Source organism: Esox lucius, chromosome 12 (genome assembly GCF_011004845.1).
Source record: "Esox lucius isolate fEsoLuc1 chromosome 12, fEsoLuc1.pri, whole genome shotgun sequence".
NCBI lineage: Eukaryota > Metazoa > Chordata > Actinopteri > Esociformes > Esocidae > Esox > Esox lucius.
Genome location: NC_047580.1, coordinates 25,911,024 through 26,055,202, shown reverse-complemented (window position 1 = coordinate 26,055,202; position 144,179 = coordinate 25,911,024). Strand labels below are relative to the sequence as shown.

The 144,179-nt window shown below is 42.9% G+C and overlaps 5 protein-coding genes and 2 long non-coding RNA genes across 15 annotated transcripts; 3 read left to right on the top strand and 4 right to left on the bottom strand.

The window, feature by feature from the left end:
* Window positions 1-28,904: 28,904 nt before the first annotated feature.
* LOC105022282 lies at window positions 28,905-30,587 on the top strand. The gene is made up of 2 exons (XR_828889.3): window positions 28,905-29,078; window positions 30,122-30,587. It is a non-coding gene; the product is annotated as an uncharacterized LOC105022282 (long non-coding RNA).
* A 1,035-nt stretch (window positions 30,588-31,622) lies between these two features.
* Window positions 31,623-35,282, top strand: LOC109616401 (transmembrane and death domain protein 1-like). The gene is made up of 5 exons (XM_020051527.2): window positions 31,623-31,715; window positions 32,043-32,222; window positions 32,532-32,657; window positions 33,696-33,845; window positions 34,888-35,282. The coding sequence occupies exons 1-5, from the start codon at window positions 31,640-31,642 to the stop codon at window positions 35,280-35,282; spliced, it is 927 nt and encodes a 308-aa protein (XP_019907086.2). The 5' UTR covers window positions 31,623-31,639.
* Window positions 35,283-49,575: 14,293 nt separating this feature from the next.
* LOC105022285 (solute carrier family 26 member 9) lies at window positions 49,576-60,062 on the bottom strand. Of its 3 annotated transcripts, none has more exons than XM_010890537.5 (21): window positions 59,724-60,062; window positions 57,588-57,725; window positions 57,330-57,469; window positions 57,020-57,130; window positions 56,655-56,830; window positions 56,305-56,469; window positions 56,038-56,190; window positions 55,695-55,777; window positions 55,304-55,451; window positions 55,005-55,118; window positions 54,538-54,615; window positions 54,220-54,315; window positions 53,990-54,096; window positions 53,831-53,900; window positions 53,642-53,734; window positions 53,441-53,554; window positions 53,005-53,244; window positions 52,670-52,724; window positions 51,550-51,686; window positions 51,093-51,158; window positions 49,576-50,901 (listed from the first exon to the last, which is right to left on the bottom strand). In XM_010890537.5, exons 2-21 carry the CDS (start codon window positions 57,710-57,712, stop codon window positions 50,890-50,892), a joined length of 2,283 nt encoding a protein of 760 aa, XP_010888839.1. In that variant the 5' UTR covers window positions 57,713-57,725; window positions 59,724-60,062; the 3' UTR covers window positions 49,576-50,889. The 3 variants fall into 3 exon arrangements, with proteins under 3 accessions (XP_010888839.1, XP_019907234.1, XP_010888840.1); XM_020051675.3 differs by lacking the exon at window positions 59,724-60,062 and adding an exon at window positions 58,372-59,710; XM_010890538.3 differs by lacking the exons at window positions 49,576-50,901; window positions 51,093-51,158; window positions 59,724-60,062 and having other exon boundaries at window positions 51,589-51,681; window positions 57,588-57,900.
* Window positions 60,063-60,173: 111 nt separating this feature from the next.
* On the bottom strand, window positions 60,174-63,507 carry slc48a1a (solute carrier family 48 member 1a). 2 transcript variants are annotated; one of them, XM_010890535.4, is made up of 3 exons: window positions 63,100-63,507; window positions 62,311-62,478; window positions 60,174-61,707 (listed from the first exon to the last, which is right to left on the bottom strand). In XM_010890535.4, the coding sequence occupies exons 1-3, from the start codon at window positions 63,224-63,226 to the stop codon at window positions 61,571-61,573; spliced, it is 432 nt and encodes a 143-aa protein (XP_010888837.1). In that variant the 5' UTR covers window positions 63,227-63,507; the 3' UTR covers window positions 60,174-61,570. The 2 variants fall into 2 exon arrangements, with proteins under 2 accessions (XP_010888837.1, XP_010888838.1); XM_010890536.4 differs by lacking the exon at window positions 63,100-63,507 and adding an exon at window positions 62,844-62,944.
* A 2,090-nt stretch (window positions 63,508-65,597) lies between these two features.
* Window positions 65,598-98,378, top strand: rapgef3 (Rap guanine nucleotide exchange factor (GEF) 3). Of its 6 annotated transcripts, none has more exons than XM_010890540.4 (29): window positions 65,598-65,691; window positions 67,614-67,666; window positions 68,878-68,960; window positions 75,387-75,431; window positions 80,958-81,064; window positions 81,230-81,351; window positions 85,409-85,649; window positions 85,965-86,049; window positions 86,549-86,609; window positions 87,627-87,703; window positions 87,845-87,991; window positions 89,060-89,163; window positions 89,674-89,762; window positions 90,025-90,103; window positions 91,811-91,961; window positions 92,369-92,451; window positions 93,025-93,055; window positions 93,274-93,352; window positions 93,559-93,696; window positions 93,998-94,095; window positions 94,708-94,833; window positions 95,450-95,631; window positions 95,815-95,905; window positions 96,011-96,061; window positions 96,903-96,990; window positions 97,087-97,151; window positions 97,249-97,303; window positions 97,395-97,466; window positions 97,722-98,378. In XM_010890540.4, exons 3-29 carry the CDS (start codon window positions 68,901-68,903, stop codon window positions 97,838-97,840), a joined length of 2,646 nt encoding a protein of 881 aa, XP_010888842.2. In that variant the 5' UTR covers window positions 65,598-65,691; window positions 67,614-67,666; window positions 68,878-68,900; the 3' UTR covers window positions 97,841-98,378. The 6 variants fall into 6 exon arrangements, with proteins under 6 accessions (XP_010888842.2, XP_019907233.2, XP_034151903.1 ...); XM_020051674.2 differs by having other exon boundaries at window positions 65,675-65,691; window positions 67,617-67,666; XM_034296012.1 differs by lacking the exon at window positions 65,598-65,691 and having other exon boundaries at window positions 67,449-67,666.
* LOC105022288 lies at window positions 67,677-70,029 on the bottom strand. The gene is made up of 3 exons (XR_002197559.2): window positions 69,826-70,029; window positions 68,295-68,468; window positions 67,677-68,170 (listed from the first exon to the last, which is right to left on the bottom strand). It is a non-coding gene; the product is annotated as an uncharacterized LOC105022288 (long non-coding RNA).
* A 20-nt stretch (window positions 98,379-98,398) lies between the features above and the next one.
* itga5 (integrin, alpha 5 (fibronectin receptor, alpha polypeptide)) lies at window positions 98,399-136,696 on the bottom strand. The gene is made up of 30 exons (XM_010890544.3): window positions 136,273-136,696; window positions 125,218-125,348; window positions 121,369-121,469; window positions 120,978-121,101; window positions 120,405-120,466; window positions 119,938-119,983; window positions 119,701-119,826; window positions 119,395-119,439; window positions 119,091-119,134; window positions 118,841-118,897; window positions 118,236-118,288; window positions 117,677-117,882; window positions 116,848-117,039; window positions 116,692-116,737; window positions 116,451-116,564; window positions 115,200-115,255; window positions 114,617-114,774; window positions 113,911-114,048; window positions 111,058-111,125; window positions 109,401-109,551; window positions 109,050-109,142; window positions 107,958-108,037; window positions 107,752-107,832; window positions 107,497-107,602; window positions 106,839-106,997; window positions 106,014-106,121; window positions 103,675-103,788; window positions 102,046-102,147; window positions 101,775-101,897; window positions 98,399-101,606 (listed from the first exon to the last, which is right to left on the bottom strand). The coding sequence occupies exons 1-30, from the start codon at window positions 136,578-136,580 to the stop codon at window positions 101,523-101,525; spliced, it is 3,276 nt and encodes a 1,091-aa protein (XP_010888846.2). The 5' UTR covers window positions 136,581-136,696; the 3' UTR covers window positions 98,399-101,522.
* Between the last annotated feature and the right edge of the window lie 7,483 nt (window positions 136,697-144,179).

The window sequence follows — 144,179 nt, the reverse complement described above, 5'->3', positions numbered from 1 at the left end:
ATCACAATAAAGCTCAAACAATATACAGTAGGGTGTAATAAAAATTATAATTACAAAGGCATGGCAGGGTGATGTCCCCATTACTACACAAGGTAATTGGATTAGAGCTTAAGACCAGAGGAAAGAGTTCCCCCTACTGGCCCTCCAAAACCACTTCCATCTAGGTTCGCGTCCGGGGGCTACTCTAGGCCTGGTTGTGGTACCAAAGCCACCCGTTGTTAGTATTATGTCCAGTTCTAACGTTTCTGTCAGTCCTATTTGCATCGACACATGGATTTACGAGAACGTAGTGACGTTATACTAATTAGCTGACATAGCAACCCAGCCGTTTCACTGGGTTTTGGAAAACAATACAAACAGTAAGCCTAAGTTAAATCGGGAGAATGGCCCCAGAACCAACCCTTCCCTCGAGGCAAGCCAGCAGTGGGATGTAGGGTGTTATGCTGCTGGGTAGATGGTTTAACGTAGAACTGTAATCACAAGACTAGCAGAAATCGATTAACAAGGACAACCCAAAAAGTTTATTGGAACAAATATCTGTGAAACCATGAATATGCTAACGAACCACTGGAGGATGTTGCCATTGCTATTATTACACACCCCAGCGGTGTTAACCAAAAAAGAGGGGGATAAAAACTCCAGTCGCACCCCCTAATTTAATACCAGGCCAATCTGTTCACCCTTCTTAGCAAGCTTCAGTAGCAACAGACTTGCCACCACTTTGTGTGCAGAAACATCTGAGAAATTGGGATTTTTACACACCGATATGGACGTGGGTATGATGGAAATTGCCTCCTCACAGACCCCTGTGAAGAGAATTTTCATATTTTCATGCCTTTATCATTTCCTTTGAAACCCCGGAGGGGAGGGGGTCCGAATCCGGCAGGACACGTGACGTTTGAAGCCTCCACTGCCAGCCGAGTTGTTCAAATGGACCTGGAACAAGACAAGGAGGATGCCATTGGCAGACTGCTCTTGGTCCTGAAGCCACAAGGCAGTTGGGGCAGGGTGGGGTTCGGCGTGGGCAACAGGAGGGGGTTCCCGGGGAGACAGTTGACTGTGGTTGCTAGGGCACATTAATCTCATTCCTCTCTTCTTTCCTGGTTCTTTGATTTCAACTGACCAAAAATCGACTGGGGAACATTTCTCATCTAAGGATCTTTTCTTCTACCTCACTTTACTCCGTAGTGAGATATGAGAAGTGTAGCCTCCGGGCCATGGATTTGCTTTGATTATGTGACAGCAGTTACCATTGCACACAGTTGTCTGGAGGCCAACCTATACGGTACAAGCTATGAACGGATAGATGGACCAGGACAGAAAGCAACAGCCTCTGTGTGAAAACTCCCTGAAATGTAGCACAATAATTTGTCTAATAATATACAGTATTTATAAATCCTGAATGTAATGCTACCGTAATCTAAATAACATACAATTATTGTGATATTTACATTTCCTCAGAATTTCTTCTGTTTTTTGCCTCCTCCGTTTTTATTATGATAAAGTCCAACTCGAGCATACAAAGGAGAGTGAAAGACTGAAGTACATCTGAACAAGCCATGCTACATCTTATCACACTACTAGCTCAACCAGGAATTACTCACCAGAACATACAGAGAACAAGTATTTGATACACTTCTGATTTTGCAGGTTTTCCCACTTACAAAGCATGTAGAAGTCTGTAATTTTTATCATAGGTACTCTTCAACTGTGAATTACGGAATCTAAAACAAAAAATAAATTAATTTGCATTTTATTGCATGACATAAGTATTTGATCACCTACCAACCAGTATGAATTCCGGCTCTCACAGACCTGTTAGTTTTTATTTAAGAAGTCCTCCTGTTCTCCACTCATTACCTGTATTAACTGCACCTGTTTGAACTTGTTACCTGTATAAAAGACACCTGTCCGCATGTATCAAATACTTGTTCTCCCCACTGTACGTACATTGGAGGAGGAGACATTAATTAGACAACAACAATTTAGCTTGCAGGCAGCTAATTTTCGTGGGCACTGTTGGTGCGTCACGACCAGGATTCAAACCTCTGGCCATAATGACGCAGCCGTACTGAGAGCCAGTGATTTTACCACTGTGCCATTCAGGAGCCCCTCAACACATCGCTTCAGGTTAAACGTTCGATCAAGTTCTGGCTATAACGAAATCTAGGTTCTATGGTACCATAGTTCTTATACAAACTACGAGACCCACAACAGTCAACTTCAAATAAAGAAAAACATTGACAACAGCAGAATCAAATTGACCCTCTCTCATCGCTTTCATTGCTGGAGTGCAGCAGAAGGGCCAGAGAGGCGGGGGTGGGGTGGGGGGGGTGGGCGGTTACATACAGAAAAATAAATAGAATGACGGAGAGACAGAAAGAGACATGGTAGAGAAAGAAAACATAACGAGAAAGACAGAAAGAAAGAATCAGAGAGAGAAGAGGGGGAAGAGTCTCTGAGGGGTGCGAATGTGATTTAGAGATGGTGTGCACTGTTTGCCCTGCCTGCCTGAAGGGATGCCTAGCTCAGCTCTGCTCCTCTGTTGGCAGGAGAACACTGTTAGCATGGGAGGCACGTAGCTCCCTCACACCGACCCCACTTCCCTCTCCCTTCGTCTCACTCTCTCTGTTTCTCCAGCTGCTCAGGGCGTGCGATGGTCTGGGAAAGATTAATGCATCTTCAACGGCATGCCGTGAAATCAAATTAGTGTACCCTCATCCACTCACATGGAAGGCCAGCTCAGGACTGCTACGCTTTGCCAGTAACCTACAGCCTTTCTCCTCCATAAGGTGATACTGAGTTATAATGATTCATAACATCATTCGTAATGTTTAATAAAGGTACTTATAAACCCTTTACTAATCGCTATTTAACTATTTTGGCATGTCTTCATCTAACGCGAGTGTTGAATACTAGAATATTAATGTCTTTACAAATGTTTTGAGGGAGCCTTGCATTTTCTTACAAGAAGATGGACACGCAATGCATTGACATTTCATAAGTCCTTGATACTCTGAATGTCTCAAAATGGCCCCTAGAACATATCAATGGTTAAACACCACAGTGGATGGTTAAGAAAATATTAAATAATTTACTTATACCTTATAAATTCTTTACTTTAAGGTACTATTATAAAGCACAACTTTGTGTGCAGCTCTATATTTTTGATAGAAGCCAAAATTGCCCTCTTCATGTCACTTTTCAAATGACAATCCATTTCACACAGAGATTTTAAATACATAAATAAGGCAAACAGGGTCGTATTACATTAGGAAACAGGTGTGAACGATCACTCACGACAACGTCATATTGTATTAGCGTAGCCATGCAGCTAGGTTGTGGACCTACACCCCATTCAACCAAGCACGGGTGACAATCTACAATCCATCACTACAATATACACAGCTAGAATTGGATTTGAATAAGGTGATCCAACAGGATTACTGCTACTCGTACATCGAGCATGTATATAGTGGGGTTAGTCAATCTAGCATTTGATCATGTAATCAGACTCCAAGGGATAGAGTTGCTCCCAGAGCTTACAGGCTAATTACCTGGAGGGTTTCCAGTGGGGCTAGTTGAGCCCTGAACCACTGGCTGCCCTGGGAGAAGTTGGATCACTGGAACAGAATAGACAGTGTGTGGTGATTTGGGATGGATCTATGGAGAGCCACGGTAATCCATGTGATCCCAGTAAAGGATTAAAGCTAAAAAGGTCATATTTGTTGCTCTGGGGATACGTATAGAATGCGAGTTGTATTTGGAAACAAAAACACCTTTGTAATAAAGCGTAGCTATGAGTTCTAACTATTTTATATAAATGTAGGAATGTATTAACTATTAATTAATTGATTAATATCTACACATGTCACAGTGCCTTGCTGAGATTTCGCCTTATAATGTTTAGTTTATTTACTAATTATTGAACCTCTGTTGCTGTATTTAGCAGGCTGGTATGGGTTTAAAACTTTTAGACAGAAATTAAAAGGTGCTGGTTCAAATCCCTAGCTAACAATGCTAGGGAAATTTCGAAATTCAGGAACAAAAGCTTTAAAACTGCAAATTTTGCAGAGGTATGGAACAGTTGGTTGTCCGATAGTGCAAAGCTACTTTAGCTAGCTTAGCTGTGGATGTTGGCCAAATCATGCGGCGGTCAATGCACTGTTTGTTCATTTGTCAAGCCTATTGCAAAGCTACATTCTATTCTATTCTCTACGTGAATAGAATAGTATATCTACATATTGCTTAAATGTGTTGTCCCAATACCTCTTACAATTGTGAATAGGCTCCAGGGTAGTCCCTGACTTCTTGGGTGATAGCCCATTTTAATATATAGATCAGTATATACATATATGAGTGGGTTAGTACTTGATAACTTTCATAGAACTGTACGCATTTTCACTCGCAGCATTTCTCCATCCATTCATGCAAGAGGACAAACATCAGATCGTTACATAAACCCAATGTAGGAGCCCCTAACAACAAATAGATTAATTGTTTTGCATAATTGCAATTAGCCTATTCAAATATATTTTTTTAATGTAATTTCTTTAAGAAATGTAAAGTCTAGAGACAGCCACGATTCAGACAGTCATCTGTTGCCCCATGTAAAGCAACCAAGCAACTTAACAGTCAACCAAGTAGGTTCAGCCCTGATCTACACATTTCCTAAATTTGCTAGATATACACCACTGGTGTAGGAACTATATACTGTGACAATTTTAAAGAGCTTGTTTACAAGCCTGAATGTACTGTGAAGATCTCCAGCTAAACAGAACTGTTCAGCCTGATAAGACAAAGTGGGTGTGTCCAGTTTACACCAGTGAAAATCTGTCCAGCAATGGAATGAAACATCCAACCAATGCCTCAAGTGTCACACTAAAGGTCCAGCAGAAGCCCAAGTAGTAGCAGCGGTAGTATAGTAGTAGTAGTAGTAGTAGTAGGTGTAGTGGTATTACAGTAATAGTAGTAATAGTTGTAGTAGTAGCAGTAGTATAGTAATAATAGGTGTAGTAGTAGTAGTAGTATAGTAATAATAAATGTAGTAGTAGCAACAGTATAGTAATAATAGGTGTTGTAGTAGTAGTATAGTAATAATAAATGTAGTAGTAGTAGTAGTAACAGTATGAGTAGCAGTAGTCACACTAGTAGAAGGAAATGCCCTTTATCTCCAGGTGGCTCTATGGGGCAAGACACAAACTCGGCTTGGGCTTCAATTCATCTTTACTAGTCATTGACATCTCGATTACATCTGTATGAAGCCGTTCTCACCATATTGGCTTAATGATTAGCCTACAGCCTCCCTTTGGGAGATAATGGAAGGGGAGCCTCTGGCAAGAGATTGATCAATCACTTTAATCGTTTCAATGACTTGAAAAGAAAAGAAAGTTGATGGAAAACTGGACTAAACTGGTTGAACCGAGTTACAACGGCATCCTTTTGAACCGCCCGTGGCTGTATTTCTCATTTGATGCGGTTTTGTACATTGGGTAGTAATTCACTTTGATGTTTAGATCTATTTGACCTATGAGATGTTATCTGCATGACTGATTTGAGTGCACGTGGACTCATCAAGATAAGATAAATGATTATGATGATTATTGGCATCCTGGGCAGGTTAACAACTACAGTTGTGTAGAGCATGTGTAGGCAACCCTGGTCCAGAAAACTGAGTGCCTCAAGCCCTTAATGTTTTTGATATAGATGACTAGGTGAGTTGATTTCAGGTAATCACTGAACTGATCCATGTCGTTGCATTTGAGATTCACCCTCTACAGAGTGATCACACAACTTACACTCCAAATGTAACATTACTGCTTCCCCTTTCAAATAATAACTACTGCAAAAAAGAAAAGAACTGTAGGAAATATATATACATTCTGTCACCTACTACATTGTTCTAAAAAAACCTTTCAGTCCAGTTAGAACCCTTTTTGGTTCCATATACTGTAGAAACCTTTCCACTGAAGATACTACATGGAACCCAAAAGGGTTCTACGGAAGCAAAAACGGCTGTCCTGGAAACCTTAAAGAGTTCTCCTACGGGCAGCCAAATAACCATTTTTGGCACCCTTTTGTGTAAGAATTGAAAGTATCCCTGTCTTCCCACTCTTGCCAATTCTGCCAGGGACATTCTGAGAACTCTATGCAGGTTGAGAGACTGGCTGAAGGGCTGAATAAAAGTGCCACCTGTGACAATAACAAAGTGCATGTGAGCGGTAATATTAGCAGCTAGGCTGGATGGTAGAGACGGGGGTGATCAGTCTTCTGCAAGCCAGGAGCGAGAGCAGGCGTAGCAGGCCTAACAAAGACAGATTAGGAGCCATAGGGCACTCTGATAACCAGGACATCCACAGAGAGGAGAGACGCTACGCAGCCCAGGCATGCTACTGCACAGGGACGGATCACTGCGGACGGAAAGTAGAGATTCAGAGGACAGATATCTGTGGGCTACCGACTGAAACGATGGAAGGTCGTGAACATTGATGACCATAACATGCCAAAAAAGAGAAAATAGCCACATGCAACGTATTAGGTGTAAGACAGGAACATTCATCAAGCGACAACATCCGCAACTCGGCTAAGCTCCCGTGGAGATTTATTTAGACGTACAAAACAGACAAGGTTTCAATCGATCAAAACATTTTCTGTTGTTGCGCGTGTGAATGAATCAACTTGGAAGCGCACAAGAGTTGCCGCCATTAATCTTTAATTACATTTTAATATGCAGTCGGATTTTGATGGTGATGACGGCATGTTTCAAAGAGACTCCAGGTCAATGTTCATCTCCAGTTGTGAGTGATACCAAGCATCTCTCCACAGGTTGAATAAATCACATGACTAGTGATATTCTAAAATAACATTAGCCCTCCAAAAACTAGAGGTTATTCCTTAATCACTTGCTTCATACTTCCTTCTGTACCCTTCCTGTAAGGTGAACAGTGTGTTGAGATGCAGGGCATGCTGGTCAAAAGCAGCCTTTGGACAAGACATGACATCCCTGTATGAGCTCCTCTTTACCCTATTGACTGGGGATGAGCATGTCACCAGATCCGGATTAAAGTCTTAAGAATATCTATAAAGGGGGAGGGTGTGGGGGGGTGGGGGGGGGGGTTGTGGAGCTTGACTGTCCGACGGAGGCTTGTTAGCACTATAGAAAAGGGGGAGGGGGTATGGCTCAGGGTGCCTCCCAATTGTCGCCATATCCCTTACAGTCAGCTACTCTTGACCACTGTCCAGGTCAAGCATAGTACACTACAAAGGCAATAGGGTGCAGTTTAGAACACACACCCGGACTCCTGCAGAATAACAACGATAGGATTCCTTCCTAACACCAAAGTCACCTCCAAATCTCCCATCTCTCCAGCGGTCCAGCCAGAGCGATAACACACCATGTTGTTAATTAATCATCAGCGGCCTATCCATGTGTCAATAAGTCAGGTACCCAGGGGCACGAGAGGCCCTGCGTCAGATGTGGAAACCCCTGAGCTCTCATTTATCCCGTCCCTTGACGCCCAGTAGTTTCCTGGACGTGCCAGGGCGGATTAGACGTTTTACATCCTCTGAGACGAGAGCACACGGCTCAGGCATCTTCAAAATAGCTCTTTTGTTGTGTGCGTACTGTACGGTAGTGTGCTGAAAAGCCCCAAACACACTGAACTGCAAGTCGGTATTATAAGGAGGAAATTGTTCTTGTTTATGCCCTTTTCCACAGACGCAAAGTGACTGTGGTGGCAGACGGCATGCTGGTGTGTCTCTACAAACAGACTGTATTAAAGGGTCAATGTGCAGTTTAGTCAATAACAAAGACAACCCTCCAGCAGAAGGATGGGACAGGAGAAACGTTAGTTAATCAGATCGGTGCAGGACAGACTATTATATGAAAATTACAGTTTTAAACAAGTTTTCCATACCCTGTTTGTTTACATCTAATTCTTTCTTCAGACAATATGTGCGGAATATATTTGCGGTTCTGATGGGGTTACAAAGTTGAATCGAGCTTGAGACATTTCGGAGTTATAAATGTCAGTGGAGGTAGCAATCACAGATTGCCCCGTTAAATAAGTCCAGTCAATAGCAGGGCTGGCCTCGGTAGAGATGAGATCTATTTGTCTTTGCTTTGCTCTGTACCTCGCCTTACATTGAACGTAATCTCCTATAAAGCCAATTAGAAATTAAATCCATTCTGTTTGCCCTGATAGGAAATCAAACCTTACCTGTGCGCCGTATGTGTGTGTTTGTGTGTGTACAAAATGCTAATGCAATGCCCCCCTGTTAAATGGCTGCATATTGAGTGGGGTATGGCAAGCATGCCTGCAGAACTCACATGCAGATTACCTGCCCAAAGACCTGTCCCTAATTATTATTCATGTTTACAAACTTTCATCTCCCGGGATGGGCCGAAGAGCCAGCCGCATATATAATGAGCAAACAGACCCCGCACTGAGAACACATGCATTTATTCATGTGGACCACACAGAGAAAGAGGCCCATCTTCGGCGTGGAACACACACGGTTCCCCTCCCTCCCCCGAGACCAGGCATTTATGAAGACATTCCCCCAACAACATTACAATGACATTACCATTCGGAGCAGCCTCTACCTGCGTCATGATTGCATCCTTTTTGTTTTCTCCCCCATCCCTCCTCACGACTCGCATCCCAGACATATTGGTGCAAGGTGAGAGAGTGCCGGCTCCGCTTCTCCCCGGGGACACGGAGGGAGAGAGACGGGAGAGATGGGGAGGGAGAAAGAGACGGGGGGGGGGGGGGGGGGGCAGCAGTGCGTTTTACACCCCCCCCCCCATCGCCCTCCGAGAAGCTTTCCACCCTCCGGAAGGAAGACAACAGCCAGATGACTTCCAGCTAATGTGACGCAATCTGTTGAAGATGTATAATAACGTCCCGATAGGATGACACACACGCAGTATGGAAGCCATGCTCTTCCAGCCTCTTATATGGTCATCGATTGAAAGCTGCTAAGGCCCTGGGACAGAGGTTGGCAACAGACAGCCCTCCCGTCATGGGGGGTGATTCATAAAAATATATCTTACCCACGTTTCACACATAACAAATAACTTTCAGATTTTCTTTCCTTTTTACACTTTTTTTTCAGGGCAAGATAATATTTTGCTAGCAAGCTAACGGTTTTGAGCTCCTTGGGACATTAGCAACGTGTGTTACGTAGAGCTACTTTCCCAACCAATGAACTCTCAGACAAATGGGCCTACGTCACGGGAAAATGGATAATGAAATAATGTATTACACGCCCTACATTGGTGATTTATAAGTCTAATCACATTGAAATGATGTTAACTCACCATCATTGAAGCTGTTACTGTATGTTCTATGTACAGTATGTAATATATATATATAATGTGTCACATCAAATTGTAATGTGTCCAAATACCCATTAACCATTTTGATGCAGACTAGCTGGGGATCTGGCTGCCAGCCTCAGTGGAGTGAGTCATACTGTGGTGAAATGACCTTTCTGTTCATACTTGCGGTATTTACCTAACAGAAGGAACTATGCAGGGATAACAACAATGTAGTACTGTATAATGTAGAGTTACAGGTACCATTCCAATCAACTTCCAATCAAATCAACTGAAGGCCCAATTACGTGCACAAAGGAAAGCGAAAACTCTCTTCAGCAAACGGTTCCTTCACGCTCGTTGGGAATTCATTTGTTATCGTCTTCATGTTGCCATGTCGATCGTCTCCATCAGAAGAAAGGAGCTTGTTGTTTTAATTGTCACCAGCTGTCAAGTCTTGAGGAAGCGTTGAGACATCAGAGGGTGTTGAAATAGTGGTTGTCAGTCGGAGACAGGCTCACACAGCTATGGCGTACTGGACGGCATGTCGCTGGACATGACATGAAGGACGCCTCGGAGTCTCGACCGCGAAACAACAACGTGCTCTTAGCGTAATGGTAATCAGGCATTTGGTGAATGCTAAAGAAACTGTCACTGTAATTATGGGATCCAATGTCTTGCATGAAACGTTTACATGGTAAGCCTATTGCCAAGGTGCACATATCTTGTCCGGTGTAGGGCAGCCAGAGAAGGTACCCTGATGAGCTAAACGGTAGATTGAATGCAGTAATGAGTCATTAGCAGAGCTCATTCTTCAGGAGGATGCTGGCTCATCAGGGCAATTGAGTTCAATGAGGGCGATCTTTGAAAGGGCTATAGCCTCATCCTCTTCCTCGCAGTGTTTGACCACAGTCTTACTGCTCCATTGCCGACTCCAGCTGGGAGGGACGAGGGGGTGATGGAGAGAAGGGGAGACAAGCACGCACACCTCCACTGAGGAGAGTAGTGGCCAGCCGGCGCTTGAGCCTGTCGTGGTATGGGAGTTTCCCCTGGAGACAGGGCCAAACCTCACCTAAATAAGGATACTGCCCCAAAACAAATCTGCCTGCCTCTTACTACTGTGTATGAGAGGACAGGATGGGAGCATCAGCCGCGGGCAGGAAAGGGAATCAATTCCGCCTGACCTTCCAACTTAATCACCACTCGCTCTACTGGCACTTTGCCGCTGAGAGAGACAGAGACCTCCAGCGAGTCGGAGTGGAGGATTGGTCCGACTGGAGGGCTGAGGAATGTGGGGCAGTCTGGGTGGGTGAGGGTGGAGGCGGGGACAGAGCCAGAGACAGGAATAGCTGGTGTTGGTCGGGTAAGAAGGGTGAAAGGGTGAAGACAGAACCAGGAGACAGGACCTGGACTCGGGAACAAGAGACAGGAAGAAATATCCAGTGTTGGATAATGAAAGAGAGCTGGACTCCGGGAACAATACGAGCAGTGCTGGACGGGTAAACAGACAGGTGACAGGTAGACAGACAGGTGACAGGTAGACAGACACACAGATATATAGCACCTTCAATGCCGGGTATAAACTTCAGCCTGGGTATAAGGTCAAGCCTCCTGACAATACTCCTCCCAACAACACAGGGAGAAAAAGTGTACCCCAGCAGAAGTTCAATGAGGGGAAGATCAGTGACTGATGCCTAGAGACTCCAGAGGAGACCACCAGTTAGAGAATGCCACTGTTATTTTTTTCACCTTTACTTAACCAGGCAAGTGAATTAAGAACAAACTGTTATTAAACTGAACACCTGGCCGAAGGTATACATATTTATATACAACCCTCAGTGACACATACTAGCAAATACAATCAAAACAGTATGCAAGGATATAGGAAAAAGACCATACAACACCACATGAAGTGATACAAAATACTGATGGAAAAGGTGCTCGCACATTCTAAAACTCTCACAGTCCCTCAAACAGCATTCACTTCAAAAACATCAATATTACAAGAGTCAGTGTTACTCTGGAACAGTAGAGGGCGATAAGCTGGTAGTAGCCATACATGACTTCACCAAGAGGAAGAAACTCACGTTGATTCCGTCACTGCCAAGTTGACCAATCAGGATAAAAGGGCTTCAGCTACGACACAACAAATTGCCTCAAGGAGCATTTTGAGCATGCAAACACCTGAAAAGAAGACCAAGGTGAACCACTTCACCACAAAGGGTTGTCCTAATTCATACCATAGTCAATTGCAATTTGAAAGCATGTTTTCAGAACAACAAAGCAAACTGAAACCTAAAGGACTGATGAAAGTGTCCAGTTGCGTTTTGCAGGACACTCTAATCATTGGTGGTGGAGAAATCAAAAAGAAAGTGTTGACTTTAGGGATGAAGTGTGAGGTATCTACCAGAGTGTGGATTTATTTATGGTTGATGTTGTAGAGCAAACTGAGGAAGATGAGGGATTTCCCTAAGTTAGCTGGTACCAGTGTGTCTGGCAACATGTGCTGCACCTGTGAAGCAACAAGGGTATGCCTTGCAGTGTGGGTGAAGGATGCTTCATTTTGAAACTAGATACCAATTATGGATTTGATTTTAGACTCATTGGTTGATTAACTACTAATTCTAAGAATGACATGATCAAGTATCCAATAAATTAGACATGATTGTCCGTAAGACTACAGACGGGTGTATTGGATAAACAAAACACACTACAGGAAGGAGAATAAACAGGCAAATAACATGAGAAGGGCAGCAATGCCATCAGTGGCCTCAAGAGGTTGCAATCACCACACATTCCTCTTCTCAGGGGTCAAAACAGCACTTGTTCTTAAAAACAAGAGAGAAACAACAGTAAATCTTTACTGACAGTGAAGTGTTTTACCAACAGATATGAGAGAGAGATAGAAGGCAACTAGCTGTACACAGAGAGTGAGAGAAATGTGTTCTGGGTTTCTGTAATGATGCAACCCAAAGCCAGCCAGGTGGTAATAAAGAGAATCTATCTACAGCAATGCCTCCCACCTTCCACTTGTCCTCCCATAATATATCCCCACAGGAGCTATGAGTGATCTGGTCTGTTCTTTCTTTTATATTAAACATTGCACCCTATTAGCTCTCAATAATCATTTGCTGCAGCCCAGGACACAATGATTTCCCTTGACGCATAAAACCACAATAACGTCAACTCAGTTTCAGAAGTAATATTGCGATCATTAGTTTTTATGTGTCTCCCTGCCCCCCACCCTGGCCAGGGGAAGAAAGCTCCACAGGACTCGGTTCACTCTCATAAGGGGGAAGGAGGGAGCACAAAGCATTTGTAACATTCAAAAGTTGCGCAAGCAAAAAGAGGAAATCCAATTTCTGCAAAGCTCAGTAGAAATCCACATCTAAGTAAAAAGTTGAGAAAAGCAGAGGTGAAAGCAGTCTATCATGACTCTCCTTCCGATTGAGACTTCACTGCACAGTAGTTAGCAGCAATATCTGGGGTCGTCGGAGGACCCGAGTGCACAAGGTCTCTGTGGGATTATATTTCACATCCACTCCTGTACCACTTGGACCCAAGACACAGGAGGGACAGAGCAAGGCTTTGACTGGGCTAAGGGGGAGGCGAGCCCCTGGCCTGGAAGGCAGAACGGAGGGCTCAGGACTGGGTGAAGGGTGAGCATCGCCTGAAGGGAGACAAACACCAAGGTCTTGAAGTGGATTTGGTTTTCAATACGGTTACACCTTCCTCTACAGTGTCATATAACGGCTTGCTTCGTGTTTTCATTCAGAGTAGGCAGCACCTTCCATTTATCCTCATGATCTGGGCCAAAGATTACTATGAACTAAATATTACCCCTGGAAACAGAAACAAGACAGTGAAGAGATTGAGGTGTTTTATGGCTGCTGTTAGATGGCCCTGGACATGGTGTGATATCACAGTGGCGTTCCAAATTGAGTTCACACACCACGTCCCACGCTCACCCTGGGTAATTACCAAAGCAAACTTTGCAGGGGGTGAACCAGCATGAAGCAAGAGGAACAAAATGAAATTACATGTCACAGAGGCAAAGTGGAGCTTATTAAAGAGGGGGAGCTAGTTAGTTATTTTTTCAGGCGCATTTAGGGGTCCGTTAACTGTGTCTCCACTGGCAATCAGATGACAGACCCAACAGACTGTTTGGAGTGGAGAACGTTGAAGAACCATCACTTCAGAATTTAATTCTCGGAAAGAAAATAACAACCAATTATACAGTTGTCAGCATTCAGAAGTTATTATCTGTTGATAACTGGGTGCATTTTATTCAGTGGGCACAGAGAGAAATGCTATGTAAAAGCCACAACACTACACTTTCCTGTCCTCAATTAGTCACACTTTACGGTTTAATTAATTGGAGCACTGTGCCATGCTGATTTTTTGACACTCCACACTCAAAATGAGAAAATGTCTAACGCATTTCTCCAACATCCTTCCTCAAAGTGGTAATTGTGAACTTGCGAATTCGATACCCTGGTTTGGTACCCTGGTTTGAACAGGCCCCTGGTGGTTTACAAAGTAGAACATGACAACAGTTAGCCGTGCCGATATTGGGCACACCCCAATTACACAATCTCCTTGATGAAGTTTTGCCAATGTTTTATCAATAAATTGTTCCTAATCATCCATTTCAATTGAGGCTGAGCTATGCAAAATGTATTTTTTTCTTCTTTTTGAGACTCAAAAGTATTCCTTTTGTTGGTAAAGCTACTGACTGTCAAGACCATGAAGTTCATACAGGGAAAGGCCTCTCCCTGGGTCAATTGTCTGATGACACAGTGTCCTCTTGTGGTCTCTCTCTAGCACCAAGAGAAAAGGTTGAGAAGGCATTACCACAGAGCTTCTCAACCTTATCAATAGATGGCGCTAAAGCGACTGACTCTATTCCTGAAAGTAACGTCTTATCGTCCGTGAGGTTATCTACTCAGTATCGGTAAAACCGTTTATACAGTGTGCCTCACTTTAATTTCCTTAAAGAAGGAAAGGTCCAAGTTCAATACGACCTCTTCGCCGAGCTCTCTTTTTTTTTGGTATTAAAGGACAGTAAGGTTACGTTTAGCTCTTTCAGCGAATCCTTGCTAATCTTAAGCCACCCGCAGATAACAGCCAAACCATGTGAATGAACCGACCTGAGAAAAAAAAAAAGATTCCAGATTGTATCACATTAAAATGTTGTCCTGTTTGCCCCACTGAGAAGTGTTCACTCTGAAGCCATCTGCTAATGCTCCCAAATGAGAGGTAGGGGCTAAGGAGTGAAAGATTTAAAGCCGTCCTTAATGCTTGGGGCTCCTAAGCTGTATCCCCTTCCTGGATCAAACAAAACTGTATTGGGGTGTCAGGTGTCAGAGGCGGGTGTGGCCAGTGATCAGCCTAACCAGGGCTGATGAGAGGCTCAAGACAAAGTATAACCAAGACACGGCATCCCATAACATCCAGCATTACTTAATCAGGAGAAGAAAAAACAAGAGGCCATTTTAGTGTATAACACTACAGTAGGAGTTTAGTGGACGTGTGCTAACAACACCCATAGCACCTTAATACAGTCTACTTCTTTGTGTCAGTCAGTCCAAGTCACATCTCGGAGAGTGCTTCAGCAACACCACAGAGTCATGGCTGAATTAAGTGGCTGTCTTTCTCCCCACTCTCTGTCTCACCCTCTCTATCTCTCACAACTATGTGTGTACGTGTGAACACACACACACACACACACAGCAACAACAAAAAAATCACAGGAAGAATGTGACAAACCCCCAGTACGCTATAAAAGAGACAGACCGGGGAACAGGGATGTAAAGCGGAATGAGAGTTCTGTTGTCAATGCAAAAACCAATTATCCTGCTATTGTTGTATATATACAAATAGTGGTTCAGCATGATGTGAGTTAGTTATCCAGAATTCATCAAGTCTAATGATTGACTCAGCTATTGTGTTTTGCCCTGATTATTTAAACATTATAGGTAACAAACCCTCCTAATCACAATTTCAATCAGATGAATAATGAGAATCCAAAAAAAGTGGACCCACCAAGACATATACTGTTTTTCAATATTTTCTATGTGTAGAAGTTGCAGGCTCTACAGCTTTTGCACGCAATGGAATAAGGAAGATAATATCTGTGAATTGTATGGCTTTTGGAAATATGGTCCTAGAGATCATTTTCTTTCAACTTTTCAGCTAAGCTCACACGTAACCTGTCGTTCTGACTTATTGTTCAGAAACACTGATTAAAACGAATATCCTATGTCATTTAAACTGTCCCATAACCCTCGTGCTCCCATGCTGGGATGGGAACGCCTTGTGAGATTCACTGCAGCAAGAGAGAGAAGGTTGTCTGGGCTGCACCTTTCCGGTAATGTCTTGTGAATGGGGGGGAGCTGGTTTCCACAGGCGGGGCAACATGCCCCGTCCTGCCTGCATTCCTGCTCTCGACCCTGCAGCACGGGCGGTGGAAAATTCCAGTGTGAGTCAAGACGGCAAGATCAGGGAAGGTCTAGAAAAGAGCAACCTGACTGGAGGTGATCCTTCATGTCTGTGGTACTGCATGGGTAGTATGTACTGCGGCAGAATACAGTATACGTTGTTTCACATTAACACAAGACCACTCAAATAACCACCAAGTGAAGAAATGATGTAGAATACTACTACAGTTCACGATATACTGTACTATGCAATATAACATAGAACATAGAACAATAGAACATGCATTTCTGAGGTACTTTTCGTAGTTTATTTATATGTATTTACTGTATATATAATGCATGAAAGAAAGCCATTAAGTCCTTAATATATCACTACAGCTTTGCTCCCGGAAAATAGGACTATAATACCAACAATACAAAGACTGCTGAATAGGCCACTTTATATTGTTCCAGAATATAAATCCTGCATAAAATAATGCAGTTTCTATGGGCTACAGGCCAAATCTACACTGAAAATGTCCAATGTCATAAATCTGTATATCTCTGGCGTGACCCTGAAATAGTCATTTATTCCCCATCACCACACCTACAGAAAAGGGAAAGAGAATGAAAAGATATTGGAGATTAGACAGGAGTGCATTTAATCAAACTCAGGAAGAGTCTCAGTACTATTCTTATCCGCATGTAAAATTGGAAGGAGTCTCTGGTCTGCGCTCAGTATTTCACCATGATAAATAAGCTGTGGTGAGGTTATACCTCTGCCTCTTTTGTTAGCCTCTTGGTAGATAGAGCTTGGCCTATAAAAAGGAATCAACATCTGGGCTGGATACATAATTTAGTTTTCCCAGCCTGTGTTATCCAACCTTTGCCTCCAAATAAATATGTACCATACAGCCCAGGAGCTCCTCTGCCTCTTTTTCCTCAAGACAGTAGACAACTGATTCTTCTCCTCATGTTTCATTCAGATACGCTGAAGCCAGAAACTAGTCAATACCAGATCATGTACACGAGAAGTCAATCTTTAATGAAAAACAAAGTTCTGACTAAAGGGGGATTCATAAAAACAGCCATGACCAATTTGGATTCAGACTTTGTCGAGACGAAAAAGACCTGCGAGTAGAAACATTTGAACCTCTTCTACTGCAGGCTTTACAGGAGCATATTATCACGTGTATTATGTCAGCCACACCATAACAGTCCACAAAGTTACAGTGCCTATGTTGGTTGATCTGGGATCATCTCCTCTTAGACACAGTCCTGCCACTGAAAACACGGTCCTAACACGGACGTGCGTGTGATGGATAATCCCAGATAATCCCATGAGTGTCCGTAGCTGAAGTGAATCTTTCCTCTAAGGGGACGCGCCGCTGCCCTCAACGTCACAGTATTCTCCTCACCAAGGTGCCAACGGATTCCATCCACATCTCTCTCTGTCAACAATGTGTGGAGTGGTAAACCTACAGCATGTTTTCAGTACCATGTTACTCCCATGGTAAAGTCTATGGGTGAGTTATTGCACGTCTTGTGAGATTCACTGCAGCAAGAGAAAGACGGTTGTCTGGGCTGCACCGTTCCGGTAACGTCTTGTGAATGAGGGGGAGCTGGTTTCCATGTGTGAAAGAACTCTCTGCCAACTTGGGGAGGTAATACAGGCCCTAAACAGACGTTCAGATCTATTTGAGCCTCCATGTAACCAGGACTGCTCCTGTGAGAGGAGAGGAGAGGAGAGGAGAGAAGGCGAAAGCAGGTTGAAGAAAAAGGCAGCAGTGCTATCACTTTCGCTGTCTCTCTCTCTCTGTCCTACAGCAATTCAATCTGTTATTAATCAATGCATAGAAAAAGAAATGATAGCTGTCTCATATTGCCAGCGGCCCTCAAACGCGCATTATCAAAAGTGTTTTTTTTCCTCATGAGCTCTTTTAATATCGAGGCCAATTTCATTTTCAGTTGACGTTGCCACCCATCTATGCAACATTCACACCACCAAAAGAGGCAATTGAGTTCTATGTTTACTGATGTAGCCATTGATGTTCCAGCCGATGGGGTGTGCGTTTCATTTATTCTTTCATGACAGATTCTGTGAACCATGAATAAATACAGCCTATGTGCCATGATCCATGTTCCATTTGGAACTAAATGAACAGTAACAGAGTGACTTGTCTTATCATGCACGTGTCCAAAAAAAGCAATTAGAGGGTTTGAGTTTCACGACAAAAATGCATTAACACTTATTTTCTCGCACTGAGTGCAGAATTGAAAGTTACAAGTAAAGAAATGTTAGAAACCAAAACGAAACCCTAATTCAACAACAGACAATAAATGTGCTATACGCAAATTTTATAAACATTAGGATATAAATGTGTTTGCAAAAAAACTGGTTGGTGTATGGAAAAAAAGGTGTTGAAGTACCACCTGGAACAAGCACCTATCTTCCAAGCAGACACACGTTTTCCTACCAAACACGGTCAAATGCCCAGGCAGCCTTTTAATTACGGCAATGACACAGACATTGGCAGCTTCTGTAAGGTTACATCACTCCTCATGTTTAGGGCATTCATCCTGCCAAACTGGTGAGACTTCTCTCTTCAGAGTCAAATGTGACCACTCCAACTGTGAACTCTCCATTGTTGAACTAACATACTAAAGTAGTCTGCCATAATCACAGGTAAAAAAAAAAATGTACATACATTACCTGGCACTTCTCTGGCACAGAATGACCGTCTTTAACCAAAATTCATACGTGACATCGATGGATAAAGATGTTTTTAATGAATGTTCATGGTTACCGGTCTATTCTGAAGCACTTTGAACGAGGAGCCATTTGTGAGCTTAATGAGCCGTCTCTTTTAGGTGAATGGAATGAAATGAGCCCCTGAAAACCTGGCCATCACTAAGGAAGGAGTCCACATTGGCACCGGAAGAAGGAGGTATTTTATGGACCAAAAACAGTTGTTTATTATAATAATTCATATACACTGGGTATATTACATATATTTACCTAAGGATATAAGGTATGTTTTAGAATGGTTATTAGATTTTTCCCTTTAAACAGTAAAACAGTTGTAAAATGATGGTCCAGGCACTAGCCTCAAATCAATATTAACCAGACTGGTTACCTAAAACGACATATTGACCGTTAAACATTCATTTGGGCGTGGACTCAAAACTAACCCAGGCGATATCTCTCTCCGAAATCACTCCGATTTGACAGAACCCCCGGGTGAGCGGGTTATCTTGCGACAGAGATCCGGCAGAGATCACACGGACCGGCACCACGGGGTACCCTGCTCACACACTCACGGCGCGGTGTGTTTACTGCCTTGTTTATGTTCATGAGAATGAGCAGGGTCCTCCTCTGTCCGACACAGTGCATGCCTTGCAATGACAGCCTGGGTGGCGGAGCTCATTCAGCCCGTTTCACCACCAGAGTTCATTCGCCCACACAGCTGTGATAAGGAGTGAAAAGCGAGAGGCGGCGCTCACCGACACCCCCTTCTCACCTTTCTGACGCTTGTTTTGTCTCTGGATTACCGAATGACTGCAGACACAGAAATCCAAATTGGTTCTCAGTTAACCTTTCAGTCGAGGCACAGTGTTTTCCTTTTAATCTAGACAGGCTTTGTGCTGCTAGGGCCAGGAGCCCAATCCCCTGCTCTATCCACTTGTCTCCGGGAATACATTCGACAACAACTAACAACAGAAAGGCTTATTAGAATGTGCGAAGCATTGAGTTTTGACTCGCTGTAAATAGTTCATTAAAAGCCCATCAACATGTACTAGTAAAACATAAATAAGTAGCGGGACATTCCATCACAGCTGCTCTGTGCTTTCTCATTGTTCTGGATCCCAATTTAAACACGTGGGGCTAATTGGTTCAGAATATGATGTTTCGTGGACATTATTCAGGAGTTCTGTCGGGGCCTATGGCACAGGTGGAGAAACAAACACATGTTGGGATGGATAGGCTTTATTTGACCTGCGTAAATAGCGGAATGAGGTTTTGACCAGTGTCGTGTTCACAGTCTGGGCCATCCTTTTTGAAAGAAACACAAAGGACATGCCTCAAAGAGAGCACACTGGAACTAATCAACACCTCACAGCCAATCGGAATGTTCTCTCCTGTCAGTCTCTATAGAAACAGAACAGTATTGATGGATGAGCGAAACAGAAGATATTCCAAACACAGTGCAAGTCCATACTCATCCACCCACAGGCCATGGCTCTCAGAGTGGAGAGGAGGGAAGAGGAGTGCAATAGACCAGAACCAGTGGCAAAAGAGCTGCCGCAAATTTAAAGGAGTTGAAACCTCAACCGCTGGTGTATTGAAACACATCACTTCGTGATTATATAAAACATGAAACTGTGTGTTTTAACAACAGATCAAGTGCTTTGCAACACTAGGCCAGTTTCACACTCAACCTTTGCAGTTGAGATGACGGGTCTTTGCCACAAAATATGGCTAGAAAAAAATAAAATAACAAATATAAAAAAATATACTTAACACTGTTTATTAGCACCAGCTATAAAAAATTTTAAAAAAGATTACTGTCAACTAGCAGCAATCTGGGTAGCATTATTGATATAGCAGCAATCTGGGTAGCATTATTGATATATTAGCAATCTGAGTAGTATTTGAACATTTAGATATGGCAAATATGTCAGTAAAATACATAAGTGTAAACTAGCAGCAACTGGTAGAGTTATTGAATATTATAAATACATATGAGTGCAATAAGCTTATGAATGGTGTCATAGCACACTACAACTACGTAGTGAGAATTTAAGAAGAAAGATTTACACATAGCAAAAATATAGCAAGAGGATAAAGCAATAATATACATAACACTGTACATACGTAGGCCAGTTTCACACTTAACCTTTGTAGTTGAGATGACCGGTCAACATTTGGCCAGGGACAGGGAAAAGGTTGAAAAAACTGTTTTGGTGTTTTAGGCTTTGTTTAGTGCATTATATACCTTAATTTTAAAGTTGTTTTAACAATTTAAAACAGTTTCAGATCCTGTCTAGATGAGATTTAGATTTAGCAATATAGATATTGATCCATGTATTTGCATGTTGGTAACCATTTTTTAGCACAGTGCCCAATCCACTAGAAGCACCTAGAAGTTTTCTATGCTTTATTTAAATGTCTAAATAATGCTTGGAAATAAACCTTATCATCAAACAATACCAATTATTAGTATTCATTTAATTTTTTTAAATATATTTTTTAGGCTTTTCTTTCTTTATTTGACAGGAAAATGGGGCAAGATAAAGGAGAGGGTTTTTTAGGCTCTTTCTTTATGAAAGACCAGTGGCCCAAAATCAAGCTATGCTGTTGAACAACATTTGCATTTTTAAACATTCGTATAAAATATTTTTCAGACATAAAACACTGCTACAGTTTCGTGTCGATAGAAGCAACTGATAACCTTTCAGGCAATTTCAAAAAGTGGCGAATGAGAAGCGTCTGGATCCTTTTAGACAATAGATTTATAAAATGTGTCCTGTGGTTTGCCTGACAACTGTAAACATTCCAGATTCATGTGCTCCGTATGGTTTCCATTCTGCTTTGTTATAGTATGGTAGAAAGATGCATTTTATTTCTACTAAATATCTTGTTTAGTCATGGCATTAATAAACTCTAATGCAATTTTGGAAGATAGAATGGCCTACACCCACAGAGCAAACAGGTTGACTGTGCCAATGTAGTTTGAGATTATTTGATTGACATTTCTGGTTGCCTAGCAATGTACATTAGTCCCGCTTCGGGGCAAAGCATTTCTTTACAGACTATGGAAATGCCAGTAGAGTGTCAGTTCAAAACCATCTCCAGAAAACGTTTTGTTCAGGCATTTGAAAAGCTGTAGTTTGCCCTTACAGCTAAACTACAATGCAGTAACCAAAGCGCTTCCAAGACGCCACAGTCCATATGTCTGAAAAAGGTATAAAATAATCCTTATACCTTTTCTGTGTTTTGACGTTGCCTTTTATGTGCCATAACATTGGGAGTAATTGAAATCAGTTTTAAAACACTTGTGTGTAGTCTATACACAGGCCCGCTAAGTGTGTACACAATAAATTACAGCAAACTAGCAGCTGATGAGAAGAATAAGTTCACATCTTGTGTGTCTCCTCTTCAATTGCATACTGCATATTCATATAGCAAAAGTGTGGAGAAGAAACAGTCTTGAACTGAGCTTAAAAAAGGAAGTGTTCCTGGAGGATCTTTTAGGGGTTCTTCAAATTGAAACGGTGAGGGACTCCCTAAAAAAAGGCTAGTTCTCCTCTGTTATCACCCAACATTCGTTTAGATCACACCAAGAAGTGTTTATTATTGCATGAATCAGATCTATCGCTGCAGTAGAAAAAGCCTTGTGATGTCTAACAATTGCCATACATTCACTGTACCTTTGCCCTTGTATGCACAAATTTGCAAACTACCAGACAGACACTACTGAGAATCACATTGAAAATAAAGTTTTGAAATGTTTAAAAATGATATTCCAGTGCTATTTGGAAAGTTCCTGAAAAGAATCAACCTTTTGTCATTTCTGAACCCTGAAAAATACAATTTGAAAAAAGAAAGTGAAAAGCAAGCCAAGCCCAACATTTAAGGCCAGATAGACAACAATGTATTTTCTTTCCATTAATTTCAATTACAAGGGGTTCATATAATATTTGTATGATAACAAAATGTTTTTACCCCCAGAACTTTAAAGTGAATATACAATTTGGGCATACCATTTGCAGAGGCCACCAAAGGACATTTCCCAAATGTTCTGTGGTAATACAACATTAACGCAGTGTACCAGAAATCTTTGCCCCCTATTGACGGAACAACGGAAGATTATGGTTCTGGGAACAACCTTGCAGCATCAGGCAAATGTATTACACAATCATCAGCATGACTGGACAGTCATTTTGTCATGAAAACATCTTCAGCAACCTAACGATTGTTCTCAGAACTTTTACTGAATCAATATTGGTTTGCAAAGTCTGTAAAGTCTCAAATGGACTTTTATGCATTAATTCCCAACTTGTCAACAGCATCCAAAATGGACTGATAATCAAAATATCACACTTTCATGCACACACACACATACACACACACACACGTTCAAGAGCCCCTGATGTTCCGGGTTAGAGCCTATTTGTATTCAAGTCGCCACATCTTAAAATCTGCATCGAAATGGAGAGTGAAATATTTATGCTTTAAAACGATGGCACTATTCATTGTCAATGCACTTGGACATAAAAGTCATTAGAAAGCTGTTGCATTCCTGGCTGGGCGAGTCAGAACAGACTCAGTCAATAAGGCATCAGATTCCCATGAATAACTGGTAGAGAGAGGGAGAGGAGGGAAAGAGAGGGGAGCAAGGCAATAATTAGGGGAGAAAAGAGGAGAGAGAAAGGGGGGAGATGAGGAGAGGGGGGAGATTAAAGAAAGACGACCTGGCTGAAGACAACCTACTGATAGCCTTTGGACAGGGCGGAATCCTACTCACCCAGTAGTCTGACACCCATGGCCAGCTCAGACCAGTAAAAGGTGTTTTCTGTCTTGGTACTCTGATCGTGGAAACAGCCTCCACTTCAGGCTGGGACCACAGATTCCCTGACTAATTATTCCTTGTCTAATGATGCAGACGGTGAGGTATTGACTTGGGTCTCCTGTAACTCACTATTCAAGCCTGCCATGAAGACAAACACATCATATTCGGATATACCGTTTCATTACAAACATTGACAGGAGTTAGTCGTCAAATAAACATGTGCTTCCCAGGGGCAGAGGGGGCACAACACACACCGGTCCCCCCCTCCTGTAACCCAGTTGCTTGGGTCTGAACACCATCGGTTATGAGTTATTTGATGCTGTCAGATCAGGTCACGTATTGTTTTCGGGCTACACTGCTCAGGGGCCATTAACACAAGTCCCTTACTCTCTAAAAGGAACAAAGCCCATCCTCAAAATCACCACGGAGGTCAACATTCATGGGCTAACACCACGGCCCCGACGAGAGCGCAGCCACATCAGTGTGGTTTTTGGTTTGCTTGCACTGGGAGCGTAACCTGATATTGAGTAGCTACAAACATCAATGAAGCATTGGCAGAGAATTTCTCCAGTTTTGCTATCGCTCAACTAACGTCTCTCTACACCACAGCAATTAATTGGCTCTCTGTATACATTGAAGTTCAGGTGGTCTGCTAACTGATATCTGGACACTGACTAAGCCTATATACTCTCACATTAAGCACTGCATGGAGTACAATTATATCAGGGCTCTACATCAGGGCTCTACATCAGGGCTCTACATCAGGGCTCTACATCAGGGCTGTCTGCTGGCCCAGGTCTGGGTCAGTCGATAATTCCTGTCGGTAGCCCATTTGGGCCACTGAAAAATATAGCAGCAACACTGTTTATAAGGCTATATAACATTAAAAACAGATTAAATCCCAAAGTAGTTTGTTGGCGTTGTTGATTACATATCACAGACGAGCTGTGCACATAGCCTATAACTTAGAACTAAACTGTCAGAGGGAGAGAGCACACAGCTTTCAAAGAGGAGAAATAGAAATTAGTTTGTTCAAACCAGGTATCTGATTGTTTAAGTCGCGATTAAGTATTTGCAACTCAATTCAATCATCAGGCAATGGAATAGCCTACCTTGATAATCCAAAATGTCCTTCTGACTACTTGGCCCTTGAAGTGTTCTATTAAGTTGTGGGAGCCAGTTTAATAGTTGTACTTCTCTAATGTGATTGTTCAGTGATTCCTAAACAGTTTGTATTAGAGACGGTCATTTGTGTCCCACCAATTCCATTGACGTTGTTTGAGCATCCATAAAAAGCCTTCCATTAAAGAGAGAATCAATCAAATAATTTATTTCTCAATGTCCAAATGATTAAGCGTCCTTTTAAAATGTAGAAATAATATGAATGTCAATCCTATTTTAGATTTTTGTTTTTGTTTTAACTATATAGCTTAAAGGGAAAATCCACCCTAAAACACAATTTGAGATGTCTTTTCAGTCTAGTTATGAGTTGGCAGACATAATTACGCAGCATGGCAGTATTTTGGAGTTTTGTGAAGGGAAAGTTCCGTCAGTGATGTCATTGGCTGATTGGAGTGAAATTGAGAAACACTTGTATTTATGTCACATAAGGAAATTCACAATTTTAATGGAACATATGATATGTTAATTCCATGTTAAATACAGGTCCGGAAAAAATTAAGAGACCACTGCACCTTTTTCTTTCCAAAAAAGTTGAAAAGGATAGTTTTGTGTGAGGAACAGAAGCGTTCAATTTGCAGTGGTCTCTTAATTTTACCCGTTCTGTTCCCAAAATATTTCCGGAGCTGTATATAGTTAAATAGAGAGGTGGTGAAATGTCCCTTTAAAATGTGAAAACAAACCCCTTTAAATAGTGCAGGGTACATATTTTAAAACACTGTTTCATGACTATTCATGCTCAGCAAATAAAATACATATTCAAATAGGCTTTACTCTCTCCACATTTAGACTTAAAAACATCCTAGTTGCTATGGAAACATGTTTGGGGTCATTTCCCTGTTGTATGACGCCCAGTGAGTTTGGATGCATTCGCATGCACTTTAGATGACAAGATGTTTCTGTACACACAGAATTCACTCAGTTACATCATCAATAAATGCAAGAAAGCCATTTCCAGTGGCAATCATATACAGTACATCCATACTCAAAACCCACACCGTATTTCACAGATGAGCTGGTATGCTGTGACAGTTTGTAGCAGTTATTTTTATTCCCCACACTTTCCTTGCCATCCCTCTGGTACACATAATCATTCTCTCATCTCTCCACAAAAGCTTTTTCCAGAACTCACCAGGTATCCTTTAGGTGTACCCTGGTCATACTGTTTTTGAGGATAACTAATGGTTTTCTCCTTGCTGTATGGCCTATGTGGATCTGCTGGTGAGGTATTCTGTGTGCTGACAAATCTACTTCCTGTATGATATTCCTGATGTGTCTGTTGTTTTCCACTATGGTAAGCCTTGTTCCCATCCACGGACCTCTTGCTTGGCATTCCAGGCCATTTGCACGCTGTCCGTCTTTTTAACAATGATCCTTTCTGTTGTTTGTGCTAAACGTAAGGTTTTGGCTATGTTTCAGATGTTTGATTGACACCTCATTGGTCCTCATTAAATTCACCTTTAGGTCATTTAGAAGGCGCTGTCCATTCCAGTAGTATATCATTTTATAATCCCCCAGTATCAATACCAGACTCCAAAAGGCAAAGGCAAAGACCAGAATCAAGCTAGACATTGACAGCTATGTTATATCTACAAATGTTGTGAAGGTACAAACCTGACGAATCAGGAACACCTGTCAAGCCAGTTGCACCTATACTTTCAGTACATGTGGATAGAGGGACTAAGCAAGCGTGGTCAAACAGAATCCAAATAGTGAAACCAATATGTACACAAATACCTTCAAAATAAAAGCTGAGAACCTATACTTAATTACTCATTGCATAAGTGTTCAAATGGTATACTTTCTTAATACATTTACAAAAGACCTTGACACACTGCTTTTCCCAAAGTGCACTTTTACATACTGTTTTGGCTACAACTTGATAGGGAGGTTGCTACCTGCCTTAAGGGTTCCGCTCACATTCCTTCCTGACCATGACATGTTCTAACAAAGCCTTTCCCTTTGAGGGGGCTGCTCTCCTCAGTCCTCACATCTCCCTCTGTTTCTCTGTCTCTCACACACACAGACACACATACCTGAATGACAATCACCTTTGTTTCCCATTAAGGCCTTTTAGAAAATCCTGGTTGTTATTTAAAAAGAAATAAGCCACCTTAAATACTGAGCTCACCGTTGCTGAAACATCGCGACACGGTTACACAACAGCGCACTGTTACACTATTACAACACTTGGGCGTACTGACACACACTGTGTTCCCCACCCCTCTCAAGGTGCAGTGCTACAACACACACACACACACACCACTGACCTTGCCTTTCCGTGAAGGTTTATCTTCATCTCTTAACTCTGTCAATCTTCCTCCGGACAGGCTTGAAAAAAAGCAAACAACTACCCATATAAAACACATTTTCTCTAGAAACATCAATGCTTGTAGTGGTTTATAGGCGGGGGGGGGGGGGGGCGGGGGTTCTGTCTTTTCTGTGGTGGATGAAAAAAAGTTGATGAACCTTGAGTTTAACCTTTGACCTGTGCAGGGACGTGGAAGTGGACGGTGGCGTGTTGACATAAACCTGGAGTGAGATCCATCTCTACCCGCTGCTCAAACGCGGGAGTGTGTCCCACCCGACCGGACTGTTCAAACAGCGGTAAAAGGACTGTGAAATAGCCAGGCTGTCTCATTCCAAACACTGAAACCGCCTCTGTGATGTTGCGACCTGCCGGATGCCCCACATGGTTGAGTTGAAAGCAGAATTTTCACTTCACATCATATTTTTCAAGCTTATCCGTGATATCCAGATGGTGAAAAGGTCAAGTCCTTTTGGCACACATGGCACTCTTCACCCATGTGTTACTCTCTCCCCCCCCCCCCCCCACCCCCCACCCCCCACCTCAAACTGCTCTACAAAGCTGGACCTGCTACAGGCAACGAAGTTGACATTTGTAAATTCCTCCACTGCTCAATTCTCTTAGCCTTCCTCCCACACCTCGCACGTACTGATGCTAACACCGCAGCCGTTCACTTTGTTGATCTGGACATCTCGCCAAAGTTCTAGACACCCTGGGGCATCTAAAGAAGCGGACAGCAAATCACCAAACTCAATGTCTGCTTCTCTGCAGCATGTCGTTATGTAGCGTTTGGCTGTAAACTCTTTCTAACTGGCGTAAAATAAACCGACAGAATGACATGCTTTTAGGTCACTTCCTCCTCACTCCTCACTGAAGAAGCCTAAGCGAGCATCTATAATGGTGCCCTATTTTCTAAATAGCCGACTACTTCGGGCTCTGGTCAAGAGTAGTGCATTTACAGAGACTAGGGTGTGATTTGGGAGGGTCAGAGACTGCTCCGTCTCTGTCCAGGTCAATCAGGCCCAAACACAACCCAGAGTTAAACTCAGTATCTGTCTGTGGGCACAAGAACAGCCCATAACTCAAAGATATTGTTCGTCCTTGACACAAAACCCCCCACATAAAAACAAAGATTGTCAGGGAATTGTCAGGTGAGGCTCACTGCAAATATATCTGAAGAATGTCTAAGAGCTGTCCTCCTCTTCTCCCCCTTTCCTAACCTCCCCCGGTTCTGCAACACCTTCTCCCCCATTGTCATTGTCTAGGGGAGGAATTCCTTTCAGGGAGTCACAACCTTTTAAGAGCAAGGGATGTGTTTAGGTGTCGGCCCTTTTCGCTAGCGGTGAACGGAGGAGTTAGTTACGACCGCAGCTACAGCGATGTAGACATTTGCCGTCAATGTTCCCAGGAAGTCGCCAGAATATTCCATATATGTATGAAGGTGGTTACGGCTGTAATTGAAAAGTTATTTTGGAACTGATAAACCAAAGGCTGCAGAAAAAAGAACTCTATTGTTGAATTACTATGTTAATATCCTATTTCCATGTGGATTATAGTAATTCTAAAGTGCTTGAACATTTATAACTGCCGCTAATTACACAGACACAAATTACACTATTCCTTTTCACAAAACCTGCGCAATTATTTCTCCAATATTGCTATGAGAATTGATATGGATATGGAGAAGCTCTGGATTACAACACAAATGAACCAGTTTAATGAGAAGTGATACCCTCTGAAGAGATGGAGCAAAATGAGTAGAGTTTCAGAAGCACACTACTAAAAGGAACACATTTGCACAACGAACAAAGCTCTACATTCCTACAATTCAGAAACCGAAATGACCAAATAAATGACCACAAGCCCCAGGTACAACACATTCAATGTTCAATGTAATGGCTCCCTGCTTCCTATTTATAATTCAAGACTCCAGCAATCGAGAGGTGTAGCATACTGCAGAAAAGGCTGTAAAACAGTGCCACATAAAAGGGTGTGGCTGCGCTATAATGTGGATCAGGGGGTAAAGACAGGGGTATGCCTTATTTGGGAGGGCTGATATCCCATTGGTCCACGCTGGGCCTCTAAAACAGCGTTACCTGAGCCAGGTAGAGAAGTACGGTTGCCTGAAGAAAGTAACATCACTCTGCAACCGCAAGTCTTTTTATCCACAAAGGAACACAGGTTTATGTGACAGTTGGCGATTCTCAGACTGATTTCATCATTAGAAGTTTTGCTTCTGCTTCCCTCTACAGAAGGTGTGGAATTAAAACACCAGCCAGGTGAGTGTGGTCGGTGAAATATCTGTATTATTAGCCATGCTGAACGTGTGAACAGTCTTCAAAGATCCAACATACTATTTGAATTGGGTTTATTTATCTGGAAGTTAGTCGAGTGGAGTTAGAAAGTAATTAGTTTGCGAAATCATTGCAGGATCGTGGACTTCATGCAATTAAACTCTGCGGAGAAATAACACATTTTAATGGAATAACAGCTAATTACAAATCAGAAAGGAAGCGACTGAAAACATAGCAAACAAGAAACTGATAAGAAATGAGATGGTAATGAGAAAATATGCATGTAACCAACAACAATCAGGTAGTAGAACCTGGGGAGAAGTTGTTAGTCAGGTAAATGCATGTGTGCGTGTGTGTGCGTGTGTGTGCGTGTGTGGACATGTCAGGGTGTGGGCCTGAGCGTGTTTGCATGCACACGTCAGATCAATATTAAAGAACTACGCAGGTGCACTCTGCAGCAGAACGATGGTGTCGAGCGGTGTTGGGGGGTGTTGAGGGGCGTCGCCGGGTGTTGAGCGGTGTTGGGGAAGCCGTGGAGCGGTGGGTGGGATATGACGCGGAGCCGTGAAGCCAGCGCTCAGGCAGGCATGTGATCGAGTGCCAGAAAGAGGCTTCTCCCTCCTGCCTGCCTGGAGCCCTGTCACCACTGAGCAGGTAGAGGGCAGGTCTGGTCTGGCACAGGCCGTGGATCAGGCTGAGCTGACAGGGAGAGGCTTCTGCTCCACACCCTGCCCCCCCCCCCACCCTCCCTCACCCAAACTCCCCTACAGCTACTGTCCGGAATCATGAATCACACAGGGCCCTGCAGCAGCTCCCAGGGGCCCGGCCAAGCTCTCAAAACCTCTATTTCAAGTGGTTCCAGATAATCCAGAAGCAGTACAAAGAGAAGGGTGTTGCTTTCTTAAACCAAAAGCAAAATCAGCGATTTTCTTCTCCACAATAGAGAAAAGGGGAGGGATAATCAAATGTGTTCACTGGCTGAAACAAAGGTTCCTTCCATTAATTAACTTTAGTTTCTTTTGTTTCAGACCAATGACGGTATGCTGCAGCCTGACTGGAGGGACCGCAGGGACTTTCCATGCATTCTATCCTTCATTCCACCGGAGTCTGTGCCTTTATCTAACCAGATTTCAGTGAAGTGAAGAGTAAGAGGCATGGAGCTTGAGCCTTGCAACTGAGTCCATTTCCAGATTGCAAGGAACACTTGGTGACACATCCAATCATTTACACTAAACAATATCTATAAAATTGTCATATTTATTGCTGATATGATCCTACAGTAAATGGCACTGCACGTAACCATCACTAGTCCCGATTCTTTCTTTTTTTTGGAAACGCGGTACTGATTCTTGCCTTTGTCTTCTTGATTCTTTTTCTTCATAACATCCATTGTAAAAATTTTGTATATGTTGAATTATTTTATTAAACTGTGTATCCCATCTCTGTGTTTGTTTGCAATTATACACCAATTAAACTGTATGTTGAAAGACCCAATGCGTCCTGTCTCTGGCTCTGTCCTTGGTCCAGGAGCTATTCTAATTCTATAATTCGCGCAAGAGCTACTTTAACCCCAACAAACATTCCACAAATGAACATTCCACATCCTGTAATACAGCAGAACCCAATGACACAACCTGTATTTTCAGCAGCTCACACGTACCAACCAAGATCATTGCAATGGAGTAGCATGGATCAATAAGCCACAAGATCAATAAGCCCTTGATTATTTTATTTTCAAAATGTGTCCTCATACTGTACAGGATACTAAACTGGAGTGCAAAGGGTTTTATATAAACCTTTGATCTTTCAAAGAGTAAAGTGTTCTCTAATATTGAATCCTAGTCACAAGCATCATGTTTTTCCCCAGGCCTGGTCTGGCTAAAAATGTTAGATTTAATAATATTTGTGATAAAACACAGCAGCATTTCATCTGGGGTGTTTAAACCAGTGCTCATTGCTGGTGCCATTTGTTTGTTTTGGATGCCTTTTATTCAATTCCCCTTTGGAGAGCTTTTAATGTAAAAACAAAACCATGAATACAAAAGGCAAAACAAAGTTTTAACCCCAGGTTATCCCTGAGGCTCCTCTCACATAAATGCACCCTATAGCTCTCATTAGCATGGCAACATTTTCTGCAGGCCTCAAACAGTGTTCAAGCAACAAAGCAATGACAGGTGCTAGCCTGTCAAACACACAAAACCTCACAAAGGATGAGTTCTGGCTAGCTTAGCTGAAGCAGATAGTTGTGTTGTAAAGTAGTCCACTGCCTGCTTTTCTGTCTAACGAGGAGGCAGACACTGAACCAAAAAAGACTAATAGCTTAATTATCTGCGGTGAAAAACAAAAACAACGCCAATCCCCATCCATGTGATTTTCAAAAGTGTTTTCTTCTAAACACTGAATAGTTCCATCATAGAACAGAGAATGTGCTCCATTCTTTTATGACTGTGAATTCCGGTCTCAACTGCCGTTTAGAAAACAGCTTCTACTGCAGCCAGGGAGTACCTGTAAAGTTGGTACAGACGAAACCGCTGCTAGTAGCACTCATGACGGTGCAGGCAGTTCTCTTACGTCTCCTCCTACTCCTCCTGAGCCCAAGCCGGAGGCTCGGCGACGACACAGGTGAGAACCGAAAATGTTCCACACAGCTGCTATCATGCTAAGAGTGAATCATCGTCAGTTATAATTAATCAGGGATTTGCAGGGTGCTCCAACTGTTGTGTGAAATTAGCTCTTTAATTGTCATTGTGAAAGAGAATGAAATTACTTTTCTCTTCACACTTACACTACTTGCTAATTGAGAGCCTGTGATACTCCTACCTGGGATGCTGGTCATTAGCACTACCCATGTTATTCAGAACTGTTCCTGTAATGAGTCAGCTATAGACTGTCACAGTGATTACCATCATGGCACAGCCCCATTGACGCTCCTCTTGTGAACCTCCTCAGTGGCTGAGGACATTAGTGCACACCAGCTGGGTCGTCTGGTGGAGCTGCTGACCTCCAGCGAGTGTGAGGACCTCCTGTCTGCCCTCTCCCACCCAGAGGAGAACATCTTTCAGCGGCTCAACCGTCTCTCCCTGGAGAACAACCAACTGGACCTCCAGAAGAGAATCAAGAGGGACACTGGTACAGCAGCGTCGACAATACACCACAACTAACAGCTCAGATGATACACTCTGCAAGACTAGCTACTATGTCTGCACAATATATAATGACTGCACTTTTACACATTTTGTTATGTATTGAGAACGAGCAAGAAACGGACGGGCATGTGGATCTGTAACACAATGCTAATTCTAACGTCAGACTGCTGAGGATTCAGAGGAGAATGAGCTGTCTGTCCGCCCATGTCCTGCTCTGTTTTCCTGTCCCTTGTAATCGGCAGCGGCATGACTGGGCCCGCTGTCTGACAGCCATATGCTTTGTGTCTGTCAGGCAGGGACAGCGAGGCTCAGTGCAGGACAGCTCTGACAAACTGGCTGCTGAAGCACGGAGAACAGACATACTACGACAGGCTGTCTCGCGCCCTGCAGCAAGTCGGGCGGACAGACATCGCCATAGGTCAGTCAGAAAGACAGATAAACAGAAGGACCAAAGTACTGACCAAGGGACTGACGTAAATTGAAAGAACTTCTTTTTTTCAGTCCACAAGTCTTCCATAGGTTAAAAAAAACAAACAAACAATGTCTACAGAAATATATAATTATAACAAGATCCATTTTAATTGGAATTGTAGAAATGGCATAGCTTGGGAAAAGACTGTCTCTGGCATGAGGCTGAGTGTGGAAGGGACTCCACAGTGGAGTGGAGACAGATCTGAGGAGGTGTAAATGATCTGACAGATGACTCAGCGGAGCTGACACCAAACTCACAAGAAACCATCTGGTCCTTTCATCGTTAGAAATAAAGATAGAGGACGAGAAAGAGAGAAAGCTCGGGAGAGACCGACCTAGGGGAAGGTAGGCAGGGAGAGAGAGCTGAAGAGAGAGACCGAGGGAGAGAGAGACGGGGCAAGGGAGAAAGCGAGGGGGATAGAGGCAAGGAGAGACTGAAAAATTACAAAAGCATGACAGCCCAAGAACATTGCTTGAGTCAATACGGTCTATGAAAGCAATATTTTTTTTGCAAACAATGTGGGGAATCTGGGAATACACATAAAACCAATGACCCAGGACATTGTTTACATTGCTTGGCTACTCAAACTCCTTACCCTTACCAAATGACACCACGGCTAAAAAAGTTTTTGTTTAGTTTCCCGAACAGATTCAAGTAGCTCAGAAACAGTTCAAACTTTCTAATTTGTCCCACAAAACAGTGTTTTATCTGATGGTCAACAGCCAAAACACACGAGGGTAAAGCATAATGTAGAAACTATTTTAATGGCTTTGATCAGTTAGAGGTAATGCAACCCTTTTGATTCTCAGAACCCTCCTCAGGTTGAACCACTCGTATTGACCCAGTCTGATATTCAATTCAATGATTTAATAAAGGGAATCCAACACATGCTGTAACAACAGTTGTAATGTATCTTGGTCACGCCAATGCATGAATCACCATAAATAAGACAGTCACTGCAGCAACGTACTTTCACTCTTCCAGAGATGGGGAAGAATATCAACCAGGACAAAACATTGAGTTTGATGAAGTATGTGGAGGAGTATCATCAGACAGTCAACGCCATAGAATCTCCTCTGGTCCAGTCTGAGAAGGAAAAACCCCACAAAGACGCGCAACCTCAAGCAAGGCATGGTGAGGTCAAGAGCAATGGGCACATGGGTAGATGTGTGGATCGTGTAGTGTATCGATCGTGTGATCGGCGTGTATGAGCTTCGGCATCAGCGCTATACTACACTGGGAAGGAGAGTCACTTCCTTAAAATAAAAAGGAACATATGTAACGGGTAGAAACAGGGAACAGACACAGAGGGAGTGTTCAGCCCCTCGGAGGCCATTTTATTACCAAAACCAGGCGGGTGAGGGGGTAATCATAGTCTACAGGTCCACCGTTGTGACATGAAGGCAACGACACCTCCAGGGAGGCCTCCCGGCAGTTGTTTTGGAAGAATGGGCCCCAGCGGTGGCCTCTCCACCCTGCTTTACCAGGCCTGGTGGATTTCTCCATGCGGGGCCCAACGACGGTGAGGGCAGCATGGCTGGTGTGGTCCCTGTCTCAACTGTCTGGAGCCTCCTTCTCAACTCCTTTGCTTTTTCCTAGTGCAGGCATGCGCGCATTCCACTCCAACACACATCGAGCGAAACGTTGTCTTTAGACTTCAGTTTCCACGGAGAGTATTGGTCGGGGAAAAGAGTCCCATGATACCTCAGAAGGTGCTGTGACAGTTGACCTTTTCAGCCGTTTAAACTAATTATAAAATTATCTCAGACGCACACCTGGCATCATGTCTTGTTCATCGAAACAACATTATTGTCATCTAAAAAAAAAAACACTTACTTGCATTAGCTGGTCAGTGGGCAGCAATCCAATTCATTAACAATCATTAGCATCAACTCTTCACTTTGACGATATGGCTTCCCATGACAACTCACTTTGAGGAACTGCTTGTCCCAAGGCATTGGCAAATTCAAAAATGCAATTATAACCTGTCAACAACAAAAAAATATTCTAGAGATTCTTTCGGGGATGAATGCCACATTTCTTCATGCCCAAGGGGCCCACGATAAAACAAGGCTCTGATTCTCTTACAGTTTGTAATGACTCCACCTTCTGTGCTGCAATTGATTGGTTGTCAGTAAAGGGATCTGTTGTTCTGCTGTTCTTGATTGGCATACAGTAAGAAATATTCCAGTTAGGGATCTGAAGTGGAGTGACCTTGAACTGGTGGTGGAGAGAGCTCCTGTCCAACCGTACCAGCGGCGCCTACTGAATGGCGCGTGGCCCCTGGTTTACGGAGTCCTGCTAGGCTTCACCGGGGCCTTTGTCATCGTCATCCCCATCCTCCTCTTCCTGCTGCATATCTCCCACGGCGACCACGGGAAGCTAATCCACCACGCTGGCGAGACCACGGGTCCATCATCATTGTTGCCACACGAACGCTATCATCATTCAAGCCAGGATCACAAAACGTTGGCTGAGGCTGGAGAATGTGGTAGCTGCGGAAATGGCCCCTACAAGCCGAAAAAAGTCATTCGGAGTCTAGAAATTCCAGGCAGGGCCTTGGTCATCTAGACAGGCCAATGATTTACAAGGGGTTCACATAAATAACGGGAAAGAATATGAAAGACAATGCTCCGTAGAATCATAAAGCTAGTCTCCAGAATGATGTCCCCGTCTGTGCGGTGTCCGGATGCCATCATTTATATACACCAGGCTGCATATTCAATTAAGAGTCACTGTTCAGGTTAATGCTGCAGGGCCGACATATTTATTACAGTAACTCTGACACAACAGAAGTGGTGCTGCCGTTGTTTATTATTATGCCATTAGTAGTAGCCAGTCATTATCCCTGCAAACTTTCCAGTGTGGCTAGACAATGTCTTTTGTGCGGCACCAATCAACGCTAAACAAACATAACTAGCCACAACATCTGTCACAATCAGCTTTGGGCCATCGGTCTTAAATGGGACTGTGCCATGCATATAACCCATAGATATTAAATGGCAGCAATAGAGATATTAGGCAACATCATATCAACAAGCTTTTTTACTATGTGAGGCTTTGTAGTGCTTAGATTGTTATGAGGGTACTGATAGAAGTGTAAGTAGGAAAAGTATATCAGAACTGTCCCTGTCGAAATTTGAGACACTGTATGAATATTCACAAGGATAACAAAGCATTCTCCGTTGAGTACAGGCAATTGCCAACAACCCCCTTCATCAAATATTCAAAGAGAGAATTAAAAGAAAGAAATAATATACCAATTAAATATGGGTAATAGACCCTACAGGGGGCCATTATGAAAATGTATGCTCTCACTATAAGTCACACTGGATAAGTCTGCTAAATGACTAAAATGTAGATGTAAATAGGCATTGCTTCACAGGTCAGCATTCCACGATTAAAGAAAACAATCCCCACTGTTAGGCAAAGATCTAACCATGTTAAGATTATATACTAAAGGAAATTGTGTCAATACGTAAAACAATTCATTTTAATCCAACCCCGACGTCCCGCCTACGCACCCCCCCCCCCCCAAATTGTACCTACAACCTTGTCTCATTGCATCCACTCCCAAAAGGCCCAGGAGAGTTGAAGATTGTGGCATGCCTTCCTCTTAGCCATTTTCAACACTGCATGTCCAACCAGGGGTCAGTGAAATCAGTGCTTGTGAGGTTACACTCACTTAGAGTATCTGCCACTTTATAATCTTGCATTTGCTAGCCAGCTGCAAACATAGATATATTTTGGGGGTGGTGGGGGGGGTGGGGCTACACCAGCATTCATGACTTAACTCGTTTGAAAATACAGTAGGTATTTAATAACATCTGACGGAAAAAGTAGAAGGGAAATGCATCAAGCTGTGTTCTGTGTAATCTAAGCTTACTAACCAGACAATTAATTTGTGCGTTCTTATATGATCCACCATGTGCTCTGAAATAGAATGTTTTACATCATCCTGGGAAAAAGAAATAAGAGGGAACTTGTATGTAATGGAGGGGACCGTAATGGGCTGCACTAAAGGCCACCAGGGGCCTGTGGCCCTCGCAATGAAGAACACCATCATAGGATATATATGGTGATCTGTCAAATATCTTTGTCTATGGTAGAAAACAAACAAACAAGCAAACTACTAGTATCAGTTACTAGAGGTAACTTTTGACACTGACTAAAAAAATCTCATTGCAGTCCAGCCCAAACAAAGGGGAGACATATACACTAGTTGAAGGCTACAACATTAAGATGAATAGCCAGCTGAATGGATCACTGTAATGTAAATTGCCAATTGTGACTAATTAAAAGATTTCAGATAATTGTGTTTGAATCCACACATTTCATTCAGCCAGCAACAATAACTAAGCACTGTGCCAGATTACAACAAAATAAACACAATTAGGGGTCGCAGATTTCAAGGCACAAGTTGTAAAATGGATGTTGGCTAATGTGATGGGCTGGCCCTGTGGGACCAGTCTTGTATGACACATGACGATGATTCTAATAAGCTTTCTGGAACTAATAATAATTTATTTTGTGCTTGTTGAGGAAAAACGCATTACCATGTCAGCGAGTGGCTAGAAAAGTTGGGTGGTGTGACAGGTGCATTGGAACCTTCGGGAACTGTCCCTCACCAAAGGTTGTTCCCCGGTTCCCATGACATGTCCCATCCTGATGAAGGCCCCGTGCCCATCTCTACCTCCCGGTGGCGGTGGTGTGCCCGTCTGGCACTGAGGAGCAACTAATTACCCAGCCTGCCGACTGCTCTCTGGAGCCTGGAGCCTGTCTGCACATCCATACCTCCACAGGCAGTCCCAAACACTAATAACAATGACAGGGCCAGCAGACAATAAGACAGGCTTGGCAGTGACAACAGCACGGTAGAGAGACAGAGAGACAAAACGGCAAACAGAAACAACTATTATTTGTAGCTGAGACCTAGAGGCTGCAAAGGGGAACGTTACACGGATGTCTTGTGTAGTAGTGATGCTGTACACTCAACCTGGTGCTGGAACATTATCTAGACTGATTAAACACACCCAATGTAACATTTCACTTGAACACTGCTGAGACAAACAGTCAGAATAGCCCAGTAGTGCTCACCATATTCTCAACCTCCTTTACCCCTCATCCCCACTTTTTACTTCTTATATAATTGAACTAATGACTTCATTATACAAATGTGTCCTAATGTGCTTCAGGAAGCAGGCAGCTCAGATTAATTGTGCTACTAAGCAGCAATTAGAGGCAATTAGTTCATAAATCAACATCTAAACAAATGATTGTGCGGCACTGCATGGGAGGTGTGTGTCATGCAGAACACAAGAAGGCCAAGAGGACATGGACTGGAACATACTGGAGAAGCCAACGGTAGAATGTTCAAGTCTGAAAACTGCTGATTTGAACAGCGGCTTCTACGTGAGGGGACTCCAAACTATAGTGCACAGAAACAGAATAATAATCAAGTTGATTTCATTAAGAGAAAGTGTGGCATTATTCAACATATTTCCAAATGTTCACACACACAATACACACAATTTCCTCTCAAACTCCCAGAAGGCAATTTCCCTGAGAAAATATTCCTTTTTCCTCCGTTGTTTTACTGTGAGAAATGGTACGATCCAGGTAGCACTGACTACGACAGGGCCCAGGACCAGCTGTGGTCTCACCTGGGTTACAGTAACCATGGATGAGGGAGCTGGTGTTCTCTATGCCTGAGAGAACCTCACAGACAGACAAGACAACATCCCACCTGGGGCCTGTCTCTCACAGTAGACACACACACACACACACACATCAGGCTCCAATCCCTCTCAGGTGGTGGGGAGCTCTGTGTTTTCAACACCATGACTGGGCTCATTGATACATGTTAAATGGACTGAGGTGGAGATCTGAAGATTGTTCAGTACATTTCACCCATTTCAGCGTATTTTTTGCAAGCCCAAATGTGTAATTTTGAAATCGGTCAATTGTGTGATTGCTTTTTGGATATTATGGCTGAGTTCCCCTTTCTACAGGTTCAGGCCCTGATCCAAGATGAAGTAGGCCTCACCTTATTGTCTAAGTTCTCTCATTCAAAGAAGCAGTAGCCCAAGTCACGGTTGGATAGAGAGAGGAAAAGCTGACATCAAATTGACATTTACTGCTGAAGCACAAGAAAATGAGCAAGATGACGCTTTTCAGGCACATCCATCCATTCTTATGTAGATACTTTCATTCACAACGGTTCCTTTTGGTCCTTTAAGTGTGTGCAGGGCAAGGGGGTGCTTATCAAACAGGATTCTCGATTCTCTGAAGACAGCACATCTGTCTCATGTCATTGGTTCTGCTCAGCGAGAAAGAGAGTCAGAAGTGCTCGTCTGGAACAAAAGTAAAGATCAACGGTGTACAAGGCGCGCCGAGGGGACGCTCCGTCTGAGTGGTGCTGTCCTTGATGTGCTGAGGGTGGAATGCCGTGGCGTAGTCAGGCCTCTGGGGTCTGCTTAGTGTCATTAAAAGCTTTAACTTCCCCTCCCTCCATTTGAATCTGCAGTCATCCGCAGGCCAATGAGTCGCTGGGCCAATTCCCCTGCTCAGCCATCGGCCACCTCGCGGCAAGTCCCAACTCCCCGAACTGAACTCCTCCCACCGGCTCAATATATGGATCACAGGGAAGGGGAAAAAAGATCACATCTACGAGCAGCTGTTTTAATCGCCTTATTCTTAACATTTGATTCTTTACTTTCTAAGTTTCCTTTAGGGGAATGAGAGACTTCAACAAAGTTTGTTTCACGGATCAGGCCAGCAGGTTAAGATTACAGGTAAAGCCACAGTGCCCTCTGGTGGTGATGTTAAGGTAGCGCAGCGGAGTAAGGTGAAAATAACTAGCTGCCAGCAAGTTAGCATTTGATGGTAAACAACTGTGACAGGCTGATGTTATCAAACTTGCAGTGTAAGGGGTCAAGATGCCTGTCTTCAATGTCTGACTATGTAAAGCTACAATTAAACAAATTTAGAGATAAAGTAAGATTTCTATTGAAATCTTTTAAGTAAATAAAAAACAACCATCTGACTGCCAATATCTCAAATTAGTTCAGAAGCAGACGCACCCTCATTATACATTTTTTTTGGGATGTTATTTTTCACCGGCCTTTACTGAAAAGCATCTTTTTCATTTATCTCTTGACAAAACATTTTTCACAATGCTTAAAAGCATTTAATTTCAGGGTTCATTTCAATGTTTAATTCATGCCAGCTTGTGCCCTTTGATCACATGAATCAATGCAAAAATCTCTCAAGACAAACACTGAAAGTTAATCGTAAAAGAGAAAAACATTACAAAAGACTGTCGACTTGGGGTGTATCGATGAGCAAGTCAAATATAATCTTTCATCAGAACCCACTTCCTGTCCTTTTCTGTCGCCTCTCTGGACACCCCTGACAGAATATTTTTTCTATTACAAATTACGTTGTATTATATACAATAAGGGAGATGAGTATGGTATGACTTTTAACCATACAAATGTGCCTGGAAGTGCACGTATACGTAATGAATGTCCAAATGCAGTGAACACAAAGGTATATTGATATTTCACACTTATTGCACACTTTTTATCTATAATCCCGTTTGCTCAAACTCCCACACTATCTAACATCTTAACATACACACATACACTGTAAAAGTAAGTAATTGTCTGTTCCCTGGCAATTTCGGCAATTTCTCTCTCCATCACCTCAAATTGTGTCTTTCTCACTCCATCACCTCACCTTGTGTCTTTCTCCTCCATCACCTCAACTTGTGTCTTTCTCCTCCATCACCTCAACTTGTGTCTTTCTCCTCCATCACCTCACCTTGTGTCTTTCCTTTCCATCACCTCACCTTCTCTTTTTCTGTCTGTGTCGCCACCTTTGTCTCTTGCCTTCCAAAAATGTAGCTTTCCTCTGTGTCAGTGAAGAAACAAAACTCAGTGTTAGTCGATGTTAGGTGATGTAAAGAAAAGTATTTCATAAAATATAATTCTACCTTTGTAATTCTCTATATAGTCTACAGTAAATAATTAATGGTTTGAGGCTCAATGTAAATGTAGCTACAGTACAACCACTGTCAACTGCTTGGATATTTGCTAGGGTCCTAATCACTTAGATATTTAGACATTAAAGTACTTTTTTTCAATTAAGCCAATTGGATCCAATGTGCTACCCAACGTTAACAAGCAGGTAAACCAGCCAGCTAGCTTAGACGCCACACAAAGATATCACCAGACTTTACATATCTAGAGATGAATGACTTGCGCTGGTTACACAAAAGCCTATATTGTCAAATAACAAAATGTGTGCGATTTCCATAGCTACCTATCATGTCTGTCTTTTTTATCAACAGTATTTGAGAGACTTCACCTGAACAACATTGTTCCCACCTGTGCATGAATGAAAGTCGTTGCTAAATGATAGTTTTAATGAAACCAAGATCACTGCCTGGCTTCACTTCACAACGCACGTCACACAAGTGGCGTCGCGTCAGCAGGCGGTGATTATGAATTCTACAAAATCTTTGCTTTCGATGTTTTTTTTTATCAGTTCAACACTTTTATTACGTTTGTAAAAAGTCGAAAGAAATACCTCTTCAGTGGTAGATACGGCCAGATGATGAGCAGTTAAAATGAAAATTGATTTGTCTGCCGCCTGCTTTACCAAAGGTTTGCAGTTAAAACTACCACTAACTTGACATGAGTGCCCTGACTTCGACAGTGGGTGAGATTATGTGGCGTTTCGCGATCTTCTAAGATGGCAGCCAATGTGCAATGTGAAAGAGTCAATTTAGACTGCATGTCTCTAATACGTGTTTGATATGTTGCAGAAATAACGTGCACAGTTTATGTTTGCAGTAGGAGACTGTTACAAGTTACAATACAGAACTCTGTTGTCCAACGTCGATGTGGGTATAGAATCCTAGACTGCACCAGAAAATGACACCTGAACACTGCCACTGGATCCAACGAACAGGTTCAGCCGACCGCACAAATGCCACTGAAATGCAATATATCATGCACATGTTTATATTAAAATAATTTAGCGTTCATCCAGAACAAAGTACTGCAGTGAGTTCGTAAATTTTGACTAGCACCTAGCAATAGGACATGTACAAGAAACACAAGCACAGAAAAATATCTGCTCATGATACACTTGCAGTTCGAGACTTTCAGACAGCGCCAGGGGTACTAAAGTTCAAAGGGAAGCATGATCAGCAAACACTATCATTTTATTCACATCCCAATTTTCTAATTAATTCTCAACACCATAACTCCCCAGACGAGTGGCCGGTCGGCAGAGTGTGAACAGCGACCTGTATAATAGGATCCTGTAGAAATGGTCCACTCCACATTGCCGACAGCTGTGTCTCAGACGCCAACACTGCCTGTATGATGCTAACTATGGGAATTCAAAGACCGTAACCAATACCTCCCAACATACTGGCTGAAACCTGTAGCATAGCCCTTAGGCATTATCACGAGAAGTTCAGTGTTCTGCCAAAGAGAGATTGGTTACAGTATAAAAACGGTCTCTCAGGATTTCCCCGAAAGAGGAGGAACAATGCTAGATTGTGAATCTGCTATACGCTATGGTTGACCAAAACCTGAATTATGTTCAATGAAGGCCAAAGTATAATATCTTCATGAAGCAGTCAAATGGGATGGTTTCCTGTTGAACTACTGCTCTGTATGGCCGTTATGTTGAACCTCTTCTTTTCCTATTACTGTTCACCAAAGCCTTACAGAAATAATTATCATGCATGACTTACAACATCAATTGAGTAATTGTGCACAAGTTATTGGATTTGGGCTCTGTAATAAACACACATTGCCAATGTTGACAGGCTGTTGCAACACATTGTGCTGTTTCCATTTTTCCTGTAGGTACTAATGAGAACCCTTGACGTTCCAGCAAACAGTACTGCCTTACATTGTCAACTCTATGCTGTTCAGTACAGACCCACACAATATGGAGCCACTCTCTGTATCTGCTTTAATGGGCAGACTGTATATGAGTACAGTATATCAATCACTAACACAACTCACTTACCAGCATTTAACTTTTAAGTGTTAATGTTCCCTTAGGGATAGGGTGAGAAGCTCAGCCATCCGTGAGGAACTCGGAGTAGAGCCGCTGCTCCTTTGCGTCGAAAGGACCCAGTTGAGGTGGTTCGTGCATCTGGTAAGGATGCCCCCAGGACGTCTCCCTAGGGAGGTGTTCCAGCCACGTCCAGCTGGGAGGAGACCTCGGGTAGGCCCAGGACTAGGTGGAGAGATTATATTTCGACACTGGCCTGGGAACGCCTCGGTATCCCCCAGTCAGAGCTGGCAAATGTGGCTCGGGAAAGGGAAGTTTGGGGTCCCCTGCTGGAGCTGCTGCCCCCGCGACCCGATACCGGATAAGCGGATGAAGATAAGATGAGAGTGTTAATGTTTCATTATGTCATCATAGATCTAGCATACAGAACATCTTAAAGGGCACCCAAAATTCTGCGTATGCCAACCCCTTTCATATATGTGAACATTATACATTTACACAAAAATGGTATAGTCTAAACAAAAGTATATCTTGGATAGTTTGTACTTGCATAAATAGTTTGGAATTCCTGGCCCATCTATGAGCTTTTTAGCCAAACAGAATAATTTGTTGTTGCTTTAACTGTGGATTGACCCTTTAAAGCAATATAAAATGTGTTCAGAAAAAACCCCATGTTTTTAGACTCAGCCTAATAGCATTTTATATAACAATAAAAAAAATCATTAATGACAGGTTTCTCTCTTAGCCTCACTTTCAAACGGTCTACTACAGAACTTAAAAATGATTTGTTATCAAATTCTGTTTCAGAAAGGTCAATATGGTGTGGAAAAATACCCTTCTACTCAATGGAGAAATTATCGCAAGGCACTTATGATTATGTAAGGGCACTATGTACGTTTATGGCATATTGATATTTAATATTTATTTATAACATGATAAATAGCTATTAAAGGATGAGCTACAATTTATATTAAAGTATCGTGGAAGGATATAATTATTATTCAGAGTCCAAAAATGTATGCACTCATCAACTTAAGTTGCTTTCTATAATAGTGTCTGTTACATTACCTAAATGTGAATGTATTCTTTATCTACAATCTCATTCTCTTTTGTTCTTTGTTTTTCTATTGGGATTTGACACACTATTTCATATCCCAAGATTATCAGCTAGTGGCCATAGTTACAATCTCTTTGCTGGGAGTCCAGAAAGTAAAACAAACCAATGTTCCAGTCAAAAATTGAGAATTTATTTGGAAACGTTCTACCTTCTCTGCCCCAAATTAATTCAACCAAATACTTGAAACAAAAGACAAAAAGCTGACCATACATTACATTCAAACAACCTAATGAGTCAGCATCAAAATTAGTTGCAAATCAAACAGTAAGCAACTTTTAATTAATTGCCTGTAATATTGAAATACTCCCAGAGAACAACAGACTAGGTCCAACGCCTTTTCTAGACTTTTTGAGGCCAAATGGAAAACAGATTGAACAGTATTTTACATCAAGCCGTGGGCCAGTGGTGTGATCGTATAATTGGACTTTAAATAATTAACAATCCTCTTACCAAAAGCAGCCTCTGTAATTTTATACGTTAATTAATCACCCAGGACATGCACCATTCTTGGAACTGTTTAATTGCCAGCACACGAGCAGAGGGAGACAACAGACAACATTAATTAATATTAGATATCAGTGGTCAAACGTGCCCCCAGCCAAGACTGTAAACACACTCTGTCCAAAACCCGATGCCTGCCACAGCGATTTGCTGAAATGGCATGATGAAGATTTACGAATCCCTTGGTTGTGAACTCACTTGTTAACTAAGTCCCATAGATCTCCCTCTAACACACAAGTCTACTGTCTCCGATCCAGACCGATGCATATGAATAAGATTTATCATAGTCTGGTGATCGATGTCAAACAGGTCCTCTAAGATGCTCCTTCAAACGAGTAGTAGTGAAATTGAGATGACTTCTATTTAAAGGGAGGTGGAAACTCAGATTGTCTGTGTCCCATTTAGGCAACAATCTCTAATGGGATTTCTTGTCCCTCCAGGCTTCTTATTTAAATGCAGTACATTTCAATTGAAATGGAAAGGTCAAACCAACGTTATATTGGGGACCGCAGCTACAAGTTACTGTGTACCAGATTAGTCTACTCTCCACTACTAACAGTATTGTCAGCATTAGTCATCCATTACAGAGCCATAAAATATATTGCAGATATAATACAGTTAATGTATATGATCTTTCAAAAAGTCCCTAAAGCATGTTGAGAAGTTTTTCTTAACATCATTCATTGTTCTCTCTGTCTCTTCCAAATGTTTCCTTCCTGTCCCTGGTGGAGGGATGTGAAGGCACTCTTTATCACACTAATCCAGTGGGGGATCTAATTCAGTGGCCCGGTCATACACGCATACAGGATACCACAGTCGTACACGCGTACAGGATACCACAGTCGTACACGCGTACAGGATACCACAGTCGTACACGCGTACAGGATACCACAGTCGTACACGCGTACAGGATACCACAGTCGTACACGCGTACAGGATACCACAGTCGTACACGCGTACAGGATACCGCAGTCGTACACGCGTACAGGATACCGCAGTCGTACACGCGTACAGGATACCGCAGTCGTACCTGCGTGCAGGATACCGCAGTCGTACACGCGTGCAGGATACCACTGTCGTTACCTTCATACCCTGGCAGAGGAGCTATGTAATTATGTATGGTACTCCGGACGAGAGAAAGGCAGGCTACAGGACCTGGTTTGAGCTTGCATGATGGATCTTAGATGGATTTCTAAACTATTGCTGGATCTTAAGCATTCCATTGCTGACTGCCATCCACTGACTGTGACAGGGATAGGCGTGTCAGATGTAGCAGCTAGCGGTGTGATGCAGGGATTCCGTTGGCCCTCACCCTGTTGTATCTCACTATAGACTATTAATGGATTGCCCTTCTGTCACTTGGTTGCGTTGTTGCCATGGTAATAAATATTCTGCAGATGCTGCAGTCATGTTGATGACCACAAGTTGAAAGCGGGCTAATTAAATTAAACAGGGGCTAATAGCCATTTTGTCTAAATTACTGTATACTTCAGAGGCTTGGAAATACAACAATATTGTAGTAGGCTAATTTTTAGAAGAAAACCACTTTGCTGTCATTATCATATGATCAAATTTATTTTGACAAGTGGCGATGTTGTCATTGACTAGAAAAGTCAGTCAAAAATATGTAGTTTCAATGCATTTCTGTGCAACACATTTCAGTGCATATGACTATTATTTAACATCATTAGTCTCACAGGGTATATCTTGGCTTTGTCAGGCCTATCACAGCCACTCATCTTAATCGGTCAAAACTTAAGTTGAAACCTAAAAACATTTCAAAGGTGTATGCCATGTTAAGAATAAGCCAAATGTAATTTAATTAGTTTTAAATATGTAACAGATTGTGACAGCTACTGGGATATATATTGTGACAAGGAATCAGAGGGAGGTCAAAGTAGAGTTTTTAGACTAGCTGGGGTAGTGTGACTGTGTATATCACACGCACGCACCTGCATGCATGCTTGCATCCACAAACACTTCCACACACACACACACAATGACCTCATCCGTCGATCTCAACATAGGCCACTAATGGGTCTGGTTGGAGGCACGGTTCTCTCCTTGGACATCAGCCACCTCCCATTTGATTTCCAATTATCTTTGACCAGCAGTTTCCTTATCCCACAACTTGGCACTGTGAATAGGCATGTTCATGGCCATGTCCGTACATCTACAAACATTCTCAAGTGTTCTCGTATTTAGCTTTCATAATGTTCATATTTATAAATGTCCCACTTGGCATGGAAATTAATTTATGCTTTGCGCTTACACAGAAGTTTGACGAATGAACTGCCTGCTGCGCCAGGTCCACATCCGTCTCTCATTAGATGGGAGGAATGACAAAAGCAGTGGAACCGTCCTCAAGGTCCAGAGTTGAGCAGGGGAGCAGTAGGTGTTAATGGTGTGCTTTTAATTAAACAGAGCGTTGAGGAAAACAAAGTCATACGGAAGTGCTGACGCCAAGTTCTCTCCCAGACTCTCCAGCCTGACCTTGCTCGTACAGAATACACCCGTTAAGGCCAGCCGGACCTCTGCGGTGGCGACCGTAGATGCACATGCCTCTAGCTAATTACAGGAAGACCACCATCTCACCATGCAGCAGATGGGCTTCGCAAGCAGAACTCTCTGAATTGTGTTTGGCTTAGACTGTACCATACTGCACCCTGTCTTCAAAGAACAGTACTGCTACTACAAATATACAAGGCAGCTACACTGCCTGACAAAAATACAAAATGATATCTAAACTTGGCAAAATGAGAAAAAATATGGTTTCAAATGCATTGTCCCTGTGAAATGAAGTGACAATGTAATATCTTAAAATCTGCTTTGCAGCGTGGATGCAGATGGCATCTGGTCTGTTAGGATAAGTGTATATTGTAAGTTCATCCAGAGATCGTAATCATAGGCTTGGATCAGGTTCTCTAATCAAACAAAACCCCTTTTCAGGAAATGACATACCTGCGAAGGGGAGCACAGACAGAGAAAATATGTCAGCAAAGTTAAGACTGACCACACACTGTGGTTGAACCAAAACGTCATCTAGAACATTCCTTTAGTAGTAGATCTAATTTCCCATTATCCAGGATAGAGGTGATTTGGCAGGGAATCCTAGAGTCAGTTTACAGGAATCCACCCTCTGCACTAGGTGTTTCGGGGGGGTGTAGAAAAGATTAGTTGTAAAAAAATAAAAAAGTTGGTCACAACTTTATGACCTTGAAGGTCATATGTCACCACAGAAATGAATTTAGCATACCATTAGGATCAAGGACAAAACATTATGATTTCAACATGACTGTTTAATGGGAGATCCCTGTAAAAAGAATCCAATCTAATAATCCCATGTGGCCAGCCTATGCTTGTCAACTATATTCCATGCCTAACCAATAATTGTGACATTTTTATGAAAAATATATTTTTTCGTTTAACGATTTTATCTTGATTGCAGATTATATTTCTTTCATTTGGAGTTCTGATATACCTGCAAAGAGAGACTGGACAAAAGACAAAAAGCGGGTGGCTATCATTTTGATTCATAATTTGAGAAACTTTAAAACGTCATTGATTCTATATTGCAACATATATTTCACATGTTGCATTATAGCCAATTACCTCGGATGTATATTTAAAACTCAGCTTTGCTCAGCGTTATTAAGGGTGCCTATCATATGGGAGGTGACCTATCCTGGAGATAACTGAGGAAGTTGCAAACCGTCCTGTCCTCTTGTGTGAACCGCGTGAAGGTCCATGTAGGCCATTAAAATGTGGGTACAGTGGAACAGGTTCGCCACATCCAGGTGGTGCTGGGTCCAGACTACTTTTCTTGACTACAAATGGCTTTTGTGACCACCGGGCTGAACCAAACAATGACTTAAAGGAGGACAGCAATACTGTATTTCAGTAATGTGTACAGACAACGTTACCTTATGCCAAATAAGTTACATTTGAATAGTAGGCCTGAGGTGTTCCTTACCAGTTGCCACATTCATGTTAAGAAAAGAAATGCCTGACAAGAGTACGAAAGGTAGCTTCGAGGAAGATGATCACTCAGAGAATGTCCACTTCCTCATTTGTAACACTGATATACACTCACCTAAAGGATTATCAGGAACACCATACTAATACTGTGTTTGACCCCCTTTCGCCTTCAGAACTGCCTTAATTCTACGTGGCATTTATTCAACAAGGTGCTGAAAGCATTCTTTAGAAATATTGATAGGATAGCATCTTGCAGTTGATGGAGATTTGTAGGATGCACATCCAGGGCACGAAGCTCCCGTTCCACCACATCCCAAGATGCTCTATTGGGTTGAGATCTGGTGACTTTTGGGGTCATTTCAGTACAGTGAACTCATTGTCATGTTCAAGAAACCAATTTTAAATGATTCAAGCTTTGTGACATGGTGCATTATCCTGCTGGAAGTAGCCATCAGAGGATAGGTACATGGTGGTCATAAAGGTATGGACATGGTCAGAAACAATGCTCAGGTAGGCCGTGGCATTTAAACGATGCCCAATTTGCACTAAGGGGCCTAAAGTGTGCCAAGAAAACATCCCCCACACCATTACACCACCACCACCAGCCTGCACAGTGGTAACAAGGCATGATGGATCCATGTTCTCATTCTGTTTACGCCAAATTCTGACTCTACCATCTGAATGTCTCAACAGAAATCAGACCAGGCAACATTCTTCCAGTCTTCAACTGTCCAATTTTGGTGAGCTTGTGCAAATTGTAGCCTTTTTTTCCTATTTGTAGTGGAAATGAGTGGTACCCGGTGGGGTCTTCTGCTGTTGTAGCCCATCCGCCTCAAGGTTGTGCGTGTTGTGGCTTCACAAATGCTTTGCTGCATACCTCGGTTGTAACGAGTGGTTATTTCAGTCAAAGTTGCTTTTCCCTTTTCACAGCATTCTTTGTAAACCCTAGAAATGGTTGTGCGTGAAAATCCCAGTAACTGAGCAGATTGTGAAATACTCAGACCGGCCAGTCTGGCCGTTGAAGCAACTGCCATGTGATTGGCTGATTAGATAATTGCATTATTGAGAAATTGAACAGGTGTTCCTAATAATCCTTTAGGTGAGTGTATACAGTGCCCTCCGGAATGATTAGGACACTGGGTAAAGAGGAGAAACAAAGACTACAAAACATTTGTTGTTTATGAGCTTCATGATACACTCAAAGTATGAAAGAAATCACATTTTCAATTCAGGTCAAAAAATGTAAGGAACAAGAAAATAAATTATTATATTCTCAAAGAACTGTTTCACAATTATTGGCATTTCTGCATTTAACAGTTTGTGCACCATCCCCTTCCCCAGATTACAGCACTTCAGAAGAACGTATAGCAAAGGCTCTGATACCATTCATCCAGAATTCCTCAAGATCCTTCCATTTTTGGGCCATTCCTGTGTACTTTCATCTTCTAACTCTAAAAAGGTCAACATCCATTTGTCCCATTTCATTTGTGTGTTCTCTCACCTTTCCCATGTTGATGGATGAATAATAGCTTATACCCTGTTAAATAGGAAGTTACTGATGACCACAAAGATTCCACAATAATTCAGAGTAAGTTTGACAAAGATCTGTGGTGAGATTATTTGATGTGGTTCATTTGAATTTCTACATGTGCCAATTATTTAGATTTTAATAATATTTAGTGATTAAGAATAAACCTCAACTAAAAAACACCTCGTTTTTTTTTTTCAACTAAATGATGGTAGATCAGAATGGTGTGGTGTATCCCTATCCCATTCCACTAGAGGGACACAGTCAGTGTTGTTTAACCAACCGTTATCGGTGGGGAGAAAGGGTTTGTGAACCCTGTTGGATTACCTGCACCAATGGCTTCCAAAATAATCTGATCTTCATTAATAAAAACAATATATAAACAGTGTGATTGAACAAAAATGCGTACTTTAACAAACATCCCTGGCGGCGAAATGTATGTGAAAACCTGGGATAAAGACCACTCCCAAAGTGGGTAATTGAAGTCCAAGTGTCAACTTTCATAAAAAAACATCAAGTTTGGTTACCAGCAAAGTCTTACACCCAAAACAGATCTATTCAAGTGGAATATTGGACTCACAAGACTTGTGAAGGCTCATAAGGTTAGAAAAGGCTACAAAAGCATTTCCAAAGACAGGTGCCTCCATCTGTCAACAGTCAGATTGTGTACAAATGGAGAAGAGTCAGTGCCAATGATGCTGTCCCAAGGAATGGGCCCCTCCAGCCGAGATCACACAGTTAGGGGTGTAATGGTCAGGGACATGATGAAGAATCCAGAAGTATATATATATATATCACACTTTCCTAACATCTGTGTCAGCAAGTCTACATTAAGAAAGACAAATATGATAGATGTTTATTGTCATGATTTGGATATCAAAGTAATATTTACATTTGATCAATGATTTTGTTGTATTTTAACTAAACAATAAAGCATATAATGATACAAAAGGTATTATTCCATTTATTTTCATTTCTCATTTTCTTAATCTTCAGAAGTGCAAACGCCATGTTCAGAACAGTTCCTGTTGAAAGAAAACATGATTATTCAGAGTAAAATGGGGTTCCCTGGTAACTAATAGCAGATGTGATCCATCTATTTCACAAGAATGTTGACATCTTAGACCCCAGGAAGAGAAGCCAGCCTCCAATGCAGCTGATGAGAATGAGTAATAAAATACTGCACTCATACACATTGAAAATGTGTTCAGTTTACCTGCTCCAGATCCTTCTTCTCTTCCTCCTGAATATTGTGAAATGTTGCCTTTCTTCCAGGCTCTGACTGCAACCCCACAAACAGACACTTCAGATCTTCATGAATGTACACGTACGCACGTAGTCAATGGCACATTTATTTCCCTTCAGTTAAATACCGACTTGCAACATCATCTGAACCACTGACAAAGGCATTCTGGGAGTGTAATGAGAGTAGAAAGGGGGCAGACTTCCATGGAGATACTGGTGTTACCTAAGACTTTCAGTACCTTGTTTCAGAAGCACATTTTACAACAGTAGTGACACATTTCCTAGAATGTTGCTGTGTGTTCATGTTTCCTCTGAGCACTGCAGATAAGGTGAAGGATAACCTTCTCCCCGGCTTCTCACAGCTGCTTAGCGGGGATCTAAGAAGTGATTTGTAGTCCTACTGATGAAGTGTTGTAGGTGGGACTTGCCTTTTCAGAGCCTCCTGTGTTCCTCGACCTCTGTTGGGCACAGAGGATGGCGTCATGGACGGAGAGGAAGAGATGACCTTGAGCGATACTGCCCTCTTCAAACACCCCTCCTCCCTCCAGTTCCTCATACACCTGTGCTGCAAACAAACACCAGAAACCAACAAAGTCATAAAGAGCAAAACTAGGCAACTCTGGGACCTTGCATGACCTCTACGAAATTGACCTTTGTGTTCACACTACAGGGGATTCACTGGACACCTCTTTCTGCCCATTAAGAGTCATTGTTTGTTCAAATGGTCCATTGTAGAAACTTATTTGGTTGTGTCTGTTTAGATCCTGGGTATCATTAAAATATTAAGGCAAAATTCAAAGAACATTTTCCAGAGTTTGTTACTGTAGGCTGTGGACGTGTGCTTATGAAAGAGGTTATTACTGGAAGAAATTATATATTTAAATTTGTGGGTGTTAAGTGATTTGGAAACCTGAGGATCAGCTCTTTCTAGGATTACACAGTATTTCAAAAATGTTACTTGCTGGTGACCTTAGAAGGATTTTCAAGTCACTTTTTGTCAAAGATCAGGGAAAAGATTGACATGTCATCTTAAAACTGCTTACGAATGTATTTTGTGAACTCAACATTCTAAATTACACAAGTGTGTTAAATAAACATATTTAGTAAAAGTAAATGATGGGGGGGGACTGATCTAATGAATAGCCAATACCTTTAAATCAACATGACTCACACGGACATCCTATTTTAATAGAATGAATCAGTGGGATTAAACTCCAATGACAAACACTTCAGCCTTGTGAAATCCAAGGCATTCCATAATGTGATTCAACAGGACAAAGAAGCTTTGGTAAATGAATAGTCAATGTAATGTCAACCTGCCTTCTTCACCTTTTGATGGATCACCTCTTTATCTCAAACAGGAAAAAAAGAAGAAGGAAATAGAAGAATCTAGACCTTATTACAGTCACGCTGCAATGGTATTTTTGCCATTAACCATTACAGACAGTGACTAAACCTTTGTCAGAAATAAGATCCTCTTCCTATGACCACTATTGAAAGTCCCCTGGCCATTGAACAAGTAACTTAGTTATGAAAACTAGATCTTACCTTGAACATTGGCCAAGTATAGTTTAATGCCCAGCATCTCGTAGCTCGTGTTCATCTGTATGACAAGCACAGAAGAGCAAACGTCAAGCCGCAACATGAGCTGCTGTGCATGTCACGGTGAAAGTTGAAAGGTATCCTGCAGTTTCAGTGTTGATAAACACTAATTTAATTAGCATACTGCGCTTTTTGGCTACACATTTACTCAGTCATAGTACAACCCTCCATTTCACTATTCATATTCCATAGCGCATAACAACCGGCCAATGTGTCAGCCGATGAAGAGGAAATGGAGGGAAAAATAAACAAAAAACAAAATGGCTGGCTGGCTGTCGGACCTTGGTGAGGACTTTGATTCCCATGAGGTCTATGAAGCAGACCCCAGCCAGATCCAGGATGAGGGTGTGGAAGGGCATGGGCTGACAGTCAAGGGTGACCGGTGAGGAACTGGGCTGGTCCGGGTCAGGAGGCTGCTCACCCAGTTCGATATCACTACAGCGGAAGTTGACATAGCTTTGGGGTGATGGTGGCGGGTAAGGATTGCCTTCGTCTATGTAGAAGTCGTTCTCAAGACCTTGCTGTGACCAGACATGGGAAGCCAAAAGGCCGTGAACTTTTATGACCATCTAAAAGGCAAAATTACACTGAGACAAGTCTTTCAGAATTCAACAATTTATCCCCATGTTTTGCACACATACACACAGACACACACACACGGTCTATCTGTGGTCTGCCTCTTTTGCATGACCTACCCTGACCTGTACCCTGATTTACCAGAGAGCTTGACATCCTCTTCTTGGTCTCCTTCATCTGCCCTTCTAACTCCTTTTGCTGTTTCTTTAGAAACTTCTTCCTGGCTAGGAGAAGTTTACCTGGGTCCAATCCAGTCTAACACAAACAAATAAAAACAAATTGGATTTATGTTGGATGGCAAAGATATGGAGAGATATGGTCATTCCATAGTAAATCAATTACCTTGTTAATGACTTTTCGACGGAATATCTCTGCATTAGCAAAATAGAGAGGGGCGCAGTAGTTCACAATTTTCACCCCTTCTACAGATTTCACCTAAAAAAATCATTCATTAATTCCTTGAAATATATTTACATACAACCTTGGTAATAAAACACCAATCCAAAGTTAATAGTGAAAATGTTTCCCTACCTTACTGAAGACCTTGGGATTTTTGTAGATATCTGTGTCCATTATCTGAGCCAACTCTGAACCATTTTTACTGTGATGAACAAAATTTTATTATATATATATTTTTTTTTATTACTAACATCAACATGACTGTAGCAAGTATGCTTGTTCGTGACTTACAACTGGGTCTGGAAAATAACCATGAGGATTGAGAAGCTGACGCCAGTGGCCACTCCAAAAGGTAAACTCAGGAAAAAGGTAGCTAAGAATGACACAACCCACACACACTGGAGAAGAAACAGGGACTTAGAGCAGAATACTTCAGCGCTTCGGTATTGTCAGAGCCAACACGTTTTCTGAGGGTTGTATACATGTTCGTGGTTATATAAGGAGGAAGTGGTTTGACTCACACAGTCCAGTTTGCTCTTCTTCCAGAGGTAATATGGGTCAGAGAGCTGCAGCAACGTGTTCTTCAGGTTTACGGCTATCAGGGCTCCCAGCACAGACTACAGAAATGCATGTTAATTAACACTCAGTACCGTAACATTTTTACAGATTATGAACATGGATGATGTAAAGTTAACCTGCAGTTTTTTTCTGTGATTCTCCAGCAGTTCCATTCAATCCAGCAACCTCTCAGTTTCCGGCCAAAGGGTGTAAACACTAGGCTACCCTTGAACCCCGAAAAATGGTTGTCTCCGTTTCTATCAGTTTTAGATGGTCCTTACCTTTGGTAGTGGTTTCAGGAAAACCCCAAGGGCCAGCATGGTAACCATGACAACCAGCATTACACACAGACTGGCAAACTGATGAAGAAAGGAACGTATTCATTGAGGTGTTGTCAATGTCACATACTAACTGTCATGTACTAAACCTTACACAGATTAAACTTAAGATGCTATTGATCGTCAATCGACCGCTAAGGCAGGGTTATACAATCGTTTCGAGCATGACAGACACTTTCTTTACAAAAAAAAAAAGAATTTATTTCACTGAACCTTCTTTGGTCCTTAAAACTGTGTGGGAAAGGAAAGAAAACTGAAGATATGTACAAATATCTTTATCAGCTCTGAAAATGTATACATATTTTCTTTGGCACTGGACCTTTAAAAATAAAAGTATTTTCAATAGATTCTGCATCCATCTGTACTGTGCACGCTGTTCACATCCTCCTGTATTGCAGCCTCTGTCTTACCTGTGATGTTCCCCCAGCACTGTCTACAGCCAGGGTAACTGAGAGAGCGCAGCAGATCACATGGATCTTAAAGAAAGACCCCAAGAAGTTACTGAACCCCAGAGCCAGCATCTCCTGCACAGAAACACACACTCCCATCACAGTCTATTCATCACACTGTGCTGAGTAACAGAGAGTATGGTCACAGAGCCCTAGACAGAGGGATTGGATGGCATCACAATACGATGGAACCCCTCTCGTGCTTCCCGTGTCACATGATAGAAGAAGCCAGATTGGACACGCCTCTCCCGTGTTCCCACCTGATTGGGGTCCACGTCGTAGCCGTGCTTGGCGGCCAGTGTCCGGCCCATAGCCAGGTTGATCACATAGCCGACGATAGCCAGGGAGAATGCCGTGCCCAGCATCTCGCTCCATTGACTCACAGTGGGGAGGACAGGAACAGGAAATCTAGGGAGAGAGATTAAACCAGGGATGTGTGATGCAATTGGGTAATGGAAAAAGGAACAGGTGGTGCAATTAGGAGGGGTGTCTACTGATTGGTCCACCTCAGCAGTCAGGCGGTGCACCCATGACTGCCAGGTGGGAAACACCTACCAGCACAATCAGGAACATAAAGGACACCTGGGCAAACGGCAGGAGGGGAAAAACACAAAGACACATACAGGGTACCTGCATGCATAACACCCTCACCCTAATGGAATCTTCCCCACTACATTCATGTGATACTTTTCTGGCAGGTCCAGGGGACCAGATAAGGCCGTGGCTACCACCACCTGTGTAGGATAAAGGGAGGTTTGGTTTAACCATTTACAATATACTGGTCTTCCAGCTACATGGTACAGGACAGCATAACATGGTATAGCATAATATATCAGAATAAAGCATCATAGCATAAAATTGTGTATTACCACACAGGCATGGCATAGCATAGCATATAATGGCATAAAATAGCATAGCATATAATGGCATAGCAATAGTATAACAAAACAACAGATACAAGCAGAGGAAGAGGCCAGCCTTCTCCATTACTTACAACAATGATCTCCACCGGGATGGGGAAAGGCAGCTTGTGGCGGTAGCGGGCACCCAGCTCCTTCACTGTTATGAGAACCACAATGCTGACCAGAGCAAAGATCAGCGAGGCTACATTAGTGCCAGGAAGACCGTATACTATATCTTTAAGAGTCTGCGGGGGAAAGGGGGACATGATTTGGCCATCTTTTAGACACAATAAGAGAATGGGTCACGGTTGTTATATAGCTCCGGAGGCAGATGTTTTGCTTTTGCAAATGAGGCTTACATAGACAGTGGCCAGGGGTCCACTGTAGGGAGGCACTTTGATTCCAAAGATGTACTTAAGTACAGAGATGAGGATCTGCAGTCCAGCTGCAGTCATGAATCCTCTGACGAAGGACTCTGACAGGTAGATGGCCACGAATCCAAACTGCATCAAACCGAGCCCCATCTGCTCAGACAGGGGATTTTATGCAACAGGTCGCTCACATTCACAGTAGCGTATATAAGAGACCTGAAAACATGCGTTACCTCCCAAGAAGAGGCTTTACTTTAGTATGTTAACACAGAACCAGTAGGTGGTCTCTCACATGCATTATACAGTGGTTAACTAGGCCTCTGTTTGGCCTCCAGTACCTGTATGATGGCAGTGAGGCAGGCCAGAGTCCCAGAGATAACCAGCCGAGCCTCATTCATCATGTTCTCATCCACCACTGAGGCATTAAGGGTGGCATTGAAGTGGGTGAAGTCAGACTCGGGGGCCAACCTCAGGCATTCAATACCCACCATGATGCTGAGGACAGCAAAGGTACCTGAACGGTGGACACCATCACTCTTAGACCAGAGAAATCTTACGTAATATGCAGAAAAAAAAGCACTAACCAAGAATGTTTAAAATGGTTACAATAACATTTTCAGCACATCTGAGCATTATTAGATCCTATGACCAAGTGTTTGGGAATGTCTGGTACAGCCTGTGCATTTGATTCGCATGAACTTGCCTGGGACCATTTGGTGAACTGTGCCCATAAAGAAGTAAGGGATGAGTGGGAAGAAAGATGAGTAGAGACCATTGACAGGAGGTAGGTCTGCCAGCAGGGCAAAAGCCATGCCTGTAATGAAGGCAAGGGACAAATCAACAACGGTTTCAAGAATAAAATACAAATCCTGATTATGTACTGTAATATAAATGCTGGAACCTTATTAAGATAGCAAAGTGTATGGGAATACATTTGTTCTCCACACTCATGTGATTTAGCCTAACACACCAGATACAGAACCTGAACGGTTGAACAGAGGAGAATGACTGACCTTGGGGAACCTGAATGGTGCCTGCGCTGACCCCGCTGATGACGTCATAAAGTAGGCTCTCCTTCACCTTGTACTTGGGCAGCCAGCTGAGGATAGGCAGGTGTCTGAACAGCAGGGACTTGAGTCGAGGCCCAGAGCACCTAATGACACATAATGGATGCATGTCTAGTTAGAGCAGCCCAAGTACAAGGCAAAGTGCCTCACTGTCATTCGCAGTTTTGTTAGCTGAGGTTTGTTTGAAATATGCGGATCAAAAACCTGAAGCATTTCTTCACTTTCTCTCCGATGGGGAAAGTCCGTTTCTTCTTGTCAAACTCCCCATCAAAGTCTGGGAGGGAGTAGGCAGGCCGGTTGATGACATAGCGTGGGCGGTCTTGTTGCATGGCTTCAGGCAATCTTGGGAAAGTCAGACAGGTCAAGAATGAATGAAGTGTCCGTGAAGCTGCACTGAGTTGTGAATGAGAGAACACATTACATATAGATAAGATAACATCATAATATTAAATAACATCATTGCTCAAAGGCCTATCTCCTTCCAGATCTGTAAATGCTCTGTTGTTATTGTGAAGAAAAACACTTTATGACATGTTTTATTTACTGCCTGGTTGGCCCTGTCCAGGGTTGTCTTTCGGATGGGGTGAAGTATGTCCCCTTGTTTCAATCCCTAGATTCACTGGGTTTTAGTATTGCGTCTGGAGATTAGGATCAATCTGTCCTGTCTGAAGTCCCAATTGTCTAAGTTGATCATTTGGATCCAAGGAACGCTCTCTCTAATTCTTTTGGGGTCCTGTGAACCCTAGGAGGACACGCCTCAAGACTACACGGTATGACCCTTCCCTGCTGTCCCTGCCCAATGGTTTTCTGGTTGTGTTGCAGATGTAGTTTCCGCCTGATGATTCCTGCAGTCCACCTGGTTGTGCAGCTGATCAGGATTCTGCCTAAAGACTCTGGACACAGCCCACCTACATTAAACCAACTTGTCATCTGAACATGCAAAAACATTAATGTGGCCCAAAAGGTCATGAACTCTTATAATCTTCACCTGGCACAGCCAAAAGAAGACTGGTCACCCCTTATGCAAATGGCTCCTCTCCAGGTTTCTTCCCAAGTTCCGACCTACCAAGGATTTTTTCCCAGTCACTGGGCATCAATACTTGTTGATTCTTGATCTTTGGGCTTTCTGGCTGGGTTTCTGCAAAAGCACTTTGTGACAACTGCTAATGTAAAAAGGGCTTTATAAAATACATTGATTGATGACCGGTAGCAACAGGTAGCCTAGCAATTAGATAACCTAGGCAGAAGCCCTATACTCATTCTAGACCAAGGCAGTTAACCCTAACTGCTTTAAGGTCATTGCAATAATTTAGAATGTATTCTCAGTCAACTTAAAAAAATATATCTGCATATACAATCAAAAAAACAAGCTCAGTGTGGATGGCTTAGTTGTTGGCATCCATGAAGTAGAGAAGTCTAAGCATACTTCAATACGACATTGACGTTTTAGGGTTACTCTTCCTTTACCGGGGAAGCTGAAACTGAAAACACATTCTTCATTACAGGAATAATCTGGAAGCAGTGAGTTTTCCCTACCTTGCTCAGGTACAGCATTGGCAGATTAAAAAAATAAAACAATGAACATTATTTCTTGTCAACTTGGGATTCGATCTAGCAACCTTTTTCTTTCTGGTCGGTTCCATGCTCTAACCATAAGCCTACCTGCTGTCCCACGTTTCTTGGGGTAGGAAAGTGTAACCTGAACATGTAACAAATCCCTGAAAGCATTTTCACATCTGGTTGAAATAAAATAAAAATTTAATACAATTTTGTCTTCAGCTACTTCTTTGTGTAGAATGTACTTACTATTGCTGATTTTTCTGGTGGTTCAACCTAGCTATCGTAAAATATATGCAACAACTTTAAGTTGCTTTGGGTAAGAGTATCTGATAAATTATGGAAAGGTAAAAATGTGTGTAAATCTATCCTTTATAACGAAGTTCATAATCTAATCTTGGTTGCCAGGTCTGGTGCCACTGTGTCTGAACAAAAGCCAGATAACCAATCACACACACTACAGGCACGTGGCCAGTCAGAAATCAGCCCCACTCAACTTCCAATTGCTATGGTAATTCTGCAATAATACCTACTATCCTGAAATCATTTTCAGTAACGTGGGCAAAAGAGATAGAGAACATGGCTATTCTGAGATCACATTGCTCACATTTCATGCATGGAGACCATATAAAGAAACAATCATGTGTAACAGAATAAAAATGCTATTTCATAGTTTATGAGACAAAGGACCAAAAACAACCAAGATGAGATGTTTGACATGACGCTGAAATAACCATCAATCATGTAAAGTGACAATTAAAAAACAAAGCAAATGCACTTTACCTTACAGCTGGAATTAACTTTGATGTGATGGTTATCCTGTTTCCCAGTAGAGTTAATTATTTTATACTGGAACTGTTGACACCTCCAAGGGAGGAGCCAGTCATGGCAAACCATGGCATGTGCTGCGTTCACATGGTATCAGACATAACAGAAGCTCCTAGTTCCCAGTTGTACATTCATATTTATCTGAGTTTTGGCATTTAACTGCTGATCTTTTTTACAGTCTCAAACAAAAGATGCCAACAAATCTGTTTTTGACAAATTCAACATCAACAATCTGACCATATTATCCTGCTAAGCAAACATTAGTATTAACAATGATTACAAGTTATCAAGGCAGCTACAATTGTATTGGTTGAAGAATTTTCCCTCATTTTTAAAAGCATGTCTGACTTTCCATTTCCCATTACCAAGATTCCTTTTCCCACAAGAAAGTGAATCCATCCTTAGTTATTGACATCACGTTTAATTAGGAATATGTCATTTGTGGAAGTATGATTTGAATAGAGAAAATATATCTGAATAACAGGAAACTGCATATAATCACATTTAAAAATGTACAAACAGAAAATTGATATAATCAGGAAAAGAAAATGCATACCAAGCAAAACAAATGTTTGCCTCCCTCACTAGTTTTCACAGTTTACACAATAGAAGACATTTCTATATGAATAGAGACATGGTTTAAAACAAAGAACCACTTGTAAAAAGTGAAAATTCAGTTTTTACAAGTGTTTTACTAAGCATAAATATACACAGTGCTGATCCAAATTAATATAAGGAAGTAAACATATGGAGTTAGAAACATAGCGAGACAGTAGCCTTATCTGAATGAGTTCAATGGAATCGTTTACATCATATCCATCTTCATTTTTCTTTAAAAACAGATGACATCACTGAGAGTGCAATTCCAATTGAGTCAATAACATAATTTAAAGTGCATTATTATGTAGTATAGTGTCTTGTATCCTCAAGGACAGTAAAACATCCATTAGGATGAGTCTAAACTGATCCGCGGATGACAGACACCGGTTAAAGTGGACTCATTCTGGTCCGTGCACATGTGAAGGGTCAACAAACACGGCTCCCCCATTATAAACGTCTCAACAAAGTTACATTTCTGTGACAATGGCAGGAATGGGTTTGCTGGTCCGCTGCATCCGCTATTCATCCATTTAGACAAAACATTTGTTCTAAGCAATATGAAGTCCTCATCCCGCCTGACCATGAATTCAGGACTCCCACTGAGAAAACGTTGGAAATCCCAGCTATGGGTTAAACCTACAGGCCGGTGTGGCTGTGCCCCTTATCCCCACATGGCACAGACTGGACAAATATTCCTGCTCCCCCAAGTGGCGAAAGGCAAAACAGTTAAGAAATACATCAACTACAGTGACGCAGCTTGTTACTAGGGCCATATTTGACACTGACATTTTTTTTTGGTCTGAAACTTAAAATGCAATTCTTAAAAACCTTGAACTTGGGGACAGCATCAACCCTCATAGACAGAACTACCACAGTATACATAACCCGGACCTGTTTCTTATTTATGCCTCTTCCCTTCCAAAGAAACAATACTCTCAAGCAGGAGCTTAGTTCCTTCAAAATAATTATTCCCCATCACTATGGCAACTGATAAAACTTTACTGTATGTGTAGTAATAGGGGGAGAATTAAAAACATGTCTGGATTGTGTATCTATACCGAATAGAAGTCTCATCAAGCCATTCCAGCTGCTTAGTGCGCTCTACTTTCAAAACATATTTTTCACCAACTTTCCCACCAATAGCTAGTTCACAAAGTCCTCCTCCACAATCTCATAGCCAGTCGATGGAGAGTAACAAGGAATCAGAAGTCACTGAGGATGCTGATGTCAGCAAACTCCTGTCGGTATCTGTGTGAGTACAGGGCCAGGAGGAAGCCCCATTTAAGAGTCAGGAAGCTCCAGACACACGACAGGTACAGGCTCTCTGGGTCAGTCGGAGCTAGAGAACAGGAAAGAAGACCGTCAAAAGATTTTTCTAAACAGAAGTTCTTATCTTAACCATACGCAGACAGCAACTTCAATTTCTGTAAGTCTTTGGTGAAAGAAAAGATACTAAACAACTGGTTAACCAAAAGCCATCATCCAAAAACATGACCAAGGTAACTTATATCTCCATCCTGATGTCTACCCATGAGCCCCCTCTTTATCCATGTTACTGTAACTGTCCCTCTCATCCTGTCAACAAACACTGACCGACACTTGATGTCCTAGGACATTAAAATGTATTTCAAATTTGGTTTGTACAAAGACCCAGAAAATTCTGTCTATTTGGTCATTCTATTATTTACAATGATGTTTGTCATGTGTGCCAATCACTTGAACTACATGAGGACAAATGATCCTTCTGTGAGTAAACATTTTAAAAAGAAAATTACCTGGATAAAACGAAGGTAAATAAACACATATGACAATGAAGTTGTGTTTCATTCACCCATTAGACCTCGGGGTAATCATCAATTAAATTGTTGCATATATTTCTGTTAAGTTTTTATTAGATAGCGACACATAAGTGAGTATTAGCCAAAGAGCAAACCTGACTCACATTGTTTCTGTGTGATGGCGAGGGCAAGAAAGGTGACTAAGGCCACCACAGCCAGCATGGAGAAGAGACACCCAACAAAGATGAAGAACTTGAGGCCCTTCAGCCATGTACGCCAGTAGTCCTGTACATACATTATGTGGGTGACAAGGGCCCAGAGCGCCAGCACTCCTGTTGGAGGGAAAAAACATGCAATATTATACACACCAGAAAAGCAGAAATAGTGAGACCTCATCGGAAAAATTTTGTTGGAAATTGGCTAGATTAGGGAGGATTACAGAAAATGCCACTGATGAAGCAGCAGTAAGATGGGGTCCTTGTTTCAAAAAAAGATTGTGATGCATAATACAATAAAAAGTATTCAGTCTAATGAATTCACACCTCCAAACACTAGTTCAGAAGTTACTATATTACCAGTTCATCCGGGCAATATAGGCCAGATCTGTTTGCCTAAATTAAATATCAAAAATTTGAACAAGACTATGGGATTTTATTTGCTATGAAATTGTATAAGGGAAATCAAGTTGAATTCTTACAGGATTTGTTTCCACAAAACTCGTAAAATCAACACCCCAAAGACAAACCTATAAGATTTGTTCCTATAAAATATGTTGAAATAGGAAATCCAATAAGAAAACACCAAAAATAATAATATACAATGGTTTCCAAACACGACAGAATACAGGGAATTATTTTTAACAAGAGCTAACAAGCAGTCGCATGACTGATTTGCATACACGGTTAATGTTGTTTAACATTTATCTCGACGGAGGCCTACGTTCTGTCCCGTACCTGACAATCCGCCCATTGTCGCCGTCCATGGTTGCTTGAATGCTATGTTCCAAACCAAAAAGGCTGAAAATCCAACAAGCATACCAAAAGCAGCATATCCAATACTGATGTATGTTCTATTCACCATTACAACGGAAATTACAATAATAGATCGCGAGTAGTGATTATGCAATAATATTTCCGAATATAAAACAACTTATTTCAACAAGACAGGATGAAACATCGCTGAATGATACCAACCAAACTGGTTATCGAACGTACACACGGGCTAATTGTGTCAATAAAGTCTGATCGACCATAAAATATCAATCCAAAAACAGTGTACGCGTTCCACTAAACAAAACGTTTCAGTTTTGAAACGTTTCCTTAAACAGTTTCTATTGGACACATTCAAGTAGGACCCTCCCTTTTTCGTTCTGTTAAACAAATGTACAAATTCTTTGTCCAATAGAAAACCTGTTTGACAAAACGTTTCGCTCACACGCTCAGGAATAACAAAGATCGGTTGTGTTGCTAGAGAACCAACTCCGCATTTTCCCGTATTAAGCCAAGAAGCCCGTATCATCTGTCAGGCCGCTGCTTTTTCATGCATGCTACAGAACATAGACTGTAGCTACAGAAGTAGGCTCCTTTATGCTTGATTGATGAAAACACGCATTGTGTGATGTAACAAACATTATTATTGTTACTGAAATATATGTAACAGAAAGTTAATATTAAAAGTTAACACAACCTCCAGTGCCACTCTCCCACATAACAGACTATAGTGCATCCTGCAGCCCAGAGATTTATGTCACTGTTTTTTTTTAACTAGGTCAGTTAGAACACATGTTACTTTTCAACGACAACCTAAACAATGGCATAACTTTGGAATTAATCCGGAAAACACACAGAACCAAATAAACAATATCAATATATAATAATTCAAATAAACACTGTATACAAGCAAAATAAACATGAACACAAAATGGTTTGTTTTGTTTTAGAACAAGCCATGTTTGATAAAAGGGTCTCTTAAAGGGTCTTTTACGATTCATTTCAGTCAGCGAAGAATGATGGACATAGGAAGTGTAGGTGACTACTATAGAGTAGGTTACTATGGTAATAGCAAATGTTGAGAAGTGAGCTAGAGAAACAGAGATTTATTGTTCTCAGAATGACACTCGACAGTTGTCATCTCCAGAAAAACCTTGCTCCTGTTTGTTACTTCAAGATTTGACTATTGCAATGCTCTGCTCTTTGGCTACCCTGAAAAGACGCAGAACAAACTTCAGTTAGTGCTAAATACATGTGCTAACAAATCAACAACAAAAGATCACATTACTCCAGTATTAGCCTCTTTACACTTACTGCCTGTTAAGGCTTGGGCTGATTTAAAGGTTTTACAGTGAAAATACAAACCATTACATGGAATTGATCACCCTTATCTCTCTGAATTGTATTACATATACAAAAGGCTACAGTCACAAAACTGACCTCCTTACTCCTTTCTTGGTGATTGGTTTTGATGATATGGGGCATAAATCAGTACATACATGATATGTTTTGGCTCTTCAATGCCACTTTAAATGCAAGCAGACAAAAATGTGACAGCATCTGTAATATCGGTTAGAATTATATTGTACTCTGTCTGTGAATTCATTCTGTGAAGTCAGCGTTAGTGGGATATCAGGTACAATGACCATGTAAACAGTTATATTTATATAACTGTATATTTTATAAAAATGATTATTTTCGCTTAGTTGATTTCCTTCATCACGATTTATTGATTTGTCTGCATGACCTGGTTGGACTGCATCAGGGTCAACTGGTTGTCCCAGCCAGTTGACTACATTAAATGGTGGAAGCCCTCAATGGTGCAGCTAAATCAGCATTTGGGCCACGTGAAGCTTCTTTCATTCTCCGTGCGTCATGGTTGTCTCATTTGTCCCCATTCTTCTGGTCAGTATAGTCCTTTTTGTAGAAACTCCAGAATCTTTCGAAAGATCTGTGGTGAGGCAGGCGTGCAACTGCTCTACAAACATTTACTATTCTAGGTTACTTCATTTCACTTCATTAACTACAAATGAGACAGAGAGACAGAAAAAGATTATTGTTCCGGTGTAGTTATGAAAGCCAGTGCTCATTCAGTGGTAAACCACATCCTTTGCATTGCTTAAGCAATGTGTGAGAAATCTGTTTGTTGAACGTATGCGTGTCTGCATTCATCCAAAAGAGTCCCCTGAGACTGATACCCAGATGTTTCTTGACCTTACTTCCTTTTAATCATTATTTTGGTGTCCAGCATGTCAAGGTGAGAACTGCTGGAACACTGAGGTGGGTAGGGAGCCATTTTAGAACAACTGCCAAAGCACACACCCCCCCCCCCCCCCCTACTATGCTGCCACCCCAAGACCCTGGGACAAACTAGTCTTGTCCAATCAGAGAGCCTCAGGAAATTGACACAGACATGCATAGCTCACAAACCCGAGCTGTGGTGTACCCTCCACCGTTATATCAAAAGGAGAGGGGATTGACTGAGGAAGATTGCATCTGACTCCCAGAACCGAAAAGCACAAGGCAGGGGCTGAAACGTGACTCGGGAGAGATCAGGTAAGAGGATTCAGCCTGTCTTTGCTCTTGTAGATAATGCGTTAAATTACAAACATATCGTATATTTTTTGTTAATTCGTTTTTGGCCTGTATTTGACCAGTTTTAGAATGTCAGGGTGGACACCAACACAAATATACTTTCCAATGAGGAGTAAAGATGAACCCAAAAGAAAGATAGGAAGGGGTTCTCATAGTGGCCATAAAAAGGGTATTTTATTCTCTCCATCCCTCATCATTGTCCTACATATCTGTCAGTATAAAAAGTCTGCCCTTCCTCTATGTGAGCAAGGGGTCAGGTTTATACAATACCAATGTCATCCTCTCAGTACCAGCTAGCTGGCCAGGCCTAAGGGAATGGTAGGAGGGGAAAGGTGACAAGCAGAGCATGTAAAGTGCCAGGGTATGTAGTGTACACAGGCATGTATGTGTGTGTGTGTGTGTGTGTGTGTGTGTGTTTGCATGTGCATGTGTGTTTGTATGTGCATTTGATTGTTGCAGGTCAACAGCAGCTGTTTAGCTAAGCCACGACAAAGACAGCTGACTAAGACAACATTCCTAATGGGCGTAGATGTATTGCAGGAAATCCCACTCCCTTTCCCAGAGGTCCTCCTCTATGAGTAAAACACCCACACACACACTTGGTAATACAAAAAGACAGACACGCACAAACGAACACTGAGCTTAGGTATAAAACATTACACCTGACACATAATAAGACTTCCCATTCTTATACATACTGTGAATCCATCTAAGTCTTAAGAACTAGTGAAAGTCCAGCATTCCCAAATCAGAGACAGAAAGGGAATCAGTAATGAATGCACTGCACAAATATATGTCAAACTTACTCTTCATGTCAAGTGTCAGGGCTTTTTCTCACAGAGCAGATAGCCAGTGGTTAAAGCAACATGCTAGGGACCAAAATATTGTTAGAACAAATCCTACAGCTGACAAGGAAAGAAACCATTGACCCTGATTGGTCCTGTAGGTTGTATTGGGTAAGAGCGTCTGGTCGATGACTAAAATGTAAACAGCATCTTGGACTGTTGTTAGAGGATCTGTTCACTAGGTGGCAGCATTCAATTCCCTAATTGTAAGAGAAGCACTGGATATATGGACAAGTCCACAACTGTTTCCTTATTCATTTGGAAGCACTATAACCAGCAGTGTTGTGACAATGTGTATGGAGAATATTAATGGTTGTTTTAAATCCGGAGCCAAAATCTGGGATAGAGAGCATGTGACCCACGAGGATCAAGCCTTAGGGCTTAGGCCAAGCTGATCCGGTGCAGAAAGACAGTGTTGACTGGTTTGCATTCCAATTTGCAGCCTGAGAACACAATCATAGGGATGTAAGGAATTGATTTCCTTCATCATTTGCAATTATTAGCTAGAACAGCTTATGTTTGACGTTATTTGTGGGTCATTGGTAGATCAGAGTTTTCCTCAACAGCTATGACTCAATATGTCTTGCAAGTTGGACTAAACCATTCATTCAAACCATTTGAACTAGACATATGAAAATGCAACAAACATTTACAGCCGTTATGGCATTTGACAGTGCATGTGAAGAAAATACCAGTCTCTCTTTTAGATGCTATCAGATGCAGTCCAGCAGCTAGCAATAGTATGTGCTATTCATTATCAAATGAAGAACTAACATGTTGACATTCCCTGGGCTTAGGGGATCATGAGAAGGAAACTGGATTCCTTCTTCTCTGTAAGCATTCTTTAACTGTATTGTGGTGCAACATGTTCTCCCTGGAAGGCATTCAAAAGAGATAGAAAAGAGAGAGACAAACACAGAACCCTCTGGATTTCATTCTGTCTTCCTTGCCTTGTTCTCGGTACACCCTCACAGAGAACTGCACTTTTTGTTTATTTGTTTGTTTAATTTAGTTTGGGAATTTTTTGTCTTCTCTCAGCAGCATCGCAAATAGAGAAAACACCCTTTGAAGGTCTCAGGAAGTCATATTTGGTAAGAGATTTTTGTTGTCTGATTTTCAGGTGAATTTTCGTTTTATTGAGAAATACAGGGAGAAGCCTCTTGGCTTGCTTTGAAATGATGAGAATGTATGTGTGTTTCTTCTGGTTGGATGTTTTGTGAACACCTTTCAATCTCTCAGAAATGGGGTTCGTAGTGATGATATCCACCACAGGTAAATACTTTGTAAAAAAAAAAAAAAAAACAGGTAACTGGGTAGAGTTAAAGAAACAAGGTCATTTTTGGAGCCTTACCTGTGCCTCTGGCTGGCCAACCATTGTCCGGGGTTGGAGCTGGCGTTGTCAGCAGGGATTTCCTTGACTCATCGCGCTCTAGCAACTCAACAGTCAGATCTGGGCCTGCCATCTAACTGAGGACATCAGTTCAGTAAGCATGACCTCACATGTGCTGATCAGACCGACTTCCAAAGAAGAATGGCTTGACATGTATACCTAGGAGGAAGACTTACACAATCTGTAACTATAATTATGCAAGTTGCTGCAAAAAGGATGGAGGGAAAAGGGGGCAAAGAATTATGGGTAAATATATAAAATGTGGCAATTTACTGTAGATGTGGATGTGGCTATTTACTGTGGCTATTTACTGTAGATGCTCTTATCACCTCTCTGTCCCATGGCAAAGACTGGATGAGGAAAGCACGAGGCAGGGTAGGAACTGGAGCATCTTAGTCACTAGAAAGAGGCAGAGAGCTGGGGGCTGTTTGACACAATCAGAGCAGCTCTCTGCCAGAACAATGGCTGGGATGGAACAGGGCCTGTTATGTAACCGACTCAGCCTGCAGAACACAGATGAAAATCATGAGATGACCGTGGAACTTGTTGCCACTGCAGGTCTGAATTGTACACCCTCACTACTGTAATGCTCTGGATAAGGTTGTCGCTAAAAAATATCAATGTAGGTGTGGCGGGGGACTAGAAAATCCTTATTGGTAACCTATGCCGTATACACACAGTACACTATTAGTGTCTAAAGTCATCCATTATCATACAAGGATTATTTGTGATTTTGGACTGAGACCAAGTCAGTTGTCTAGACTGACGTTTTATTGACTGACACCTTTGTTTCCAAGTTCCAAAATGTTTCCAATCCAGGCTGCCCACATGCCGGGCCGTGACAGAAAAAAATAGGAAACTATATTGGAAATTACATTTAAAGGCTTTCTTCTTCTCCCTTCCTTTACCAAGGTCTGGCTTCAGCCACATTCTCCATGGACACAGTCATCAAATCTATCCTGTTGCCCTCCAGAAGGATGACACAAGAGGGGGAAGTAAGTGTACAGGCTACTGCTCCTACTTTAGGTCACCAAGACAACCATGTGACTTTAGGTTACCAAGACAACCATGTGACTTTAGGTCACCAAGACAACCAAGTGACTTTAGGTCACACAAGCACAATATCCACAACAAAACAAATATCTTGACCATTTCTCAAAGAAATCCCTACACAAACTAGTTGCTGTCATTCCTCTGCTATTGGCTTCCACAAGTAGAGGCAAGTAGGTTAGCTAGAAGAGATTGGTTACTGAATTGAGGAAACAGTTATAGTTTAGTTCACCATAGCATCATTTGACTCATTTACAATTCATGTAACTGCTATGATTCACAACAGTGCTTCTCTACTGGTTCTGCCACAAGAACCAAATTGGTTGTATAAACTGCAACAGAATATTCGCTTGTCAGCAAGGTCAATTGTTTCTGGAAATGAATACCTAACATTTTTGCTAATTCGTAACATTGTATATTTTTGCCAATTTGTTACAAATACACTTTTTTTTAACATCAAACTAATTCTAATATCATCTAGGATAAGGTATACTAAATATTGTGTTCAGATTTACAGTATATTTTCTGAATTACATAGGCTAGTGGTTCCCAACCTTTTTCAGTTACTGTAAGGGCAACTGAATTTTGCTCTGCTTGGAGTACCCCTGAAGGACCCTCTCATGTTAATTTCACTAGTAAGCCTTTGGGAACCACAGGGATACTGTGTTACAACCACCTCCGAGACCGGTTTGAGTATATAGCACTATATTATAAAGAACAATGAATGTTTAAGAACAATGAATGTCAATATTAAAGTATTAAAAACCCAATTCTGTCAAATAATCTAGATTTTTTTTTTCTTTTACTCACGCGATCCGTACAATATCTCCCACCACTTGACACAACTCCAGAATGCATATTTTCAACAGCCTTGCACACTCAATAAGAACCAGAAATTGCGGGTAAATATTATGCTCTGAATTCGAAGGAAGATCTTACACACACGAAATGTATTTGATGTAATTAAACTGTGAAGTAGGCTATAGTTAGTTAGATATTTATAAATGAATTGTACTTCATAAACGTGGTTGTCAGTGTTGATTTGTGGTTACTACGTCAACCTTCTCTTGGCTCCGTTGTGGTTGTTGTTGTTGTTAACTGACCCCGAGGAAGCCTATCTATCAGTGGCCATGCTAGAATAACCAGATGTGGTCACCATGATAAGTGTCCACACACCCGAGTCCGCACGCAGGCGCGCACACGTATACGCACTGAAATTGAAAGACTATACAAGCTACCCAAAAAAGAAGCAATAAATCAGGTGATTTCCGCTGATTGAAGTCTAGGCTAATTGCCAGTGTGCTGCTATCCTGGCAGGATCAAAATGTGCCCATAGTAATGGACAAGAACATGACGAATAGGCTACTTTTGTTTTGACATATGCATTTGTCCTTGACACCATCTCATCCAAGGTAAAACAGAATCCTGGAGCTGCAACAGCTCAGGCTCAATATTGTGATGTGATTAGGTGTCCTGATATCAAAACTGCATATTGGTGACACCAATAAATATATACAAAATGTTATATACAAAATGATCAGGTATTGGAATTACTACTAAAAAGCTATCACAGCTGGATATTTGGATAAATAACAAAAAGGCAATTTCTGTAGTGAAAAGAGAATCACATAATTCGAGGACGACGATTTTAATGACCAGTCGATTATCAAGCTCCAGAGAATCATTTGAGAGCGAGTGCTTTCACGGAAAGTGACAAAGCGCCTGTGCTGGGAGAGCGGAGGCAGAAAGTAGGTTGGCGTCTCCGAAAGCAGAAGCACGCAACAACGTCGTGCGAGGTGACAAGGACTTGGTTGAGTTTTGATGTAGGCTCAGTAGCATAGCTAGCAGTCAGGTTGTAGGGATGTAGATTTGCGTCTTCAATTTTAGTCAGTCAATGGGCAATGTCCTGGGTTCGGTGTCTTTAACCCGTAGACATGCGTGGAGTTGCCGGTTTCGTGATGCGTTATTACCGCAGATCCACTGACTGGGAAAGTTGTTCTGTTTGAGTTGCGGGGAAAAGATGCATTTGTTTCGGAGTTACAATTATCGAGTGTTCCCTGACCGTTATTCTGTGGAATCATCAACAGTTCGAGGCATAAGCTGGGTATGTTTCCTTTCTCTTCGAATTACATTCTAGTTGAGGCTAGACTTGGCTTTTAGGGTGTTTATAATGATTTTTAGCATCACTACTGAACATCATCATCTGCGTTATGAACGTCGCTGTTATTGTTTTGGCATGGCCATGTGCTTATTCCTAGCTTTGAGATTTGATGGTGATGATAATTATATTCAGTGCATAATATAATTTTCCATAAAAACAACTTTCTTATATTCGTCATAATACTGTATGTCAACACTTACACTTGGCAGTTTGATACAATGCATTCAAAGTAAATTATAACAGCTTGACACTTTCACAGTAAATGGTAGGCCCAGCAGCTTATGTGGATGTCTAGACAAACTTGTGTCATGGTACGTCATTCTATGCTACCACCAGAAGCCAGCTTAATGAAAAGTTGGTGGTGGTTTGAAGAAGAGGGAATCCCTTCAGGAAAGTCTGAAATACACTATATTACTAGGGAGGAGGAATTACTCTTCAAAACACTGTGAACTGTCTTCAACATACGTGCCTCTGTGATGGTGCTGCTGAAGTGGGTGTCTGTGGGAGATTTGTGGGTGGGTTGTTTGGCTGCTCTGTGGGAGGAAAGTGCTTAGCTCTTGAATAAAGGCCGACACATTGCAGATGGACGAAGATGGGGGAAGAAGGTTCACCGCAGTATGACAGTCTGTGTCCCCAAAAAACACAAGCAGAAACTTGTGTGTGTGGAGAATGCTCTGACTGTGCCGTGGACTTCTCTGCTGCTTTGAGCATGGGTGTAGGGGCAGAGTGAGAGAGGAAGGTAGCAAAGAAGCAGCCAAAGTTTTATTCAGCTCTGGTTATTTATAGTGCATTGTTTATTGTTCACCTCAAGACCCAACTTAGTTTACAAGGGTCTACAAGAATGTGTATTTTCCTCAGTCACAGGAAGATTCAAAATAGTTCTCCACAAGAGAGGTCTATATTTGGCTTTGATATTGAATAAGTCAAGAGGAGCATGATACTATTCTAGAGATATTAATATGAAGTATGGTTACTGACACAACATTGCCAGCCTTTTAGTCACCATCATTCCCCAACAGCACACCTTCCTTAAACGTACATAGACCGGCTTGTTCCATCATTCACACCTGGTTCCCATTATTTCATTAGTGCATATATTGAAGTCTCTATTTCCCCCCTGTCCTTGTCGTATATTGTTGTTGTCATGCTGCCACCAAAGCTACAGTTCTATGTGCCATATATTTGATCAGGCTTTGCCCTCAGTTTTGTGTTTTCTTTTCTACTCATGTTTAGCTGAGTCAAGATAATTTGAGTCTTAGAGAAATAAACACTCTAACCAATACATACTCCTGCGTTTGTCTCCAGCCTCCTTTTCTCAGACGTGACAGATGCCTGAATCTGTGATGACAGACCGAACTGCATTTCTGAATGGCGTAACTCAAATAATTACTGTTTATTGAGTTAGATTAATAAGTAAATCGGTTTGGTGATGTCTGTACAGTGAATAAGACAACACCATACTCAGATGTTACCTGGACATAACAACTGGAAAGGCTGTCTGTGAAATGGCAACCCAAATGAGTCTTGAAATCTTTGAGCTGTCCTTACTGTCATTAACCTGACTTTCTAAATGGGAATTTCTGGTCATTAGCTTTGTGATCATTAACAACCATCTATCACGTCTGTTAAATAGTCTGTTATGCAAACATTCATGACCAGTTAGATTCCCCTCTCTTAAAATATAAATATTGTTTTTCTGATACTAGATTGAAGACAACAGTCCCCACTCCCACTGTCCCTGTAGGGGAGCCCTTTTTGTGGAAAGTCCTTTTTGGTTCTTGGTAAAACCATTTTAGGTTCCAGGTTCGATACAAGGAAAATATTATACCTTGAAAGTCAAAGAACCCTTTTGAAATGTAAAATGCCACCTCTACAAAATATTATTTTTAAGAGGTTAAACATTTAGCTTATCCCATCACAAAAAGGTTCTGTTTCAGCCTTTACACAGTGGTTCCCCAAAATAACCTTTTCATAGTGGTTTCTATAAGCTGACGGGTTTCTTCCTGGAAAGTTTTATTTAGTTCTGTCAGTGTATTGGACACCTGATGGCCATTATGTCTTAATCTTCTAGCCGCTGACCTTGAGGTTCTAAAAGCCACAGTGCACCACCGCCTAAAGGTTCAACCACAACTACGACCCCCAACAACTAATTATTTAGTATTTATTGCAATTATTTTGTCAAAGTTGCCCTCACCATGTGTTAAAGCGAGGTGGTCTACCAAAAGCTAAACACACGGTACATGCTTTTAGATAAGGTTATTTTGATAAGACGTGGATATATAAAGTATTGGAATGTTTAGTCAGTTCAGACTGAGTTCAGTTATTTCTTTTGGAACGGAGTACGACGCTCCATACCTTAGATTATCAGGTAAACATCATGTCTACAGCCAAGGTGACTCCACAAGATCCTTGTGACTGTCTGATTGTGTGTGGAATGCTGAGCAGTATGCATCAGCAGAAAATCTAGTTAAACTGGCTTTAACTTGGCCCCAGTTTATCTCTATTTAATTGAGACACGTGTGTTCAGAAACCAACACTTAGTAGCAATGCAGACAGAGTCTTTTTTTCTGTAATTAGGAGATTCTAATAGGGTCCATAGCGGAGTGCATGTGCTTATTTGGTAGAGGTTCTGCGGTGGTGATGACACCTGAAGATGTATCCGGACAGAGTGGCTCACGTTCATAGGATTGCTGCAATTACAGCAACATAGCAAAAAGGGCACTCATGAGAGAGTCAGTATATGGTATCTGGTATTTTCCACTGCAAGCCTGACCAAACTCCAACGCCTTGACTTTTGTCTGAGATGCTAGGTGCTCTGCTGCTCTGCTCGTGATAGAGAGATAGAGAGCACAAGAGACAGAAAATGGAAACTGAAGAATATTTCACCGTCGTTGGTTGACCGTGGAGGAGGGCAATGTGCAGTCCCTCTGGTTGGGAGCATGTGACAGGGCCAGCACCGTTTACTCAGTCAACAGAAGGAAAGGGTGGAGAACCCTCCAGGCTACGAGCTACTGTACACCTGACGAGACAAGGAAACCAATGCGGTAAAAATAAGACGAAGTAATAGGAGAATATAGAAGAGAATGGACAACATAAGAACACATTCTTGTCCATTTTGTTTAGAGTTCAGAGAAAGGTGTCTGATTTTGAGTCAATCTTAATCTAGTTTTTGTTGGTTTTTCCCTCAACTGCAGATAGTGGAGCTGAGGGAAAAACAATCAGTTCAAAAATGTACTTCCAGATGCGTTTGATAGCCAAGCACAGCACAAGGGCATCAATAGCACTGCCACACATAAAATTTACCATATCTATTTGTGTGCCATATTTGTACAGTTCTCACCGATTAAACTGATAATCCCACTTTGTGGCATACTGAAAATCTGGAACCAGTATTGTCATGATTGGATAGCAGGATACAAGAGAAAGAGCACTAGTAGATCAACATTCCGTTATTAGTTTTCAACAACTACATCAAAACCAGCACAACACGCCTGGGCAATGCCGGCCAGCTGCCTCTAATTGGGGACCAATGAAAACGAAACAAAGAGATGCCTATAGGGCAATCCCTGCAGTCAGGCCCTGACAGGTAGATCATAATGTCTGTCATTTCTTCTGAGACTCCATTGCCCTTACCTAGAAAGTACATCTAATACAGGAGAGAATGGCCTCAACAAAGCCTTGTGTATTCCTATGACACCTCGTTAGCCAGCAGAGTCCATCTGTATTATAACAGCAGCTGGCTTGGAAACACCGTTGGGAAGGGTGTCAGTAAGTCATAAAACACAGGTAGTAAAACAACAAAAAACGGAGATGGGAATTAGGCCACAGAATAGTGCCAGTGACATCAGACAAGAGGAGGGGTTTACTGATCGAGGGTATTGGCCAAATCCATATATTGAAAAATCTATTTTTAAAAAAACTCAACCAAAATGTGACTCATGCACCTGTATCTCATTACACATTATAATTACTATGACATAATAGCCCACGTTCAATCTGTGTTCAGGCTCCCACCCAGTGGTATCCATGGACAACCAGTTCGGTCAGTTCCGTTGGTATACCTCTGTGAAGAAGCTATTTCATTTTACACGCCTTATTGTCCACCATTGTCTATGTATGAAAGGATTTCTTAGCTGGATATTAACCCCTGTGGTGGAATTGTGACATGATGTTATAGTCCATGATTTGTCATTCTTTCTCTTTACCACAGACCCCATTGCCAGAGGCCCTGGACACCCAGGACACCATGAAGCAGGTATGTTGTATATCAACCCAGGGACAGTGAAACACATAGTTTTCCTGTGAGGTACTACGAGGTCACTGAGTTGACCTCCCCGTCATATCATGTTATGCCATGGAAACATCATAGGAGCGTGGTCAAAACGGGGAATGAAGATCTCCACCCAGGGAACCCCAGATGTTTCCCAGTTTGTTCCAGCCCAGTCCTAGTGCACTTACTCCACCTACTCAAGGAGTTGCCAAGTTGAATCGGGTGTGTTTGTTCTGGAATAGACGACTGGGTTATGTCAACCACCACATATTGACACCCGACATGGCCCTTCAGCCTTTTCTCTGGGGATTGTGTTATGTGGCAGTGCGCCAGCCTCGGTTGACATCCTGAACTGTCGCGTTGGCATCCTCTGTAACCGCTTAACCTGTTCTGTCTGTCTTCCTAATATCCAGAAGTACTGCCTCAGCAGCTATGTCTTTAAAAACACATTCCAAGCCAGACCAACATAACAGTCACAAGGACTCTGAAGGGCACTCCAGGATCCACAACCACCCCTCCTCCTCCACTGCCCTTTGCCTGGCCTGGCCAGAAAAGACCCAACCCTCCCATTCTATTATCAAACTGTTCCTTCTAAAGACCTCTCACAGGAAAAAGCAGTAGCCTGATAACAGGGACTTGAAATGGAAAGGCAGAACAGGCTTGTAACTAACTTTTCTTTCTTTGACACAATACGCTTACACACGTTTGCACACATAAATCACACGCCACAAATCCCAATTCATTTGAAAGGACGTCTAAATGTTGGGGATATCTATACACGTCGCCATCCTGCAAGTCTGGCCCTGAGCACTGACACAGAACATGCCTGTCTAATTGAATGGTTTTAGACAGGCCAACCTGTGAGGACCGCAGAGACAAAATACCAGAATTACAGGTCTACACCGATACCCAGGACTGTTCAGTTGTGACACGAGGGGCTGGTATTTTAGGACTTTTTCTGCAAAGTTCTGGTCCTTTGGGGCGGTCAGGTGGGCAGCCCTCCGTCACCACGAACACCTCTTACTGGCTTCCCCTGAAACAACAACGTCTAGTATATTTAGTACACTGAAACACATTATCATCAGCATCAAAATCAGACTCCTCTGGCAGCAGAATGTTTAGAAATGTGTATGGAGGCTGTTGGATATGCATGCATCGTTTGCAGGTTAACAGAGACGTAGAGTTTGCTTGTAGAACTTGCATTTGTTGGTAGACAGGGATACAGAGTGGTCAGTACAGTGTTCCCTCAAAGGTTGGTTGAGGTGTTCCTCATGGGTGACAGACCACACAGGAGTTTGCCTGTCAGACTGCCTGTCGAAGTGCCTGTCGGTCTGCCTATCGAAGTGCCTGTCGGTCTGCCTGTCGAAGTGCCTGTCGGTCTGCCTGTCGGTCTGCCTGTCGAAGTGCCTGTCGGTCTGCCTGTCGGTCTGCCTGTCGGTCTGCCTGTCGGTCAGCCTGTCGGTCTGCCTGTCGGTCTGCCTGTCGGTCTGCCTGTCGGTCTGCCTGTCGGTCAGCCTGTCGGTCTGCCTGTCGGTCTGCCTGTCGGACTGTCCATCTGAGCTGACTGAACAGATCGAGGCCTGGCTATCAGACCTCCAATATTGTTCTATATTGTTTTTTACCAGACAGATATTGGGTTCTAACCCGTTGTAGCTCTGTAGGTAGGAGGCAGGACTCAGGATGGAGAACGAAGGAATATTAATAAGACCTAAGATACTGAAACTACAACATGAAAAGAGTTACACTGTTACTTCGGTATGACAAGCTGAATAATGAGAACAAGATGAAAGAGGGATGAGGGAACTTAAATGGGGACATTGATCAGGAATACAGATGAGGGCAGTAACAACAAACAGGTGTCCAAATGAGAGAGAGAGTGTGTGGATCTCAAGGATGTGACACACATTTCTACATAATAAGTATATACACACACAAACACACACACACACACAAAAAAAATTCCCCCTCACTAAACATTTTGGTAGTACCTTTTTTCAGTCAGCCATGGAATGTTTCAGCTTGCCACATGATCTTCTGTCTGGTGTGAGAGGATGCGGTTCATTGTTCCTAATGGGAGAATCACAGCAAGGCTACCAAAAGGGTTTAAATAAAGAATACAACATTTCCAGTGCTGCAGTGAGGAAGTGTTCTTGTTGGAAACAATAACCATGCAGAGCCTGACGTGGTCTTGTCTGTCCATAGACAGGGATGTGTGATAGCTCCAGTCTCTGCCTACCTCCACGGCCCTCCCTCCAGGTGTAGTCATTTTCCGTTGACGAGAATGGAACACAGCCCACCAAGGTCACAGCCCAAAGAGAAGCTGTGTAGACTAACCCACAGAGGAAATGTTCCTACACTAGTGGAAATGTTACAGTTGAACAGACCCACACAACCACACTCAGTGATTGAAACAGTATCTCCCACTGAGCCCAATAATGAAGTTACCAAGCATTTACTTTATTAAAATGTGGGTGTAAGGCCTTAACCATAGATCAAATCCATAAACCATTTTAACAGGCACTGATGTTCAGGGTGAAGCCCTTTTGTGATGCAACATCATACAAGCACAGAGAAAGCATTCAAAGGCAGTCATGGACTTGGTCTCTCCATATGAAACTGTGTCATTAATGTTCATCCTGAGCATATAACCAGTCTGTTCAGGATCTGATACATACGTGAGCTCAGTAAGAGATAGGGCCACTTTGAGTCTATACAGCATTGCTCAATCCCAAATGAATCCTTCCTTAACACTACTCCACCCTTAGAACACTTTTTGCCGTTTCACGCGCTGATCTTTCATTTGTGTCTCCAAGCGAAGGGAACGCATATTATTAAAGGTGTCGGGCATAGTGTATCTGGAATCATATGGTATTTCAAGGCACTGTCTAATTCCAGGGTAGGATGTTGTTTTGTTTCTACACTCCCAAAAAGAAAATGTTCATCTTCACATTGAAACGGTAGAAAAACAAAGTTCTCCCGAGAACCCTTTTAAAAGGTTCTTGAAATAGCAACTTTTTAATGAAGCACATTTTCAAATGAAATGGTACATTTTCTTTTTAGAGTGTACTGCTAGTTAATTGCCTAGTATCCCAGGTCAAAATTACTGTCTGCCGTTAGGACTGTAATTGAATAGCCCTTCTCTAGTTCTTCATGGAGTTTTAGAGCTCTTGGTCTGATAGACACAATAAAACATTTCTATCATTCAGCAGAAGTCCTTAACCAGAACAACTGACAGCTGTTTCATGCACATAGTACATTTCATTTTGACCGCCATTGGAATCAAACACACAACCCTGGCATCGCAAGCACCATGCTGTTCCCTGTGAATGATGGTCATATGGGTGGGAGGTAATGTCCTGTACCTGATACAAGTCCTGATATTGATGATAATGTGCTATATTGAAGGTCATGTATTTGTTATACTGTATGAATTTGTGTTTGGGATAGCAACCGGAACACAGACGCCATGGAAATGCCAGCCTGGCTGCAATAAGAAGGAGAGGTAATTTATGTATTTGCAGATTATTATTTTAGTGTCAGAGTAGACCTGCATGAGAACATGGTAGTTAGTAGTCCACAGGGACAGTCAGGACACATGGGAATATAGTTGACCTTCAGCCAGCACAGCTAGTAGAGTAAATCTGCAGTCCCCTGGGAAAGAGGCCCAGTAGACGCCAGTGGAGAGTATGACCGGTCCAGAATGATGCATGGCCTACAGTCTAGATCTGGGAACAAACAGCCAGTGGAAAGACAGGGGTTGAGGGTGCAGGTTTTTTTGCTGGGAGCCCTCTGTTAAGTTGTCACACAGCAGGTGTGTCTCTGTGAACTATGAACTGGCACGCAGGTTTTGGTTCATGGTTCCAAGAACACACTGGTTAAAACGCGGCTGAGGTCTTTAATACTTCTGTCCGGTCGTATGAGAACCGCAGCTCCTGTCAGGTTGTGTTGTCATCACAGAGCCCGGGGTCAGCAGATCAGTCACGGGTCAGAAGCCAATTATTTCAGCTAGTGGCTGGTAGCCAGAGTCATTGGCCAGGGCAGGCTTTAGGGGCCGATTTAGGGGAGGGGAAAGAGGAAAGAGGTTAGCACTATTTACAAGAAAAAACAGCTGGCTCGGGGTCCAACAGGCAAGCAGGTGGAGAGACCACCAACACCAAGCTGGGTTGACAGAAATGCCATAAGAAATAGCCTTTGTTGAGTTCAGACTTAATCTCAAGACCACCGCCTTGGACAAACAATGCCCTGAAGGAAGTCCAAGAACAAATAAGTAGCTGTGTGAGTCACTTGTGGTATCACAAGACTAGGTGCAAAAATATACAGTGGGAGGGAGTGGAAAGTAAGAGAAATAGCGTGTCCTAGTTCATTAAAAAAAATTAGTAAACATTGTTATGCCACGGTTTGTCATATTGTTTCTGTCACAGAGGATGTGTATGAAAAGGAAAAAGTAGGAAATATTACCATTTAACAGAATTGGAGTTAGCGAGCAAGACGGTGAAAGAGTTTTAGCATTTGGAAAAGCTTTCGGAATGTCACTGTTCATCATCAGTGCAAGATCGGGACTGAAAACCAGTATACAAACATGAAATAATGTGCTATTATTGACCAACCCACGTACGCTGGTGCCATGTTAATGGACAAACCAAGAAAATGATGGAACAGTGTTTGTGTCTTGGCCTAGAAAACTGTCTATTTCTATCGTATTTCACACATGTAAAAGATGTGTTATACAATACATTTCATTCGCACTGAGACACCCTCAGAGACTGGGCTCAGAACCAAGTTTTATGGTTAACTCTGTTGGCTCAGGGATTTGAGCCAGCAACCTTTTGGTGCCATAAGCTTTGGCCTGCTTCAGTGATTGTTGATACAGTCTTGAAACTGAGGGGACAAGCTGTCAGAAACTAACAGTTGTCAATTTGATGCGAAGGCTGTGAGTTTTGTTCTGTGTGGGAGAGTTGAGTAGCGTCTCTGAAACTAACTTTCACCAGGTTGCCTCCCACACACACAATAAGGGTCTTTAATTTCCACAAAGCAATACACTCCATTCGCACTAGTACTGTACTGTATATGCGACATCACTAATGGTTTCAGGAATGTTCCTTTCAGAAGAGGTGTTTTCTAACACTTTTCACACTTCCAACTTCTGCCTACAAGCTCAGTCTACACAGTGGAACACTGCTGTCACTTTCTCTATATTTATACAGTATAATCTTCACTCTTTATCAGATCATGAAAATTACACAGTGTGAAAGCATGTTGTTTGCGTGGCTATGATAGGCAGTGAATGAGACCCATTGTTTAATAACCTTTAACATTTGACTGTTTTTGATATGTTTTTGGCAAGTTCTTTCTTCAATTCTCACTTTCTCTCTCTCTCTTTCTCTCTTTCTCTCTCTCCATTGATTTCAGTTTCAATTTTAAGTGCTGTAAGTGAGAAACAAGAAAGAAGTAACAAATACCAAGAGAAAAGCTAAATGTGTCTCTCTCTGTCTCTCTCTATCATCCCTGTAGTTTCTCTCTGACCGTATTCTTAAGGCAGCGAAGGCTGTGTATTGTGCTTTGATTGAGCGTAACCCTGGCCTAATCAGAGACAGGAAGCATCATCTCAAGACTTACAGGTACCTTTTTGGGCTTTATGCAAAGGGCTCTGTAGTCAGGTCTTTACTGCTCTCTGTAGCAACTGACAACAAATGCCAATAACTGCCAATAATACTACTGTTACATGTGCTTTTTGTGTTTCTGAAATATACATTCTTGACAGTTCTTCCCTCTCCCCCTTACAGACAGTGTTGTTCTGGGAAAGAGCTTGTTGATTGGTTAATGAAGCTAAATGAATGCTTCCAATCAAGGAGCCAGGCAGTTGGCATGTGGCAAGTCCTGGTGGATGAAGGAATCATTGTTCATGGTAAATTAGCTTAAGATGGATATAAAATTGCAATGTTTAAAGAGTGGCTGAACTCACTGATTCCAAATGTTTTCTAGTGCTCATTAGACAAAGAAAACGTGCCCTTGTAGGTTTCATGTGGGTGCATAAGGTTTTTTATATTGTGCGTCCATAGTTATGCATCCAAGTTTATATTCAGTTAACAGATACCAACGTACTGTAGCCTCTTGGAATAGGTCATCTGATGTAAAAAGGTATTTTTGCTGGCCCGCGTAAACTGAGCCAGCCTAGAAAAATGGTTCTTACTGAGTCCGTCCGTCAATCTGTCCCTGTCTGAGAGGCTACCCCTTGTTAAATAGTGTAGTGGTTAGAAACGCAGGATTCAGAACAACAGGTCCTTGCTGGCTTTAACCCAAAAGAAAACAGTTCTAGTGGTTATAAGGATTAGTTCAGGAAAGACAAACACTTTGCTGCCTACACGATTCTCTTGTCTTTTCACTTGACAAAAAAGTCAGTTATAAATATATCGTCACCTATATTGATAGATACTCAATGTCATTCACGAATGGCGAATTAGCTGTTAAAACGGCCGGTGGTAAAAGACGATTTGTTCAGAATAGACAAAAACTTCGCCGGCTAAAACCTTCTGTAGCTACGGGAAGACTAATATGAAACTTTACTGTAGTGATGGCCAAACGAGGCTTCATTAGCATTATTTTAGCAGCAGGATATTATGCTGGCAGCACTCTTTTTCTTTATCACAATAAAAGCCATCATTGACATTTAGAAGGCCATATAGTTTACGATCTCATATGTAAATAAAGAACAGACAAGAACAACATTGGAACAGTCATTAAACATAAAATGACAGACTAGATTGACAGACTAGATTGCTAACTATATCGCTTTATATAATTCAATGATGGCTTTTATTTTGAAAAAGAAAATCTGAGTTAGTGATGCTAGCATAATATCCTGCTGCAAGAAGAACGGACATCACTAGTTTACTGTTATATTGCGACTATTTCTGGTGAATTTTTTTATTATAATTTCTTCAGGATAGTCAAACACTTCGCTGGCTACACGATTCTTTCATCTTTTCACTTGACGTAAAAGTCTGTTATCGTTGCCTATATTGATACAGTAGTTATTGTATCAATGTCATTCACAAATGGCAAATAAGCTGTTCAAACAGCCAGTGGCAAAAGCCATACAGTTAATAGATGCTATTTGTGGTGGAGGTAAACTTAATAAGAAACGTTACTAAGTTTAACAAAATGCGTAATTGCATCTAGCGACATATTACTGGCTAATGCGCTTTTAAAACTGCCAGTTGCAAAAGTCATACAGTTCATAGACACTGTGGTGGAGGTAAACTTCATACCGTTACTCAGTTTAACACGATGGTTAATGGTGTCTAACGAAATATTCAAACTTGACGTGATGTTAATGCATGACAACATTATATAATGTCAATATGCTATACTGACACTCTGCAAATGGTCAGCTCTGTGGTGTTGTGGTTAAAGACACAGCCTGTCACGTGGGAGACCTAGGTTAGAATCTTGAGAGGGCAGCCATGATCAACACTTTCTATTGCGGGTCAGCTGAACTAGGCTTGCCTGGTTTCTTGTTTTTTAATTAAGCTAGCTAAGTAGCTAGCACGCACATTAAGAAGGCTGGCAAAATCACCATGTCAAGGTAAATCACCATAACAGTTGCCCAGTGACTAAGTACTTAATTTTACTTTTTTTTCATTTTTAACGAACGTATCACTATTCCGTCTGACTGTCAGTGTTCATAGACAATTTTGTTTCAAAGTACGTTGTGGCAGGACATGGGTCACAAATGGGTTTAGCGTTTTGGAATGTTGACACGGGGCTCTCTCTCAAACTCTCAAATCCATCAGAAAATTGATAAAGGGCTTTGGGCCAACAGTTCTTTTCACATAACATTGGCAATGTGTTGGGATGTGGTCAGGTTGGTCTAACAGTTTTTAGATTATGTCGATTGGGTAGACAATTGCCTGACAATTCAACCTAGGTGTTGCGATGTAGGTGAACTAGTGAGCATGATTTAAGTCAAAATACAAACCTAAATATAAACCCAAACGTAAAAGCTTCCTTATATTTTCCAACCTGACTTACCAAAATACAAACCCGATTCCAAAAAAGTTGGGACACTGTACAAATTGTGTGTAAAAAAGGAATGGAATAATTTACAAATCTCATACATTTAATTTAATTATTTATATTATATAATTTATATATATATTCAATTTTAATTATATATTTAATTCACAATAGAATATAGATAACATATCGAATGTTGAAAGTGAGACATTTTGTAATGTCATGCCAAATATTGGCTCATTTTGGATTTCATGAGAGCTAAACATTCCCAAAAAGTTGGGACAGGTAGCAATAAGAGGCTGGAAAAATTAAATGTACAGATAAGGAACAGCTGGAGGATAAGGAACAATTTGCAACTTATTATGTCAATTGGCAACATGATTGGGTATAAAAAGAGCCTCTCAGAGTGTCAGTGTCTCTCAGAAGTCATGATGGGCAGAGGATCACCAATTCCCCCAATGCTGCGGCGAAAAATAGTGGAGCAATATCAGAAAGGAGTATCTCAGAGAAAAATTGCAATGAGTTTGAAGTTATCATCATCCACAGTGCATAATATCATCCAAAGATTCAGAGAATCTGGAACAATCTCTGTGCGTAAGGGTCAAGGCCGGAACACCATACTGGATGCCCATGATCTTCGGGCCCTCAGACGGCACTGCATCACATACAGGAATGATACTGTAATGGAAATCACAACATGGGCTCAGGAATACTTCCAGAAAATATTGTCAGTGAACACAATCCACCGTGCCATTCACCGTTGCTGGCTAAAACTCTATAGGTCAAAAAAGAAGCCGTATCTAAACAGGATCCAGAAGCGCAGGCGTTTTCTCTGGGCCAATGATCATTTAAAATGGACTGTGGCAAAGTGGAAAAGTGTTCTGTGGTCAGACTAATCAAAATTGGAAGTTCATTTTGGAAAACTGGGACGCCATGTCATCCGGACTAAAGAGGACAAGGACAACCCAAGTTGTTATCAGCGCTCAGTTCAGAAGCCTGCATCTCTGATGGTATGGGGTTGCATGAGTGCGTGTGGCATGGGCAGCCTACACATCTGGAAAGGCACCATCAATGCTGACAGTTATATCCAAGTTCTAGAACAACATATGCTCACATCCAGACATCGTCTCTTTCAGGGACTTTGCATTTTCCAACATGACAATGCCAGACCACATACTGCATCAATTACAATGTCATGGCTGCATAGAAGAAGGATCCGGGTACTGAAATGGCCAGCCTGCAGTCCAGATCTTTCACCCATAGAAAACATTCGGCGCATCATAAAGAGGAAGGTGCGACAAAGACCTAAGACAGTTGAGCAACTAGAAGCCTGTATTTGGGACAACATTCCTATTCATAAACTTGAGCAACTTGTCTCCTCAGTCCCCAGACGTTTGCAGTCTGTTATAAAAAGAAGAGGGGATGCCACACAGTGGTAAACATGGCCTTGTCCCAACTTTTTTGAGATGTGTTGATGCCATGAAATTTAAAATCAACTTATTCTTCCCTTAAAGTGATACATTTTCTCAGTTTAAATATTTGATATGTCATCTATGTTGTATTCTGAATAAACTATTGAAATTTGAAACTTCCACATCATTGCATTCTGTTTTTTTTCACAATTGTACAGTGTCCCAACTTTTTTGGATTTGGGTTTGTATATGGTAATTACCCTTTGTAGTGCACCCCTTTTTCCAAAAAAGTTGGGACGCTGCGTATAATGGAAAATAAAAACAGAATGCAATGATGTGCAAATCATTTATCCCTGTATTTAATTGAAAATAGTACAAAGACAACATATCAAATGTTGAAACTGAGAAATGTTATTGTTAACAAAATGATGAACGTTGTGTCAGTGTCGAAATATAGGTTTAGGGAATATTTTGTTTTAATATGGTTGTGTGACAGTGTATCCTAACTCTGTTTCTCCTATTATCCCAATCTAGTGAAACAAGAATTCAATTTCCATGACAAAGACACTCAATTGTATCGCTTCATGGACTCTGAGTTCGGATTAAACCAGCTGACCAATGAGAAAGACCCAGTGACTCACATGGCCAAAGAAAAACTCTTAATAAACCACACAACTAATGAAAAGGACCAATCAGACGATGATCTGCAGGAGGGTCTGTCCTTATTACTTCAGATGGGTCCAGATGCCCTTCTGACCATGATTTTACGTAAATGGTAAGTACTGTTTCATTATCATTGAATCTTTATCATGCTGACTGAGAATACGACCTGGGAGCAATTTCTCAGGGACCGAACAACAGGTTATTCACCTTGACAGCTCGAGCATTAAATCCAGCCACCTTTCACCACGCACAAACCACTTGGCTGTCTTAGTTGTTTTTTATTTGTAACTGTGGTTTATACGCCCCACGAGTCCAAGGCACACTTCCATCCTTTGTCTTATATGATATTTTACTGTGTCGTGTCTCAATTACATCACCGTGACTGCTACTATGGTGACTGGCCGTGACGTGCCCCCGTCCTCTGCAGCCCCAGCCAGCGGAGCGCTGAGGACCTGGAGGTGATCTACGAGGAGCTGCTTCACGTCAAGGCAGTGGCTCATCTCTCCACCTCGGTGAGTGACAGCCTCCTGCTCTGTCCCCTGTTGCCCTGTGCGTTCCAAATGTCAACCTATTCCCTATCTAGTGCACTTCTTTCATCCTGAGCCTCAAACACGTGCTGCGCTATAGATGGGTAAAGGGCGCAAGTTGGGACACTGGCTGTTCTGAAGATGTTCCTGCAATCAGGTTATTCAAAGACTCTCAGAGTTGAGCAACAGTTTTGCTTCAGATTGCAGTTAATCTAATTATGGGGAGAGTAGGGACCTGATCCTAGATCAGTGCAACTCATAAATCTGCACACGGAAGGTCATTTTCCCGGACTAAGATTAAATATACTCCTGGGCTGCGAAAGACGTGCTCAGTGTAGCATGTGAATGTGATTGGGAGAGATTTTAGTCCAGGAATAGGTTTAATCTGGGTCAGATAAGGGGAAGCAGCCCTGAGGATGTAAGGCGTTTCACTGCCCCTACTTGTTTAATCCCGTCTCATTCCTTTCCTTTTCTCATCCTCTAGGTTCGTAAGGAGTTGGCAGCGGTACTGGTGTTTGAGTCCCATGCCAAAGCAGGCACAGTATGTGAGTGTAATTGTCTGTGATCTTTGTCTGACGTGTCCATAAACTGTGTCAATCTCTGTCTCTTTCTTTCTGTCCTCTGTCCTGAAGGCAGTGTACAACTGATTATTCCTGTTACTAACCAAACTTCTAGGTCTACAGTAGTGCAGAAAAGTGCTCAAATCCATGTTGAGGTCTTATGTAGGTATAATTTGTTTTAAAAGGATTGTTGATATCCAGCTCAAGTTTTACTGGTAGGTTTTGTGGGGATTATGACTTAGTAAATTCATCTGTGTTAAATATGCATCAAAAACAAAAGCACCTTCAAACATGTTTTATTGTTTTTTTCAGTTTATCATTTTTTCTTCATATTATCCCAGGTTCTGATACAGGGCCTACATTATCATCTGACATCAGCACATTATCCCAGGTTCTGATACAGGGCCTACATTACCATCTGACATCAGCACATTATCCCAGGTTCTGATACAGGGCCTACATTATCATCTGACATCAGCACATTATTCCAGGTTCTGATACAGGGCCTACATTATCATCTGACGCCAGCACATTATCTCAGGTTCTTATACTGAGCCTGCATTTTCATCTGACCTCTGCATATTATCCCAGGTTCTTATCCAGGTCCTACATTTCCGGGATAAACACTTTTTAGGGATATTGTACAGAATATTATCCTGAGTAATAAATGGATGTTGGTGTAAATGTAAACTTGCTGACTTACTGAAACCAAAAGGAATGTTTGAACATCTTTACCTTGAACAGACTAGATTAGATTGTCAGAGAACCACGTCTACTGGCAGAGCTGACTTAAACACTGAAACCTCAGCGTTAATGCAATGTGCACCTTCTTGAACGTCAAATAAAAGATTCAGATCATCATAATTTTGCCGCCCAGGCTGTAATTTGTTTTGGACAAGGTGTGGTTTGGGACAGCATTACATGTGAATCAGAGTGACTTAGTTTCTGACATGATGGAGATATACTTAACGTGAATCCTTTCAATGTGTCTGTGTTTTTCAGTGTTTAGTCAAGGAGACAAAGGCACGTCCTGGTACATTATCTGGAAAGGGTCTGTAAATGTCATCACACACGGAAAGGTGAGGCTGTCAACCTCGTTAACTGTGTAAAACATTAACATTTTCACATCATTGATTAAAATCGGGGATGTAGTGAATTTGAATTGTGTTTTCACTGTAAGACAGCTAAAGTTTGAATGCCCTTGCATTTTTGTGGTGCAGGGTCTGGTAACTACGTTACATGAGGGAGAGGACTTTGGGCAGCTGGCCTTAGTGAACGATGCTCCCAGAGCGGCCACCATTATCCTGAGAGAGGACAACTGCCACTTCCTCCGAGTTGACAAACAGGACTTCATACGCATCCTCAAGGTGGGCGTGGCCACAGCCGGATGTTGTGTAGATGCTGTATTCATACTGATGTGTTCTGTCCTGTGTGTCTTCATACTGATGTGTTCTGTCCTGTGTGTCTTCATACTGATGTGTTCTGTCCCGTGTGTCTTCATACTGATGTGTTCTGTCCTGTGTGTCTTCATACTGATGTGTTCTGTCCCGTGTGTCTTCATACTGATGTGTTCTGTCCTGTGTGTCTTCATACTGATGTGTTCTGTCCTGTGTGTCTTCATACTGATGTGTTCTGTCCCGTGTGTCTTCATACTGATGTGTTCTGTCCTGTGTGTCTTCATACTGATGTGTTCTGTCCCGTGTGTCTTCATACTGATGTGTTCTGTCCTGTGTGTCTTCATACTGATGTGTTCTGTCCTGTGTGTCTTCATACTGATGTGTTCTGTCCCGTGTGTCTTCATACTGATGTGTTCTGTCCCGTGTGTCTTCATACTGATGTGTTCTGTCCCGTGTGTCTTCATACTGATGTGTTCTGTCCCGTGTGTCTTCATACTGATGTGTTCTGTCCCGTGTGTCTTCATACTGATGTGTTCTGTCCCGTGTGTCTTCATACTGATGTGTTCTGTCCCGTGTGTCTTCATACTGATGTGTTCTGTCCCGTGTGTCTTCATACTGATGTGTTCTGTCCTGTGTGTCTTCATACTGATGTGTTCTGTCCTGTGTGTCTTCGTACTGATGTGTTCTGTCCCGTGTGTCTTCATACTGATGTGTTCTGTCCCGTGTGTCTTCATACTGATGTGTTCTGTCCCGTGTGTCTTCATACTGATGTGTTCTGTCCCGTGTGTCTTCATACTGATGTGTTCTGTCCCGTGTGTCTTCATACTGATGTGTTCTGTCCCGTGTGTCTTCGTACTGATGTGTTCTGTCCCGTGTGTCTTCATACTGATGTGTTCTGTCCCGTGTGTCTTCATACTGATGTGTTCTGTCCCGTGTGTCTTCATACTGATGTGTTCTGTCCTGTGGGTTGTCAGTGTGTGCTATATATATATATATATATATGTGTATGTATGACGATGTGTTGTCATTGTGTTTCAGGACGTGGAGGCTAACACTGTACGTCTGGAGGAACATGGTAAAGCTGTGCTAGTGCTGGAAAAGACTGAGTCAACCAGTCAGGGAGGAGGAGGAACCAACAGCAAGTGAGACATGCCCACCTCTTGTAGAATATACAGGTGCTGGTCATAAAATTAGAATATCATCAAAAAGATACTGAATTTGGGATTTTCATTAGTTTCATTAGTCAGTTATAATCATCACAATTAAAAGAAAAAGTTTCACTTTTTGAATGGAATTACTGAAATAAATCAACTTTTTGATGATATTCCAATTATATGACCAGCACCTGTACCTTATAACAGCAATATGTTAAACATGCACATTTACTTTAAATATCTACATAAACGTCCTTTCCAATGGTTTCTTAGGCCAATGTGATGTAACCAGACATTTGCTGTAATAAATAAGCCCATGTGTTGGTGACAGAATTACAGTGATCTTCCTGTCTGTAAATTGACCTCTACCCTGTTCGGTTAGGCCTGATCTTTTTATCTGATCTGGTCAAAAATAATTAGGGAATATTCTAAGCTGACTACCTCTTGATATTATTGTTAACCAAAGTGTCCCCAACAATCACACACACATACACACAGATATACAGTGATGTCTGGAACGCCGGAGAAGATCCTAGAACACCTGCTTGAGACAGTGAAGTTGGATGCTAATAGCAATGACGCTATAGGTAGGATTCCTGATTAACTTACCTTGCATTCTGAGTATGGGTACAGAGATTTCCCTGCTATTGGAGTTGGATCTGTCTATATCGGCCACTCTCCTGTGGCTATATTTTCAATGAACAGGAGTTCCTTTAACTGTACCTCTGAAACGTCAGACTGTCCACGAGAAGCCAGATCAGAGTATTTAAATTGTGCTCGTGTTTTTTGAGCAGGAAGCATGGGGATGGCCTTGTCAGTGAGTTAATGTGTTGCTCTGTGTACCTTCAGATCCCTGTGTGACCGACTTCCTACTGACCCACAGGGTCTTCATGCCCTCCAGCCAGCTATGCCCAGCCCTGCAACACCAATATCCTTTATGATTGTCATTATGACGGTGTTGATGATGACGGTAATGATGTTGAAGGTGGTGAGGTTGATGATGATGATGTTGAAGATGGTGAGGTTGATGATGATGGTGTTGATGATGATGATGATAATGATGTTGAAGATGGTGAGGTTGATGATGATGATGGTGTTGTTGATGATGATAATGATGATGTTGAAGATGATGAGGTTGATGATGATGACGGTGTTGTTGATGATAAGGATGTTGAAGATGATGAGGTTGATGATGATGGTAGTGTTGTTGATGATGATAAGGATGTTGAAGATGGTGAGGTTGATGATGATGATGTTGATGATGATGAAGATGGTGAGGTTGATGATGATGATGGTGTTGTTGATGATGTTGAAGATGGTGAGGTTGATGATGATGATGATGGTGTTGTTGATGATGATGATGATAATTATGTTGAAGATGGTGAGGTTGATGATGGTGTTGGTAATGGTAATGAGGACAATTAGATTAGATTCAACTTTATTGTCATTGAACAATACAAGTACAGTACCATGAAATGCAGTTAGCATCTAACCAGAAGTGCAAATTGAGGAAGGCAGAAAAAGTATTAAGTATATGTATATTACCAGTGTAATGTGTAGATGAGCAATACTAAATGTGCACTAAGAAAAATAGAGGAGGGCAGACATTTTACAAGTAATGGGTATAGTGTATGGTACAACTGGTATAATAGTTGTTCGGGTACAAATGGAAATTACAAAATGGCATTCAAGATGTGTAAACGAGGCAAATTAAGGAGTGATGTATTAAGGTAGCTAGTGCACCAGAGATGCAGAGATAGCAGCAATGAGGTCCTGAGGTAGACATGCGTGTGTAACAACTGTTAAAATGCAGGCACAATGGCAATTTTAAATGTGCAAAGAGGCAAATTGAATGTACAAGGTGTACAAGACTGAATTTAATGATGGTGGTGACAATAATGATTATGGTAATGGTAATGATGATGAAAATAGTGGTTGTGTTGATGATAATGAAGATTGTTTAGGTGATCACAGTGATGATGATGATGAGTGTACAGATGGTAATCATGGTGGTGCTGGTAATGATAGTGATGTTTATGATTACGCTGATGTTGGTGGTGATGTGGGGGTGAGGATGATAATTGTGATGGTAGTGATATTGGAATGATGGCGGCATGTTGATTATGATGATGATGATAATGACGGTAGTGGTGGAGGGATAATGATGACGATAATGATTATGGTGCCATTTGTTGTTGGGTCTATATATTTGCTTACATTATGCCTCCGAGGGTATCCAATACCAAAATATTTGTGGGAGAATTTTTTATGTCTAACAAAAAACAAATGAACCATGTAAATGTTATTGCATTAAATTCCCACAGTAACACAAATAAACCACAGTAGCCTCTGCTCCAGAAACACTAGTGTCTTCTGGCAACAGCAGCAACCAATGACTGTCTAGAATATCTGTATGTTGTTGTTTAGACAATAGTTTTGTAGTTTAGTTTTGTATACCTGTGTTATGTTGTTGTTCAGACATTGGTCTAGGTTTAGAGTAATTGTGGTAAGGTGTTCAAATTAGTCGGTTCCTTTCACATTTGTATAGTTATCGACAGTTTTCACATTTGTGTAAGGCAAACATTGAGCTTTCATTAAAAAACAATTACCAATGGCACCTTAACCCTGAGTGCACCTACCATTCAGAGCCTTCTGAGGGCTCAGAGCTGGAGAAAGCAGCCTACGCACTCAACACAAAGCAGAAGATAGTGAAGCTGATTGGCCAGTGGGTGGCTCTGTTTGGCCAGTTTCTTAAAGACGACCCAATTGCTGTAGACTTCCTAGAGGTGGGTGATTGGTGGGATTCTGCAGAGCAGTGGTTTCAGTTGTTGGAATGCATCATGGGCGGTTTGGAATAAGTCTGGGTTTTCTTTTTCTGTCGGGTAAATTATTTAAAAAGTTAATAGTAGGTAGAATCTTTTGTAGTCACAAATTATTTCTTAGATTATATTATCTAAGAAATACTTTTGAAATGCAAATATTGAGTCACAATGAGTTTACCTGGTACAGCTGAGGCCCTGAGCTAAGACCAATTGACAACCCCTGTTTAGTAACTACACACATCTTTGTAAAGCGTGGAAATTAGAGCCTCTGTTGTGGTTGTCTCTGTGTCTGCATGTGCGTGTGTGTGTGTGTGTGTGTGTGTCTACACTGTACATGCAGTGTTTTTACATGGTGTTTCTTCGTATGACAGAGGGTGAGGCAGGAGGTGGCAGGTGACACCCGTCTGTCCAGTATGCTGAAGGAGCAGCTCAGAGACAAGAGGAAAACCAGAGTGTGAGTAGTTACGCGATAATCAGTCAGTCAACACCCTACAGTACCAGTATGAATGTCATGGGGTGGATATTCATCTCATGACTGGAGTAATGTGCACATTAACGGGGCACTGTGTAAAATCCTGTCTCTGACGTTTGAAAGACTGAATTTAAACCATAACACAACCTGTCCCCACTTTCCCCTCACCAAATGTCATGGGGATAGTATTAGCTGGTCCAGGGTGGTTTAGGGTGGGAGGGGCTGTACTGCCTGTGTGAAGTGTGTATGAGGAGACGACACGTCAATGCAAACTGAATGACCGGCGAAAATGTTTGAATTGGGAATATCTCAGGCACTCCGAACAACGTTGACTTAAAGCTTTACTGGCAGATGTCTTCTAGTCATTTGTGCTTGTATTTGTGCTTGTATTTGTGCTTGTATTTGTGCTTGTATTTGTGCTTGTAGTACAAAAAAAATCTGACATATGGCACCGTTAACATTATGGAGTTGCAAATCTGTAATGATGTTTCTTTAGATTGAAAATAAGCTGTTTCAAATCTATAACTTCAGATTGAAATAATATTTCCTTTTCAGGCTTGAGAATGGTTTTGGGTCACTTACGAAGGTAAGTAGACTCACATTACATGCTTAAGATTTTTTGGTTTACCTAAAATCGGACTTAATAAAGATCACTTGTACGCACATACTTCTCTGTGTGTTACCGGATCACAGTACATTCCATTGTAGCAGTTTGTGAGATAACAACAAACATTCAAATAATTAAAAAAACTGACTAATGAAAAACCACACCAGTCTAAAATGTCTGTTGTTTGTCTCCATCAGCTCAACCATCAGTTTGACTGGTTTACCAGTTGTGAGGAGACAATGGGGAACTGTCCGCCAATCAGACCACAGGACACAGGTCAGTCTAACTACCACAACACTAACAATACACAGTAGATCAACTTACGTTTTTGTCAACTAGAGCATGATCATAATTTTTTGGTCAACTAGATTATGTTTTGTCAACTATAGCATGATCATTATTTTGACCTGTTTTATCTTGTAATGTTTATTACCTACTGGTTAACCATTCGGTTGTCTCAATGAGAACATTTTCTCTCCTAGTACTGTATGAGCTCTTCCGGCCTGACCATACGTCAGTCACTGTGGTGCTGCCGGTCATCTCATCAGTTCAGGATCTTCTGTCATCTCTGGTGAACCCAGGTGGAGGTCACATTCTAGTCAAAATCAACTCCATGGGAGGTAGGTGGCTGCGCTTTCTTTTTACGTGTCCACTGGGAGCAATTTGAATAAAATTCCCAAAACACAGTTGTACAAGATTTTCATTACATTCCTTCCAGTGTGTTCAGTCCCTCCTCGGCCAAGACTAGTTAAATAAATAAAAATTGGTTTCTTACCTGTAGCTACATGTTGATGTTCAGGTTACAGGTAAATATACTACTTACAAAGGTTTTAATTAGTGCGTAGGTCTCAGTAACCACCTGTGTCTTGTTGGGCTGTGTCTCAGGTGTGTGTTAAAGTATTTGTGGTGGCTGTATCACAGACAGGGTTCAGTTGAAGCTGAATGCCACAGGGGTCTACACCTCACTTGGACTGAATGAGAGACTGTTCCTCTGCACTGCCAGCCAGGTGGATCAACTGGTGAGCCTCATCATCCATTCATCACCTACAGCCAATATCTGCTGTAGTCTCTCCTGGCTGCTGAGATGTCCTTAGGAAATTCTCTATACCTCAACAACTTCACGTGTGTTGAATTAAATCCGCCACCGGGTTATCGTCGCATTTTGGGTGAATTCCTCCCCTCCATGACGACGTAGCATTTTTATTGAGTAGTTTATTGAGTAGTTTATTGCGTTGTTCGTTGAATTGTTTATTGAGTAGTTTATTATGTTGTTCATTGCATTGTTTATTGAGTAGTTTATGGAGTAGTTTATTGCATTGTTCATTGCATTGTTTATTGAGTAGTTTATTGCGTTTTTTGCGTTGTTCATTGCATTGTTTATTGCGTTGGTCATTGCATTGTTTATTGAGTAGTTTATTGAGTAGTTTATTGCATTGTTCATTGTATTGTTTATTGAGTAGTTTATTGCGTTTTTTGCGTTGTTCATTGTATTGTTTATTGAGTAGTTTATTGCGTTTTTTGCGTTGTTCATTGCATTGTTTATTGCGTTGTTTATTGCGTTGTTCATTGCGTTGTTCATTGCGTTGTTCATTGTGTTGTTCATTGTATTTTCTTCTCTGGCACGTCAACAGACACCTCTTAGGGAGCAGCAGGGTCCTGAGCATAGCAACACAGAGTTCTTGGAGCAGATGTGTTCCAAAGACATCGCCGGCCAGCTGACCAACTACGACTGGGAGCTGTTCACTGCCATGCATGAGGTGAGGCCGTGGCCGGGCTGTGCCAGTCTTATGGAGGTTATAGATTTATGGGTCAACAGGAGGAAAGTTACAACTGGAGAAGCTGTGGTGTATACCTGCACCTGGCATAAATACACAGTCTGTCTGGCACTAAGGCATTTCTATGAGTCAACATAGACAGACACATTTAGATATTGTTTTCACAATTTGGTCTCTCAGAGCTGATCTGACGGGTCAAACAACCAACTAATTAAATAAATATCAATATTGGGCTGTCTTTGTAAAAGCAGTTTGAGTCATCCTCTTCATGATATCGCCAATCTGATAACTGAAACTGATAACAGAAACGGTCAGTTAGTCATTGTCTAACACATTATACGTTCTGCATTACGGCCTCCCGCTCCTTCGCCACTCGCCACGTTGTATGTAATGTTTATTCTTTTTAAAAAGTTGTCCCACTGAGGCAAAAACACCCATTTCACAAGGAGGTTGAATTATTAAAAATAATATTATAAAGTGATAATGTCCAGTCTATTGGATGGTTGATTGATAAATTGGGCAGATATACGCAGCTTTCAGTGTGTGTTTATCCTTCTACAGTGAATACTGACAGGTGAATGAATGTTTCTTACACCAGGTGGAACTTGTTTACTATGTATTTGGGCAACATAACTTCCCCGGCACCACCACAGCTAACCTGGAGCGATTTGTGCATCGTTTCAACCAAGTACAGTACTGGGTGGTGACAGAGGTTTGTTTGTGTGATGACCTGGTCAAGAGAGCTATGCTGCTCAAGAAGTTCATCAAGATCGCCGCCATGTGAGTGTCACTGATATCGCTCCTTTTACCTTGTTAGACTCTATATTAACTATCAGAAATACTGTATTAGTGGTTGTGTACAATAACAGTAAAGTATAAAATGCATCAAATAAATACCTTAAAAAAAAGCTCTTATCTTGTAATTGTTTAGTCTCACAGCTTTTATTGACTGTGTTGGTCTAGGTTGAAGGAACAAAAGAACCTCAACTCGTTCTTTGCTGTGATGTTTGGTCTGAGTAACAGTGCTGTGCAGAGACTGTACAAGACCTGGGAGGTGAGGCCTGCTGTCGTCATTTTCTTCCTTAGAACTATTTGAATATAACAGCTGTGAAATGGTTATCATAATAGACCTTGTAACAGTAGTTGTTGTTGTTGACAGAGAGTGCCAAGTAAGACGAAAAGGGTCTATTGTGCCTACGAGAGGTTAATGGTGAGTCAGTGTTTGCATCTATGTTATTCAAACCTGTCATAGCAATGTTTACGCTGTGTCTTTTTACAGTGTTCACCCCTTGTCCAGGCACTTTCTTTGTATGGTTATTATTATTACTGGGGGTTGCAAAGTAATGGGTCCCTGTCAATATCTTTGTCTCAATACCTTTTGTATTTGTTAGCATTGGTTATTATTATTATTTTTATAACGTTTCTGCCATGGAAAATGAAAGTCAGATTGTACGACATAGAATGGTGAATCTTGCAGAATTGTAAGTGCAACACCATCCCAATTGGCCACATGGTGGCACTATAACAAGCCATACAACAAGTGATGTAGAGTGGTAAAATTTGGTACATGGGAATGGCCAAGGTGCATGTAACTCAGCTTGAAGCATATATGAATACACTTTTTTATAAAACTGGTTGAGCATGTAATTAGCATCAAGTAAGGCTAAAACAGTATATTTTGAACCGTTCAAGACCAAACCAGCTTTCAAAGTTGTAGACATTGAAACTAGTTATGAAAGGGAAAGTATACTGGTGGCGGTTGGGTAGCCCTGATAGAAGTTGTAGCTTTTTATAAGTTACCCACGATCAATCTGGGAGTTAATCCGACCATAGTGTTAATACTGCAATGCGGGTTTGATTGAATGAAGCCCAAAATGTCCTTCATAACAATGGATGATATCACTCCCTTGGTGTGAGTCGTGTTTTCCCTCCCATTATGTCAACATTTTCAATAGATCCAATCAAATGGTATTTGTTGCTTGCTTCGTTAACACCTGGTGTCAGCGTACTGTTAAATGCTTTCTTAAAATGTCCATGTTTTCCTGTGTCAGGATCCGTCGCGTAACCACAGGGCGTACAGGCTGGCTGTGGCCAAGCTTACCCCCCCCTACATCCCCTTCATGCCCTTGCTACTTAAAGGTAATAATGCAATAGATGAGACCCGTACCTGTGTAAAATAATACCTGATCCTGTATTGAACCTGTGCGTTCTTCTGTTGGCCTACTGTACCACTAGACATGACATTCATGCATGAAGGAAACCAGAACTACACTGAGAAACTGGTCAATTTTGAGAAAATGGTGAGTTGTGTCACTTTTATCACATTCTGGTTAGGCGGTGGCGCAGTGTCTGTAAACCTGGCTATATAAGCTAACTTTTCTTTTTTTACCGTTGCAGCGCATGATTGCCAAGATAGTGAAGATTGTTCGAGGGTGTAGAAGCACACCTTATGGTAAGAGAACCAAGTTGTATGAAGGGACGGTGTAACAAGGCCAATGTTGTGGCGATGTGGCATTCATCGTCTGTGATACTTTGTCCTCCAGTGCCTTCCTCACCTCAGAAGGGACTGGCAGATAGGATGTTTCTGGAGACGCCTTCCATCCGGGTGTCCACATGTAAGATATGCCACAAGCTGTTATCCACCAAAGACAAGTCAATGCTTTACACATTCCATCAATCTAATTTATATCACCAGTTACGATGTGCTTTTAAAGACACCTAGCCTGAAACCCCAAAGAGCAAGAAACAAGAAACAACAGTGGCTAGTAAAAAAAATCCTTAGTAGGGTCAGAACATACTAAGACAACATTCACACTAAGGCAACAATTATAATTATTTTTTACACGTGTTTCCAATTGTTTATTGTCCAGATTCGGAGCAGTCCCTACCTCTCCGGTACTCAAGCAACATCCGCCACTATGTTCAGAACTTTGAAGTGATCGACAACCAACGCAAACTGACACAATTGTCCAGGGGATTGGAGTGCTGACGGCTGAACCAGAGCAGTGGCCATTAAAACGTCTCCATAATTCAACCTTTTGAATCAGGCAAGCAAAGAAGCGCAAAAGACTATTGTCAAGAATGGAGGACAATGGATGTTTCCGGAGTGTCGGGGTGCAAATCCACAGGACAAAGACTTTAAGATAGTTTTGGCAGGCAGTATCTAGTGACCCCTAGTGCCTTTCCAGGGAAGTAGGTTTCTCACTGACTACGGTTGCTGATGGGGCTGTGCGATGATGCAACACTACATCTGAGGAAAAAATATTAGCAATTGGCATTAGCTGTCATTTATACAAACTTTTGTATTGCATATTATTAGGAAAATGAGCTTGTTTTTACTAGTACCATACAGTATATCTAGTACTATAGCTCATAGATATGGGATTAGTTTTGGCCTTTTTTTCTCTTTGATACAACTCATGTAAAATAATGAAATTAAAAATGTTTTGCTAGATCATATATACAAGTGTGTAAAACATTTCATACCAGAGGGTTTATTTTTATTCAAAATAAATTATTTTCATAATTGTGTTGTCAATTAAGTCAGTTTTTTGTAGAAGTTGTCATTTTTATTCGAAATTCAAACCGTAAAATAAGATACAAATGATCACTGAAAGACAAGCCTCCAACCCCCCCCCCCACACAAAAGAAATCCCCAATATGGGGAAAGTAGATTTCACAAAACATTTCTTTTAAAAGTGAATGTAAAAAATATTCTCCTTGCCAGAAATATACTGTATGTACAAATTTGTTAAAAGGAGATTAAATGGGACGTAAAAAAAAGAGGAGAAAACCAGGATAAACCCAGTGCTGTCTCCTGCGGCAACCACAGAGGATGCTGTTAAAAACCTCTCAACATAAATAATACTAGGTTGACATTTTTTGGACACTACTATCCAAACAAATACCGTTCGGAACAATATAAAAATAGTGTTCCAAACAATATGATACATTAAACAATCCACTGAGTGGCGTTAGCAGTCCTTGCACCTCGTGTCTTGATGAAGTGTGTGGACTAAATCCAATATGAGCAAGGGGGCCATCAAAAAAATATTACATAAATATGTAACACTATGGCTGTTAAGTTAGGTGATGTAATTCAACTGCACATACATTGTCACACATGTAACATGCCCACTCGAGTTCAACTCTGAGGCAGTCTTTCCTACCATTAATATCCAAAAGTGTCATCAAAGTTTGGCTAGTGAGAGCAGTGGAGCAAAACGTAAGTGGTCAAATACGTGCACTAGAATAATCCAGAAAATGTCCAAAACCTCTGAAAATATCCCCTCCAACCACAGTCTTTTATACGGTTACGATCACACATCAAATGTTGGATGAACATGATTTAAAGATGCAGTCCGCAGTCTTCGGTAAACATGGTAAGCACTGACAAAAAGGACCCCAAAAATACTGCACCATGTCACATGCTACTTTTCAACCGCTCATTGCTAACTGAGGTATGATAGCAATTCTGCTAAGAGATTATGCACATATTACCAGCACACATCTAGCCCTTAATGGGAGGTTTGGAAAATTATTTTGTTACTTGCAAATTTCCCAGACTGCATCTTTAATACAACAGATAACAAAATCAAAAAGGAGAACAGACACACCCACAAAAACTAAATCCAATATCAACCGGCGTGAAGAATAATATTGCACTTACAAACACGTTTTTTTTTCAGTTCCCAATGCCAAGTTGCTATCCCTTTTAGAAGAAGCACAGAGAGGAAATCAGAACCATACTGACAAACAGGTCATTTGTGAGAGAAGTATGAGTTGTATGACTTAATCTATCGCATTCTGGTTAGGTGGCAGTGCATTTTGTGCACACATAGATTTCACTGTACATGTATGTATTCACACACTGCACTGCAGTCTCTATAACATTAACTGAATAGTTACACAGGTTCTGGCGTTCCTAAACTCTGTTGGGCAGTCATTACCCACCTTGAGTTCAGATTGTAGTTATGCAATTATTAGCATCACTGCTGCTGGACACGTCCGCCCTTCCCCTCCATGCAAGAGAAGAGAGGACTTGGCAATGGGAAATATCTTTCTTATTCACATGAAAAACACAGCGACACACACACACACAGTCCATCGCACATACCTCCTCGCTCACGCACACTCTCAGACTATTTACATATAAAATTAGCCTGAAATATTCAGTCCCTGGGTGAAGCTGCAGCCTCATGGTGGAAGGACGCCTGGTACTCGTAGTTCTCTATCCATAAGGGCAGAAAAAAACTACCAAAAACAAAGATTGCTCCTAGCACACTGCAAGATGTATGTCAAAATGTGTAGGGACAAATGTGTAGGGACTGGACATTCGGCTGTTTCCCTGATACTCACATGGCAAAAGAATGTGAGCTTGAGATCCAGCCAGTTAGCACGAGGCTAACACTCACAAAGTGAGCCCTGATCTGCTGGTGACCTGCTCAGATGCAGCTTCCCCGTTCTCTTTGGCAACACGCGATCATTAAATAGTCTCCAAGGCACCATTAAACACCAAGGCTGTGGATATACTGGGACGGTCTTTGCTTCAACCCCTTAAAGCAAAAGACAAATGCAGACGAACTAGTGACTACCCAGATTTCTGGCAAAGCACCACCCCGTTTAAAGCTTTCAGTGAGCTCTATCTCAGAGGCCCATGGTGGATTGATCCAGTCATGTCCCAGTCAACTCTAAGGCAATGCTTTCCTCACAATGAGCATGAATATACAGCATTGACACAAAGTGATCAGCACAGGCTAACATCACTGAAAGAAAGATCAGCCAGTCAGCGTCCTGACAGTTTCTGGCGTACTGTGAATCATCAGTAGATTTCCTTTGAGTGCAAAACAACTGGACCAAACACTGCATGTCCACCGCCCTGAGGCTGAAGAAGCCGATTTGGCTAGCCGAACATTACCGAAGCAACTGAACATACATGGAAACAAGCGGGAAAAGATTACTCTGGCTGCAGAAACATCTTCGCTAGAAACATCGACAGATAAAAAGTCCAGGTGTAAAGGTAAGGGACACATGAGAGAGACACATGCTCTGACTATGCTCCTTTGGTTGCGGTAAACAGATCTTGGGATGGTCTTTTTGATTACTTCAAGGCTACAGAGAGGAAGGGAGATGCATTCAGTCCCCCTCAACATTAAAAGAACCTGTGACCATCACCTGTTTGAAGCAGTGATATTGTTTTTTAGCACCAAATAAGGCAGTTTAGAAAAACTGTCAAACATTCCAAAAGGGAATTAAAAGCGGTTTTAAAAGATGTGCAGAGAGAAACTGAACATCTTCATTAATCAAATCCAGGGCTTCCAAAAGCTGCTCCTCTTATCCTCCTGGAGTCGCTAGTTTGGGAATTTGAATACCAAGTCTAAAGGCAGTTGAAGTTCAGCTTGGTGACCAACCCCAACCCAATGATGAAAAAACAAAAACAACATATATTAAATTAAAAACATTCATTTGGTTTTGAGTCTATATGGTTTCTCTATCTGTAGTGCAGAACAGTGGAGATCCAGTGGTCGTTCCTCCTCTTTACTCTTCAACTGCAGTCTAATCCTCTCTGGACCATTAAAAGGAGACACCTTTTTGTTGCAATCATGTGGGTTTCTAGGTTTCTTTGGTTCTTCGAACAAGAACATAGTTTGTTTTAAATCCTTCTATGGTGTTTAGGCCTCAGACGCAGCCTGGGGTTTGAGTTGGGCCTTCTCCATAGCCGTGCCATAGGGTAACGACCTTTTGAAGAATCCAAGCTGTGGCGGAGAAAAGAGGGGGAAAAAAAGGTTTGAAAAGTTCAAACTGAATACAATGTTCAACATGTCATTCACGTAATATTTTCTCAAACATTTGTCTGTTCTGGTCTCCCCAGGCAGACGGGAGCCCACTGTGCCGGATGTTAGCCTGAATCCTGGCCCACTCACTTTGTACAGAACGTAGATTAGCAGCGCCAGCAGCAGCAGTCCAGCCAGTATGGCCAAGATGATGATCCACAGGGGCACATAGTACTGGCCGTCTGGCTTGTTCCACACCACGGTGGTCACCACCTGAGGTGGGAACACATTAGTCATGTCAAACACTCAACGCAGCCTCCTTTCCATGATCCCTGGATTTTCCCCAACCGTCCAACAACGCATGGGCATGACAACACGACAGAGACTGGGCGGTGGGAACACAGGGACACATGGCACGCACCTTTTTAGAGCCACTCGGTGTTTCCTTTGGTAGGATGGAATATGGCATGGTGACCACGCTGAATCTGGCCAGGCACTCCAGCACGTATCCCTTATAAGCCCTCTGGAGACAGAAACGAAAAGAACCGGAACAGTGATTATTCTGGGAATTTGTGTAGGATTACAGGAAAGGCAAATTGCTACTTATTTTTGTGTCAGACGGCATGGACTGGTGATGGCTGCCTTCTACCTTGTGTCCAGCAGTCGGCGCTAACGTGCCACATGGACCGATTAACCATTTTTATCAGACTGCCTGGCTCCCTCTCACAAAACCCCTCTGACATTCCATTCCTATGAGAAGCTGCGACCGCCAGCTAATGAATTTTCAATGCACTCACACATAAGCCTTGTATTATAAAAAGGAGAGCATGTAAGGCCTTTCTTACAACAACTTCTGTGGACAGATACCTTCCAGCTCTGGTCTAATACACTGGGGCCCAGACAAAAACCACACCCTACACAGAATATTAACTATTGAAATTTGACTTGAATTATACATTGTCATTATTATACAGTTTATTATACAGTTATACAGAATTATACAGTTTACCATCTATCTGAAATATATATCAGAGTCTGTGCACAAGACTCTGAACTAGCATTAAGACTAACATCTAGTCAATAACACTGTGTGAAACTATACAGTCTCCAACTAAGGTTATTTAAGTCTTAGTATTGCTTAATAGAATCATTGTGCTCACATCTAAGAAAGCATTTTAAATAGACACAGTGATGGGTCCAAGTCCTAAGTCCTAACTTTTGAGTCTCAAGTCATGACTGGCAAGTGTAAAATATCAGTTCTATCAACCCAGGTTGAGGCAGGTCACTAGTCAATAGTTAAATGCCATTTTCTATGTCATTGTTAAAAGAAATTCCACAACAAGCCAATAAATTTAACCTCACCTCACTTTTGCAAGCTAGCTGACACACCAAATTTATATTTTATAGTTTCAACAATGTATTTGTCGGGGCCTCTTATGGCACTTTAAATGCTTAGCCTGGTCATGTGGGCATTAGTAAACAGATTATGTAAAGATATTTACATATGCAACCCTGATTGGTTGATAGGATGGTCTACAGCGGCATCTCAAACGGCTCATGCACAAAAAGCAAATGAGTAATTTTTCAATTCGCTGCATGGAAATGTTTAACAACCAGGGGAAATAATGTGTGACTGCAGTGGAATTGCAATGAAAGTGTGTATCAACTACGGCCCATTAGCTGTGTTTCGGAGCAGCACTCACTTGACCACACAGTTTACAAAACAAAAAGTAATGAGCCGACGCAAATAAACGATATCCCCATCCTGCTAGCTAGGCTATTTCAGTAGAAGTCAATACAGCTCAAGTCCAAGTTACGCGAGTCAACAATCTCTTAGTAGATTTACGCATAAGTACACAGATAGTCTGTCTAATACAATCAGTGTCATCTGGTAGAAACATGTCTGTACATGTGTTCTGTGTTGGAGGGGTTGGATTCATAATTAAATGTGTGTGTGTCACCCATGGCCAACAAGCCTACATGTGTGATGGGTGTTTGTCTATGCAGAGTGAATGCATCCATCTATCCATCCGCTCCATATAGCCCATACCTCCATGAAGGTCTCAGCCCTGATCCGTGAGCGCACTTTGAGGATGGCACTGGTCCCCTTCTCCAGAAGGCCCACGTTACACCTCAGCGTCCAGCACTCTACATTAGAACATGACTGAGGAGGGACGGAGTGTTAGCATTAGATACGCTGCGCTTCCAGTTATACTAAAACCAAATTCCAAGGACAGGGAAAACGAGAATGGTTACAAAGTCAATTTTACTGGTCATTCTGTTAACAGCAATGAATTGCATGAAGAAGAAACTGTTTTGCGAGGGTGTGCAGACAAAAAGGTGGTGGATAGGAAGGGCAATAATGGCAATGTTAACTCTGAATGCTAAATAAAACAAAGAGCTCAATGTTCAGACCCCTATCCAGAGCTGCTTTGAATTAGGCAGATTGAGAGAATGTCATGAGACTATAAAAATGCAGCATGCAGTTGACACCAACCAACATTATTGCACAACCACTAAAAACCAGCCCACTTTTCACAAGGCCGAATACACAATCGGAATAGAAACCGGGAGACGGGATCTTTGCATTGTAAACCTCCACAAACTGAATTTTACTGCAGGCGAGATAGACAGACCACCCTGGACTAGGTGGTTTTGGTGGGCTTCCTGCGGGAGAAATTAGTTTACTTATTAAGCCAAGAGCCAAGGAGGGCAAACAAACCCAGTAGGGGAGGGTGTAGTTCACTACCCAACACCCACCCAGCTGGCTGTTACCTCCCTCAGGGCATTTCATAGCCAACCTTAACAAGGACATAACTGTTACAGACCTCAGAGCCGAACAGTCTTAAACAACCTTAACAAGGACGTTACTGTTACAGACCTTCCCCTTTCTGTCCCTTTCCCAGTCAGAATTTGTTTCCGAAATATTACACAAAAATGTGAAAGACTGTATGTTGAATGAGGCTACAGAGGCTGGTGGGCCTGGGGTCCAGGGACACGGCCCATAAGGACATGGTCCAGACATGAATATGACTCACAAGGTCAAGGGCAGGAGTGAAGCTGCTGTTCCCACAATGAGGGAGCAGCAACCGGCTGTATGATTGAGCTGCAGTGTGTGGTGTGTGTCTGGACTGCTGTAATGGGCGTTAAGCAGACCAGACACTGACTGCTCGACTCCCATTACAGTGTGTGTACATTGCAGGTCTTCTAGGAAAAGGCCAGTCATAGAGGGGTCTCCGTCATCTACCAGACCCTGTAATACAACCAGAATCAATCAATGGGCTATACAACTTTATTATACACACCTCTAACAACTAACAGACTTTCTGTTTCTCTTGAAAACGCTTTTCAACAGAGACTCCGGTCCCATGTTCAGACTAAGAGGCTGAGAGCGAAACAAAGAATGGGGGCCTTTATAGGACTGTGTCATTTAGCAGGCACGATAAACGACAGTCAATTAAGAGCAACGGTTTTGGGGTGGGGTGGGTTGGGGGGGTGGTTAACGACCACAATGACCTCTTTCAGCGCTACAGGTAGTGACAGATAGAGAACTCCCCCTACCTGCAGCTGTAGGGATCAATAGGGCCAGTGTGTCTGTGGGGCAGGACCAGAGCCTGTACAAACAACACCACAGAGTGGAAAGGTACCAGGTGGTCTGTGAACCAACCAGTGGATCCCTAGATCATCCGACTCCCATGCAACCGCGGTCCTTCCTGCAGCCCTTTAATGCTAATCATCACAGCGGGACCAGCACAAGCCCTTTGACCCCTCCCCCTTAATTACATCATATCCTCATTAGCCAATCCCGGGAGGCTTATGTTAGAGCAGGACCAGGCCAAAGCCACCCTCCTAGATCAACAACATGCCTTGCCCCAGGCAGAGGTTCAACCCTCCACCTCAGCTCTATATTCAAAGCAATGTCCCTGGTCTCTACCATCCTGTTTATCTCAACTACTTTGACAGCGGGGAACAGTCCTTTACAAACAAAAATCAAAAACAAAGCCTGTTGCATTAAGGGTGTCATAGTTTGCGCCCACACTAGTGTTCTGGAACAAGGTCTTCCAAAGGCGGTTCTGGTGCCTCCCGGGAGTGTTTTGCCCAACTAATGCTCATGGGCCATTTAAATGATAAAATCATTAACAAGCTTCGATTATCCGAAACAGCTGTGTAATGCTAGATGTGGACACATTAGAATGCATGTGGGAGTGGTAACGGAAGCGTAATGGTTGGTAAATGAGTCTGTGGTGGTAACCATGTAGCGGTCTCCATGGGACACCGGATTATAGTCTGTCAGTCCAGGGGACTATGTTTTAAGCTTTGGGTGGCTTTTCTGCAGCGTCTGTGTCTCCATTTTTTCCTGCCGGTGTTTGTTTTTGTACATGTCCTCACCAGGTTTGTGTGCTCCGCCAGCTGGTCTCTCTGGACGTCTCTCCGAGCAATGTGGTGACCCTGTCCGGACACAAGTATGGGAGGCTGCTCCGTGGAAGACTGCTGGAGCTGAGGACACACAGCGCTCGTTAGATCATCCCATTACAAACACTGACCTCGCCCACGACCAAAGAGCACACCACCCTTCACGTCAGTACAGGGAGTGACTCTGGAGAACAGTCCTCATTAATCTAGCGCATCTGACGTCTCATTCACATGGCTTCCCACAGAAACACGATCTACACATCACAGCAAAATGGAGAACCACTTCTGGGCCGACTTAGCATTTGGGCAGTTCTAAACACAAACAAGGGATTACGCAAGAGAATTCTAGACATGAAAAGCTGAGGATGAAAACCCAGGGCAGACAACGTTAGATGTAGAAGACGAGTGTATCGGTACAGAAGTGGTTCATCATGCTGTGCTGAGCAGAGGGAAGATCTGAGAGGTCTAATTGATAGTAGGCCCAAGTGTCCTGGGCAGGGCTGGCTGGCTGGGAGGCACGAGGTGGGTGTGGAGGCCGTTAATCACACACAGAATTAGAACTTGAGGGACATCTTCACAGGGCATGTCTTCCTAAAGCCATCCAGCCTCACACAGATGTCTATGACCCTGGGAAAGGGGAGGGGATGCTGTGTGCGCGCACGCGCCCGCGCACGTCCTGTGTGTTTACTGGTGAGTGAATGAGTGCTCGACGCCTGCTTCACTTGTATGGAGTCGTACACAAGCGTCATTTCACCTTTACGCTCCGAGTCGAACCTCCAAAGTTAGGGACTGATAGTTCACCTTGAGCTGCAGGCTGTTGATGGAGTAGTTGGTGGTACAGTTGACAGGTCCCTCAGTGGAGATCTCCAAGGGGTAGAGGAGATCCTGGCCCTGAACACGGAGAGGACAGCTGAGCTGCAGCACGGTGTGGCTGACACCACTGGGCCCTTTGTTCACCAGCTGACAGGCGAGAAACGAGGAGAAAGAGGGACATATTAAATCCAAATTAGAGGTACATAACCTGCCCAGCTAGTGTGGTGGAAATTGAACCTGCTCTGTGGCATTGACCGAGACCTCCGGGAAACGTTGGAGTGATGTCATCTAAACTTGAGTTGTGTTTCTCTTCCTGCTCTGAGTAAGGTCACACGGTGTGACGTCAGACAACGTGAGCCTACGCTTTCAAATTGAGTTGGACCTGCCATGGTGTCAGGCTCAAGACAAACCCCTGAGCTTCCCGGAATGTGAATGGACTTGATCCTCCTATTTGCTCCTTCTTTTCCTTTCCCGCTGCCCTAGCGATGTCTGGTCTGTTGCTACATCCATACAAGTGTCTGTCAAGCCAGTTAGCCTCATGAATGGCGTCTGGCTCCAACTCCACACATTGGAAAAATGGAATGTCCACAGGGTTTTTCCAAACCGTCCCGCTGGATCTCACCAACCTAACCTTCACGCTCTTTACCTCATAGACATGTTGGACAGCCGGCCCGATGTCCTGCTCCACACGGGGGCTCTTGGAGGACTTCCAGTTGGAGGGAGGGAAGACCACCTTGTCTGGCCGAGAGACGCTTTCGAACAGACAGAAAAAGAGCGCACAGAGTGAGCAATTGTTTTTGTGGGGAGACTTTTTTTATTTTTTTTATTATTTTTTATTTCAAAAGGGCTTTCTAACACTGACACAAAACCCTCCCCCTCCATAAAAATCCTCTGTACTCACCCCTGTAAAATGACATCAGCTTGGACAACCACCTCCAGCTGATAGGGTACCGCCTCGCTGTGGGAATTATTCTCATTCTTGCTGTGGAAAAGAGGGAAACACAGAGGTGAATAACAGAACAAAACACACACCTACAAGTTAAGAACTCCACTGTTTTGTCAGTGGCACATAAATACATGTCTAGAAATGCTAAGGATGAGTCATACCTGCGGATCTGGAGCTCAAACTGAACTGTCTTGCGAGTGTCCTTGAGTCGTGGCACAGTGAAACGAAGGCCTGCCCAAAGCTGTCAATGAGGAAAAAAAACACTACGGTCAGGGATTATAGCTGTAACATGGTGTAAGAGAATGGGAGCTACAAATGGCTGTGGTATAGGACAACCATCAGATCAAAGATCCCGTTTGCAGGTATATTTGATATATGTTAGTTTTTATTATATTTGTTTCTTGTTTATTTGTCTGTGATATACACCATTAAGCAAATGCTTTTATCTAAAGCGAGTTAGTCATGCGTGCACACAATTTACATATGGGTGGGTGGATCGTGCCTCCATTGAAATGTGTGGCACACAGCTGTGATACACCTGGACCTGCAGGCCTGGGCGGGCTGGGACTTACAGCATTCTGTTCAACTGCCCTTTCCTCTATTGGAATTTCATGGCCCTGTTTTTTTCCATCCAAATTGCACGCACATACAGCACAGTAATCGCAATCCAGAGGCCAGTGAGGTTAGAGCTTTTAACTGTTAAACTGTTTAATTGTGTGTGTGTGTGTGTGTGTGTGTGTGTGTGTGTGTGTGTGTGTGTGTGTGCACAGCAAATGTGCACTGTAAAACTGTTCAGATACAGCTCAAACATTCTGCTTTCTCTACATTTAATGAATGTATTTATCCAGAATGTCCGCCATTATGAATGATAAGTAATCCATTCCAGGGATAAACTAGGCAAACTAACCTCAGTGTGTGTAATGGGTTCCACAATTCATGATTTATAACAGGGTGTTTCCAAACATTAGTGATGAGTTAGGCCAGGACCATCTGACCTAACCCCCAAAAAAGAAAAATCTCCCTATTCAAAACCAACACTCCATCAGAATGGTCTTGAGCAGGACCAGGCCAAGAGTTTATTTTAAGGTTCGCAATTCTGATGATGCCTGCCATAATAATGTTTTTTTTTTTTTTTACTTCAAGACCAAGCACTACTGCTGTTTTCCAACCATGTGACTTAACCAAGAGAAACTCCTCTGCCAGCGCGTGATAACCAAGGCTCTTTCTAGTGGGCAAGTGGATCCTTGACTTACACTGGTACCAGACTTCATAGGGTTGCCCAGGTCACAGCTGAGGTAGCGGGTCTGGTTCTCGGTTTCGTAGCTACAGGTGAGCTGGGTCAAGGTCTGGGAGACAGAATGATATGGGAGAGAATACAGTGCTGTGTTAGAGCCGTACACATTCACATGTCTATCATTGGCACGAATACAGCTAAGAAGATTTATAGTTATAGATCTACTACTAATCTTATATGCTCAAAGATTTTGCTCCATTTGGAGTATATAACATGGTCCTTATAGACTTACCAGCTCAAGTCCTATAAGCCAATGGAGTGCACCCCAAAAATGACTTCCTATCTAAGAGAAATGTTAGTTGGAGCTCACCTCATTATTGCGGGCGATACCACTGTAGTCTGCTTCTGGAGGCAGCACCACATACAGCTCCGCCTCATAGGCCCCTCCTTCACCCACGTTCCTCGCGTTGAAAGTCAAGGTCAGCGAGTTGTCGTCACCTAGGTACACTTCCTTCCTGTCTCTGAGGGCCCAACAAAACCATAAATTGATTACTAATAGGGTCAGAGGTCAGGTCAAGAGGTGTCAGGTCTATGAGGGTAAATAAGCAAAAGGAGTGGAGGGATCTAGTTCTATTTACTACAGAGGGCTGGGGGGGTTTTTGTTGGTTTTTTGCTGTAACCTGAACATTTGTGCTTTGTTTCTTCGTCAACTCTGTTCAGGCTTTGTGTTCTACATATCAGCCTGATTTAAAACCAGGAGTTGGAACAGGACACAGCCTAACACACTTCCCTTACTCATATTCACCTCAGGAAACTCACTCCCCATCCCCCGCATCCTCCTCACACCATTTTTCCAAAGTAGCAGTAAAGTCCTACATGCATGAGCACAGACTATGACTGTTAAACACCTCCCCTTAACCCCACTCCCTCCACCTTCCTCCACCCAAGCCTCAGCTCACTCTCTCCCTGAACACAATGAGAGGAATTCTATCATCAGGGCCACACAGACGCTTCTAATTACAGCTGAACTCATAAAGCCAGGCACAGAGAGGAAGCAACATGGGCCATATTTCAAACACTGATTCTCTGCTAGCTGAGCCAGCCAGTGGAGTCAGACTTCAACAGTCAGTCGACCAGCCAGACAGTGGAGTCAGACTTCAACAGTCAGTCGGCCAGCCAGCGGAGTCAGACTTCAACAGTCATTCGGCCAGCCAGCAGAGTCAGACTTCAACAGTCAGTCAGCCAGCCTGTGTCATTAGACTCCAACCTTTAACAGGCCAACCTCCTCTGATTCCAACACCCATCACACTCTCAAGAAACAAAAGGGCTAACATTGAAACCACAGAACCTCACAGGTTGTATTCTTTGGCAGGAAAACAGAAGAAATATAACTATAAGAACAAAAAATATTTCTCCACTAGATTGCTGGGAATAGTTTAAATCAACCCTTTGCCCCAAGTTAATATTACTCAGTATTCAAATGAATACATCAGTCCTCTTAATTCCAGACAGCCAAAGGAAAGAGAATTATAATGATTTTCCTTAAATGAACTGACTCATTAAAACTCTGATTTCTTCCTTCGGTCTAGCCTATCCAATGAAGAACTAGCACACAAACCAAGGTAGAACAATGAAGACAAAATGATAAAAGAAGGGGGGGTGGCATTTTCTGATGAATTACCCATACACACCCCACACCTGCCAAACAAATCTATTTCATTTAACCCCCCCCCCCACCTCAGCATGACAGCCATTCCCTGCACCTGTAGTCCAGCTAGCAGAACATTGTGGGGTTCTTGCCAGAGTTCTGCTGTGCTAGCTGAACTAAACAAATGGGTGGGGTACCACACAGCTTTACTTTGAATTCCATCGGAATCAACAGGGCCAACTCATCTGCATACCGGGGTGAAAAGTTGAGTTTCTACAACCTGCACACAGTTAACTGTACAAAGCTCCATTCTTATTGATTTCCTGAGTGGTGTGTGCCCTGGGTCCTGGATGGAGGGGAAATGAAGGGACTAACTCACCCATGCACTGCCAGCTTTAAGTCAGGAACACAGATGTTGTCTTCACCACAGCCAAGCAGAATCTGGGCCTGGCGGAGAAAAGGGACAACTTAAACAGAGAGACGACTTACAGGATAGCACAGGTCCTGATAAAACGAGGCCAGTATCACACAATCATGGGGGGGAAAATGAAAATACAAAGCAGACCAAACTCTTTGTTCATTAAAAAAAAAGAACCCAGTTGCATGTAAGTGTTCTTCACGCTGGAAAATAACAATGACGCTTGTTTTCAACATTAGGGCTGTTTTCCCCGAAGAACTTTCATCTGTTTCAGGTTTTGATTCCGTACCACAACACTGATGCAAGCCTTGTGACTACGTTGCTTCCAACAAAATTCGGCGCGCCAGGACCTTTAGTGTATTCCTGTCCAGACACAACGACCCCCCCATGTCATCAGTACAGGCCTAACACCTGGAACGATCCTGTCAACAGCCTCCTCGCCCCGGGGAAGGACAGCGACTGTACCACTGTTTCTAACGACACAAGTATTCATGTCTGACTTGGCGTCTCTTTGGAGGGATATTAGTCGTTAAGAAGCCAGGGGACGTTCAACCCTGCACGTGAATGTGTGTACGATGGCTCGTACTACCTTCTGTCTGACTTTCTACAGGGAGAGGGGCGTGGCCTGTAGGGTCCGGAGCAGCTGCACAGCCTGCAGGCAGAGGGGAAAGAAGTGGTCACCCCCTCTGGGGAGACCAGCAGCTTTGTCCACAAATCTACCAGCACTGCTCACCAGCTCCCACATGACAGCGCTCTGCGGCGGACCACATGCTAGCCACAAAGGACGCCACCTAGGTCATCACAGAACACACATGAACCAGAGGGAGGGGCTGGGGCTGCCACTAATGTGGGATATCCCTTTGGCCAGAGGCTACAGTGCACAGACCGTACAGACAGACTGGAACTAAGCGGGAAAGGATTACTAATAACCACAACCCGTGTGTTTGTGTATATGCATGTACGATTGGCGAGTGCGCGTGCGGGCGGTTGGCGAGTGCGCGTGCGGGCGGTTGGCGAGTGCGCACGGTTGGCGAGTGCGCGCGGTTGGCGAGTGCGCGCGGTTGGCGAGTGCGCGTGCGGGCGGTTGGCGAGTGCGCGTGCGGGCGGTTGGCAAGTGCGCGTGTGGGCGGTTGGCGAGTGCGGCTGTGTGCAGCAGGGGAAAGCCCCAAATGGTGAAGGTAATGAGTTCCCTGTGCGAGTCCATCCCAATGTGATGATCACGAGGCTCCAGATGACGAGGAATATAATAAATAGAACCCTGGGGAGATTAGAAAGCGAGCGCAGCGCCTCCCCTGTCATTACACAGCTATGGGTTCTAATTAAGGAACACCCGGGGTGACCATGATAACCACCAGCTCACTCACTGCGCCCCCTCAGGGAGCAGCCAGCCCTTGGTCAGAATCAGTCAGGGGGAAAGTTATTTAGGTTCCTATCCTGCCTGCGGCAACAGCAAAATAACTGATAGAGAGAAGCCAGATGAACAGCGAGCAGGCAACAAAGGGAACCAGGAGTCAGACCAGTTGATGAATCCCTGTATCGATGCCGTGGAAACTGTGCAGCGGTAAGGCTGCTTCTGGGCGTACAAATCACGGTCCTAAATTATCAGGGGAGAAAAACTGGGAGTGCGGAATAGATGAGGTGTTCACCCGAGAGAACGTCAATCATCCACTCAGAACGACGTCGTTTCCGATCGCTCTGGCAACATGTGCAGAGGTATCCGAGAGCTCTCGGACTCACCGACCGGACCACAACATACCGTATGAATAAAACCCCTCCTCGTGTGAATGCTGTTCAATGTATTCACGACAAATTAAATATGTAGGCAGTTTTTCACTACCAAAGCCCCTCCCCCCTTCCATTTCCACACCACAAACAGATAAGGGTGCATTACTCAGCTATTGGTTATTGCTGCACCACTGGCAGCCTCTGCACCAGCGGTTCCCAACCAGGGGTACTAGGACCCCTGGGGGTACATGGCCTCTCTACACGGGGTACTTGAAAACACTCATGACACCATAGACTTAGCAGTGAAATTAACATGAGAGGGTATTTCAGGGGTACTCCAAGCAGAGCAAAAATCTGTCAGTGGTACATAAACTGAAAAGGGTTGGGAACCACTGCGTCTATACGACAAAGGAACACCAATGACAGGGTGAGGAGAGACAGACCCCCTGCGAAGTCTCCACACCGATCCAGTGGTTCTGGCTGAACTCACACACGGTGCAGAACCATGTTAAGCCCTGCTCACGTCCCTGGCAAGAAGCAGACAAATATCCACCAAATGGCACGTGGTCCATACTCTGCGTGTGAAGCGTTCCCACCCACAAATACCCAACAACCCTCTGTGCCGGTCTGACGCAGACCCCTTGGTCGGGAAGGCGCCTTCTTGGAACCGCCACTCAAGTTGGCCATAAAGCCTGCACGAACGCAGCCATTCCTTGGAGGGGCAGTCAGATCGTACCAAACACACGGACATACACACCTCACATTTCTCCTGTTAAAAACTGCTTTCCAGACCCTCTGGACGCATTCCCAGCGGAGCAGTTTGAAAATATGAGAGAGCAGCTCTGGCCTGTCTGAGGGGGTGTGGGGTGAGGAGAGAGGGGGAGGTCTGCTCAAGGTGAAAACATCACCATAAGTTCTGACTGAATTAATGGATTTCCAGGCTACGTCTTCAGGCTACGTCTTGTTTATTAAAACGTGCTCCACCACAGGAGATCACAGTGGCTGTTAACTCGACGGGGTCCTTCAGGGTTAGGAGGGCCGTGTGCTGTGCTTTGGGACGGGGGTCAGAGGGCGTGTGTAGTGGAATACCTTTCGCTCAATGATCTCGGAGGTCTGGTAGTTGAGGATGGGTCTGAGGTTGTGGGAGTCAAACTCGGCCTTGGGATCCAGGCTGAAGTTGAGGGAGATGGCGATGGGAGAGAGCTTATCTCTGAATTCCTTATCATCCTGGAGTCAGAGAGAGAGTTCAGTCAGAGGGCTGAAGGGAGGATTTCTTCAACTGAAAGGGTGGTGTTTTATTTCTTTGTCAAAAGGAAGTACTGACGGAGCAACTGACTGACTGACTGGGTGACAAAGATTCAGAAATAGAACAGATTTCCATTTTTTCCAGCTCACTTCTGCTCGACTGAGCGGCTTTCACTGGTGACCACAGCACCGGGCCAGAACTTTGCCCCTAATCTATGCTCCATTGGAAATAAATGGGTCATCTCACCTGCTCACATGTTTTACAATACCTCTGAGCACAAAAGAGATCTGTGACCCCAGGGTTATATGGGTTTGTGCCAACCGGTATGAAAATAAATGTACTCCTTACTGCAAGACAGTCTGGACAAAAGCATTTGCTAAATGACTTACAACATATACACATATACACATCGCTGTCAAAATAGAAAAACAAAAGGCCCAGTTTCAGTTTTTTAAGTTTAGGGTAATGATTACAATTGCAATTAGGGTTATTAGGAGGTCATGGGTAGAGTTTAGTGGAAGTGCGTGTGTGTGTCTAACGAAGACTTACCCTCAGGTAGATCCTGGTTTGGTGACACACAGCCTCTCCGTTCCGCACCCTCACAGTCCTCTGAAGCAATGCCTGCTGGGAGTCTACAAACAGGGCCCTCTTCACCCCACCCTTTTGTTTGTGTTTCACTCGATCCAACAGCACCTCAATCTGGAAGCCTAACACACAAACACACACAGTGAATGTGCTGTAGGTCACCATCGATCAGATGGAAAAACACTGGAATACTGTCCATAAAAGACAGATCTCAGGCTATGTTGTTAGTTTACCTCTATGGCAAACAGTAACTACATGTATAGAGGGGTAATACGTTTGTTTTTGGTGTTGTGTACAAAAAAAAAGAGGGGTATAGTGCTTTGATTGGAACGTAATCAGAGCATGTGTGTGGATTCTAGAAGTGACAAAGCTCTTCATCACTTTGTCAAAGTCCAACACAATACAGAACTATAGAACTGCACAACTACAAAGCCATTCAACACATGTTGTGCAATAACTGGCTAAATAAATTCATATTTGTGTCCAATAGAGAGCTTCTGGTATGGTATTGTACAATATTTGGAACAGATATAGACAGTTGGCTTACTTAGGTTGTCTGGGAGGTACTTCCCATCGGCTGCGAGACAGAAACTCAGGTTGACACTGTTTAGAACAGAGAGACGCCACAAAAACATGCAGAGTCAATAATTGGCGTTCAACTCACCAAGCCAACACACACACCCTCACAATGTTCTCTCTCATCCCAGTCTGTGCATGACAAGTCATGTAGAAAAACCACCTGGTTAAGAATAAGGAACATTATATGATATGGAAGACTGGGTAGTAATACGGAATAACAATGTCAAACAGACATCTCCAGAAACAGCCCCGGCCCGGAATGGCTTCGTTAAAGAGGGCCAAGTGGGATCCAGACAGTCAACAGGCAGTCGGCTTCGACATCTGGACGGGTCCAGAGATCTCTACCTCCCCTCTCCTCTCCTCTACCCTGCCTCCCCTAATGACATCAGCCACAGCTTCCAAGAGTCTGACAAAGTGACAAAACAAAAGGGAACAACAGGATAGGAGGGAGCGAAAACCTCATTGTGCAGTAATTACAGTACATTCTGCTCATGTGTCTGAAGGCCTGTTTGTGTACGCGTCTTCATATTCTGATGCATCCCAGCTGGGATCACTCAAACAATATCTCATTCAAAAGCCAGAGCCAAACCTCCAGACCCCTCCTCTGCCTCCATCCCCACACCCCAATCTGTCCCTCACCTGCCAACGCAGAGTAATCAAGACACGTGTATACAACGGTTTCCTTTATGGATTTAGAGGGGGGGGGGGGGGGGGGCGTGGGGGGGGGGACACAGGCACAGTGTCAGGCATGTTGAGCTGCCCAGCCAGAGAGCAGAGCAGTCCTGTTCTGTTCGGTTTCCTCTCCATTTGGATGGTAATGAAAACCACGCGGCACATTCTAACGGATGGAAAAATGGCCAATATCCACAATGCCCTTATTCAGGATATTATTACACTTACACTGGTCCTCTCAGCGAATGAGAAGTGTCCGTGTAAACAGGTCATCACCTCAGCCAGATAAGACTGTCTGTCTCCCACTTCCTGTCCTATTAAAACGTAGCGCCAGTGTTGAGGAACTCCTTCCTGTCGCGTGTTGTGCAAATGCGTAAACAAAGCAGCAAAAAGACAACACCCTAAACTAACGGTGCCTGGGCCAGTATCCACAAATCGTCCGTACGGGGTTCTGATCTAAGACGAATTCCAAACCCTACTGAATGAGGCAACATTGCTCCCACTCATAGATGCTTTGTAATACCGGCTTTGGAGACTAGACAGTTACCAGGAGGCAGGTATGGTGGTGTTCCCATTGTTGACCGAACAAGTCTTTTCCTCGGGGTTGATCATCGTGGGGTTGACATTCAGGGAGGCATTGACGGTGACGATGGGTCGGGATCTGTCGTCCAACAGGTGGAGCAAAGGTCAAAGTGAAATGGCGGTGGACCTTTTGGTAAACCTCTAAACACTGATCATACATCACTCAGTAGTTTGACAGATTGTAGGCGGTTATGAATTGAAATTACCTGTACAGAATGGCCTTGTCCACTCCAAAAGCACCAACAATAAGATCTGTGGTGAAAACACATTTTAAGTCCACTGAACTACAAAGTCAATAAGAACACGCGCAATCTGCAGTGAGCAATGATAGATTTTATAAATGCACTGGTCTTGTCACTGACCTGGGTAGCCATTCATGTCCAGATCCTTAGCCCCACGGACAGCAAACCCAAAGCTGGCAGGCATGATACCTGAAGCCCATTGGCCAACTATGACCTGAGAAGGTGTGTCCTTGAGCCCACCAGCGTATCCGTTGTAGATAAGCACCAATCCCTGCTGGTTCTCTCCACCAAAAGGACAGCTGATCGCCACATCTACCAATCAGAAGAGAAAACAGGGGAAAACGAGGTATGAGGTACGACAAGCTAAAGGGTTCATGCCCTTATTGCACCCACCCCTTAACATACTTTACAATGTGTTTTCAGGGTGTTGGAACTAAATTCCCTCCATCGGGGAACATTTTTAACTCAAAGGCTCTGCTGGACATACTTATGACTTTGGTATAAAGGCTCCGTTTGGTTGCCGGGACGGACTTGGGAATCAGCATGACAGATTCTGTGCAGTGTGGGTGCATTGACAACATGTGAAGCTCTCTGTTGAGCTTTGCCAAGGCCATGTGAAAGGGTGGCTTTGTGAGAGAGGATGGTCCACAGACCCTTTACGGTTCAAAGAGAGACCCCCTACAGAGCGTACAGAACCAAAGCCAAGAGAGAAACCACCCTTTAAAAACCACTCCGCTGGATTTTAAAGGGCCTTCCATTCAGACCCTGTCACTCACAGGCTGGATGAGGTCTGCCGGGAGGAACCCACAAAGTAGGGTCTAAGAGCGCATCCGGAACCAATATTGATATGTGGTACAGTACAGATTGTAATTGTCCGTTCAAAAAAACTTTTCTGAAAACCCTCTGAGTTGATTCCTGAAAACGTAATTACTAAGGGCACATCTCGTACCATCGTATCCATCCTGGTTGAGATCTCCCAGAGGTGCGATGGTGTTGCCAAACCTCCCAAACACCTGTGTCCCAGTCAGGTTGAGGGTTGACTCAAGGCTCAGGTTTCCGCGCTGCAGGTACACATACACACGGCCCACCTCCTCCAAGCGACCATCCGACCCTCGGATCATGTACATGGGAGCTCCCACCAACACGTCAGTCATGCTGAGGAAAAGAGGGAGGAGCACTTTGTCAAAGGCGGCCAATAAAGAAAATACAAAAAGTTTCTCCGCACTACTAGAGACACGGCCTGGGGTAACCAATAAGTCATTTATGGTCCCGAAATCCAAATCTCATCACCACCTGCCTCATTTAAACTGCGAGAATGCCACGGTGCTTGCTGTTAGAGAACTGACTCATACTCACCCTTCATTATCAACTGAGGTTTCCCATAAAATGTGTTCTCAAAACGTTCCATAACATAATTGGACAAATGAACTCGCCACCACCCAGCTCGTGTGCGAGAACATATTGGTGAGAATGAGGAGTACGTCGTGTTAGCCTCTTACTGTACTCACCCATCATTATTCACGTCAGCGGTGGCCACAGCATACCCAAAATAAGAGCCCATCTGAGAAGAGAGTGCATCACGTCAGATCTCTAGAATATCACAATCTCAGTTACAAAAAGGTCCAAGAAAAAGGTAAACTATGACAAAGGGTCATGTCAAATGAATAAAGAGGAATCTGTTTGAATGAATAGAGATCCGGCAGTAGAGAGAAGAAAGAACTCCATGTATGCTTCATATAACTTCTTTTGGTCTTATATGTCACATCTGTATAACCCATAAGTAACGAAGACATAGAAACAACTTTCCAGAGATTTTCAGGCTTCCCTGGTAAGCAAATGCATGTATGATGGTAGTTATTCAGCTGAAGCAATCAGTACAATTAAAAGGTGCTTATGCCATTTCCATTCCATTCGCATTCAAAATCCTTCTTCTCATTTAGGGAAAATTGCTTCTACCCCCCCCCCCCCCAAATTAAGCTTTACTATGAAACGCAGTTAACAGAAACTTGTACAGGAAAGTATTTTGCTTAGATATCATCAGTCTTCTTATGCTTAGGAGATCAATGACGCCACCATAAACATCTTAAAGTTTAAATTTTGGTTTGTGGCTCACCTGATCACCGCTAATGTTTAGCATGGACTTCAGATCAATGCCATTGAAAATGGACACCTGCAGAGAACAGACACACAAAGAACATATGGTCTAAACCTCTGAAGTCCAGCATATGGACACTGTGTTGCATCATATCCACTTTCACCAAACACATCTATGGGTACTTTCATCATCTCATTCTGCTTCATTCTCTAAGCCTACGGTCTTCCCAAGCATCCTCTCAAAATAACAGCGGTGATGAGGATCTCACCAAACCGCCGAGCACGCCTCCTTTCGGGACCCCAGCCACAAAATCTGAGAGGTGCACAGACAGGGTGGGAAAAAAAAGAAAAAGGGAAGATTTAGGAGGGGAAACATCACAAAGGTCACAGCCACAGTCTGGAACTCTTAGAATTTGAGCACAGTCTTTCCATCTTGGTAGCGGGACAGAATCTTATAGGTGAGTTCAGTTCGAGTTCACTTCAGGTACAGAAAATATGCGGAACCATTAAATGGTTTTCTGTCGTGCAGGATTGTAAAAGTATCTGGTACAGATGTCTTTGTTTTGGTCTTACCTTCCACATCGTCTCCAGTGAATTCCCCAACTGCAACAGAGTAACCTGAAAGTCCACAAGAGAGGGCAGACGCTCATATTTCACAACTCATTGACTTTCCTCACCCTTAAAGAGCAAACTATGGATTTAGGAATGTACTTTGAACAAATGTGTATCTACATATCATATCAAAGGTCAGTGGGTTTGAGGTGTTGTTGTTATGTTTCCTAACATTAATCATCAGGTACTCACGAGACAGGAAGCCAGCATGTGTGGAAAGTAAGGAGATTGAAAGACTGATAGAATTACGAGAGGGGAAAGTCTTACCACGGAAGCTGTCATCGTATTTGATGTCAGCCTGTCTGGTCTGGATCTGTCCCTCCACAGACTGCATGAAGTACCCTGGGTAGTAAGCCTTGATGATCTCCTCCTTGGCCGCGGAGATCACCTGACCTAAGGAGACACACAAAGGAGGAGACAGGGGGTGAATGGAAAGATCCTCTCAGGTTTCACGCAAAGAACGTCATCATGCTGCTACAACGCACGTGTTGTAAAGCATTTTACCTTGCCAGAAAAAACTGCCTGGACCTCCAAGCACCACTCTTCCATCCTGAGAGAGAGAAATGGGAGATCAAGTCTTTGTAACGAAGGGAAGCTGGGCTGAGATTTTTACAGCCATAAATGTTCATTTTGTAGAATTACAAGGCACCAGCTGATGGCGGTGGAACATGATTTCTGAGCCGTTGTGAAAATACTTGTCTAAACACAAATCATGAAAACCTTTTTATGAAACTGTTTTATGAAATTCCTCTCAGTTGTAAGGAATTGGTATTCAGTGCCAGGTTTCATTCATATGACATGATGATCATATGGGTTTTGAGTATTAGGTTTCATTTTGCTGGAGAGGTCTGTGGTTTTAATCAATAGGGTTATGACTTTTCACAAATGTGTTTATAGTTTTAAGAAAATGTAGTACACATTCTGATTATGTGAAAAACTGAAAAAACCCAGAGAGTTTGTTTGAGTCTTACCTTGGTGAAATCAGCACTGAATCCCCCCTGACAGTAACCCTGGCCACCTTCATTCTTAAATTCTGAAATGAAGAGAGGAAGTGGTCAATAAATCAGTTTCAGACAGGAAAGCCTTTTATTAAACCAATATTTTAGGAAGTAGACCGTGTAGAGATATCTTGGATCCTGTGGAGCCCAATTACAGAACTGCTCAATTGTAAACAGAATCAAGCCAGTGTCAGCCATTACCACAGCAGTAAGGAAAGACTTAGTCAATAGGGGAAAACATGATTGATTGCATCTGAGGGTGGTCAATTGTTTCCCCACAGTTTGTGTGCGATATCTCTGGAAGTGGTTACTCAGTAGTGTCACTTGAGACCATATCCATCCCGACTGCTTGGCCCTCGGGCACAGTACTTAACCTCGGTCTAACCGCCTGCTGTGTGGACAGCTGCACAAGTCACCTGTAGTGTGGGACACTTGGATTGTCAGTAGGCATGGAGAAAGATAGGTATAGAGGGAATGTGTTGGAGTGATGTTAACTGGGAGCACAAGGGGACAGAAAGGGTTTCCTTATAGGAAAAAAAGGATTACCTGTGCGACAGGGAGCATATTCCACAAACTTGGTGAAGTTCTTGACAGAGAGGTAACAGGTTCCTGTTGTATCTGACTGGGGGGTGTCTGCTTTGGTTCTCCAGGAGTAGAGCGGGGCACAGGCCTATGGAAGGATTAAAAGGGGAAACAACAACACCTTGGTGAAATCGATGGAGACTCAAAGGTCAAAGTTCCATCTGGAGCAAAGTAACAATGTAATCCAATCTGGGTCACATCCCTAAAAACAGAAGGAAAAACCTTATGGACATACACAAAACCCTTCACATTGAAGCCAGTCATCCTAACCGTTGAACTACTGAGAAGTACTGAATGTTGAAAGTTGAAAAATAACCAGCTTTCCCCACCCCATCTCTGAGATGGGTTGCCTTACCAAAATGGTGTCGCCGTGGGAACGGATGGTGGCGCCAAACCACTGGTGGGACTTGAATTCAGCCTGGTAGTCTGTCTCATTCAGAGTGACGGTGCGGTCCCCTAGAAGGAAAAAAGTCTGGGTGAATGAGTGATGACAGGGAAAAAACAAGACCCATATGAATCATGCAATTCCTCTCCTGGAAGCTCCAGGAGACGTCATCCAAGCCATCTGGCACAACAGGAACTACATACTGCAACATTAAACACAAACACATTCAGTTTTTAAGAACATTCCAGAAGGAAACGGAATACAACTTGATGGAATTTGATGCTCGTCATAGCCTTATATTACATATGGGGCTTGTCTTTACTGTTCAGATGTCAACCTGAGAATGTTCTCTGGCCAGCCCTCAGTGACCTTTCTGAACCTGGTCCTGTTTGGCCACCTGGCCTATAACCCAGAGCTTCACTCCAATGTAGTCTGACCGAGTTCCAAACGGTACTCTAAGCCCTACAGTGCAGTAATCGTAAGGGTGTCATTGAGGAAGCGGCCTCCGTGACAGGAGAAGAGCAGGTGACAGGACAGATGGCCTGGAGTGTCAGGGTCTTACCAGATGTTTTATTGGCAAGACTAATGCAATATCTGTGTTGCTATGGTGAGAAATTAAATACATTCAAACATCCTGGAACAAGTGGTCTTATTGTTTGGAATTCAGATAACAGCAAGTATCCGTCTCGGACCAAACAAATTGCATGTAGGTACTGAACCAGCCACACCCTTGCCTAGGTATCAGTTCCCACCACAGCGAGGCCTCATCTGTCTGTGGGAGGAGGAGGCCTGATGGTGAGAGCCAGAGTTTGTGACCTGTGGATGTGAGGAAAGCAGGCTGTGCATGAGCCTCCTCGCCCCCCTGTGGCCAAGCCCCTGCCCCTGCCTCTGGCTCTCCCCAGCCAGGCATGAGCTCTCTTCTCTGCTCCGTGTCCTGGTGGGAAGAAGGAACAAGCGGGGGACCATGTCCAAACAAAACAAGCGCTCTGGCTCGGCTTCCATCCAGCAACCTCTCAGTCATCCCTGCTCAGACACACTCTAATAACATTTCTGTCCTGTCTCTCCCTCCATTTAACTCCCCTCGTCTTTTCTCTATCCCACTTTTCTTTCATCGCGCTCCCTCTTGTTCTCTCTGCGGCCCTTCCTTCCTCTCGCTGTTCTCTCCCGGGGGGGCTCGGTCCTGTCTGGAGACAGCAGTAGGGATGAGGGCTCTTTAATAACATCAGTGGCTTACGACCATGACAAGGCTGTCCTTGAAGCCCTTACTGACAGGCACCCATGACTCATACTGTGCTACATCTGTGTGCTCCTCCATCATGTGGGAAAGACACGCTTTGTCTTTACCACAAATAACATGCCTAACACATTAAATAGACGTAAGAGGCATGTTTCTTTAACTACATTGCAGTAATCGGCAGACTTCACAGTCCCTCTATACTTTTCCTCCTGTTTTCCCAACTCAGGGGCCCCTGTTTTGATAAAGTGTGAGTGTGTGTGTGTGTGTGTGGGGGGGGGGTGACACGGAGTCGACAAGCAAGCCAAACAGGACTATGTTTGGGACACTCTACCATGGCAACTATGTACACTAGCAGTGACGGACATTCACATTTCAGAACAATATAGTGGTTGGACAGTGTTACAACAGTGCTGCAGTTCAGTAATCTCTGTGCCTGTTCTTACGTCTGTTGTTCCTGTCAGAGACGCCAAATTGGCATTCATAGAGCGAGCGAGATCGATGTGATGAAAATCCGTTTAGATGGCTTTGCATGTCAGCCGCAGTCACACACATTTCCAACGCCAAACACGGCTCTGGTGCACACAACAAGACATTGAATACGTTGTGGGACTTCCTCTCAGCGAACTTGGGCACAACTGGCTCCCCTATTGGTCCATGTCTAGGTGCCCCTCCCAGGACAGAGGAGGACTGGGTGAGATCAGGGGTCACCCGAGAGGTGGGGTCTGGAGTGTAACAATTGACAGTCTTCCTTTTGAAGGATGTTAGGAGACCCATTAGAGGAGCTTGGACCATGTGTGTGTATCCTGGGTTAAAGTGCAGGGCGGACAGGGTCAGAGACAAATGGCCAAATTCACTCATCACATCAGCCGGCCCCCCTCGGGGGCAGGGGTATCTCCTCAGTCACAGTCCAGAGAAAGGGTGGAGGAGGCACTCCCTGGTCCGCTTTGACCCAATTAGGGGGTTCTAATTAAGTGGATGTGTGACCTCTGGGCCAGGCTCAGGAATACCACATGCACACTCAGGAAGAAGGTCCTGAAGAAAACACACCTTAAATATAAAGGGTCAGTATTTATAAATTCCATGTTTAATATCCGACACATAGCTCGAGTCATGTTCTCACCAAATAAGGAGAAATGTGTTTACTCGGTCGTCCTGAAAGAGCTGCTATGTTCTTGCTTGAGCAGATTGGCTATTCCTCTCAAATAAAATGTGTGCCTTCAAAGCCCATTAAGTAAAACGAAGGACACACTGTCAACCCCCCCCCCCCAGGGATGATCCTTCACCCCAGCGACCTGCAGCACATTACATCACTGAGACAACCATGGCCCTGAGCCAGCAGCCAAGGATGTGTATCACATTTTCTAATCAGTTGAGAGAAAAGGGAATAAGCACAAAAGAAGAGAAACCAACAGTTGGATTCCTTGTAATTTGCAGTTAAACGGGGCTTGAAAAACGCAGAAAATCTGCTCCAGTGGAATATTTGTCTACTAATGTGTCCTATGGACAGTAAATCAGCCCCGGCTCTCAGCACTCTTCTCCTGGATATCCAAGGAAACAAGCCAACAGTCCAAAATCCCACTGCACTCACACACACCACTGTAACAAATAGGACAGCAATAGGACAGGTGTGTGTGAGTTTCTCCCGGTTGGAGTGTCTGTCACTCCATAACTTGGTCTTTTTCTCATTTCAGTAAAGGTCATTGGGTCAATCAGCTGTTCAGTCACTGGAACAATGACCGACTTCTCTGAAGAGCTCACAAAAACCCAGATAATTTACAGGAGGCCTACCTTTAACAATTGGGTGCAAAGAAAGATCTTTGGTGAGAGCTGGGCAACCAGATATATCATTGTATTTATTCACGTTGTCAGGATCCAGGGTAAGACAAAGGCTCAGTGAAGCAGAACAGTGACACATGATCACCTTACCCACCACAAAGCATGGTGGACATGGACCAGAGGTTTTAAGAAGTGCTTAGAACGGGAACTCAGCTTGACCGGCTTAACGGCGCCTAACCATCCTCTTAAATTTCCAGTTAAAGATTTTCAGGCTTGAGTCACTAGTCAAGACATTCAAAGCAGTTGGGTGGTATATGCTACAGTAAGCAGTTAAGAGAACTTAAAGACAGCTGTCATTATGCTGTTGGGTGAACAAAACCGCTAAAACAACATACTGTATATTTGTGATTAACTAAATCCACATAATAATAATCCACGCTTATTCATATACTTAGACAGATTAAGAGGGGTGCATTTTTCAAAAGAAAAAGAGAAAACAAGAGCTTTCAGTGGCTCACAGTTGATAAACAACTCCCACTTGCAATATGCTGCTATTGAGTAACCAGAACAGGACTGCTGAATACTACCCACCCATTCCATTAGTGTTCACATGTAGTTTGAACTGGATCATTTCTGAATGGTAGCTGTACTGTTCGGCAAGAGGTGACACTTCTCTGGTCAAATATCTTCTTGTTTTTAAGCATTCAATTATGTGGTATCATAGAACATTGAGACGTGACGCAGTTACTAGCTATTGAGGCAGTGAGGTTCCACATTGATCATAGTCTGCCAATGACATGGCTTACCTTGACTGTCAAACTCAATGTTGTGGCACTCTGATTCGTTGATACTCCATGGGCAGTAGTACACAGACCCACCCTCTGTGATGTTCAGCTGACTGGTATTGGCCTTGGGTGCGCCAATCACCACACTGACGCTTTAAAGAGAGAGAAGGAAACATTTTGTCATTGAAATGTCGTCAAATGTCATTGCGTCTCTACAATCAGCCTTACCTCAGGAACAAGACATGTAGCTACTGGTCAAAGCAACTGACTAGTTAACCAAAAGGTCGCTAAATTGAGTCCCAGAGCAGACACGGTTAACATTATTGCAACAATCTGGAATTATGTCCCTAAGCAACATAATTCTAGGTATAATCCAGTTCACCAGAGCTAATGACAACATTTCATGTGAGTCTGAGGTATAGCCAAACTGGTCAAAGACCATCAGGACAAAATGTCTGGAAACCAAAGACAGCATGCAATCTTTAAGATGAATGACTAAACCATAAGGCAACCCAAAAGTTCTGCTCTTTTTTTTCTCCACAAATTGGAATTTTGACCAATCATATCAGTAAAAGAAAATCTGATATGAAAATAGTTATATTAATTCATCCATTTACCCTTATGACTAATAATATCTGTGTCTGAGGGTGTAAACGTAGCCTTAGGGCCAGTTGTTTAGCAACAGGGATTTTTTCCCCAGTAGACCGTTTGGCTGAGCCAGCACATCATAGCCATTACCTCACTGCGGCACCATTTATCCCATCACCATCATCCTCACAGGCATAGTGCTGTACAGTGAAGCAGTGTGGCAGACAGAGGAAACGGGAAGAAAGCAATGAGTGTACTGTAGAGCCTGAGGGTTATCCTTCCTCAAACACAGGAACAGCACACCCTTTCCTGTAGCAAGTCAGTCACCAAGCGATATGCGGTGGTTTACGCTACCGCAATATTTAGTGTCATCCCTTAGGGGACAACTCAGTGTTCAGGCCAGATTCCATCGGGAGCCACCCTGAATACAGAAAGCAGCCTTGGTGAAACTAAGCATTCATACTTGTCAGATTGGCATGCTTTTTGTAGAGCCGGACAGAATACTTACTTTGGGTCATAGCCTTCTGAATAAAAATAAGGTTTTGTATAAGAGACCTCCGGTTGAAGCAGAGAGAAGTACACATTAGCCGGGCCATATGGTGTTATAAAGCGATGCGACCAGGTCAGAAAGCTAAGGACACAAGACATAGGAAGGAGGGGGACGACAGAGAGGAACACAATCCCAGTTTTCCAGCCGTGTGTAGACTCGGGAGGGAGCCTCCCAGAAGAGCAGCAAAGGGCTCAGACTGTATAATAATGTCAATCCCAGAGAACCAGAGACAGTTTGTGGTCACAGATTCCCATGATGGAGACAGCTGACGGGTTCTCTAACAAACACGCACGCACGCAGATATAAAGTTTGGCACAAATGTGTTCACATTAACTTGATAGCATTTTCTATGGCTCCGAACATCACTAACAGTCCACATTGCTGTGGGATTCAGCTGGGCCATTTATAATGCAATGCTTATTATGACTCAGATACATTCAGATCCCAAAACTGCAGTCCCGTCTCTTCCATACTGAAACACAGGTTTGGTCGTGCGCTTCTGTGGTCCAAACCCCATTTTAACCAATTTAAAATATTATCATTTGAGGCCATAAAAATAAAAAGCATCAGTACATAATTTTGTTTTCAAATCCTTGTCGAGAGTAAATTCAACTGAAGCTAGTATGCAAAGAATTCAGCTTACTAATTCTACTGGGAATCTGATCTGAATACAGGACATCAGTATTCGGTGAGCATTTGAGAATAAACGCAGGAAACAACAAACCAAGTGGAAAGTGCTTTAATCAGCACTGTTTTTTTTCAATAACGAAACACTACCTTGATAGTGATCTGAAAGTATGCTAAATAAGGAACAATTAACATTTAATGGGCCTTTATCTGGCACGGGATCAGTCTAGCTAGCGTTGGCAATTGATAAAGCTGTAGTAAGCTGAATGCTGGATCTTGGAAGATCTTTGCAAACAGAGCATCAAGTCATCAGAGGAAAAAGACAGTGCAGAAGAGAGGTAATCTGTAGAGCAATGGGACAGAATGGAGGGGAGAGAATGGAGGAGAGGTTCTGCAGATCAAAATGTGTGATTTTGTGTGCGTAATGCATACACCAGTCACTTTTATATCTAGAGACAATACCAATTGACTGTCTTAGGAACATTGAATTGATTGATATACATAGATAATCTCTGGCTTACATCAGGAAAGTGTGAGGACCTCATTAGATGAGGATAAAGGTCACATACAAAGCAGATTCAAGGCAAAACCCAACATCCTGCATTGGTGCAACACGGTGAAATATTTTTGTGGGTCTGTCATTTTGCAATCGTATATATTCATGTTGCAATAAAAACACCAGCAAAAAGTTAAGCAGGGAGACTTTGGGCAATATACTGCTGGGAATGGGGGTGTGGGTGGAAGAAAAACATTAGTGGCTTTTCAGCTTCTCCTTAAGAGAAACCAATCAGGAGGCCACTAATGACCCAAAACCAACCAGAATCTCATGGTTTCGGTGTCAATTAAATTGTGTTAGGCTGCTACAGTCGAGGACATAAAGACTCTTCCGTATGAATGCCTGCTCCTGGTGAGGTTTGTCTCATTTGAGGATATGGCAATGAGGACAGATGTTAATAAAAGCCAGGCCATAATTCCACTGGTTTCAGCCACTATGGGGTTTGAAAATGCTGGACCAACATAGAATGGTGCAAACGGCTGATCTACCTATGATAATGATCTACCGCTGATCTTTTACCAGGATCACCCAACTGAGTTTATGATGAGGTCAGCCATCATTCAACCCCTTCCCACCAAAAAACTGCTTTTCACCCATTCCACATTTAACTGCCTGCCTACCAGCTGCAAAGCTTATGTCATTTCAACACTCTTATAATTGCTTAAAGCCAGCTGTGCAGAAAAAAAAAAAACATGTGGCTCGAACTAATTCGCAAAAAAAAAAAAAACATACCAAGTTGTTGGCCTACAAGCGACAGAAGTCACCATCTGTGGTGGTAAAATGACTGGATAACTGCTTAGAAAGACTGTAGCCTTAAACAAAGCTTGTAGGCACTGGTGAATACTTCCTGGTTGAGCGAACAGCGCAATGAGAAGCAGAACGACTTAAAGACTTGGGGCTCCGAAGGTCTTGTATCAATGACTCTCCTAAACCTGCCGGGCGATGCTGCTACAAGGTGTGGCCTTAAGCAGGATCTGGACTTTACGAAAGTGTGGTGAAAGAAGCATTGGCGTTTAAAAATGAACAATTTGGATACAGTGGTTTCAGAGAAACTCCACATTGTAAACAAATTGGTTATCTTGCGAGTGGGAGTTCTCAAAATGAGAGAGCGTTTGACTGCTTTCCACACCCCAATCAAACTTCAGCCCTATTCACCCTAGCCTTAGCATTGTCTGTGGAGTTGTGGACATCATATACTGTACGCCGAGCCACTCATAAGAGAGTGCCTTGCCAAATACTTATCAGGACAACCATAGCTACAAAGGGAACATATATATATATAAAAAAAATAAAAATTCTTACATAACCGCCCGTCCACTCCAATACACACTAAGCGAGAAATTGTCTTAAAACCTCAGTAGCCACAGGGAGTATCTGTCTGAATAGTGGACCACGTAACTCAGGAAGGTAGTGTGCGACAATCAAGGACTTAACAATAAAATGTTTTCTCACTGACACAAATCTGGCAACAAATCGCATTAATCTAACGTTGTGTAAAAACACCATTCTCAAGTCTAATGACCAACACGGAACCTGTGGAGCTCTGGACCACCTTCACCTCGAATACAGCCACAAGGATCACAGGCTGGCTTTGTCCCAAACACAGCGAGTAAACATTTAGAGCGGTAACAGCCTTGTTCTCCCACTTCCAGGAACCAATTGGCGCATTGGCCGGAAAAATGCCAAAACACAAAAGAGAATGTAAGGCAGTACGGGTAAAGGGTCTTGAGAATCAGGATCACCCTTAAATCCTTAAGTTTACACATTCTTTTTACATTGTGTAATTGTACTGCTAGTGTTAGACAAATGTGGACAGAATATACAAAATCTCCAAAAACAAATGTCCAGGTGTTATAGGGTCACAGCACAGGGAAAGAAACTGTTCAGGGGGCAGGATGTTTTGGCCATGATGACCTGTACTGCCCACCTGCCGGAACAATCCAGATCCGGACTGACTGGAAGATTTATATACTTTACTTCCTTGCTGACGGTTGCAATGTTGTCCTCCCACCTGAGGCTGTGGAAGACGATGGTCCAAGGAATTTGAATGATTCCATCAGAGAGCTAAGCCCTCTCAGGGGGGAGTGGTTAGGGGTGAGCTGAGCCCTCTCAGGGGGGAGTGGTTAGGGGTGAGCTGAGCCCTCTCAGGGGGGAGTGGTTAGGGGTGAGCTGAGCCCTCTCAGGGGGGAGTGGTTAGGGGTGAGCTGAGCCCTCTCAGGGGGGAGTGGTTAGGGGTGAGCTGAGCCCTCTCAGGGGGGAGTGGTTAGGGGTGAGCTGAGCCCTCTCAGGGGGGAGTGGTTAGGGGTGAGCTGAGCCCTCTCAGGGGGGAGTGGTTAGGGGTGAGCTGAGCCCTCTCAGGGGGGAGTGGTTAGGGGTGAGCTGAGCCCTCTCAGGGGGGAGTGGTTAGGGGTGAGCTGAGCCCTCTCAGGGGGGAGTGGTTAGGGGTGAGCTGAGCCCTCTCAGGGGGGAGTGGTTAGGGGTGAGCTGAGCCCTCTCAGGGGGGAGTGGTTAGGGGTGAGCTGAGCCCTCTCAGGGGGGAGTGGTTAGGGGTGAGCTGAGCCCTCTCAGGGGTGATGCCACCATCATATGTTTTCCATAGGTAAGACCCAGTTTAATGTCGGCACCAGGCTCCCAGTCAGACTTCTCCTGGGTACATGGACTCATTGGCAGAGTGGTGCATTGTTGACAGTAGTCTTCGTTCGTCCATGTCAATCAAGTGTAAAATGGGACAATCGCAAACATAGCAAGTACGACTTGGTCACATTTTTACCAGGCTAAATAACGTTCACATTCCCTGTGCCACTCAGTCGGGGAACGCCAGTTGAATGTTTGTCATGTAGTAATGTAACAACTTATTCTGGATGTTTTGGAGCACAAAACATAAATCTCATGACCTTCGGTCTGGTCAGAGCCAGGCCAGCACAAACGGTTCGGTATGATCCCAAACAGTTTTTCCTATCGGGTCATCCATTCAGCACCACAGACACACTGCTGCCCATGACCCCCTCTCTCCACTGGGACAAGGAGAGTGACGCGGACGGTAGCAGGGTCTGCTGGGAAATACAGTCAACAGTCTGAATTCATGTGAATCAAGTAGGAACCTGCACTGGAAACAACTGATGATAATAGAACAGTTGAGGTCAAATGAAGGTTGAACAAAATTACTGACAATCCAATGAATCGCAGTCATAAAGGTGTTCGTCACATACTCCTATCGAGGACCGCACTTCAAAAGCAGTTTCGAGAAAGAATTACTCACACTCCAATACTGATCTGATAACATTCTCCTCAACAGGAACTTAAAATGTCACCACAAAAACATTTCCTCCCAAAGGAGGCCGGCTAACCAACAGCAGTTTGGTGTATTTCTCTGTAATGTGAATTACACAGAAAAATCAGCTCCTGTAAATATATTTGACATTTCAATATTGGTGAATTTGGTCATTTAGACAGACCCTCTTCGCCAGAATATGACTTTCAATCCATTCACCCAGTTGCCTTGATTCAAATGTACAGTTAGACTGTGGTTTGGGATTTATGAAATGTGGAGGGGGAATCCTCCATTCATCTTATATAGGCCATTAAACAGCTATGATCCAACAGAGAATCCTGAACCAACATTCAGATACCCTCACTTTCTTAGTAAAACAGAAATATATCCATGGGTTGGTTTACTTTGCTTGATTTGTTATTATGGACCTAATATAAATAATCTTATTAATGAATCATCCTCTGGTGTTCTTCTGTCGGAGCTTAAAGACGTAGCTCTTTCTACGCTAATGTAGTGGAATGAGAAGCACAGAAGCACGGTAGCCCATTCAGTAAACCCAGTGTGTCATTTCACTGCAGGGTTTTACACGTGGCTAATTAGTCATTTAAAACAACCTTCATTCATCAAAATGGAGCGGAGATTGGTGTCTCTGTAATTTTCTGATGCCAAATTGAAAATCAGCAGCGGCCACGAAACCTCCACACTAATTCACACACCCCCACAGAGCCCAGACACACGGAGGTATGTTTTAACTACAGGCCGTTGACACCCCTCTCTCTACAGCGACTTCCAGGGGGTCCGGTTCTTCACACCTCTAAAGAGAAAGATAGTGGGGATCGGTCACACAGCCATTCCACTGATCATCCCCCATTCACCACAACCTTCTGGTCGTGCATTGTCTACCACGCACCCCCTTGTGCAAACATTACCAGTCAGAGGCAAAACTGTCGACAGCCATTTCAATTTAAGATCTCAATCTGAACTGGAATGAGGGCATTTACTCCATTTTCATTCCAATGTTTGGTCTGGCTAGGGCCATTTTCAACAAAAGGAAGAATGCCATTACCAAATCTGCACAATGCCGACGGTCCCTTTCTGACCATAATAGGGCAAAACAAACCAGGACTTGGCAGTTGGAGATTTCATTAGTGTTTGTCATCGGGGCGACTGTATGGAAGAGACGACAGAGTGTCTGATGTCCTGATGCCAGTCACCAGCAGACCAGCACAGCAGACATGACCGAGGTCCACAGTCCCAATCTGGTTTATACCAAACAGTTTTTTCACTGGTACGCCCATGCGCACACTATAATAAAAGCCCCGCTTACTTAAAATGGCGGTAAAATCTAGACAGGCCTTTAAGGCTTGAGATAGGGTTGTTCCATGGCCCCAGCCACCAGGCTAACCATGTCTCCATTAACCTTTAAAACAACACGCTCATGTTACGGAGCTAGCAGACCAATCATACAGGCCTCACCGGACATCACATGCCTTAAAAAAGTTAATCACAATTTTTTATTTTTTTTAAAGTGAATGAATAAATAAAGAACATGTAGTGACATGGAAAGTTTCTCAGACGTAAAACAGCAAAACCTTTCAGTCGTCACACAAAGCACCCCATTGTCCAACACACAGGACCATGAACAGCAGCTAATCACAGAGAACCTGAGTGAAGAACAGCTTGGCAGCATAAATAGACATGCTCAATTTAAACAACACCCACCCCTCACGCAAACTATGAGGTATAAACAGATTCTCACAAAAGAAAAGGCAACAGTGAAAACAATACCAGAAATGTTTGATCGTAATGTATATAGTTAGAGCAACACAGCGTAGACGCCAAAGAAATATGTTCAGGTTTGGTAGATAAAGTCCATGGCCCAGTGGGTCCACTGTCAATATTGGCTCAGAATATACTTTCTTTTGGAGGGTAACCTCCAGCGAAAGTGACCAACATAAACAAAATTAACACAATCGGGGTATGTCATGGTTTTGTTGTTTTGATCAAGTTCCATTGAGCTGTTTAAGGAACACCACCGCTTCTCAAACGTGTGGCTGGGATGGGCTTGGAAACAACATCAGAGACACCCATGATGACAGACCAGATAAACAGACATAGAAATGCAACAGACAGATTGTCCTCAATTCTTCAAGTCCGACCACCATAGCTGTAATTCACAGAAGATCTGACAAGACTCCTTGAGTATTTCACATAATCCTAGTTCAAACTGTCTCTCAACATAGCCTCCAGCCTCCTCATCCAACAGGCAATTTGGATCCCCAAGGGAGTGCCTGTTTTTACTGAGAAAAGAACGGAGCATGTAAACGGATTTGATAATCTATTAACCGTGGGTCAGTCATCCGAGAAAGACATACTTGCAGAAATCCATGGTCGGACATCTGAACTTTGAACAAAGTCACAGCAGACAATCCCCTGATCCCTGCACCAGAACCAGACAGGGCAGGAGGAATGCGCCTGGCCGCTGAATGAATGGACATGGAGGCAGTCTTAATCTCAGCTGATCTGGTGGAGCCGATGTGGAGGTCCCACCGAGATTCATATAGTGTCACATTGAGGAGGAGATCTGTGCTTACAAGACCCCCGCTGTGCCGTCTCCCTCCCTACACTACTAACACACACACACACACAGACTTCTCCCTGGTTCACACACTCACACAACCATAAATAACGTCTCGCCTGTGTCTAACTGACAACGGCCCTCACACACACAGTCCGTGAACCCTATCCTGAGGCAGTCTACCACGGTGGTCCCATGCACCGGCCTAGTGCCCTCACTGTCCACGGGCTTAAACCGATCCTACCGGGCCAGGGGCGTGGCTGGGGTCCGACACACTCAAGGAGCCATGCCGTCCGTCTCTGTGTGGTACTGTAGGGTGTTAGACAGGAAGGGCGGAGTGAGTGAGAAAAGGTTCCGTTTCACGTTTCCGCAGGAGAGACAAGAGAGAGGTGTGTTTGTGTGTGTGTTTGTGCGTATGAGTGAGTGAGAGCGAGAGACCGAAACGGAAACTTCGAACAGCTTGCCCTTAGAGGGTCTCAGAGCGGTGTTTATCCTAGGGATACAGGCCAGAGATGCGCTGTACATCTCTGCATCAGGCAGAGAAAACCACCTCCCCCGTCTTGGCTAGAGACTGACCTCACCACTGGATTCCACCTACTCCCCCGCGTTGCCTCAACACGGGCGATAATCTGATAACCGGGAAGACAATGAGTGATACCTGGTAATGTCCTCGTTGTCTGTTTGATGTTGGTTAATGTTGTGGACGTGTGAACCGGTCCCAAAGGAATGAGAAATCTGGAAGAAGAATAACCCGACCGGAAACGTACCATGTGCCCCAACAACAAAATAATGTCAACATACATGATATTATCCTTTCATTCAAGCGGGTTAAACTCATTACCAAGCATCTGCATTTCAAGGCACTAAAATGTAACCTGTTTCTATTTGAGATGCACGACATTGTGCAAGTTCCACATCACCCTGAGAATGAATGTTTTTTACGTGAATTCTAAGCCAATATGGTCTTTGAAAGATGGAGGAGAGGTTATTCATGGATACTTTTGTAAAACCAACAGAGTTTCCACTTTTTATCTGTGTATTAATCCTCAGAGTAGGCAACATGAACAAAACACTCCAGATCCAGCTAAAAAGGACTACATGCACTCCAGATATATAAAAAAAACAACAACAACACAATAATGTTCATCTCTAGGTCAAATAAGCAGGCACCGCACTCAACTGGTGGATCTCATCTCAAGTCCTACATGGTTCTCGGGTGTATGAGTTAAACGTGTCACTCCTCATATAGCCATGATGTCATCGCTGTTAAAAGTTCAGATGAAGTCACCAACGGGAGAGATGACTGGGGCTGTTGCTATGACTTCATGCATGACATAGACAGGTCTGGGGCAGACAGAGGGTATTAAATACCCCTGGAATGATCTAAGACCAGGAGAGGGGTGCTTGCTGGGAGGAGGTGCAGGGCCTTTAACACTCTCCTCTGACTCAGTGTCTGATAGCATCACATACTAAATGATACAGGTTTGCTAGAGCTACAGCCTCTGGTTTCCAGAAGAATATGCAGCAGCCAGCAGCCCCTTGAAGGAGTGAGTGGGGGGACCCCGCCCTGTCTGTCTGAACGGTAGTGAAGGAAACCAGGAAAGAGAAACAGAGTGGCTGGCAGCCCACTGGAAACAAAGCCCCACTCCTAAACCCCTGGCTGGAGAGACACTGCCGGGCAGACGACACGAACACAGCCAGCCAGGACGTCTGACCTCCTGGTAAAGGCAAGGTTCTCTTTGGTAATTACAATTACAGGGTAGTCACTGAAACTGCATACAGAAGAGGGGCAGTGGCAATCCATGATTAGGGTTGGTCCTTCTATCTTGTTCTGACACTCAGAGCCCCAGGTGCCCTCCGTTATCAACTATATCTTCAGACAATCAGTCCAGACTATCTACAATGGCCAGATATTAGCTGAGCTGGTCCAGTGGTCTCCAAGTAGCCCATAATAAATGTGCTCTAAGCCTTTTTTAATGAGTGGTCACCACCAGCCCTATAGACAGGGCTGACCTGATGGAGCCACTGCATGCCAGGACACTGAGATAGGCGTTATGGTCCCACACAGAGGTCACATTCCCATGATGCCAAACGAAATTGCATGAAAATTGCACAGAAAGATTTCATGCTGACCAATAAGTCTGTTATCCAGGAAGAGGTGGATGGTGATCACATCAAAAGAACAGAGTTTATATAAAGCTGCTTCTAATTGGCTCTAAATGCCAAGCAGAGAGCGGATGAGAGATTCTGGGTCAGAATGGAATCCAATTTTGGGAAAATTACATTACAGTTTGAAGACAATTATTTTAAAAAGGGTTTCCAAATATGGCACAAATGCCATTTTTACTGAGTTTGATCATTACTTGAATTCTCTTTGATCGTGTATTTTTAAATAGTAAATAACATTTTACTGTTAGTCCTGTACAATGTCATGGAAAAAAGAGACAGTCATTCAAACTAAAGGTTTGCAGGCTCAACCTTTGAGAACCCGAGTTATTTTGCTTAATAAAGTAATAATTGAACCCATAATATTCTGCATCTAAGTGTAATTTGGATTAGAATGTAAAACTTGTCAATGTCTGCTGCCTGTTAACACCCAATTTCTTCAGATTTACCTGAGAATACACACGTGCCCACTCCTACACACATTTTGTTTATTGTTTCAAAGGGACAGACATAGGTAAAGTCATACAAAATACAGTGACTTTTTTAATAAACAAATGTTTATTAAAAAAGCCTAGCGGTTTTCCATTTAAATTGACGCGTGCGCTTTGATGATTAGTGCGTAAAACACGTCTCTCAATTAATTAGCCATGATGATAACAGTAAGAATTTAGAAATCTTTTTTTTTTACATGTTCTGTACACCCACTGACAGAAAGGAAATAAAATGTTGCCTAAACTCACCTAGAAGAATTTGTCAAGTAAAATTCCACGGAATATCCGAAGTAGCTCCCATTAGGTCCGCTGTAGACAGCAGGGTTTTCCACGTCCAAGTTAAATGCAGCACACATCGGGATCAGAATTATTAGACAAACCCCTGTGCTGAGTAATGGGTAGTTCACTTTTCCCGGCGCTCTCGAACGGTTTCTTTCGGAACACATATTTCTAAATGAATCCATTAAGATTCTGTTTGTTTTAATGACCACCTTAGTTGTTGTTTTTTTGGATCCCTTAACCTTGTGTGGTGGTTGTTGTATCTCTCTGAACTGCATGCCTAGAAAGTCAAACACGTTGTATCTTTCGTAAATGCTCAGTCAGCTTCTTCCCTCCGCGTCCGCACCGTTAGCTCTCCCTATGATCTCTCCTCTCTCCTAATTAAGGGGATACTGAAAGGAGGGAGTTCGTCGACTCGTGAAAAACTTTGAGAGGTGGAGCTCTTGATTCATGAGACAGACAGCGGAGCAAGCTCTATCTTCAGGGGTCTACACAGGGACCTATCTAAATTAATCTCCAAGATTCGTTTTTCCTCTCTGGCGCTCTAACTTTATTTGTGTGCAGTCGTTAACAATGGGGGTTTCAGTGTTCATGCCTGATAAAGACATGTTAATTCTGAATATAAACGTATTCTACCTTTGTCATACTGAGCAGCAGAGATATCAGTGATTAACAGGGTGAACAATCGACACAAAGCCTCCAAACGTCTTTATCATCCAACAATTATCTTATATCACTCTGAATTGAATTATTTCTGAAAGGCCTGTGCCTTGGAATTCAGGGTCAATTGTGTTTATTTGTTAAGACCCTTTTATGAATTACACTTGCAATGTATTATTGTGGCAAACAGGAATGTATATTTTTTCATTATTTCTTCATGATGGTTTTGGTAAAACAAAATCAGAAATTTGTTCAACCTCTTAACATGTCAGACTATAAAAAATGATGGGCCACAAATGCCTTTCCTGTTAGTTAAATGATGTCATATGATGTGAATCAGCTCTGTCCTTCATCTCGCCCAGCGGAGGGTTTTTCTCCAGGGGTGTGGGAACTAACTGAGAACATTTCCTATTTCTGTTTCTGAGTAACAGTGGAGACCCATACAGTTTGAAAGTGGTTACACTGTCAGAAGTCAACTAGGTCAATTGGATTAGATGTTTAATAAAGCCAACTCGCCCACCTGGAATCACTGACAGTTGATTTAGCTGACCTACGTGGTCTACCCAGGGGGGGCCCGTGGGGCCACATTAGCTAGGTGACCCCAAACACTGTCCTCTCACTCATAATTAAAGGCTACTCACACTGCCAGTAGAAACGCTTTCAATGGCTGGCTTCATATTAAACCATGACACGGTTCAACATAGAACCTCCCAGTGCTCTGGTGTCTGTGCCCAGGGGAAAGTCTCCCGTCTCAGAGCTGGTGGGGGAAATGTAGGTAATTCACAGCTGTCGGGGGCAACGTACCGGTTCACGGGCCTAATCCTAAAGCCAGGGCTCCCCTTCCCTCTTTCACACTCCCTTTATAGACGCACGTGATGGACTTCACATGAATTAAAATAAACCCCTCTGTTTATGACAAGTGTTTACTGTCTCTACCCAGATCTTATCATGTTCGACAATTACACTTTATTTCTGATCTCAATAGCGCCTCATTTCCACTGGCCCAGTGAGTCATAGGCTATTTACGACCTCAGCTTGCTTGTAGTAGACGTTCCGTGGCCTTAATCGTGATTGTTGTGACAGGCAGACAGGCATGCACAGAACCCTGTCATATCTGCTTTACAAATGAGGGTCAAACGTTTGAGGCCAGAAAGACCACTGAATGCTTGATATTAGATATTAGAGCTGTGTGCTCAGTTATTATCAAGGCTAGTTGTTCTACCAAGTACCCTGTCACGTCACAATATAACCCAAAACATGGTAAGGATCATGATCCATTTTGTAATTTCATCCAGTAGTTTTGAAAACATTTCTGACAAAACCAAATGAGTCACCAAAAATGTGCCCTGTAAGATAAATGCTTGCCCCAAAAAATGTATTCCAAATTCCATTACGAGCAATATGTTCAGATCATGTAGGTGCTTGAAATCAAAGATTGAATCTTTGAAGTGCTCTGTGTAGTTCCCCTGTAATTACCCTGAACAGATTTAGATATAGGCACATGAATGAGCACAATGATCATTATCTTGTAAATACATGTACTACCACAAAAGCTTTCATAATAGGAATGGAATCTAACTTTGGTACTGTACAGCTGCATATTAGCTAAAACAACAGGAAAAGATTAGGTAATGCCATTGGATTTAGATCAATGTTTTCTGTCTTGCGAGGTCCTTTCCACGAGTTCTGTCATTTCACTGAGGGTCATGTTAAATATGCTAGAACTTTCAGCGGCCATTAAAGGGAAGAGGAATGACAATTTACCTTATACCCAGTCAGTGCATCTACGTGGAGACATCAAAGGAAAAAACACCCCGTTTTTTTCTGTTCAGTTGTCACTCGAGTGTAAGCAAAATGCTTGGAATTCTTCCATCATCAAATATCTGTCCGTCCCAAAAAAGGGTTTCCAGATATATCTCTTCTGAGGAAACGCCACTGGATTGTCATGGCAACCGATTAGGAGTGCTGCTAAGCACTTACAGTACTCATCACAGTGATACAAACAGCTGGGCCACTTATAAATACAGACCACACACAAATAAACAGACAATTGCATAGTTGCCATGGTTCCGTGAGGGAGCGTAGACAGAGTTGTTGCACATTTTGTAAATATTTCATTGAAGTTTTTTCGCCCCTTCTTTTTAATTTCTGTTTAGTTTCAACAGTAAAATGTGAATTGATTACACTGAAGCCTGAATTACATGTTTACATTTTCGGCCCGTAATTCATGACAAATCAGCCATGGGAAGGTTGCTAGCTAGCAAACCTACTGAGTTAGTTAGTGCATTTTCATTTTAATACACTGCTGTTTCTTTGGTGTTTCCATAGTTTTCTCACCCTATGAGGAGGACAGTACTGATTACTCTACATGGTGGAGTGACGATCTCATCAGGAGGCTTGAGAAGCCTGTCTTCATAATCCAGAGTGAGTGAAGAGCTCTGAAACAAACTTCATCTCATTCTACATCACCAGAGAATCAACAGCTTCAGAGATTCCTAGTCAGAAAGTGGGGATCGCAAGGCCCCAGTGAGACACCTTAAATGGAGAGGGAACTACATTGCCTGCCTGGAAGGACCTGATCATCTCCCTTGTTGACCATATACATCAACCCTCTGCTCAAGCCACATGGTTCCCTCTTGACTGTCATTCCATCTGCAGGAAATATGGAAAAACCTCGGGAAATGGTAGTCCAGTCACACTCAGTCATTAGCCATTTAATTTAATGATTTTATTTTGCTTTTTAAAGCACTTTGAGAGTCTTTCTGTAATGAGAAGCACTATAGAAGTTGAACAAATTATGGTTATTATTAAATACACTGCTTACAGGCGACCCGATATGTGTATTTCGGTACATTGGCCCAAACTATTAATAGCAACACCACAAGGCCAGTCAACTTGAACCGTGACAGAAAAAGGCATAAGCAGCGTATGCGGACTCCAGACCTATATATACATATATATTTAAGCGATAAGTCAAAAGGGGGTGTGGCATATGGCCAATATACCACAGTTAAGAACTGGTCTTAGGGACAACGCTTCGCGAAGGTCTACGGTCTCTTAAAATCCATGAGGTTTGAATCCAGGCTGCTGATTGGCTGATAGCCATGGTATGTGAGACCGTATATCCCATGTAAGACATCACATCACGTTTTACTGCTCTTATTGCGTCGGTAACCAGTTTATAAGAGCATTAAGACATCTTGGGGGTTTGTGATATACTGCCAATATACCACGGCTAAGCTCTGTGTCCAGTCACGTCACGTCACTAAGAAGAGCTCTTAGCTGTGCTTTATTGTCCGTATACACGCTTTATAAAACCAATCAGGCATATTGGGGCATGTCATACATTGCCAATATACCATGGCGAAGCGCTTTATCCAGGCACTCAGACAAACGTACAAAACAAAAGGAAAAGCATATAACACCAGGCACTGGAGCAATTATGAAATGTGTTTGGGCATCTGCATATTTTATCGTTTTATCAAAATCCGAAAATGGAGGGTGCATTGAAATGTTTTGGTTTGAGGTATGAAAATTGTAAAATATTTGGTCCTATAAATACAATACATTTTATACCAAAAGCTATTGAATAATTGACACTCTTTTCTTCCAAATGCCAGAACAAATTCAGAGAGGAGTACTGATACATCAACCAACCGCATGTGCATCTGATATTTATACAGCTACATATCACTGAGATCCTGCCTTGACCAGCACCCCTCCCTCCCTGGCCTCATTTCTCTTTGCAAGACAAAGTTGTCTGCCAGACATGGAAACAGTGGGTGTTGGGGAGGAGTGCTCCAATAAGGCCCCCCCCCTTCCCCCCAGGTCCCTTTTAAGTTTCAATGCAAACGTCCCTTTACCGCCCAGCTACAGACAGTCAACAAAGAACACCAGGCTACATGGGACATAATGATTATGTGTCATTGCTGTTGGCTAGCCTCTTCATTTCACATCTTCTTTTGTGATTTGTTCAATCCGGGGGAACGTCTTGTCCATTTTATTTAGAGGTTGTTGGTAGCCAAGCGGTTTTAGCATTTGACCAGTTAGCAAAGGTTTGCCAGGTTGAATTCCTGTGCTGTTCAAGTGAAAAATGTGTTCTGTACCTGAGCAACGTAGTTAACCTTATTTGCTCCTGAGAATATGCATTCATTCAATTTATCTGGTAAAATTAAGGGTAAAAAAATGCACACAACCAATTCAGCTCCCCGTCTGTCACCCAAGCAGTGATACACATCCAACAGGCAGAAAATTCCTCCAATGTAAAGGTCTGCGTGCACTTCCTGTTTCTTCAACATCTACACACAAACACATGCATGCACATCACATACACACACATATACACTACACACTCACATATTTTTAGGAATCTCTACCCTTATGAGGACATCAACAGGTTCTTCCCTTTTTTAACCCAATATACTTAATATTACTCGCTAGCCCCCAAACCTCATCCTAACCCCAATTTTTACTTTTACCCTAAACTCAACCCCTAAGCCAGAAATTTCCCTTTTCCTCATAAGGAAAAGTGAAAGGCCACCACAAGGTCAAATGTTACTTGTGTGCCATCATTGAGGGGATTTTCATGACCTCATCTGGTTACTAAAATATGAATCACACAAACAATTGAAGTCTTTGTCTTTCTTCTATTTAGAGAAGTGGAAGGGTGAGGAGGTTTTTCTCACCGTCGTAATGTTCGCACCCAACATCACAGTGTTAGGCCTGATCAGTGAGAATGACGAGTCAGCCTACAGGGAGGTCAAGCGCCTGGTGGCATTGTGCGCTGACAGCAACCTGGACCTCAATACGAGGAAAACCAAGGAGCTCATTGTGGATAACAGGAAGTATAATGGCTGCAGACACGCCCCAGTTCTCTTCGATGGTACTGAGGTGGATCATGTGTCCAGCTTCAAATTCCTGGGTGTCCACAACTCCGAGGACCTCAACCCTGGTCAAAAAGGTGCAGCAGAACCCGTTCCCGCACCAGCAGGCTCAGGAACAGTTTCTTCCCATCCACTATAACCCTGTTAAACTCTGTGACCCATCACCAACCATACCCTACCCCCGTCTCTCAGGGACCTTGTTGCACTACTCCCTTTGTACTACTCTGACACTGCTTTGCAAACTCTGATAATGAAAGGTAGCCTGTGCATTCCGGTTGCACAGGCCACCTTACTCCTTCAATTTTCCTCAATTGCACATTTAGAATGCCATTTAGAATTGCCATTTGTACACGCACAACTATTTATCCCACTTGTAACATACACTACACTTAATACTTGTATATTTCTGCCCTCTTCTATTTGCACTTCTGGTTAGATGTTAACTGCATTTCATTGTACTATACTCATACTTGCTCAATGACAAGCTGAATCTAAAATCCAATTACTCTACGCCAGTCTAATATTTACAACTGGCTGACAGATTCGTCATGAAGGGTTGGTTGGACTTGGTTGGATAGACAGGATTATCAGAAATGATGGTCTATTGTTGCACACAACGATTCCTAGTAGCATTGCCTTAAGACCAGGGAACATCTGAGCAGTTGCCTTTGTCTTATTTCCCCTCACCTTACTCTTCCTCCAGAAAACGTCTTGAATACATTTTCTACCATCATCTCCACATCCAATTTTTTACTGAGCATGTGACAACTGTGGCAGCAGATGTGAAGGAGAAAGAAACGATCCAACAGTGTCCATGCATAATTTGTTAAAACAGCCACAAAGTGTCTGAAAATGGGCAGTATGTCGAAATGGGTTTAGCGTCAACGCTTACCAGCCTCAGTTTCAGAAGCGGTAAAGGAGCAGCACTTGTAATGACTGAGACCATTGCCCCTCCATGGCCCTGTCTGCCATCGGCCAGATCACTGACGCTACATGAAGCAGATAAGTGTCCTGTGGTGCTGCTGCCTTTTATAGTCCCAGTCCATGCTTACATATTTTATCTCCATAAGGGCACTTCATGCAGTGTTGAGTCTTTGCTTCCTCACTTTACCTATGCTTGCTGGAAAAACAAAAAAACACTTTTTAAAGGCTCGCTCTGAAGTCATGACTTATCATTAAATGAGCGAGATTAGGGGAACAGCATGCATGTTGACAGATACCATGTGGAGACCTGTGAGATGGAAGGACTAGCCAGAGGAACGGTTAGGAACATACTGCATACCAAACATTTATTTGGATAGTCAAGATTACCATCTGTAGAAGCTCTACAGATATTAACAAACAAATCACAAAACAAATACATGCTTGTTCAGGGTAGGTTTAGGTTTAGAATAATTGTTAGGGTAAGAGTAGGGGAAATGGTTAGGGTTAGGCATATGACAAGGTTTAAGGTTAGGGTTAGTAGATAGTTTACTGAGACTAGTTCTAAATCTGTAGATGGTCTGTTTAGCATCTACAGATTGTGTTACACCAATAATCATATTTTTAAACAACTTAGTATATTCAATTCAGAGTGAAGCGAATGTTTACACTGTGAGAGAAAGAATTTAACACTGGATTTATCTCAATTTGCGAAGCAATTTTACAGCAAGACGTACCGCACAGGATTGTGGCGGTCACTTGTGGGAGAATTGAGCGATATGCTTGCACACTGTGCAGAAACCTGATAAAGTTCCGACACACTTGTCTTCACAGTTGCAAAACCATGATAAATGTAAATCAGATGGTTTTTGGTTTTCTGGTGAAAAGCCTTTTTTTGCATGTAAAATACACAGGAATGTGTTTAGAGCGTTTGAATTGCTAATAAAGAAAACACAATGAAGCAACAGTCTGACCAATCAACCACCATTGTCCTCTTTTATAGTCAACCTCTGTTCAGAGTATACTGTTTTAATTGCATGGACTATTTGTCTCTCAGAGGGGTGTGTTTGGGCCCCCTCCTGTGTTTTTTTATTGGGGCGTCGTGCTGTGGGACCAGCGTTCAGTGGGGACCAGGGCTGTTGGGCTCTGGGACCAGCGTTCAGTGGGGATGTGGGCCCTCGGGCTCTGGGACCAGCGTTCAGTAGGGACCAGGGCCGTTGGGCTCTGGGACCAGCATTCAGTGGGGATGGGGGCCCTCGGGCTCTGGGACCAGCGTTCAGTGGTGATGGGGGCCGTTGGGCTCTGGGACCAGCGTTCAGTGGGGATGGGGGCCGTCGTAAGGCCCTGCAGTGAAGGAATGTGGCTATAAAGTTGTGGACATGGAGGAACAGGGAACCAGCAACACAGGGAATC

Bases quoted from the DNA above. Each gene is read 5' to 3' on its own strand.
- slc48a1a (XM_010890535.4), bottom strand. From the start codon at position 63,226: ATGGTGAATAGAACATACATCAGTATTGGATATGCTGCTTTTGGTATG. The intron at 62,479-63,099 runs GTACGGGACAGA...TCCCTCCAACAG, and splicing joins GACAATGGGCGGATTGTCAG to GAGTGCTGGCGCTCTGGGCC. The intron at 61,708-62,310 runs GTGAGTCAGGTT...CCTGTTCTCTAG, and splicing joins CGCCATCACACAGAAACAAT to CTCCGACTGACCCAGAGAGC.
- itga5 (XM_010890544.3), bottom strand. From the start codon at position 136,580: ATGCAGTTCAGAGAGATACAACAACCACCACACAAGGTTAAGGGATCC. The intron at 125,349-136,272 runs GTGAGTTTAGGC...CTCTCTTTAAAG, and splicing joins TACTTGACAAATTCTTCTAG to CGTCAGTGTGGTGATTGGCG. The intron at 109,143-109,400 runs GTGAGCTCCAAC...TCTGTCTCCCAG, and splicing joins GTATCGCCCGCAATAATGAG to ACCTTGACCCAGCTCACCTG.
- rapgef3 (XM_010890539.4), top strand. From the start codon at position 71,036: ATGCATTTGTTTCGGAGTTACAATTATCGAGTGTTCCCTGACCGTTAT. The intron at 81,352-85,408 runs GTAAATTAGCTT...ATCCCAATCTAG, and splicing joins TGAAGGAATCATTGTTCATG to TGAAACAAGAATTCAATTTC. The intron at 87,992-89,059 runs GTGGGCGTGGCC...ATTGTGTTTCAG, and splicing joins ACTTCATACGCATCCTCAAG to GACGTGGAGGCTAACACTGT.
- LOC109616401 (XM_020051527.2), top strand. From the start codon at position 31,640: ATGACGGTGCAGGCAGTTCTCTTACGTCTCCTCCTACTCCTCCTGAGC. The intron at 31,716-32,042 runs GTGAGAACCGAA...GAACCTCCTCAG, and splicing joins GAGGCTCGGCGACGACACAG to TGGCTGAGGACATTAGTGCA. The intron at 32,658-33,695 runs GTCAGTCAGAAA...TCACTCTTCCAG, and splicing joins GCGGACAGACATCGCCATAG to AGATGGGGAAGAATATCAAC.
- LOC105022285 (XM_010890537.5), bottom strand. From the start codon at position 57,712: ATGCAACAAGACCGCCCACGCTATGTCATCAACCGGCCTGCCTACTCC. The intron at 55,452-55,694 runs GTGAGGGTGTTA...CTCTCTCCCTAG, and splicing joins GTGGGGAAGATTCCATTAGG to ATTTCCTGTTCCTGTCCTCC. The intron at 54,616-55,004 runs GTAAGACAGAGG...TTTCTTCATCAG, and splicing joins GTGCTGGGGGAACATCACAG to TTTGCCAGTCTGTGTGTAAT.